This window comes from Lagenorhynchus albirostris, chromosome 1 (assembly GCF_949774975.1).
Source record: "Lagenorhynchus albirostris chromosome 1, mLagAlb1.1, whole genome shotgun sequence".
Taxonomy (NCBI): domain Eukaryota; kingdom Metazoa; phylum Chordata; class Mammalia; order Artiodactyla; family Delphinidae; genus Lagenorhynchus; species Lagenorhynchus albirostris.
Window position 1 is genome coordinate 150,505,162 of NC_083095.1, and position 144,179 is coordinate 150,649,340.

The 144,179-nt window shown below is 41.4% G+C and overlaps 1 protein-coding gene and 1 non-coding gene across 4 annotated transcripts; both read right to left on the reverse strand.

The window, feature by feature from the left end:
- Positions 1 to 22,277: 22,277 nt before the first annotated feature.
- SV2B (synaptic vesicle glycoprotein 2B) lies at positions 22,278 to 98,918 on the reverse strand. 3 transcript variants are annotated; one of them, XM_060170597.1, is made up of 12 exons: positions 98,378 to 98,918; positions 70,006 to 70,186; positions 69,510 to 69,661; positions 56,493 to 56,626; positions 54,954 to 55,043; positions 48,951 to 49,061; positions 48,067 to 48,155; positions 41,487 to 41,651; positions 33,496 to 33,629; positions 29,940 to 30,140; positions 25,753 to 25,912; positions 22,278 to 22,461 (listed from the first exon to the last, which is right to left on the reverse strand). In XM_060170597.1, exons 1-12 carry the CDS (start codon positions 98,826 to 98,828, stop codon positions 22,278 to 22,280), a joined length of 2,052 nt encoding a protein of 683 aa, XP_060026580.1. In that variant the 5' UTR covers positions 98,829 to 98,918. The 3 variants fall into 3 exon arrangements, with proteins under 3 accessions (XP_060026580.1, XP_060026590.1, XP_060026600.1); XM_060170607.1 differs by lacking the exon at positions 29,940 to 30,140; XM_060170617.1 differs by lacking the exons at positions 69,510 to 69,661; positions 70,006 to 70,186 and having other exon boundaries at positions 98,378 to 98,828.
- TRNAG-GCC (transfer RNA glycine (anticodon GCC)) lies at positions 87,536 to 87,608 on the reverse strand. The gene has a single exon. It is a non-coding gene; the product is annotated as a tRNA-Gly (tRNA).
- Positions 98,919 to 144,179: the final 45,261 nt, after the last annotated feature.

Here is a 144,179-nt window from a genome sequence, read left to right on the forward strand (position 1 = left end):
TAGGACATTGTCCCACAAGTGGGGACTGGGACTTAGCCTCAGCATCAGGTAGTTGGGAAGCAAGATGTGAAATATAGAAGACCTTCTTTTCCTGGGAAGAAAGCCCTCCAACTGGAAGCAGGGGGAAAGGAAGCCTGTGTTCCTGGCTGCAGCATCTGGAGTGGAGTCTCCATTTGGCCGAGCAGGAGTCATGAGAAAGGGAGTGGTCTTGGTTCAAATACTACGAACTCCCTTTTTAAATCAAATTTTCATAGATTTTCTTGTAATGCTGTTTTTTTCGCTTATTGTTTGTGCATAGGACCATTTCCAGAGGTTTTACATGGTTAGGGTTTTTTAAGTAATTTTCACCAGTTTCACAGGTGAGTGGATCAGTGGAGCCCCTTGTGCTGTTGTGTCAAAAGTCTCTGTCCAATCGATGGACCTTAGATAACATTTTTTTTTTTTTTTTTTTTTTTGCGGTACGCGGGCCTCTCACTGTTGTGGTCTTTCCCGTTGCAGAGCACAGGCTCTGGATGCGCAGGCTCAGCGGCCACGGCTCACGGGCCCAGCCGCTCCGCGGCATGTGGGATCTTCCCGGACCGGGACACGAACCCACGTCCCTTGCATCAGCAGGCAGACTCTCAACCACTGCGCCACCAGGGAAGCCCAGATAACATTTGTAATTAATGAAGATGTAAAGTGAAAAGCAAAAGATCTGGCAGAGGTTTTACTCCAAACCTGACCATTTATTGATGTAGAAGCTGAGGCCCAAAGTCAGTGGTTCATCCTGATCATCCTTTCACTATCTCTCCCCACAGCTGGGATGAGCTTGGGAGCCCAGGCAGCCCCACAAGAGATGTGGCAGGTGCAGTCCTGGAGACAGATTAAGGGAGGATGATGGGAATCTTCATGATGTCCAGCTCATCCTCTCTAGTTCAACAAGGTGGCTCCCATGAAGGGGAGATCTTATTCACGTGACACAGAGACCCCAACGAGGCCAGCCAGATCAAACATCACTGTTTGATACCCAGGTTTCCTTAGAATTATTACACTCAGTCTTTGCTCCTTTAATCTTATGTTACTAAAATAACTCTGCTTTGTTTGACAAAAATGCATCTGGATTACAGAATCTTAAAAGAGGATATGCCCAGATGGTAGCGGTATTTAAGGAAATATAGGTTTCCAATTTGAGAATTTGTAACCCCCTCTGATTTTATTTTGTATGATTTTCCAAACCCCCCTTTTTGCCCATATACTGTTCAAGTTGCCAGGGGAGTTTTCTGGTGTAGCCATGGTAACCATGAAGCCTCATTATGCTACCCACCCTCTACACACACACACACACACACACACACACACACACACACACACACACTTCACACACTTTACCCACCAACCATAAATTGCTCAAACTCCAAAAATCATTTATAGCCCGAAAATGAGTTTAAAATAACAAATCCCAAAGTTGTATGAACCACCACATGTTGTGTTTTTGTCACTCTGTCTAATTACTATTCGCACCATAGGTAAAAAATATAAATGGGATTCAAGAGCAGATTGCTTGTAGCTGAGGACTTCCTCCTTAATAGAGAGGAGAATGTGGGAGTTGTACATTCCCTGCTCTAAGAGGAAAGCTGAAATTGAAGATGACTTTAAGACGTGCTCCTTCCTTATTGTTTTCACTTTCCTTGCAGTCATAATTATTCTTGGCTAATAATGTTGGTTTTTAAAACAGGTAATTAGTGCTTCCAACACTGTAATTGAATTTCCTGAAAGCAAAGGCCTGCATTCTACAATCCAGGACCCAATTATTTGACCAAGAACTGAATCTCAGTGACAAGAGGCAAGAATTCCCCTGCATTTGCTTTAGTCAGGCCACACTTGGTGGGATGTCCAGAGCTCAGGAGACTGGCTTCAGGAGAACACTGATGAATAGGTCTGTATTCAGGGGCAGGAGACCAAGTCAGTGAGCAGATCTGCCAACCATGTCCTAAAATTAAGCCCTGGAGAAACAGAGTCTTTGGTCTAGAGAAATGTGTGGGATTTGAAATCCCAAAGTCTGTGTTTTAGGTAAAATCATCTCTAAAGAGCAGAGGAACTGCTCCTGAAAAAGGAATATCGTTAACCAGAGAGATACATGCCCCATGCATTTGCCACCTCTCCAAAGCAAAGGATGGGGGAAGCGCCCTCACTATTTGTGCTGGGGCTCCTTCCTGACCCTGCTCTCCATCGTCATGTGTTTTGTGCAAGAAGCACAATCCAGGGGAGTGATTCCCATCTCCTTCTCACTCTCAGTCTGTTATTTCCCTAGCCCGGGTTACCCCACGGTAGAGCCTGAGATAAAGGTGTATGTGAGAGTAGTTTATTTAGGAGGGTGATTCCAGGGAGCAAGACTGAAGGACATGAAGAGTGAAAAGGAAATAAAGAAGGAAAACCAATGCAAAGATGCACTTGTGTTGTCTAACTGGTCCTTGCTCTTGAGCCCCTTACTGGCATAGGATCACCTGAGAAAACATGCAATGTGTCTCCAAGGCATCTGGGTAAGAAGGGGGAAGACATTTACCCTGGGCTCCTTCCCCAGTGGGTCCAGGGCTTCCCCACAGGGTACGAACTCCCTCCACGTCACAGCTGAGCATTTGTGGGTCCTGGGAAGTTCTTCAGGTGTGCCCTGCTGTGGAGTCAAAGCAGCAAGTGAGGACTGAGGAAAGCTTGTCGAAGCCTGTGTGGATTGACTGTCCAGCAGCCATGATGGAAATAGGACGCCAGGCCAAGAGGATTCGAGGTGATGCCTCGAGGCATTCAACCCACCCTTCAGAAGGGTGGCAGTCAGGGCAGAGGGCAGGTGGACGAGGCCCCGGACTCCTCAGTCACTCACTGGGTGTGAAGTGGTAAAGACTTTACTGTCCATTTCTGACCCAGGGATGCAGTCTCCCAGTTCCTTCTCTAGCATCTTCTCCAACAAGATGAAGAGAAGAATATAGCATGCTTGATTTACATCCATCTGAAACTGCCCGTGTCCTCAGACAGGAATCCTGTCCCCCTCTGACCAGCTGGAATGCACGGAGCTGACCCAAGCCTATGATTCTGCTAAGGAAAAAAAAGTGTTCCCTGTTTCATCTATTCAGTACAAATAACTCCCTCTGAAACCAAATGAATAGATAGGATACTACCGGGTATAGTAGGAAAATCAGGGTACATTAAGTCTGGCCTGAAGGACCCATGCTTTTCCAGAACGGTCCCCACCTAAAGATGAATCTACAATTTGCCACCTTTTCAGTTTCCCCCGTTGGAGGACTCAGGATCTCTGAACACACTCTCCATCTGTATTACTAGAACTTCTCATGATGACCTTTTTCTTCCTTCTGTAGGCACCACCTGCTGTCCCCTTGTGACCTGGCCTCGTTCCACATCCTGGCTTCCTCCTCACCTTCTGTGCTCCTCTGTCCCCGTCATCTGATGCGTTCTCTCTCTCTCTCTCTCCTCTTCATCCTCTTTTATTCAGGCTAGGTTTCCCCCAAGAAAATCTTATATACAGTGTAAATTACATTTGAGAGCTCGATGCAAATGCAACAGCTATTTTTTTTAAGCAAGATTATGTAAATTGTGGGTAGTTTATTAGTTTGCTCGCTGAAATTTAAAATTATGAATTTGAAGTTCTTTAATATGAGTCAGGCCAAAAAAAGTAAATACATAATGATCAAATCATAAAAACATGTGATACTGAAGCAGGCTGTTGGTATCACAGACATCGCATCCTGACTCAAGGAAACCCTAACACAAGAATTTTGGAAGAGACATAATTCTGCTGAACTTCACCCAGTCCTTTTACATCTCTTTTCCATGTAAGAATCCTGAAACTCCCTCAACCATTCTTTCTAGGGTGCATGGCCTACATCAAGCTTCTTATAAACTGGGTCTCATTTACAGTAACCACCCATGTTTCTTAGGATTTTCTTCAGGCTTTTAATATAGAATTTCCAAACACATTAAGAGTTTCTCCTGGAAAACTATAATTCAGAAAGATACATGAACAGCACTACTTACAATAGTCAAGATGTGGAAACAACCTAAATGTCCATCAACAGATGAATGATAAAGAAGGTTTGGTATATATATATATATATATATATATATATATATATATATATATATATATTTCAAATGGAAAAATGGAATATATATTCACATATAATAAAATATATATGTGTGTGTGTGTACATATATAAATATATATACACACAATGGAATTTCCTTAGCCATAAAAAAGAATGAAATAATGCCATTTGCAGCTACACGGATGGACCTAGAGATTATCATACTAAATGAAGTAAGTCAGAAAGAGAAAGACAAATACCATATGATATCACTTATACGTGGAATCTAAAATATGACACAAATGAACTTATTTACAAAACAGAGACAGACTCACAGACATAGAGAACAGACTTGTGGTTGCCGAGTGTGGGGAGGGATGGATTGGGAGTTTGGGGTTAGCAGATGCAAACTATTATATACAGAATGGATAAACAACAAGGACCTACTGTATAGCACAGGAAACTATATTCAATATCCTGTAATAAACCGTAATGGAAAAGAAAAAAAAGCATTTCTCCTGATTATTTCAAGAAACTCACAAGGGATGCCACACATTTGCATATGTGTTTTCCTCGTGTTCTTCTGCCTGTTCCCCCCATTTGATGTTTAGTGCCCCCCACAAAGCCTTTCCCCACTGTCACCATCACCGAGGCTGCTGTGCACAGTCTGTCCTGCAACCTCCTCTCCCATGGGGCTCCCATGCAAGTCCAGGGAGATGGCCAGTGACCGATCTCTGAGATGACATTGTCTTCCTGCCCTTCTTTCCCCTGGGCCCAGTGCACACATCTGATCTCTCCTCCTCTCCAGACAAAAAGAATTCTGCCATGCATACCAATGCCAGAAAGGTCCGTTTCATGAAACACACCGGGCCTCACACTCAGATACACTTCCACATCCTTCACCCATCTGTCTTTTCTGGGGAACATTCTGGAAAAGCACAGTTCCTTCAGGCCAGACTTAATGTACCCTGACTTTCCTCCTATACTTGCTGGTACCCTTTCTATCCATTTGGCTTCAGGGAGAGTTATTTGTACTGAATAGATAAAACACGCAACACATTTTTTTCCTTAGAACTACAGATTCAAGTACAGTAAAGGCAAAGGGGGCGAGGCAACTAACATTTACAGACATCAGATGAGAAAAAGGAGGCTCAGAGAAGTCCCCCACTTGCCCACGCTTATCCATCTAATAAATGATAGAACCAGGATTTGCTTCCATCAATATCTCTTTCCCTCTCTGTCTCCTCTCTCTTCCCCTGATGACTTTCTTTCATAGTTTTCATAGATGAGACTGAATGAAGTTCCCTGTCACCACTTTGTGTGTATCTTAGTTGAGATCTGACTATAAAACTAGATTCCATTTTCTCTGTGGCTACTTCCTTTTTCTTTTTTCTTTAAGTTAGCCCTGAGCCCAGATCTCCCTCCATATTACGTTTACAGATCACCTGTCGCTTTTTCCTTCAGCAGAAGATGCCGGTAAGGAATAAGCAAAGTCCATCCTGTCACGTGTCTCCAAATGAAGCGTATCTAACCTTGCAAGCATTCTCTTCCTTGCATCCTACCAAGATTCAGACGCAGAAGATTCTATTTCTGTGTTTTGTTTCGTGAGCCTTCCCTGGTGGACATTGTTCGCATTGTAGAAAATTAGAACTTGGAGAAACCTTACAGCTATTTGTCCACCTCTTCTATCTTAAAGATGAAGAAATTGGGATTAAGTAACCAACCCAAGACCTCCCAGCCCTTTCCTAGATCACGCAAGTTAGGAGTGGAACCAAGAAACTCTGGGCTCCCAAATTGAGCTTCTCCTAGGATATCCAACTGCCTTTACAGGGATCAGATATGCTGAAAAGATTTGCTCCCATAAGCTCAGCGAGGACAGTGGCTATCTGTGTTTAAACATCGTTAATGTCAGGAGCGGCCTCCCATACTTGGAAGATTTCAATTTTTAAAGAGACACATTATAAATATACAAACAACACTCCTGCATTCTCATTTATAACGCTTAATCTTCACAAATTCCCAGCCACCCCCAGAGGTTTCGCCTGTATGAAACTACCCAGCAACAGTAAATGGGGCAGGACTGCTTAAAGAAGCATGGAGTAAATGTCAGTCGTCTGCTAGAATGATGTTAGGTGTTTCCACATGGACATATAATAAATGTTTGCTCGATCTGAATCTAGACAATTGCCCCCAACGATTAAGCAAGTCCTATTTCAGGCCTGAGCATATTACAAATGATTGAAGAACACTCTGGGCCCTTGAGAAACTATTCTGGAATCATCTCCATATTCAGATACGTCCTGAAGAACAGAGGGAAATGTTCATCGTTTTGCAAAAGCTGTCTCGTTCCACTTGACAGAGCAGGACCAAAGGCTAACCACCCTCGGAGTACAAACCTGTTTTACATCTTCCAGGTAGCTACTGCCCTCTAGTGTTCTGGGAGTACAGCAAAAAGTGTACCTGGTAGAATCTAAGCCAACCTCACAAAGTTTTTCAATTAATGATATGTCTCAGTCACCAGTCACCTTAGTAGGTCCTTAGAAAACAAGGATGCTGCATTGGGATTGACCAGGTGTGGCTCCCAAGGTTTCTATTCAACCAATTCACAGTGGTACTTCCATGCTCGTTAAAATACTGAAATGCTTCCGTACCACTAGGCAGAAAGCCACTATCCTAAATTCCCTGAGCACCCACACCGTCGCTCCAGGACCAGAGCCTTCCCCTGCACTCCCCAGCGTTCTCCACCACCCAGTAACTAAAGCTTTACCGCTTGGCCAAGCAAGTACCTCCAAGACCCTGATCCAGAGACACGGCTGCAGTGTTAGGTCAGCATTTGAATCAATCCAGTGATGAAACATTTTGAATGTGACACTTAATTGCTCTTCTCCATTCAACTAGCATGTTCATTCATCCATCCATTCATCATTTATCGACACCTACTATGTCCCAGACACCATGTTAATCACAACGCATGGGGGGAAAAGGAAGATTCTATTAGATTGCAGTCCTGTGGAATCCTCTGAACTTAAAAAAGACATCTAATTTGGTTAATATTGTCCTAGTGGCCTGGAAACCTCTGCAGCCAATTGCAAATCTACATCCAGGCTTCTTCGGGTGATTACACTATAGTATATGCCAGGTGATGAGGGGCCAGACTTTGCCTCCACCTCTTAATAACCCTTTATCTTTCTAGATTTCAGGTTCCCCATCTCTAAAGGGAAGAAAACAACACTTAGATCACTAGATTATTGTGAGTATTAAGGGAGATAGTATTTAACATGGCTTGTGTCATAGAGTAAGCTTTCCATATGTGTTTGCTAATATTTGGATCACAAAATATTAACGGTTAAAAATTTATTAGCCAAATCAAATGTTTCTACTACTTTAGTACACTAAAGAACAAAAAAGCTTAGGTCATCAGAGCAATTCTACTTTCCAGGGACAGTGAGATGGAAAAACACTTAAAGGAAAAGAGAAACTACAGCATGAAAAATATGAAGAGAAAACAAAACTGACTTTGGTCATTTCACATTCACCGCATCGGTTTAATCATTCTGTAGGTGCATTCACTACATATGGTATTATTTACAGACTTATCCAGACAGTTCTAAATGGACATACAGCAAAGCTTTATCCAGCCAGCTGTCAAGTCATAGTAAACCAGGCAATGAGTCCCTTTGCCCATCATCTGCAGACTTCCTTTTCGTAGCTCATGGTATGTGGCTCTGTGTCCTCCTCGTGGCCATGGGACCAAGGACTGGTCAGTGTAGTTCACGACCGTGAAACAAACTGACTTTTCGTCATCTCCATTTGCAGGTGCTTCCAAAGAAAGATGGCAGGCTTCTGAAGAAACAGCTCCTTCCTCCACAGGCTGTCTATCAGCACATTTCATCAATTACAATAGTACTGCTTCCTATGTATGTATTAGTATAGCTTTATGCAATAGTACTGCTTTCCATGTATGTATTAGTATAGCTTTATGCAATAGTGCTGCTTCCTATGTATGTATTAGTATAGCTTTATGCAATAGTGCTGCTTTCTATGTATGTATTAGTATTGCTTTATGCAATAGTACTGCTTTCTATATATGCCTTTCTATAAATTCCTTCTATACCTATAAAGAATTCTTTACAAATCTTAGAGCACTTCACAGGCCCACAACAGAGACTTGGCAAGATTGTCTTTATTAACTTTGTTCCCAGACACCCATTCAGGAGCAAATGTCATAGTGGACATTACTACGCAACTTCTCACATTTGAAAAGCTAGAAGTACCCCCATCCAATCAAAGGACTGAGATGGCCATGTTTGTAGCAGTGACTATAAAAAATGTTCGAAACTACTGGTCAAATATTCAAGGAAGACTGTGAGTATTCACTCACATCTGGATACTTTTGGCCTCCCCCTCCCACAATGGCCCCTTATTAGCCCCCCTCCAGAGGGAATAAAACCTCTTAATCCCCCAGTATTGCTTATTGGAGCCCAGAGGCTTAGTTTGGACTTTCTAAATTTAACCTACTACTTTGGGATTTTTTTGAAAAGATTCATAAGAATAAATCAGATGGAAAGATGGACCAAAAAATCTTGAAGTTCTCTTCCTAACAACTCAACCTGCTTTAAATACTTAACCTATCATGTCAAGAAAAGAGAAGTAATAACAAAAGATATACTCTCTTAGTCTGTTAGGGCTGGGGACCTCTAGGAGTCAGACAGACCAAAAAGTTGGGACCAAATGGAAATGCACAGATCAGCTGTTTTAATGTTTGCCCTATTCAAAATGCAACAGAATTGACAAATCTGTGTTTAACTACCTAATATTCCACACTTTTAAATTTCAAAATATCTTTTGGGTTTTATCACATAAAGTAAAAATAGCCTGAATCAAAACTGACTAATTCATGATGTGTGTATTAAACAATAAAATCGTTTTACTATCTATATATTGTGGGGCGTATTTTTTTATGTATATAATAAAACTTGAGCTACCTTTCAAAATCATCAATATAAATTACTAGACACGCATATTCTATTCAGGACTACCAGTAAAATGCTCTTTTCCTGCCTCACTTGTTACAGCCTAGGTTCTAACATACATCTCAGCAATGTACCACCTATATTCTGATAGCAAATCTTCAGCCTATCATTTGATATTTCAACTGTAAAATATGTAGAATACGGGTTTCTGAAATTATCCTTATTAGAAATCATTAGTACAAATACTAGCAAATTAGCTATTTGCAATCCACTCTAAACACTTGCTGAGTTTTCTTGACTCATCCAGACAAACTTCAAATTGGAAAGAAAGGCGTTATTATAAAATACACTTTAAATAAGTAGAGTTTTGTCACTTCCAAAAATTTTTGAGGTTGGAAAAAATTTGCTGTCTGATTCTTCGGGAGAAACACTTTTATAAATAAGAGTCATTTATAATTTTGCTCATCAATTGCTTACCAATTTTTTTTGAGCTTTTTTAAAGTAATTCTTTGTGAGATAGTTCAAGGTCTAATTTTCCTGGAAAGCCATTTTTGTTGGCCTTTTGTTCACACCCTATTGAAGTCACACATGCTGATTTAGAGAAATCTGAATTACGGAGATTATATATTGTAGGTGAGATGTAAACAAGACAGTTGGTTTTGAGTAGTTTGCTCTCCTGGGCAACAGTCACTGAGATTAAACAGATCTCCTTACCTAGTGAAAGGACCAAATGTGTAGACCACATTAACTTGGGGTAGGGGACAGGTCCTGAAAGACCTTTGCTTTCTAGAGGAATACGTATTTATGGCCTCTGAAGTTTGAAGACATTTGAAGCCAGCAGGACCAGAAGTGAATGGACAGCTAAAGCATGTGTTGTCAGGTGACATGACAAGTACTCCTTATTCCTCAGCTCATGGCTTGAACCTTCTGGAGGGTGTAGTATGGTCCTGCTCAGCAGATCCCCTGTTCTTCCTGTAATTAGCAACTTTTATTTCTCCATTTACCTTTGTGGATAGCTCTTGTCTCTGTTTCAGTTCATCATTAATCTTTTTGGAAATCAAAAATTGTGTCAGTGCTGTCACAAGAGCCATGCATATAAATCTCCCCACCGTGCTTCTGCAAATTAAATAAAATGTGCTTTAAGCTTGCCTCAAACACAAAGGCTCCGTGTGATTTATTTCCACACTGTTTTTAGGGCTGAGCCGAAGCATGACTCAGCTACCCACAAAAGCCCAAACTTTGAACAGGGGTACAATCACGTAGAGGCGGGGACCTTGGACAGCATGGGACACAAGTAGCTATTCTGTAAATACGTGTTGAATGAGATCCAAGTGGATGAATTTTTGTACTCGGCCTTTCTCTTTTCAAAGGAAAACATCTTTTCACCCTTTTCAAAACACATTTCCATGCCAAGTTCAAGTTGCCTGTCAGCAGACCAGATTCACACCTAGCCATATCTTCATTGACACTCTTTAGTCACTGATGCACTGCCCCTAGTTGATTGTCTCTGAACTTGAGGAAGATGGTGATTGTTTTTCATGGACTGCCCTTTTTTGTGAGTTTCTTTCTGATTGGGCAAGTTTGAAATTATCCAGGCAATAGAACTTCTCCAACAAGTCAAATTGGCAGATTGTTGGTGCTGCTCAAAATATGACCCAAGAACTGACATCATCACACCACCCGGGAGCTTGTTAAAAATGCAGATTCTCAGATCCCACCCCAGATGGGATGTGGCCTCGCAGTGTGGGTTTTAACACACCCTCCCAGGTGATTCTGACACATGCTAAGCTTTAAGAAGCATGGCCCACCTCTCCTTTCTCCCTTTCTCCATTAGCGCCAAGATCCTCAATTTGTAGGAAGGCTGGCAATGTTCCCAGGTAATCCCAGCCTCTGCTGCAACAAAGGGAGGTCGATGATATACATGTGGAAGCAACCAGAAGGGGCATCCAAGAGAGCAGTTGCAAGGGAGGCTGGCTAAGCTGGGAGGTGCAGCCCCTTTGCCTCTTGATCTTACTTCTGCTTCCTGCTGAACTGTGGATGTGAGGACTGGTGCTCCAACAGCCATCTCAGTCCATGAGGCAGCCTTGACCATGGAAACGGCACTAAAAACTGAGGAGCCAAAAGGCAGGATTCTGTTCCCAATAATCAGATGACAAAGCAGTCACACTGGCCATGGCTTTCTCTCCTCCAGATTCCCTTCATATGAGAGAGAAATAAACCTTAACTTATTATAAACATATTCTAAACCTGCTTGTTTGAATTTTCAGTTATACGTCACCCAACCTAATCCTAACTAAATCCCAAACGTTGAGAGACTGTTACTCAGCTGTCCCCTAGAAAAGACAAACGTGGAGGTAGAAATGCCTTTCCCAGGACTACTGGGAGCCTTGTCCCACTAACAAATGTCCTGGTTGAATTCCTTGCCCCCATCCCTCTTCCATCTAAAACGTTCTCGCAAGTCGATTAAGCAAAAACAGATTAAGTTCTATAGAAAATGAGCAAGTGTGCCTTTTACCTTACCTGGTATATAAAGAGAAGAGATTGGCACATTCCTTGAGGAAAAGAGAAGGTGGACAGGTACTTGACTGGTAAAGAAGAATCCTCTTACAAACAAAAGGTGCATTTTATTGATTGTAAGATCATTGCACTTTGGATTTGTTTTTTTGGAGGGGGGTTTGTTTTTGCCAATTTAATATCCATCTTGCCCACTCACTGTAAGCAGAACAAAGCAGGAGGCAGGAACTTTTTTCACCTCTGTATCCCCAGTACTGAGTGTGCAGACTGGAACACAATAGGGACTCAGTAAGGATTTGTTTATTTTTCTGTCTTTGTTTTGTGTTTTTAACATCTTTATTGGAGTATAATTGCTTTACAATGTTGTGTTAGTTTCTGCTTTATAACAAAGTGAATCAGTTATACATATACATATGTTCCCATATCTCTTCCCTCTTGTGTCTCCCTCCCTCCCACCCTCCCTATCCCACCCCTCCAGGCGGTCACAAAGCACCTAGCTGATCTCCCTGTGCTATGTGGCTGCTTCCCACTAGCTATCTACCTTACGTTTGGTAGTGTATATATGTCCATGCCACTCTCTCGCTTTGTCACAGCTTACCCTTCCCCCTCCCCATATCCTCAAGTCCATTCTCTAGTAGGTCTGTGTCTTTATTTCCATCTTACCCCTAGGTTCTTCATGACTGTTCTTTTTTTTTTTCTTAGATTCCATATATATGTGTTAGCACACAGTATTTGTTTTTCTCTTTCTGACTTACTTCACTCTGTATGACAGACTCTAGGTCCATCCACCTAACTACAAATAAATCAATTTCATTTCTTTTTATGGCTGAGGAATATTCCATTGTATATATGAGCCATATCTTCTTTAACCATTCATCTGACGACAGACACTTAGATTGCTTCCATGTCCTGGTTACCGTAAATAGAGCTGCAATGAATATTGTGGTACATGACTCTTTTTGAATTATGGTTTTCTCAGGGTATATGCCCAGTAGTGGGATTGCTGGGTCGAATAGTAGTTCTATTTTTAGTTTTTTAAGGAACCTCCATACTATTCTCCATAGTGGCTGTATCAATTTACATTCCCAACAACAGTGCAAGAGTATTCCCTTTTCTCCACAAGCTCTCCAGCATTTATTGTTTCTAGATTTTTTGATGATGGCCGTTCTGACTGGTGTGAGATGATATCTCATTGTAGTTTTGATTTGCATTTCTCTAATGATTAACGATGTTGAGCATTCTTTCATGTCTTTGTTGGCAACTGTATATCTTCTTTGGAGAAATGTCTATTTAGGTCTTCTGCCCATTTTTGGATTGGGTTGTTTGTTTTTTTGTTATTGAGCTGCATGACCTGCTTGTAAATTTTGGAGATTAACCCTTTGTCAGTTGCTTCATTTGCAAATATTTTCTCCCATTCTGATGCCTGTCTTTTGGTCTTATTTATGGTTTCCTTTGCTGTGCAAAAGCTTTTAAGTTTCATTAGGTCCCATTTGGTTTTGTTTTTATTTCCATTTCTCTAGGAGGTGGGTCAAAAAGGATCTTGCTGTGATTTATATCATAGAGTGTTCTGCCTATGTTTTCCTCTAAGAGTTTGATAGTGTCTGGACTTACATTTAGGTCTTTAATCCATTTGAGTTTATTTTTGTATATGATGTTAGGGAGTGTTCTAATTTCATACTTTTACATGTACCTGTCCAGTTTTCCCAGCACCACTTATTAAAGAGGCTGTCTTTTCTCCACTGTATATTCTTGCCTCCTTTATCAAAGATAAGGTGACCATAGATGTGTGAGTTTATCTCTGGGCTTTCTATCCTGTTCCTCTGATCTATATTTCTGTTTTTTGCAAGTACCATACTGTCTTCATTACTGTAGCTTTGTAGTATAGTCTGAAGTCAGGGAGCCTGATTCCTCCAGCTCCATCTGTTGTTCTCAAGATTGCTTTGGCTATTCGGGGTCTTTTGTGTTTCCATACAAATTCTGAAATTTTTTGTTCTAGTTCTGTGAAAAATGCCATTGGTAGTTTGATAGGGATTGCATTGAATCTGTAGATTGCTTTGGAGGGCATAGTCATTTTCACAATGTTGATTCTTCCAATCTAAGAACATGGTATATCTCTCCATCTATTTGTATCATCTTTAATTTCTTTCATCAGTGTCTTATAATTTTCTGCATAAAGGTCTTTTGTCTCCTTTGGTAGGTTTATTCCTAGATATTTTATTCTTTTTGTTGCAATGGTAAATGGGAGTGTTCTCTTGATTTCACTTTCAGATTTTACATCATTAGTGTATAGGAATGCCAGAGATTTCTGTGCATTTTTTTGTATCCTGCTACTTTACCAAATTCATTGATTAGCTCTAGTAGTTTTCTGGTAGCATCTTTAGGATTCTCTATGTAGAGTATCATGTCATCTGTAAACAGTGACAGCTTTACTTGTTCTTTTCCGATTTGGATTCCCTTTATTTCTTTTTCTTCTCTGATTGCTGTGGCTACAACTTCCAAAACTATGTTGAATAATAGTGGTGAGAGTGGGCAGCCTTGTCTTGTTCCTGATCTTAGTGGAAATGGTTTCAGTTTTTCACCATTGAGGACGATGTTGGCTGTAGGTTTGTTATATATGGCCTCTATTATGTTGAAGAAAGTTCCCTCTATGCCTACTCTCTGCAGGGTTTTTATTATAAATGGGTATTGAATTTTGTCAAAAGCTTTCTCTGCATCGATTGAGATGATCATATGGTTTTTCTCCTTCAATTTGTTAATATGGTGTATCACACTGATTGATTTGCATATATTGAAGAACCCTTGCGTTCCTGGAATAAACCCCACTTGATCATGGTGTATGATCCTTTTAATGTGCTGTTGGATTCTGTTTGCTAGTATTTTGTTGAGGATTTTTGCATCTGTGTTCATCAGTGATATTGGCCTGTAGTTTTCTTTCTTTGTGATGTCTTTGTCTGGTTTTGGTATCAGTGTGATGGTGGCCTCATAAAATGAGTTTGGGAGTGTTCCTCTCTCTGCTATATTTTGGAAGAGTTTGAGAAGGATAGGTGTTAGCTCTTCTCTAAATATTTGATAGAATTCACCTGTGAAGCCATCTGTTCCTGGGCTTTCATTTGTTGGAAGATTTTTAATCACAGTTTCAATTTCAGTGCTTGTGATGGTCTGTTCATATTTTCTATTTCTTCCTGGTTCAGTCTCAGTAGCTTGTTCATTTCTAAGAATTTGTCCATTTCTTCCAGGTTGTCCATTTTATTGGCATAGAGTTGCTAGCAGTAATCTCTCATGATCCTTTATATTTCTGCAGTGTCAGTTGTTACTTCTCCTTTTTCATTTCTAATTCTATTGATTTGAGTGTTCTCCCTTTTTTTCTTGATGAGTCTGGCTAATGGTTTATCAATTTTGTTTATCTTCTCAAAGAACCAGTTTTTAGTTTTATTGATCTTTGCTATCATTTCTTTCATTCCTTTATCATTTACTTCTGATCCGACCTTTATGATTTCTTTCCTACTGCTAACTTTGGGGTTTTTTTGTTCTTCTTTCTCTAATTGCTTTAGGTGCTAGGTTAGGTTGTTTAATTGAGATGTTTCCTGTTTCTTAAGGTAGGAATGTATTGCTATAAACTTCCCTCTTAGTACTGCTTTTGATGCATCCCATAGGTTTTGGGTCGTCGTGTCTCCATTGTCATTTTTTTCTAGGTATTTCTTGATTTCCTCTTTGAATTCTTCAGTGATTTCTTGGATATTAAGTAGTGTATTGTTTAGCCTCCAAGTGTTTGTATTTTTTACAGATCTTTTCCTGTAATTGATATCTAGTCTCATAGCCTTGTTGTTGGAAATGATACTTGATACGATTTCAATTTTGTTAAATTTACCAAGGCTTGATTTGTGACCCAAGATATGATCTATCCTGGAGAATGTTTTCCATGAGCACTTGAGAAAAATGCGTATTCTGTTGTTTTTGGATGGAATGTCCTATAAATATCAATTAAGTCCATCTTGTTTAATGTATCATTTAAAGCTTGTGTTTCCTTATTTATTTTTATTTTGGATGATCTGTCCCTTGGTGAAAGTGGGGTGTAAAAGTCCTGTATTATGTTTGTGTTACTGTCAATTTCCCTTTTTATGGCAGTTAGTATTTGCCTTATGTATTGAGGTGCTCCTATGTTGGGTGCATAAATATTTACAATTGTTATATCTTCTTCTTGGATCGATCCTTTGATCATTATGTAGTGTCCTTCTTTGTCTCTTGTAATAGTCTTTACTTTAAAGTCTATCTTGTCTGATATGAGAATTGCTACTCCAGCTTTTTTTTGATTTCCATTTGCATGGAATATCTTTTTCTATCCCCTCACTTTCAGTCTTATGTGTCCCTAGGTCTGAAGTGGGTCTCTTGTAGACAGCATATATATGGGTCTTGTTTTTGTATCCATTCAGCCAGTCTGTGTCTTTTGGGGGGAGTATTTAATCCATTTACATTTAAGATAATTATCAATATGTATGTTCCTATTCCCATTTTCTTAATTGTTTTGGGTTCGTTATTGTAGGTCTTTTCCTTCTCTTGTGTTTCTTGCCTAGAGAAGTTCCTTTAGCATTTGTTGTAAAGCTGGTTTGGTGGTGCTAAACTCTCTCAGGTTTTGCTTGTCTGTAAAGGTTTTAATTTCTCCATCAGATCTGAATGAGATCCTTGCTGTGTAGAGTAATCTTGGTTGTAGGTTTTTCTCCTTCATCACTTTAATTATGTCCTGCCACTCCCTTCTGGCTTGCAGAGTTTCCGCTGAGAGATCAGCTGTTAACCTTATGGGAATTCCCTTGTGTGTTATTTGTTGTTTTTCCCTTGCTGCTTTTAATATGCTTTCTTTGTATTTAATTTTTGACAGTTTGATTAATATGTGTCTTGGAGTATTTCTCCTTGGATTTATCCTGTATGGGACTCTCTGTGCTTCCTGGACTTGATTAACTATTTCCTTTCCCATATTAAGGAAGTTTTCAACGATAATCTCTTCAAATATTTTCTTAGTCCCTTTTTTTTCCTCTTCTTCTTCTGGTACCCCTATAATTCGAATGTTGGTGCGTTTAATGTTGTCCCAGAGGTCTCTGAGACTGTCCTCCATTCTTTTCATTCTTTTTTCTTTATTCTGCTCTGCTGTAGTTATTTCCACTATTTTATCTTCCAGGTCACTTATCCGTTCTTCTGCCTCAGTTATTCTGCTATTGATCCCTTGTAGAGTATTTTTAATTTCATTTATTGTGTTGCTCATTGTTGCTTGTTTCCTCTTTAGTTCTTCTAGGTCCTTGTTAAATGTTTCTTGAATTTTCTGTATTATGTGTCCAAGATTTTAGATCATCTTTACTATCATTATTCTGAATTCTTTTTAGGTAGACTGCCTATTTCCTTTCATTTGTTAGGTCTGGTGGGTTTTTACCTTGCTCCTTCATCTGCTGTGTGTTTTTCTGTCTTCTCATTTTGCTTATCTTAGTGTGTTTGGGGTCTCCTATTTGCATGCTGTAGGTTCGTAGTTCCCCTTGTTTTTGGTGTCTGTCCCCAGTGGCTAAAGTTGGTTCAGTGGGTTGTGTAAGCTTCCTGATAGAGGGTACTAGTGCCTGTGTTCTGGTGGATGAGGCTGGATCTTGTCTTTCTGGTGGGCAGGTCCACGTCTGGTGGTGTGTTTTGGGGTCTGTGGCCTTATTATGATTTTAGGCAGCCTCTCTGCTAATGGGTGGGGGTGTGTTCCTCTCTTGCTAGTTGTTTGGCATAGGTTGTCCAGCACTGTAGCTTGCTGGTCATTTGAGTGAAGCTGGGTCTTGGTGTTGAGATGGAGATCTCTGGGAGATTTTCGCCGTTTGATATTACGTGGAGCTCAGAGGTCTCTTGTGGACCAGTGTTCTGAAGTCGGCTCTCCCACCTCAGAGGCACAGCACTGACTCCTGGCTGGAGCACCAAGAGACTGTCCTTCACAAGGCTCAGAATAAAAGGGAGAAAAAGTAGAAAGAAAGAAAAAGGATAAAATAAAATAAAGTAAGATAAAATAAAATAAAAAAATTTTTAAGCAACAAATTTTTTAAAAAAGTAAAAAAAAAAAATCGAACGGACAGAACCCTAGGACAAATGGTGAAAGCAAAGCTATACAGACAAAATCTCACACAGAAGCATACACATACACACTCACAAAAAGAGGAAAAGGGGAAAAAGTAATATATCTTGCTCCCAAAGCCCACCTCCTCAATTTGGGATGATTCGTTTTCTATTCATGTATTCCACAGATGCAGGGTACATCAAGTTGATTGTGGAGGTTTAATCCGCTGCTCCTGAGGCTGCTGGGAGACATTTCCCTTTCTCTTCTCTGTTCGCACAGCTCCCGGGGTTCAGCTCTGGATTTGGACCCGCCTCTGCATATAGGCTGCCGGAGGGCGTCTGTTCTTCGCTCAGACAGGACGGGGTTAAAGGAGCAGCTGATTTGGGGACTCTGGCTCACTCAGGCCGGGGGGAGGGAGGGGTGCGGATGCGGGGCGAGCCTGCGGTGGCAGAGGCCAGCATGACGTTTCACCAGCCTGAGGCACACCTTGTGTTCTCCCAGGGAAGTTGTCCCTGGATCACGGACCCTGGCAGTGGCAGGCTGCACAGGCTCCCCAGAAGGGCGGTGTGGATAGTAACCTATGCTCACACACAGGCTTCTTGGTGGCGGCAGCAGCGGCCTTAGTGTCTCATGACCGTCTCTGGGGTCCGTGCTGATAGCCGCAGCTCACGCCCGTCTCTGGAGCTCCTTTAAGCAGCGCTCTTAATCCCCTCTCCTCTCGCACCAGGAAACAAAGAGGGAAGAAAAAGTCTCTTGCCTCTTTGGCAGCTCCAGACTTTTCCCCGGACTCCCTCCCGGCTAGCTGTGGTGCACTAGCCCCCTTCAGGCTGTGTTCGCGCCGCCAACCCCAGTCCTCTCCCTGCGCCCCGCCCGAAGCCCGAGCCTCACCTCTCAGCCCCGCCCACCCCGGCAGGTGAGCAGACAAGCCTCTCGGGCTGGTGAGTGTCGGTTGGCATCGATCCTCTGTGCGGGAATCTCTCCGCTTTGCCCTCTGCACCCCTGTTGCTGTGCTCTCCTCCCGGCTCCAAAGCTTCCCCCCTCCGCCACCCGCTGTCTCCGCCCGCGAAGGGGCTTCCTAGTGTGTGGAAACCTTTCCTCCTTCACGGCTCCCTCCCGCTGGTGCAGGTCCCGTCCCTATTCTTTTGTCTCTGTTTATTCTGTTTTCTTTTACCCTACCCAGGTACGTGGGGAGCTTCTTGCCTTTTGGGAGGTCTGAGGTCTTCTGCCAGCGCTCGGTAGGTGTTCTGTAGGAGTTGTTCCACGTGTAGATGTATTCCTGGTGTATCTGTGGGGAGGAAGGTGATCTCCGAGTCTTACTCTTCCGCCATCTTCCTACCATCAGGGTTTGTTGAATAAACAAATGAATGTCTGACTGAATGGATGCATACATACTAATCCTTTCGTGTTTATACTGGATCTTCAACTTACTCTATATAAACCAATCATGTGAACTTTCAATGAATGGTCACAGGTAAGTGTTGGTCACATTTTCCCTTTCCTCAAAGACTATGGGAGACCTTGTAGTAACATATCAGTGACTGAGAGATTAGTCCAGAACTAGACGGACAGCATTATCGTAGGACTTGTAACCCACTCCAAGAACTACATGTCACCTTGGTCACATCATTTAACCTCTCAAGGTCCCCCTATGCAAAATAAGGAAGTTGAAGGAAATGATTGTCAGCATTCCTCCCAGCTGATCCAATCAATCTAAGAATCCAGAATAGACTGTAGCATCTGGAAATAATCTCTAGTCTCAGTTCTTTAAGGTTTGCTTACAATTATTTTTATTATTATTTTTAATGAACTAATACAAGGTGCCAGGGAACCCTGGGAATGGGGTTATTACATGACCTCTGGGTTGTGTGCTATAAACGTCACAAATAGGCACACCCCTTTCACTATTTATTTCCAGTAAAACAAAAGATCAAAAAATCAGCATCAAGGGATGACACAATACAGCTGAGACCATTAAAAGTAACTACTCCCAAACTGGGCATCATAAAATACGTCATGAACTGCAAACAGATTTACTCAATGAGGGAGAGCCTCATCCCTTTAATTCTCCACGGATGCCATAGGAAATTTCTCAGGGTAGAACATGAAATGAAAAAGAAGCGCCTGGCCAGGAATGCTGTACATTATCCCCCAATGACCTGCCACAGAGACTATTTTTAAAGAAGCATTTATCTCAGCAAGAGTGACAGCATTTAAGAAGTGGCCAGGTCCCAGTGCCAGACAATCCTTCGTGGGAAAAGGCTGCGAGCATGGCTGTACCTTTACAAAGGCCTGAATGATTGATGGGATGCGAATTGCCCTTGGTTGGTTAGGTTGTTGGTATAAAGGAGCCATAAAGATAATGCAGAAGTTAGAACTTAGGAATCAAATGGAGTTTACCCCAAATCGTTGCAGCCATTCCAATGCTCAAAAATTAATCAGGTTTTAGATTTGCAAGATCCATCATAACTAGAAATGCAGACCCTCACTGCCTTGTAAACTTCTTAAGCAGTAACGGCTCATTGAATTGTATTATCCCATTGAAGAATAATGTTATAAGGGATGTGGTAATCCCAGTTTACACAGTTCTGTTTTATGAACCTAGCCAGTGTATTTTGTATCACAAGCAAGTATATTACAGCTATATTACATTGGCTCTCTCATTACTGATGTAGCACTGATGTTAGGTAACTCCTGTAAAACACTGAGAGAAACACTAACACACAATGGTATATTTATATATTTGGGGGAATCAAGATGTCAAATCAGAGTTGATGTGTCTTCCTTCCCTGCACAGAAAAAAAAAAAAAAAAAACGGCCAGTAAAGAGGTGGGGAACATGAGAAGCAGAGAAAACCTTTTAACCATTAAAATTGATCTCAAATCCAGGGTAGAAATGTGTTATAGAATATACTCTTTCCTCCTGTCTACCTTCTTCTACTCCAGAGAATAACCAAAAGATGGCCTGAAGTTATCACGGGACTTGGTGTTTCTCCAAAACAGAAAATACACTCAATGCAGCCATCATTTTCTTTAAATTTTTGAGGTTTCTGGTAGAGAAAGTGTGGCACTTTACAGAATTGAGAGTATCGCAAATCAATTCAAAGAACTAGTTCTTGGTGACTGGTGTTCACCTGGCCTCAGCAAGTTCACCTCTGGTGGCAGGGGTTTTACAGCTCACTGTCCCTCCATGCAGGACAGTTCTGATGGGTGAAACATTGTTCTTTTTCTATGGAGTCAAGACTTCAGTCTATTACTGACCTTTGCCAAACAGTTTGTCCTGGGTTCCTCACCCCACCCCCACCCCTACCCCCATTCATGTTTCAAACTGGATCTCAGGAAAGTGTTCTCTTGGAACACTGAAGGTAAACATATGTGACATCCACTACACTCCCTAACTCCCATGCCAATGACTGCTTCAAAAACCCTGAACCGAGACATATCAGGTAGATTTTTCATTGGACCTGACCATTATAACAAATACGGATTGAGTTTTACTGCTAAATTTACACTTTGAAGATCTGTGGCTAACTTCCCCATCCCTCCCTCAATCCCCCATGTGGTCCACCGTGTTTTATTCTCGCCTACAAAGAGGGTGCCAGAGGTCACGGAAGACTTCCCGTGTTTCTTCTGGGTGAGCAGCAACGTCAAATGCCAGGATGGAAGATGGTGAGCTTGCGTTTCACCAGTGATCTGTGTAAGAAAGGAAAGTAACTCCTCCCCCAACATGAAGAAAAGCGCCTGGATGAAAGGAACTGTACAACGTGAATTTGCTAAGTGCATCCTCTCGACAGCAAGTTAAACGGCTGTAAGAAGTTGTGCTTGCACTTCATTCCATCAGCCCCAATTTTCTGGAAACTCAAACACCAAGTCCTCTCAAAATATGGCTAAATGCTGGCAAATATTTGCAGATATCATTTCTGCAAATGAAACCCAAAGACAGTTATGTACAAAGTTAGTTTACAGGATACCTATCCCATTAAGTTTCTTTGACGAGATCAAAATAGGAATAAATATTATTCTTAAGTTCACCACCTAATCATCATGGAAAACTTAGGACCCTTCGAGGGGGTAAAGTAGATTTCTACAGATATTGCTCACATATTTGGTTTTCTATATCAGAGTATCTTCAATGCTATTGTGCCAATTTTCAAATGGAAACTATGATAAGTAATACTTTAAATGCAAAAATATATGTATCCTGTACTTCAGTATTCATATGATGACTCAACTTCCCTGCCAAGTCAATTTGTCAGGTCCTTGGGCTCCGAGGAACTTTATGGAGGACATTGAGTGTTTCTCAAATTCATTTTGAAATGAATGAAAAAAGTCCTTGCACCTCACTTGTGGAAATACCCCTTACTTAGTTTGGAGGGCATGAGCCCTCCTCCCTCGCCCTGGGCTGGGGACACCATTAGCCAAGCACACAGTTCTGGGACTCTAAGGGAGGACAGCTCAGGACACCCTCAAATCAGTCACCTGAGTTACAAACATATAGACGGCTGAAATGGGTGCTAGACTAGGGGTCACAAATTCAACTTCTCCTCCTGTGCTATCCAGGTGTCCTCTGGACAGTGATGGACAGGAAGTATAGGTGCAGTTAAGGTTCCTGGACGAGGTTCCTCCAACATTTCCCTTCCCTGTAGGTTGTTCACATCAGGACCTGTTCTCGAGTCTCTGGCAGTCGTAGAGCAATCAGGCCACCCCCAACGAGAGAAGTAGCAGCCAGAAGGATGGGGACCACTTTGGTGATCCCAACAAAAGAAGCAAAGATGGTGTTTCCCAAGATGGCACCAAATTTGCATAATCCATTGAGGATGCCAAAGGCTGTTGCCCTGTAAAAGAAGAAGAAAGTAAATCATTCTGGGAGATGCAAACTAGACCTCCTTAGATGTGTGGGACTGGGTTCTTCCTTTCCCTTGTTAAAGAAGAATGGTGAAGGTGTGGGAGGGAATTTTTCTTCCTAAATGTAAAAGTAACACATTCTTATTTTAGAAATTTGGAAGTACAGAATAACATAAAGATGCAAGAATATATAACTTCACCACTGAAAGTAATCACCGTTATTAACATTTTGGAGTATCTCCTTCCCCAACCTGAAAGAATGAAGAAGGATGAAGCAGAAAGTGTAAGTGTTCCCTGTTAATAACACTTCGACCCTCTTGTGGCAGAGACTGTTAGTTCTCCCTGAATAGCATTTCTCCAAATGTAAGACTACATTTCCCAGATTCCCTTGTTTCTGAGTCTGGCCATGTGACTAAGTTTAGGCCAATGGGATGTAAGTACTCCCAGCAGCTCCTGAGAAACTCCCTTAAGAGATGTCAAGAGTGGTCCTTTTGCTCTCTTCTTTTATCCTTTTTCCTCCCATCCTGCTTCCTGGAATATAAATGGTCTCATCTTGGACCATGGCTGAGGTCATGAAAGAGGAAGAAGAAGATAAAAAGAGCCTTTAGTGCCTCTCTTCCTAAGTGTGCAGTTATTTGGGGTCTGTGTCACCCATGGCAGAAGCTAATCTTAATTGTTATTAATCACACTTCCCAGTGATAACTACTGTTAACCATCAATCCTTTTCTGACTCCATCTATATACAGAGACAATATTCCCAGCACTAGTCCTCCTCAGATTAAGCAAAATATCTCTATTTCACACCACTAGTTTATGAAGAATATGGCTATATTTTTGTACTTTAAATTCTTTTTACATTTTTTCTGTAACTATACTACACTATACCTTTATCCATTTTCACCAGCCCCAATCCCAATCCTTTTGTTTTCTGAATTTTCTTAGATATTTTCACATGTGTATTTTTCCAAATAAACTTTAGACTAATTTTTTCAAGTTCCCAGAGTGTGGAAAAATCTCATGGAGTTTTGAATGGACTCTTTAAAAACTAAAGAATACTTGACATTTTTGCAAGATTAAACCTTCGTAGAGTTCCATAAGATATATCTTGACATATAGTTGAGTCTTCTTTTATATCTCTCAGTAAAGCTTTATGGTTTTCTTCACATAAGTGTTTCACCTTTCTCATCAAATTGACTCCTATATATTTTATGATTTCTTCTATTATTAGATGGATTTCAATTTTAATTTTTTGATATATTTTAAAATCTATAAATTATTAAATTAGTTTTATTATTGACCACCTTACCAAATTATTTTATTGTTTCTGGTAGTCTCTTTAATTCTCTTAGGTTTCCCGGATTTAAAATCACATACCATTGAACTAATGATAAATTTTCCTCCTCTTATTTCTTGTAAAACTTAGAAGATCTTTGATTCACAGAAAAGGCTCCAAATTCACTATTCTGTGCTTTTCCATAGCTACCTCTATCCCAATACCTCTGTCATCAATCTTGGGAATATCATTAAGATTTGATGCAGAATTGCATTTACCTGCCTTCCACACCACTTCACATTCCTTTCTGGCCAAAGAGCCACTTACCTGCTGTCCTGAAAATTCCCCCTCCAAGAGGAGAAATAACTGCTAAGCAATGGCCTTGACCCTATGCCTTTAAACCAGGCCTCTTCCCATAGGGCATGCACAAAATAAAAGGAAACCCTGGGCATCCTTGCCCCGTTCTCCACAAATGCCCTAGACCATCATGCCTCATACCCACCTTTATTTCTGCCCCACCCTTTGTTTGTCTAGTTCTGCACCTTTTCACTTCATTTCCCATTGGCAGGCCTGTTCTCACCTCCCTTTGGATTGCACGATACATATGGTTTAGTCCTAGTTCTTCTCTCCGGGACAAGGTTTGCCCTTATCCTTTGCATCTTGCCATCCACCCCACCCTATCAAGCCTTAGCCTTCCCACTCCCGGCCTATGCCAGCCCCCAGGCAGGAGAAACTCAACGACCTAAAAGACATTTGGTCCATGGAACACCAAGAAGACCAAGATGTGGCCATCATCAAAAAATCTACAAACAATAAATGCTGGAGAGGGTGTGGAGAAAAGGGAACCCTCTTGCACTGTTGGTGGGAATGTAAATTGGTACAGCCACTATGGAGAACAGTATGGAGGTTCCTTAAAAAACTAAAAATAGAACTACCATATGACCCAGCAATCCCACTACTGGGCATATACCCTGAGAAAACCATAATTCAAAAAGAGTCATGTACCAAAATGTTCATTGCAGCTCTATTTACAATAGCCAGGACATGGAAGCAACCTAAGTGTCCATCATCGGATGAAAGGATAAAGAAGATGTGGCACATATATACAATGGAATATTACTCAGCCATAAAAAGAAATGAAATTGAGTTATTTGTAGTGAGGTGGATGGACCTAGAGTCTGTCATACAGAGTGAAGTCAGAAAGAGAAAAACAAATACCGTATGCTAACACATATATATGGAATCTAAAAAAAAAAAAAGGTTCTGATGTACCTAGGGGCAAGACAGGAATAAAGACACAGATGTAGAGAATGGACTTGAGGACATGGGGATGGGGAAGGGTAAGCTGGGATGAAGTGAGAGAGTGGCATGGACATATATACACTACCAAGTGTAAAATAGATGGCTAGTGGGAAGCAGCCGCATAGCACAGGGAGATCAGCTCGGTGCTTTGCGACCACCTAGAGGGGTGGGATAAGGAGGATGGGAGGGCGATGCAAGAGGGAGGGGATATGGGAACATATGTATATGTATAACTGATTCACTTTGTTATAAAGCAGAAACTAACACACCATTGTAAAGCAATTATACTCCAATAAAGATGTTAAAAAAAAGAAAACAAAAAACACCTTAAATGCAATGTGGTATATTGGGTTGGATCCTGAAACAGAAAAAAAAAGGACATTAGTGGAAGAACTGGTGAAAACCAAATAAAGTCAGAGTCTAATAATGTACCAATGTTAATCTCTTAGTTTTGACAAATGTACCATAGTTATGTAAGATGCTAATATTAGGGGAAACTAGGTGAAGTGTATGCAGAAATGTTCTGTACTATCTTTGGAACCTTTCTGTAAACTTAAAATTATTCCAAAATAAAATGTTTACTTAAAAAAATGGAAAAAAAGAAGAAGAAGCCCAAGATGGCCATGGTGGAGGATCTTGGGGCAGATAGACTTCTGGCCAAAGAAGTCCAAGAAAGTCCCAGAGGGAAGCCCAGAGAGGAACTGACCTCTGGTTAGTGGGATACAGCTCCACCGTGATCACATCCAGAGCATTCCAGGCAGCAATGCTTGTCCCACAGAACAGGCACTGCCAGCCAATCATCGCCGACTCACTGTTGCCAAAAAATAGGAAGAAGCAGCAGACAGCCGAGATGAGCATGGAGCCACCTGCAGAGGGAGATCAGGGCAGAAAGAAACATGAAGCCCGTGGCAGACAACACCTGAAAAAACAGATGCATCTCTACACAAAGAAAGATGTGGACCCCGTACATGGTACCCCAGCCATGGGATTAGAGACTTCTATGTGGGTCATATCACCAGAATTAGCCTCCAGGAAGGATATCGAAAACCTCACCCTATGGTGCTGTCCAGCCCAGAATAACTGAGAACAAGGCAGAGGGTGTGGGTATTAGTAGAGAATTTATTATGCTCCAGACACTGTTCTAAGGTGCCCGAGATACATCAGTATCAAAAGACTCTACTCTCATGGAGCTCACGTTCCACTGAGAACACAGCTGCAAAGGGGCAACAGAAGAACACCTGATCAAGGGCCATGCTGCTTATTTTCATGTATGCCCATCTCCACCCTAGATATCTGAGCTGCCCTTCTCAGCTCTGCTCTGTGCCCCGGGAAGCTAACCCCCATGGACTGCATACCTGGGGGTTCCTTGTCAGTTGTGAGGAGAAAGGGCTTGGCATACTTCTTCCTAATTCCCATCCTGCTTTATAAGCCCTTTATTGGCAAAGGCTGCTTCCCCCCAGGACGACAGTTCCTCCCGGACACCGCCTGCTCCTTGGTTCCAGCTCTCCCTGGGCTCGGTTACTGCTGTTTTCTCCCTTTGTCCCTGCAGCCCTGGAGGTAGAGCCTGCTGCCCACTTTTGCTAGTATCTGGGTGTCTCATCTGCCTCATTTGTTCCCATAACCCTGCCCACACCTCTAAACCCTGCCGCATCATACAGTCTCTTCCCTAGAACTCTCTGGGGTAAATTCCTTTTCCCACCAGGACCCTGGGTGATACAGCTAATGATAAGAGATCCCACTGAAAGAAGGCTGTGTCAAATCCTACTGAAATCCAATACATCCAGCCCAGAAGAGCTTGGGAAGCCTGGAGTGAGTGCAGGGCACAGATCAAGAGGACGTCTGGAAATGCGGTGGGACTAGTTAGCAGAAAGGAAGGAAGAAAAGCAGGTCCCAAACAACCAGCTAGGAAACAGGGCAAGAGTCCCACCCAGGCATCAGAACCCTGGAGGAGGGAGGTCTTCAGGTTGCCAAGAAACCAGAAGGCTGGTCTGGCCTCACCCACAAGTGCCTCCCTGGGGGGCCTCCACCTGGAATCTCACCCTCAGACCTGGAGCTGCCAAGACTGGTGCCAAACCCTGCTGAAGAGCTGGGGAATGGTAACTGTCTGCTTTATTTCTATTGATTCTGAGAAGGGCTAGGGCTGTGACTGGGTAGCCTGGTAGCTTCTTTCCAACAGCAAGGAGAGAACTAGAATGGGAGGAGACTGGCATCTACTGGACCACAAGTGCCCTGAGAACTGTATCATCGACATGCATGCATCCCTCAAAGTGGCCAGCCATGGGGCTTGGCGTACCATGTTTGTTGAATACAAAATATTATCATCAAATAAATTCAGTGATAGGGAACTGACCCCTCAACTATGTTAGGTCTTCTCACTATAGGTCCCTCTGGTGCCCAGTTCTTTCACTCTCATCATTAGTTCTTATTCCCTTTGTGATGGAGAGGCCTGAGGTCAAATCCCAGCTCCCCCTGTGTGACTTTGAGTGAGGTCACAACCTCCCTGGGCTGTCTCACTTTCCCCATCACAGGGCTATGGTGAGGATTAAATATGCTAATATTTACAAAATGCTTGGGAAAAAACCTGATAAGCACTTCCTAAGTGTTAGTTAAATGAAATTTCTAGTTTACATCTGTCTCTCCCAATAGATCATTTTTCCCTTAAGCACAAGAATGCTGTCTGTGTCAATTATTGCTGTATTCCCATTGCCAACCATACAGCCTGGCGGAGAATTATGCTGCATAAATTAATGTTTATTGAATGAATAAATGAAGAGTAGCAGGCTCATCAGCAAAACTTTCTTCTCTGCTGTTAACAAGGCACAACTTCTGCCCAGGAAAGGGCACAGCAGCAGAGAAAGCAGGATAAATGATTCTCCAGCAGACTCGATAGGGGATTTGTCTAAGGGTCATGGGAGAGGCAATTTCAAAACAGGTCACCCACATCCCATGGTGACATTTATTGAGCACCTGGTATTTACTGGGCCCTGAGAATATCGCAGTTGATGCACTGTATGCCAGACCTTTTACTAAAGATACAAAGGGGGCACTGTCCGAGCTTTAAACAATCTGGCTCAGAAACAAAATACAAGCATTAATAAAAAAGCAAGATATAAAGAATAATAAATATTAGTTCCAGATATCCAGTTTGGGGGGTATGGCTCTATTTAGCATTAGAGAAATCAATTTTTATCTGGGATACATTCATGATGACAAGAAGGGCTTCAATGGCGAAGAAGAGGCTGTCCACTCTCTCCCTGCCCTGCCTGCTCCCTGTGCCCCGCCCTCCCTCTGTCCCTGGTCGAGGGGGGCCGTCCATTCTTCTTCACAGATGCACCCACCCCACCCTTCATCGACCCTCATCTCCCAAGAACTTCCTCAGCTACTCCAGGACCTGACCACAGAATTCACTGTTCAACCCTGGGACTTAAAATACCAGAGACAGAAATTTACTTTCTGGTATGAAGATTGCTCTTTTCTCCTCCAAAATTGTTGTTTTTTTTTCCCATAAAAATAGGCTTGTCAGAGCTGTTCCAAGTGATTTAGTTCAAGTGCCTAGTAAAAATGTTTGGGTTCGGTCACCTGCTTTTCTTCTCTACGTTGATTAGACAGGTTGGAGAGACTGCTCCAAACACACTATTTGTCTAGCTCATTACATATTAATATTTCCAAAATAAATTTTTAAAAAAAGGGCCAGTGACAGAATGGCAGAAGTGTCACACATCTACTCTCACAGTCTTTGTCTCACTGGAGCAAACAGAGGTATTATTTTAACCATCGTGCTTCCAACTCATCTAGGAAAGAGGTCATCTTCGCTGGCTCAGGTCGGTCCCACAGCATTACTAAGTGGCAACTCAGTGGCAGGCACCGTGCTGGGCACGAGTGTCACAGAAGTTAATAAGCCACCATCTTCCGTCATCAGGTTTCAGGTCTAACCAGGGCATCGCCGCTAACAGGGGACACAGCTCAATCTGCCATGCCTGAGAGATGACCGTCCTCACCACAAGATTAAAAGGCAGAAATCACAGGCATGTCTTGGGCTCACCATTCTGAATATTCATGCTACTACTGATTGACAAAATGATTATGTGATTTATCTTGTTTCCTTTGAGCTTTGCTGCTAGGATCTTGGAATTGATTTTTACTGATCAGCTATATCCCTGGGTCAGAACTCATGGCATGTTTATTAGCATACGGTCTGCTTCCCCTTTCTTGGCCTTGACTCATATTCTAATGGGTGTACAATTTCCCTGGCCCTGGGTGTATATATTTTGTTTCTTGTTCACTATGCCTGGCATGTGTTTCAGTAACAAACTGCTGAATGAGGCAAGGCAGACATGAGAACCTGCAACGCACCAGGCACTATGAGATGCTTTGGGTACATTATGCTCAATCTTCACAAACCCCTACCAGCTCATTATAGGTCTCCTTATCTATAAGATAAGTACCAGAGACGTAAAGGAACGTGTCCAGTCAAACAGCCTTTAGGTGATAGGATTCCAACATGAGCCTATCCAACTCCAAAGCCCAAAATGTTATCACTATTAAATAATCATAAGTAATAGGATTTATTTTAAATCATCAAATGAAACCAATGCTCATTTAAGAGCATTTTACAGAGTGGGTACAGTGGATGTATTTAATATCCTAGTGAAGTGCTAATAAAATAAGTAACTGTCACAGAATTGCTGAGTCAGGAAATGAAGGTGTGTCCCTGGCATGGACCAGACCTCCACGGGGCCCTGGGGTTTTGCAGATGTGCCTCCTTGGTTCTACACCAGCAGATTCCATCTTACCTGTGTGGTTTCCTGTGTGAGATTTCTTTAAGAAAAAGTCCACTGCTTTCATACATTTTAAGCCCACGAGAGCACGAATGCGGCGTCCCTCACAACTCACCGATCATCTTGAGCCTTCCGACTCTGTCCATGAGAAGGGCAGATATGATGTTCCCAGGCAAGACAGACAGACTGCCAAGGAAGCTGACGAGGTAAATCAAGAAGTCGTTATCTTGCTCTAAGTCCATGTGGCAGCCCTCCTTCTGCTCCAGAAAGGTGACGTTGATAAAATGACAGTTGATGAACTTATGCTGGTAGAGGTCTGCGGAGAGAAGGAAACGTTTGGTTCACATGAAATGGAGGGAGGCTGGAGAGATTTGGGGCAGAAACAGGGATAAAGTTATGCCCCTTCCTTGGGCAGGTGGCACCGCCCCCTGGCAATCAGACAGTCTCAAAATTCAGGTGATGCGTGGCCAGGTATGGATGAAGTGGGAAACCTTTAAAAATGTAATGACCTGTTCAAGTTCCTATAAGCAAGGGGAAATGAACATTCACTGAGGGACATGTTTAAGTACAGCATTTTTCAAGCCAGATAATAGTTCTGTTTGTATCAACAAGATGACATTGAGGGCCACCGTACCTGGGCTACTCCTCTGAGGCTACCCAGTGTATACGAGGGAAATGACCAGAGAATCGGATCCAGATTGAGCCAATCACTCCAAAGCCCATGCAGAAACCTGAACATGCTTCAGAATAAAAACCATTTCCTCCTTGGTTGTGGAGGAGGGAAAGAGATGACTAAGTAGAGTACAGTGGATTTTTAGGGCAGTAAAAACACTCTGTATGATATTATGATGATGACTCTTATCCATGTGTCCAAGCCCATAGAATGTACAACAGCAAAAATAAACCTTAGGGCTTCCCTGGTGGCACAGTGGTTAAGAATCCGCCTGCCAAGGCAGGGCAAATGGGTTCAAGCCCTGGTCCGGGAAGATCCCACATGTCACAGAGCAACTAAGCCCATGCGCCACACCTACTGAGCCTGTTTTCTAGAGCCTGTGAGCCACAACTACTGAGCCCATGTGCCACAATTACTGAAGCCCACGCGCCTAAAGCCTGTGCTCCACAACAAAGAGAAGCCACCGCAATGAGAAGCTTGTGTACCTCAACGAAGACTAGCCTCCACTCGCAGCAACTAGAGAAAGCTAGTTTGGGTGATGATGATGCCTAGGTTCATTAATTATAACAAATGTACCGTTCTGGTGGGGGATGATGGTAATGGGGGAGGCTATGGCATGGGAGCAGGTGGCATATGGAAATCCCTGTATCTTTCTTCCAATTTTGTTGTGAACCTAAAACTTCTCTAAAAAAATAAAGTCTTAAAAAATAAGAATAACCACTTGCTTCGGAACCAGTTCCATGTTTTCTGATACCTTCTAACATCAGCTATTCTAGCAAAAAGGTCACTATATAGGCTCTCAGGAAACCTAGGTTTGGGAACTGGCTCTGTGGCTGACCCACTTTAACCTCCCTGAGCTTCTACCTATGAAGTTAGAGGAAAACACCTAATGATCTCCACTGCTTCCCAGCTCTGACATTTCATGACTGCAAGTGTTTGCAAAAGACCTCAATAGACATTTCTCCAAAGAAGATATACAGATTGCCAACAAACACATGAAAGGATGCTCAACATCACTAATCATTAGAGAAATGCAAATCAAAACCACAATGAGGTATCACCTCATACCAGTCAGAATGGCCATCATCAAAAAATCTACAAACAATAAATGCTGGAGAGGGTGTGGAGAAAAGGGGAACCCCTTTGCACTGTTGGTGGGAATGAAAATTGATTACAGCCACTATGGAGAACAGTATGGAGTTCTTTAAAAAACTAAAAATAGAATTACCATATGGCCCAGCAATCCCACTCCTGGGCATATACCCTGAGAAAACCATAATTCAAAAAGTGTCATGTACCACAATGTTCATGGCAGCTCTATTTACAATAGCCAGGACATGGAAGCAACCTAAGTGTCCATCGACAGATGAATGGATAAAGAAGATGTGGCACATATATACAATGGAATATTACTCAGCCACAAAAAGGAACGAAATTGGGTCATTTGTTGAGACGTGGATGGTTCTAGAGACTATCATACAGAGTGAAGTAAACCATAAAGAGAAAAACAAATATTGTATGTTAACGCACATATGTGGAATCTAAAAAAATGGTACAGATGAACTTATTTGTAGGGCAGGAATAGAGACGTAGATGTAGAGGACAGACATGTGGACACAGGGGGGAAGGGGAGGGTGGGACAAATTGGGAGGTTGGGTTTGACATAAATACACTACCATATGTAAAATAGATAGCTAGTGGGAACCTGCTGTATAGCACAGGGAGCTCAGCTCGGTGCTCTGTGATGACCTAGATGGGGGGGAAGTTGGGGAGGGAGGTCCAAGAGGGAGTGGATATAGGTATGCATATAGCTGATTCACTTCATTGTACAGTAGAAACTAACACAACATTGTAAAGCCATTTTACTCAAATAAAATAAAATAAAATAAAAAGATAAATAAATAAAATAAAAAGAGTTTTCAAGCAAAGAGGCATCAATGAAACTTGAAAGAAGAAAATAAAAGATATGCCAAAGAGTAAACGTATAGAACTCACTAATATTTTTTTAAGTTCAGGCTAAACATAAATTAGGAAGATAAATCCCATAATTGACTATTTAAAGACCAAGGGATATTTAGAGACCAGATTTTGAACCTTTTGAGGCTGATATCATGGAGGAAAAAGATGTTCTTGCATAAACTGTGCCTTGGTGCCAATGCCAGGGAGAAAGCATTGATCTGGACATAATGCAAGTATCTCAGTGGAACGTTCACAGACTTCAGAGCTAAACAAATTAAGAGATGAATCAAAGTCCCTCCAACTTGCTAGCTGTGGCCTTGGACAAGTTGCTTAAGTCCCTGTTTCCTTAGTTGTAAGATGGGAAAGATAGTACATTTCTTACTTGAGGCAATATTGGTGAAGCCCCTGGTAAAACTCAATTAGTTTCCTTATAACCCAACTCCACTTGGTATTAATTTATAATGAGAGCAGTAAAAATAATGAGGAGTGAGAGAGTGGTGGAATTTTGTGATTTTTTTTAATCATGGAAATCTGAAATGGTGTAATTTTAAAATATTCTTATCATCTCATTTCACGCACGAAGCTTGAAAAGATGCAGTTTTCCCTTTTCATTTATTATTGTGAGAACATATGTCTCGAATTTTGTTTCAAATTATGCTAGGTCTTCAAGAATGCACTCCAGGTATAAAATGCAGCCCTCCTGGAATGCTGTTTTTTTCTTTTTTTTTTAAATATGGGTCATACTTTGTTCCTACCAAAGATCCTTAGCATATAGCATCAGTCTCGTTGAGATCAGAACACTTGTCCAGTACTTTTATTTCCATTTTACATGTGATCAAACTGAGACACAGACAAACTAAATGCCTTGGTAAAGGCTGTGCAACTTCTTTGTTGCACAAGGAAGCCCCAACGTGGGGCTGGAATCCATTTCTCCACATGAAGACTCAGCATGAATATCTGTGAATACTTTACTACTCCTAAAGCTTATGACTGAGCAGTTTGATTCTAGACAACAAGCCCACCCTGTTCGTGCCCTTACCTGTGTTATAAAAGATGGTCGATTCAATGGTGCAGTTTTTGAAATAGGTATCAGTCGATGTAACGTCTTCAAAATAGCACTCGTCAAATAAAGTGTCCTCAAAGAGTACATGTTTAAAGTACATCTTTGTGAACCTGTGGGAAAAAATTAGCCCCTGAATGATTCATCCAGGAAAAAAAAAAAAAAAAAAGGAGACTTGAGACTCAGATGGAAAACACAGAAAGGCAGAAAAAAGGAGAACTGCAAACCCAAAGGTGCTGGAACGTTATTTTCAACCCAGACTAATTCCCCATTTCTTCACTGTGTGTTTATAAATGGGGAGGGGCCTCAGGACAGTGGAAGCTGATGTCTAGTCCAGGTACACAGCCTGTGGTTCCCATATGCAGGTTCATGGACCTCCTACATCAGAATCACAGAAATGTGAAACAGTGTGAAATGAAAATGTTTATAACATCTCACTATAGGAGTTTTAAAAACATGAATACCCCTCAGATGGTCTTAGAAGGTTTAAAGGCAGTAGATGTGTGAGGGCCTCAGAATCTTTGTTGAACCAAAAAAAGTGGGGAAATGGGCACTTTCATCCACACTGTTGGTAGAACATAATTGGTGCAGCCTCTTTGGAGAGGAGTTTTGCAAACTTTTAAATGTACAATCCCTTTGACCTAGGAATACCACCTCTAAAAATTCATCGTACACATACTTGCTCATGCATTCAAAGAGACACATTCACTGATCTTCATTGCAACATTGCTGATAACAGCAATGGATTACTAGATAGATAGACAACAGATAGATAGATGATAGATAGATAGAGAGATAGAGAGATAGATACCATACAGTGGAATGCCACATAGCCATTATAATTATTAGGTAGATCTATATGTCTTAATATGGAACCATCTTCAAGATATATTGTTAACTGAAAAAATTAAATACAATATGGTGTTTATTGCATGTGACCATTCATGTAAGAAAGGATATGGCACATATGCCTGTAAATGCATAGCATATACCTGGAGAGTGACGCAAGACACTGGCAGATGTGGTTGGCCCTGAGGAGGTACAATGGGGGTTGGGCATGAGACAAACGTAATTTTTTCTTTATATCAAGTGTACATAATACTTTTTTACTTAAAAATAAAACAGTCAATAAGAGGTAAAAACCCCTAGATGATTATGAGGTGCAGCCACATTTAGGAGCTGCTGCAAGACTCCAACTCCTACATAAAAGAAAAGAACAATATTACATTTAAAAACATATACTGACATATATTAACATCATCCCCTATTGGTTACATTTACCAAGCCTGGTTAAACTTTTAAGCAAGAAACCTTTGGCTACGGCTTCATTTATGAAGAATTACAACCCGTTCATTCATCTGTCTATTCATTTATTTAGATATCCAGTCTTCAGCAAATACTTACATAGCTTTAGGTGTTATGAGTACAGAGAAGAAAGACATGGTCCCTGCCCTCAAATCTAATGGGAAAAAAAGAAGCAAACAGACAACTACAAGTCAGTGGGAATCACAGGGACAAAGGTAGCATGGGGCGCTGAGGGTCATTGTTCCTCTTTACAGCCACCAGATCATTCAATCCATGACCACATGCAATGCGCAGTGCCCCTTACCCTTTATGCTCGGTTGTGTTCTGCTGAGAACGCTAAGCTAGAGCCACCTCTCATTAGCTTCTGCAAAAAGACCTCCCACCCGATAAGAAAGCCTGGGTCAGTGCTTCTCAAAGAGAAGTCCCCAGACCCCTTGCATCAGAATAAAATGGGAGGTTATTGTGAAAGATACAGTTTTCTACATTCCATCCTGGACCTCTTGAACTAAGATCATCAGAGGAAGATGCCAGATTATTATACTTTAGAAAATGTGAGAGTCACTGATCTAGGAAGCCAAAGTGTTTTCAACAATTTTTCTTACGGTTAAATTTGCTGCAGACTTTTAAACATCAGCCTCCAAAAGTTATCACTGGACTCTTCTTATTTCCACGGAAAAACTAATCAGTAAGCCTTTGTTACAGGAAGATGGCTCTGATGTCAAAATTAATGTAATTTGTATGCTGAATGTATTTATTGAGGAAAGCTATTCCTGGAGACTGTCTCAGGTCTTTGCCCTTCTTAATATATCCTTCTCTTTAATACGGTGATAGGCTGGTGATGTGGCCTTCGGTGGTATTTTAATGTTCTACCAAAAGTGGGTGAGAAAGCAGAGCCATAAATCATAATAGGTCTGACACAGACAGACCTTAAAACGTATCTCCAAGTAAGTTATAAAAAGCCAAAATCAGAAAAGAAGAGATAAAAGGAGAAAGGACCAAGGCATATTTTATGAGTCTTTTACATAAATCATCTCCTCCAATCTCTAATTTATATACTAAACTGGTCCAAGATTCTTCATTCAGGAGATTTCAAAGGCTGAAAGAAAAGTTAATAAAAGTATCTTGTGGAACTTTTCCTTTAAGGAAGCAGAAGCTATTGGCGAAAGAAATAAAAGAGTGGACTTAGGACATGGTCATCTTATATCTCCAAACAGTTGAAATATTATTTCATGGAGAAGCAGATTTATAGGATGAGAAATACTGGTGCTAATGTCAACCAAACAGACTCTCTAAGGACATGTGTTCTTGTGCCTCAGAATATAAGGTTGATACCAAAGTTGAATAAGAACAGTATAAGGGGGTTTCCCTGGTGGCGCAATGGTTGAGGGTCCGCCTGCCAATGCAGGGGACACAGGTTCGTGCCCCGGTCCGGGAGGATCCCACATGCCGTGGAGCGGCTGGGCCTGTGAGCCATGGCCGCTGAGCCTGCGCGTCCGGAGCCTGTGCTCCGCAACGGGAGAGGCCACAACAGTGAGAGGCCCGCGTACCGCAAAAAAAAAAAAAAAAAAAAAGAACAGTATAAGGGAAATATACACCAATCTCATGTAGATGCAAAAATCCTAAATAGAACCTTAGTTCTATGGGTTTTAGCAAACGTATGATGAGATGTATCCATCGTCATGGTCTCATGCAGACTATTTTCACTGCCCTAAAAATCCTCTATGCTCTGCTTATTTATCCATCCCTCTCCCATAACCTCTGACAGCCACTGATCTTCATAGTTTTGCCTTTTCCAGAATGTCATATAGTTGAAATTAGACAGATGTAGCCTTTTTTAGAGGGGCTTCTTTCACTTAAGAATGTGCATTTCAGGTTCCTCAATGTCTTTTTATGACTTCATAGCTTACTTCTTTGGCCCTGAATAATACTCCATGGTCAGTATGTACCACAGTTTATTTATCCATTCACCTACTCAAGGACATCTTGGATCATCACTGGATAATATGGTAGTTCTGGCAGAGGGTATATGGGAAATCTCTGTGTCTTCCTCTCAATTTTGCTGTGAACCTAAACTGTTCTAAAAATAGTCTTAACAAAATAATAAGTTGAAACCCAATTTGAAATATTTGCACAAGTTTTTTGTAAAAAATAAAGGACATGTACGTTGCCTCCAAGTTTTGGCAATTATGAATAAAACTGCTATAAACATCTAAACAAACAAACACAAAATTAGTAAATCAAATTTGTCAATGTATTGATTGCCATTTTAAAAAATTCACACTGGGGGCTTCCCTGGTGGCGCAGTGGTTGAGAATCTGCCTGCCAATGCAGGGGACACGGGTTCGAGCCCTGGTTTGGAAAGATCCCACATGCTGCGGAGCAACTAGGCCCGTGAGCCACAACTACTGAGCCTGCGCGTCTGGAGCCTGTGCTCCGCAACAAGAGAAGCCGCGACAGTGAGAGGCCCGCGCACCGCGATGAAGGGTGGCCCCCGCTCGCTGCAACTAGAGAAAGCCCTCTCACAGAAACGAAGACCCAACACACCCAAAAGTAAATAAATAAATAAATAAATTTATTAAAAAAATATATATATCACACTGAATGATTAAGATATATCCCAGGAATCAAGTATGGTTGAATACTGAAAAAAAATATTATTTTAATATATCATATTAATAGGTCCAAGGAGAAAACAATATGATTATCATAATAGATGCAGAAAAACGTTTGACAGATTCAATACACTTTCATGATAAAAACTCTCAGCATACTTAAAACAAAAAAGAATTTCCTTAACTTTATAAAGGAGGCCAAGCAAAAACATACAGCAAATATCATACTTAAAAGGAAGACACCCAAAATGCCCCCACTGAAGTCAGGATACCCATTAGCATGGCTTCTATCCATCACCAAACCGGATGTCATAATCAGCACAATATTGTACATCAGCTACACCTCAATTAAAAATAGTTAAAATAAAAGAAGTAACTAGCCTAAAAGTAACAAAACTAGTTGAAACATTTATAGTATGAGAATTATACATTCACATCTATAAACTAGTATGATATTTACCTAAAATTTAAAGCACACAAAAGAATGCTGTACAATGTTTACTGATACATAAATATATTGGAAAAGTATAAAAACATACATGAATGTAAAACACCAAATTTATGACCGTGGTGATCATCACTCCTCAGGAGGAAGAATAGCATCAGGAAGGGCAACTGAGTGAGTGATGTTTAATCTATATTAAAATCTGAAGTCAATGTAGCATAGTTTATGATTTTACAAAGCTAGGTGCTCTGAATAGGGTTGTTGGTGTTATTCTCTATTCTCCACATATTTGATATATTTCATGATGGAATAAAAAGGAAAAGAAAGGAGACAAAACAATTGTTATGGGCAGGTGATAGGCTGGTATAACAATAACAAGGGGAAACTATTACAACTAATAAAAGAGCTCGGTTAGAGACAAAACAAACATCCTCAAATCAACAGGATTTCTATTGATCTGCAATAACCTGGGTAAATGTCTGATGGAAGAACAGCAATCCCATTTTCAGTAGCAAATTAGTTGTAAAATATTCAGGAAGAGGCTCTATAAGACCTATGCCGGACCTAGATTAAATCACAAAATTTTGCTGAGATATTTTATTAACTCTGAAGCCTGATGGACATTACATATCAATCTTATGACTTTCAGATGTGGAATCAGAGGCTTAAACAGGTTGGTCAGAGGTGGCTCAGCTATTTACTGACCCATCAAGGCTTGGAACCCAAGTCCCTCAAGCCTTGGCTACTTCCTCAGACCTGAAGCCAAAAGGTACATTTAACACATTTCCCACCCTTGCCAGCTTCGCAGAGATTTACTGTCCTGAAACACACCCACTGCAGATGAGGAAAATTCCTACTGATGCCTCACTAAAAAATGCTTTTAACAGTGTGGGTAGCATTTCATTGCGATGTGTGAAATCAACCTTCTCTCTTCTAGATACGCATTTGCTTTCTTTCTCTCTGCTCTCCCTGCTAAAAGTAATCTTCCCCCATGTGTGATAGTCAATAAAGTAAATAATTTTATTTAAATTTTTAATCAGCAAAGTGTGGATAAAGTCTAAGGGGGAATACTGGTATGAATGGGGACAATGCCCCATCCAAGCTAAAGAACTTAAAGAATTTAACTTTCCAAAGAGGCTCAAGGTTTCCAAAGGTGGCATGTTTTCTAGTTTATGACCAGCAGATGGCAGCATAACTCAAGAAAAGAAACCAGGTTCAAGTCCTCAGATTAGTTTCAAAAGTTCCTAATCTTTTTCCAAGGAGAAAAACCCCATTTTTATTCAAATAAATTGCTGGGGTAAAAATTATGAGCTTCAAGTGACAGTGGTATCCCCTGGTTAAAAAACTGAATTACATATATATGACAAATTAAAATGAACTCATTGCAACTTCTGAAGGAATTTAATAATCACACAAAAACATTTGTATGCATTTGAAACACAGAAACATGGTAGAACACCTGTGTGTGCAGAATATTTACATCCACTCCCAGACAATCATTGGCCTGCTTATGCATTTGCAGACCCTTAACAATAACTCTATTGTTCCCTGGGGTCCTGGTTCCACAGATGAGGCCACCGCCTTCCTCAAGCCTTAAGCTTTGGGAGGCTGGGATCTTTTAAAAGGACAGGGTGGAGCAGAAGTTCCCATTTTCTGTGTAGCTAAGTCTTAGAACTCCAAAACCTACTTTTAAAAATCATAACAGCTCTGGCATTGCAATTAACTTTTTAATGCAGAAAGCACCATGTAAAACAGGGCCTTTGCAGGAATGCAGAGTTTCCCAGTGAGACGGTATTTGTAGTTGTCAAGGTCATAGGTTGGAGTCCGAATGCATGAATTGGTGAGGGATATTTCTAATCTATTTACGTTAGCTGTGTGATTTGGGCAAGCAACTCAACCTCTCTAAGCTTGTTTCCTGACCTGTAAAAGAGAAAGCACATTTCTTGCCTCCTGGAGTTTTTGTGAGGATTAAACGAGATAATCTCTGAAAGGCACTTAAGGAAGCACCTGGCACACAGAAGTGTCATTACCATCATTATTATTACTAACACCACAATAGAGTATCACTGAACATTGGAAACGTCATAGATAAGGTCTCTTTTAGTGAATTTGTCTCTGCAGGGAATAACAACATATCATGGGTGACATCTAGCCATCCATAATGTCCCTTAGTTTTCAACATTTCCAAAGCGTTCTAATAAAGAAGGGCAACACTTCTTCCTTGGCAATGCCAACGCAAGATCTCTGGGCTTATATTGAAGAGCCCTGACGGTGAGAAATACTGGGGAGAGTTGCCATCCACCAACCACTAGCCTTCGAGCTGCCATCCCTGGAGTGGCCACTCTCAGCAGATTCCAGGAACCGAAGTGTCCCCAAAGAGAGCATGTGCATACATGGGCACGTGAAGGTGGAGATGTTTGTGGCTGAGCCTCAGCATTTAAAAAAATCATCTGAATTCCATGTCCACAGATAGTCGGTCCTAACTTCCCTGCCCCAGGAGCCTTATACTTGTAGAAATAACATTCCCCTTTTTTTGGCCACACTTTCTTTCTCATCCTAAATAACAGTGAACATTTGCTAACGTCTGGCCAGTAAGAACATGTGGACTAGACTGCCCAAGCCACCTTCCTTGGACTTCACCCAGACATACATTTCTTTCTCACAGTCACGGTCATGGCCACTTAGACACACAGGTGGGTGCAGGCTGGGGAAGTAGAACCGAGTCGGAGGAGAAAATTCATGGTGATAATTCTTGCACAGACACATTAACCTGGGGGCAGTTTATACCACTGACACTGGGCTGTGGTGTTTCTGGTGTATCATGCCCTCGACTGACCCTGTGAACTTGCTAAGGATAATTCAAGGAGGGAAACAGCAGAGGTGAAAATGCTCAGTTTAGTGGAGCATGTGGCCTGGAGGAAATTGTCCTGCCCTGACCCATTTGGGGTCTTCAGAGGGCAACCTCAAAGCGGTGTTCTGAAAGCCCAACAGGCTGGACTATCCACCTCAGTGTCCCAGGAGTAGGAAGAGGAGGAGTCAAACAGATTGAGGAGGATGTGGGCGGGACTTTTCTAACACTCCACTCATTTTTGCCCCAAAGCACAACAACATTCTTGATGACAATGGGCCATGCCAATCGTCGCTTGGAGGTAATGTTAGGCGAAAGAATAACATAAGATAGTGTTATATTGGCCTCTGGATTTGCTTCTGAAGAAGCATCCAGAATCAGAGAAAAAGCTCAACAGCCAGGCTGTGAGTTGGTGCAGGACCTCACTGGTGAGAGCTCTGGGACCTCTTTCCAGGCAGGCATCACTGAGGGGCTCTCTGCGCATCACCATTAAAGATGCGAGGTCTCAGGAGAGATGATTTGGTTGACCCTCCTTGGATGAATCAACCTTAGGCAGGATGACAGGGGACAGCACAGTACAGACAGAGCCACCAGGGGCACTGTCGAGTCTCTGGCAGCCATGGTAAGCTGCAATGCTCCACCAGCCTTGGAGCTCAATCCTCACCATATTGAATTCTTATCTTCCCAATGGCTCTCTCCCCAAGACAGTCCCCACACACAGCCCCCTTGATCTGAGGAAAGCCCATGGTCTCCCACTTACTTGTCATTCACAAGTTTCCCACGTTGGTGAATCTGATTTTCCATTGTGAAGTTGATTGTGACACCATACACGTGCTCATCGTGAAATACCTTCATTTTGGACTTGTATGCTTCATCTTGAAAATACCGGATCATATCAGGGAACCAAACTGTCAGTCCATAGTAACTGTAATACAGAAGACAGAATATTTGAGCAGCAACACCATCAGAGACTGCATTCAGGACTTGATGTAAATCAAGCCCATTTTAAATGTATCAGTATGGTTCATTAGAAATATCTAGTAATATAACTCATCATATTAATAGGTCTAAGGGAAAAAAATCATGACTACATCCATAGGTGCCAAAAAGGTATTTGATAAAAAATGACATTCATTCCCAATAAAAACAATAGATTAGGAATTCATGGACGCTTTCTTAGCATGTAAAAATATGTATATCTCAGCTCAAAAGTCAGGATCTTTCTTAATGAGGAAACACTGCAGTCATTACCACTAACATAAGAAACAAGACCAGGATATGCATTATCAGCACTACCATTTAACACTATGTTGCAGGTCTTAGCTAACTCAGCTACTCATGAGAAAGAACATAGGAATATAAAGTTGCAAAGCAAGAGGTAAAACTATCTGGAGGGCAGACAGCAGAGGCAAGAAGAACTATAATCCTACAGCCTGTGGAACAAAAAACGCATTCACAGAAAGATATACAAGATGAAAAGGCAGAGGGCTATGTACCAGATGAAGGAACAAGATAAAACCCCAGAAAAACAACTAAATGAAATGGAGATAGGCAATCTTCCAGAAAAAGAATTCACAATAATGATAGTAAAGATGATCAAGGACCTCAGAAAAGAATAGAGGCAAAGATTGAGAAGATGCAAGAAATGTTTAACAAAGACTTAGAAGAATTAAAGAACAAACAAAGAAAGATGAACAATACAATAACTGAAATGAAAAATATGCTAGAAGGAATCAATAGCAGAATAACTGAGGCATAAAAACGGATAAGTGACCTGGAAGACAGAATGGTAGAATTCACTGCTGAGGAAGAGAATAAAGAAAACAGAATGAAAAGAAATGAAGACAGTCTAAGAGACCTCTGGGACAACATTAAATACAACAACATTCACATTATAGGGGTCCCAGAAGGAGAAGAGAGAGAGAAAGGACCCAATAAAATATTTGAAGAGATTATATTTGAAAACTTCCCTAACATGGGAAAAGAAATAGCCACCCAAGTCCAGGAAGTATAGAGAGTCCCATACAGGATAAACCCAAGGAGAAACATGCTGAGACACATAGTAATCAAATTGGCAAAAATTAAAGACAAAGAAAAATTATTGAAAGCATCAAGGGCAAAATGACAAATAATATACAAGGGAACTCCCATAAGGTTAACAGCTGATTTCTCAGGAGAAACTCTACAAGCCAGAAGGGAGTGACATGATATACTTAAAGTAATGAAAGGGAAGAACCTACAACCAAGATTACTCTACCCAGCAAGGATCTCATTCAGATTTGATGGAGAAATCAAAAGCTTTACAGACAAGCAAAAGCTAAGAGAATTCAGCACCACCAAACCAGCTTTACAACAAATGCTAAAGGAACTTCTCTAAGTGGCAAACACAGGAGAAGAAAAGGACCTACAAAAACAAACCCAAAACAATTAAGAAAATGGTCAAAGGAATATACATATCGATAATTACCTTAAACATGAATGGATTAAATGCTCCAACCAAAAGACACAGGCTTGCTGAATGGATACAAAAACAAAACCCATATATATGCTGTCTACAAGAGACCCAATTCAGACCTAGGGACACATACAGACTGAAAGTGAGGGGATGGAAAAAGATATTCCATGCAAATGGAAATCAAAAGAAAGCTAGAGTAGCAATACTCATACCAGATAAAATGGCTTTAAAATAAAGAATGTTACAAGAGACACTACGTAATGATCAAGGGATCAATCCAAAAAGAAGATATAACAATTATAAATATATATGCACTCAACATAGGAGCACCTCAATACATAAGGCAACTGCTAACAACTCTAAAAGAGGAAATTGACAGCAACACAATAATAGCAGGGACTTTAACATCTCACTTACACCAATGGACAGATCATCCAAACAGAAAATTACTAAGGAAACACAAGCTTTAAATGACACAATAGACCAGAGAGATTTAATTGATATTTATAGGACATTCCATCCAAAAACAGCAGATTACACTATCTTCTCAAGTGCGCATGGAACATTCTTGAGGATAGATCACATCTTGGGTCACAAATCAAGCCTCAGTAAATTAAGAAAATTGAAATCATATCAAGCATCTTTTCTGACCACAACCCTATGAGATTAGAAATCAATTACAGGGAAAACACGTAAAAAACACAAACACATGGAGGCTAAACAATACAGTACTAAATTACCAAGAGATCACTGAAGAAATCATAGAGGAAATCAAAAACCACCTAGAGACAAATGACAATGAAAACACGATGATCCAAAACCTATGGGATGCGAGAGGGCAGACAGCAAAAGCAAGAAGAACTATAATCCTGTAGCCTGTGGAAAAAAAACCACATTCACAGAAAGATAGACAAGATGAAAAGGCATAGGGCTATGTACTAGATGAAGGAACAAGATAAAACCCCAAAAATACAACTAAATGAAGTGGAGATAGGCAACCTTCCAGAAAAAGAATTCAGAATAATGATAGTGAAGATGATCCAGGACTCGGAAAAAGAAGGGAGGCAAAGATGCAAGAGAAGATGCAAGAAATGTTTAACAAAGACCGAGAATTAAACAAAAAACAAATAGAGATGAACAATACAATAACTGAAATGAAAACTACACTAGAAGGAATCAGTAGCAGAATAACTGAGGCAGAAGAACAGATAAGTGACCTGGCAGACAGAATGGTGGAATTCACTGCTGCGGAACAGAATAAAGAAAAAATAATGAAAAGAAATAAGACAGCCTAAGAGACCTCTGGAACAATATGAAACACAACAACATTCACATTATACGGGTCCCAGAAGGAGAGGAGAGAGAGAAAGGACCCGAGAAAATATTTGAAGAGATTATATTTGAAAACTTCAGGGAACGAAGATAGACAAGATGAAGCGGGAAGTTTATAGCTATACATCCTACCTCAAGAAACAAGAAAAATCTCAAATAAACAATCTAACCTTACACCTAAAGGAACTAGAGAAAGAAGAACAAACAAAACCCAAAGTTAGCAGAAGGAAAGAAATTATAAAGATCAGATCAGAAATAAATGAAAAAGAAATGAAGGAAATGATAGAAAAGATCAATAAAACTAAAAGCTGGTTTTGAGAAGTTAAACAAAATTGATAAACCATTAGCCAAAATCATCAAGAAAAAAAGGGAGAAGACTCAAATCAACAGAATTAGAAATGAAAAAGGAGAAGTAACAACTGACACTGCAGAAATACAAAGGATCATTAGAGATTACTACAAGCAACTATATGCCAATAAAATGGACAACCTGGAAGAAATGGACAAATTCTTAGAAAAGCACAACCTTCTGAGACTGAACCAGGAAGAAATAGAAAATAGGAACAGAAAAATCACAAGCACTGAAATTGAAACTGTGAATAAAAATCTTCCAACAAACAAAAGCCCTGGACCAGATGGCTTCACACGCAAATTCTATCAAACATTTAGACAAGAACTAACACCTATCATTCTCAAACTCTTCCAAAATATAGCAGAAGGAAGAACAGTCATTCTACAAGGCCACCATCACCCTGAAACCAAAACCAGACAAAGATGTCACAAGAAAAGAATACTACAGGCCAATATCACTTATGAACATAGATGCAAAAATCCTCAACGAAATACCAGCAAACAGAATACACCAGCATATTAAAAGGATCATACAACATGATCAAGTGTTGTTTATCCCAGGAATGCAAGGATTCTTCAATATACGTAAATCATCAACGTGATACACCATATTAACAAAATTGAAGGATAAAAACCATATGATCCTCTCAGTAGATGCAGAAAAAGCTTTTGAAAAATTTAACACCCATTTATGATAAAAACTCTCCATAGAGGGAACTTACCTCAACATAATAAAGGCCATATATGACAAACCCACAGCCAACATCGTTCTCAATGGTGAAAAACTGAAAGCATTTCCACTAAGATCAGGAACAAGACAAGTTTGCCCACTCTCACCACTATTATTCAACATAGTTTTGGAAGTTTTAGCCACAGCAATCAGAGTCGAAAAAGAAATAAAAGGAATCCAAATTGGAAAAGAAAACGTATAACTGTCCTGTTTGCAGATGACACGATACTATACACAGAGCATTCTAAAGATGCTCCCAGAAAACTAGTAGAGCTAATCAGTGAATTTGGTAAAGTTGCAGGATACAAAATTAATGCACAGAAATCTCGTGCATTCCTATACACTAATGATGAAACATCTGAAAGAGAAATTAAGGAATCACTCCCATTTACCACTGCAACAAAAAGAATAAAATACCTAGGAATAAACCTACCTAAGGAGACAAAAGACCTCTATGCAGGAAACTATAAGACACTGATGAAAGAAATTAAAGATGATGCCAACAGATGGAGAGATATACCATGTTCTTGGATTGGAAGAATCAACATTATGAAAATGACTATACTACCCAAAGCAATATACAGATTCAATGCAATCCCTATGAAACTACCAACGGCATTTTTCACAGAACTAGAACAAAAAATTTCACAATTTGTATGGAAACACAAAAGATCCTGAATAGCCAAAGCAATCTTGAGAAAGAGAAGGAGCTGGAGGAATCAGGCTCCCAGACTTCAGACTATAGTACAAAGCTACAAGACAGTATGGTACTGGTATAAAAACAGAAATATAGATCAATGGAACAGGATAGAAAGACCAGAGATAAACCCACACACATATGGTCACCTTATCTTTGATAAAGGAGGCAAGAATATACAGTGGAGAAAAGACAGCCTCTTCATTAAGTGGTGCTGGGGAAACTGGACAGCTACATGTAAAAGAATGAAATTAGAACACTTCCTAACACAATACACAAAAATAAACTCAAAATGGATTAAAGACCTAAATGTAAGGCCAGACACTATCAAACTCTTAGAGGAAAACATAGGCAGAACACTCTATGACATAAATCACAGCAAGATCCTTTTTGACCCACCTCCTGGAGAAATGGAAATAAAAACAAAAATAAACAAATGGTACCTAATGAAACTTAAGACAACACTCAGAATGGTAGAAAATATTTGCAAATGAAGCAACTGACAAAGGATTAATCTTCAAAATATACAAGCAGCTCATATAGCTCAATATCAAGAAAACAAACAACCCAATCCAAAAATGGGCAGAAGACCTAAATAGACATTTCTCCAAAGAAGACATACAGATTGCCAACAAACACATGAAAAGCTGCTCAACATCACTAATCATTAGAGAAATGCACATCAAAACCACAATGAGGTATCACCTCACACCAGTCAGAATGACCATCATCAAAAAATCTAGAGACAATAAATGCTGGAGAGGGTGTGGAGAAAAGGGAACCCTCTTGCATTGTTGGTGGGAATGTAAATTGATGCAGCCACTATGGAGAACAGTATGGAGGTTCCTTAAAAAACTAAAAATAGAACTACCATACGACCCAGCAATCCCACTCCTGGGCATATACCCTGAGTAAACCATAATTCAAAAAGAGTCATGTACCACAATGCTCATTGCGGCACTATTTACAATAGCCAGGACATGGAAGCAACCTAAGTGTCCATCGACAGATGAATGGATAAAGAAGATGTGGCACATATATACAATGGAATATTACTCAGCCATAAAAGGAAATGAAATTGAGTTATTTGTAGTGAAGTGGATGGACCTAGAGTCTGTCCTACAGAGTGAAGTAAGTCAGAAAGAGAAAAACAAATAGTGTATGCTAACACATATATATGGAATCTAAAAAAAAAAAAAAAATGGTTCTGAAGAACCTAGGGGCATGATAGTAATAGACAGAGACGTAGGGAATATACTTGAGGACACGGAGAGGGGGGAGGGTAAAGCTGGGATGAAGTGAGAGAGTGGCGTTGACATATATGCACTACCAAACATAAAATAGATAGCTAGTGGGAAGCAGCCGCATAGCACAGGGAGATCATCTCGGTGCTTTGTGACCACCTAGAGGGGTGGGATAGGGAGTGTGGGAGGGAGACGCAAGAGGGAGGAGATATGGGGATATATGTATATGTATAGCTGATTCACTTTGTTATACAGCAGCAACTAACACAACAATGTAAAGCAATTATACTCTAATAAAGATGTAAAAGAATAATAATAAAAAAATTTTCTTAATAAAATACAAAATTTTTAAAAAAGGATCAGAAATTTCCTAGTTGTAGAAGCCACTAGAGTTGGTTGCCTGTTACTTAGAGCCAAAATCATCCAATCTGACACAGACTCTGTAAGTTAGAACCAACTGTAACCCTCAGTGTATAGATGAGGCACCTGAAGTGCGAGGAAATTAATGAACTTAAGGAAGACAGAGCTTACCTTAAAGCCATGGTGAACCAGACCACAGCCAGAATCAGTGTGTTCATCCTGTAGGGCCCCATCACACAGTACAGAGCATTTTCCCAGACCTATAACACACAGAAGAGATGGGTTGTTAAAGGCAGAAACTTGTGACTTGGAAGAGCTCATTTTTAATATTTTCTATTAAATTGCCTAGGAACCCATTATCTTCCAGAGGCAGCAATTCTGCTCAAATAACAAGGAAAGCCTCTTCTCTTCTTACTGGCTGGTCTCAACTTCTAACCGTCATGTAGCATCTGGGAACACAACAATGCTCCATGCATGTGACAAAAAGCACACGGAGTGGAGATGTCAAGGCAGTGAATAGCCTTGAGCAGTGAGTTCTGCTCCCCGCCAGTGGGAATGGGTGATATTCCAAACATTGAACCACCTTTTACACCAGGAAGGTTATCCAGGCTCAGGAGACTCTGGCCATTGACTGCCTCAGTGTTCAATAGTTGATTCACCTCACAGGAGCCTTGCCCTTCAAGAAGACTTTCTCAGAAATCACCAACAAATCTCAAAGGGGTCATTTCTTTAACCCACTCCTTTCTTCCTATGGATTATTTAATGAGAAGGTGCTAGAGAGAAAGGTTTTTACTCAGACTAGACATTGCACCTACATTCAAAATCTCTGCCTTGGGAAGGAAGAACAAAGGAAAGAAACGAAGGTCTATAGTTTGTGGCTCAAGGGCTCACAGGTAAGCATGGGCTAGGACCCGAAAGTCCCTATCCAAGGTAGCTTCCTGCCCACCACACTGTCTTGGGCTGATGGGGGTGTTCAGGATCTCTATTCTTCATCCACTGACGTTACAGATTTCCATAGAGCCTCCCTCTCAACAACCCCAGGTCCCCAGCTGTACCTGCTTGAAAGTGGTCTTGAATCTGACTAGCCAGCGCTGGTACCAAGTCCCTGTTGAACTTTGGATCTCAATGAATTCATCCATTTGCTTGGGAGTTTTAATGTTGGAAACCTGTAAAGCAAAGATTGGCTAGAGAATCTTAACCCCACTTTGACTTTTCAATTTTTAGTTTAATGTAACTGACTTTATTAACTTACTTAAGGCTAGAGGAGCTTTCGGTGACCCTACAGTTCAGTAATTCTTAGCCAAAATTGTACATAGCATCTCTTAGGGATCTTTCTCAGGTGGCTATGTCCCACTGCAGACAAAATGAATCAGAGTTTTTTCACTCAATTATGGCTTTGGGAAATACACTGAATTCCTGTTTATATCTGATTTGCCCATAGTAGAGTTGACTCCACCTTAAAATTCACAAGTCTATCCTTAATGGATATTAACATCACAGAAGTCTAGAACCCATATAGGCAACAGTGTGTGTGTGTGTTTGTGTGTGTGTGTTAGGAAAGGGGGTTTGCTATGCAAGACATTTTTAAAACACAGCAGAATAAAAGACATTATGTCCTCCTTCTGCACAGCAAAGGAAATCATCAACGAAATGAAAAGGCAACTTACTGAATGGGAGAAGATACTTGCAAATCATATATCTGATAAGAGACTAATATCCAAAATATAAAAAGAACTCATGCAACTCAACAGCAAAAAAAAAAACAAAACAAAAAGATCCAATTAAAAAATGGACAGAGGATCTGAATAGACAGTTTTCCAAAGAAGACATACAGATGGCCAACAGGTACGTGAAAAAAAATTCTCAACATCACTAATCATCAGGGAACTGCAAATCAAAACTACAATGAGATATCACCTCACACCTGCTAGAATGGTTATTATCAAAAAGACAAGAAATAACAAGTGTTGACCAGGATGTGGGGAAAAGGAAATCCTTCTGCGTTGTTGGTGGGGGTGTAAATTGGTGCAGCCACTATGGGAAGTAGTATAGAGGTTCCCCCTAAAATTAAAAATGGAACTACCATATGATCCAGCAATTCCACTTCTGGGTATTTATCCAAAGGAAATGAAAACACTAACTCGAAAAGATATCTGCATTCCCATGTTCACTGAAGTATTATTTATAAAAGTGAAGATATGGAAACAACCTAAGTGGCCATCAACAGGTGAATGGATAACAATGTGATACACACCCACCCACGCAAACACACACACAATGGAATACTACCCAGCCACAAAAAATTTAAAAAAAAATCTTGCCATTTGCGACAACATGGATGGACATCGAGGGCATTATGTAAGTGAAATAAGTCAGACAAAGACAAATACTTTATGATCCCACTTATATTTGGAATCAAACAAACAAAACAGAAACAGAAAACCAAGTTCATAGATACAGAGAACAGACTGGTGGTTCCCAGAGGGGAGAGGGGTTATGGGTGGATAAAATAGGAGAAAGGCATCAAAGGTACAAATTTTCAGTTATAAAATAAGTCATGGGGATGTAACATAGAGCATGGTGACTATAGTTAATAATACAGTATTCATTACTTGAAAGTTGCTAAGAAAGTAAATCTTAAAAGTCCTCATCACAAGAAAAAAAAATGTTTGTAAATGTGTGGTGACAGACGGTAACGAGACTTATTGTGGTGATCATTTTGCAATGTATACAAATAACTGAATCATTATGTGGTGCACCTGCAACTAATATAATGTTATCTGTCAATTATACCTTAATTTTTAGAAAGAGAGAGAAATTATGTCTTCCTTGCTACCCCTGGTTTTCCTGGAGGAAATCAAAGAGATAGGGAATGGAAATAAGGCTGTATATCTCAGGGCTCCCCCAAGGGCCCCGGAAAGTGTTAATTTGTCCAATGTCAGCAGGTAGCCCCAGGGAGCAATCCTGACTCATTAAGACAGCGATTTTCAGTTTAATCAATGTTTAAGACAACCACTGCCTTCTATAACTAACCATCATGTTAAGGAGATTCCTGACCACACAAACTCTTAGCCAAGTTATCAAGGTCCGTGCATGCAGACCAATTCAGAGCAAAATAGAAGAGTGTACTCAAAAAATTCAAAACCAGTTTCTATCACCTCCTCCAACAAACCTTTCTTTCTAGGGAGAAAAGGCTTTAGTCGTAAGTGTCTCCATCTCTTCCTTCAGCCAAGGGACTGAGAATGTGAGGAGACAGAGAGAGAGATGCGGCTGGATATCCACAGGGGGAAATACAGTTCCTGAATTAGGGACAATTGCTTCTTTAATTCCCAAGCCCTGAGCCTAGGAGGGCTCGGCTTTGTTTTTCTAAACACTGAAAACAGTGGTTCTTCTCTTGGGAGGGCCGGATACCCTTTTGAGAACCTGGTAAAAGCATAGGTGCTCTTCCTAAAAATCACAGGTATATAAGCATGCCAGAGCCTCCTGGGCTGGTCCTGCCATTCCTGGGTGTGTGGCCTTTGCAAATGCTCTTCTGCCCAGGCCCACACAGGGACACAGGAGAGAGAACGCAGCAGGCCCTCCAGTGTGACTCTTGGCTGGAACTGGTCTTTGTGTTATTAGGTATCCCAGGGAGACCAAGAACCCAGCTGCAGCCGAAAGAGGCCGAGGAGAAGGTTGACCCTAAGTCAGGAAGCACGTTAAGAATCTCACTAAATGGGACTTCCCGGAGGTCCAGTGGTTAAGACTCTGTGCTTGCACCACAGGCGCCGCGGGTTCAATCCCTGGTCAGGGAACTAAGATCCCACGTGCCTGAGGTGTGGGTTGGGGAGAGGGGAAGGAAATACAAATGTTGCCTTTGCTTTGCTCCTGGGGAAAATAACACCCTATTCCCTCCGGATCTGGGAGTGGGCGTGTTGACAACTTGCAAAGCATAATTACTCTAAGTTACAATTAACTGGGATACTTGGCTTTGCTTCAGTCTAAAGTAGAATACAGTCTGTGTGGTCTGTGCTCACCCCAGCCTTGCAGAGCATGGGTTCTCGGGGGAATACTTCAACCCACCCAGTGGACACCTGCCAGGGGGCTGTTCAGAAGCTTGTGAGGTAGCGACAGGGGCTGGTGAAAGCCAGGGCTCTGTAGGGGAGGGGAAAGTATTCCTCTACCCTCTTAGGCTCCCTGGCTGGGTCTGGAAGTTCAACTGGCAAAGAGAGATTAACAGGAGGAAAGCATCCACATTTTACTGAATTTTTACATGTCCGTGGGAGCCTTCACGAGAGAATGAAGCCCCGAAGAAGTGACCAGCCCAGGAAGTTTTTATATCTTGCAGAAACAGTAAATTTGTGAAGAACTGACAAGACAAAGGGATTTGGGCTAGGGTGAAGAAATGGTGAAGAAGTAATTAGGATGACAAGGGTTAGTTTAACAAGGTTTGTTGATACGGCCTTCTTGGCCCTAAGTTCCCCATCTCTGCTGAGAACAATGTCTTCTTTCCTCCTGGTGCCCGGAGAGCACCTTCCATGTGGGAGATCTATGGCCTGTTTCAGGGAAGAAGGGGGAGCAGGGGGAGGTAAGAGTGACATTTCTACTTCTGCTGTTTTCTCAAGCTCCTTCAGCTTCCGATATTCAACATGCTGAGGTGCCATATCTTGGGGTATCATGTCCTGAACCCCATGGCTCCAAGGTGGATGTGAGGAGGGCCACATCCAGGGCTCACCATGAACACTAAGAGCCTGGCCTACCCTAAGCTCTTCCTCCAGGCCCCTGAGCATGTTTACTGTGAGTACCGTCTACAGAGGGGAGGGCACAGGATCATAGCAGACGACCCCATTCGGCAGGGCTGAGTATCACTCCTGACTCCAGCCACTGCCCAGCTGTCTGAGGTCAGGAACACTTTCAGGCTGTTTTTCTTTTCTTTTCTTTCTTTTTTTTTCGGTACGCGGGCCTCTCACTAACGTGGCCTCTCCTGTCGCGGAGCACAGGCTCCGGACGCCCAGACTCAGCGGCCATGGCGCACGGGCCCAGCCGCCCCACGACATGCGGGATCCTCCCAGACCGGGGCACGAACCCGTGTCCCCCGCATCGACAGGCGGACTCCCAACCACCGCGCCACCAGGGAAGCCCCCTTTTCTTTTTTTTTTCCTGGCCCATCCAGTCATCCTCTTCTACAAAATTACTATGATCATCAAGTCAGTTTGGAAATACTGAGCCCATGACCTTTTTAATTCCCTTTTCCTGAGAAAGGGTGAAATCTACTAAAAGCAGAGGTTATACCCAAAGACTCAGTAACATCTCCTAGGAATAAGCAGGAGCTTGGAGAGAAGGCTATAGAATGGGTGGGGTGGGAGGCAGGACTGAACCAAGCATACCCAGACTCCAGGGGACAGGGCGCTCCTGCTAGCATCTGGGGTCCAGACCTGCAGTCCAGCTGCAGCATGAAAACCCATCACAGGGAGCGGCGGGGATGGGAGGTTGGGAGAACCACCAGTTCCCTTATCATCTTTTATTTGGAGTAGCTCTGCTAATTGTGCTGCTTCTTCCTTTTTTTTTTAAGTGTGGGAAATTTTTAATAAGAAAGTTAATTGAGGAAGGATTAAGAAAATGAACTAGCTAAAAGTTCTATTTTCAATTACATTTCGTTTATCCAACCGGAAAGTCTATAAATATTGTTAATGGTGCTTCTTAATAAATGTTTGTAATAAAAGGACTGGTCCCATATTTTAGATAATTTTAGGAGTGTTGGAATTGGGGAAATATTCCACTGGACAACTTTCCATAAAATCTATTATTTGAGTTTATTTATTTAAAAATATGACATAAAATATTTGGATAATAGTTAACATCTATGTAGTATTTACTCTAAGCCAGGCACAGTTTAGGTGCTTGATTTTAATCCTTACTATAACTGTATTCATAGACATTGTTATCCCTCTTTTCCCAATGAAGAAAATAAGGCACAGACAGTACCTTGCCTAAGGCCACACAGCTAGAACATGTTAAAATCAGGATTTGGACCCAGACTGGTCTGGCTTCAGGTTGTAGATTCTTAGCTGCTATGGGGTCCCGCCTGAGAATCAGGGGTTTCAAGTAACAGGTTAACAAGAAAAAGTGTTTTACTCCAGACTCAAATTACGGAAGCCAAAGAAGCAAAAGCAGTGAGTTGGAGTAGGTGGGAGTTAACTCAGGAAGGCTTCCTTGAAGAAATGGATTTGGAGTTGGTCTAAAAGGGGGTCATGCAGACAGGTGCACAGGGACCCTGCCGTGGGTATTCCTCGTGGTTGGCCACAGCTTGGTGGGAAGAGCACAGTTCATGGTAACTAACAGGACCTCCCTGTGGAAACTGCCATTGGCTAGTTTTTCACTTTTTAAACTAGTGAGAAAGAAAATCCAGGCTAACAGCCAATGCTGGTAAGGATGCTGAGAAACAGGTATCCTATCATTGGAGGTATCACAGATCATTGCAACCCTACTGAAATGTAATTTGCAATGCATCTCAAGAGCTATAAAAATACTCATGCTGTTTGAGCCACTCATTTTATTTCTAGGAGTCTACTCTTAGAAAACAAACCCAGAACATGAAAGGAAAGGAACTATGTGCAGGAACAGGTTCATTGCAGCAATATTTGCAGGAACAAGGTAATAAAACAGGGCACATGCATCTCTAACATTGGGGACATGTTTACGAAAACTGTGTTAATGTTTCTAATATTAATGTCCATTAAAAGGATGATTCTGAATACTATGAGACACATATAGAATGCCTATAAGTACTCCTGAATAATCTATATGCATTGATATATGTAAATATATGTACATATGGTTATCCCCATATGAATATAGCTAGGTTTTCCCTTTGCCATATTTGAACACTTAGCAGTACCAAGAAGGTATCCATCAAAATGCAAAGATAATTATGATGCAGTAATAGGAATGTCAGGGGCTTTATTCCCCTTTTGACAAATTTTCTGGGATATGCTTATATAATAAAATTATTTTTTAGCAAACCAAAGCAGTGAAGAGGAGAGGCCCCCTCCTGTTGGCATAGGTGACCATGCACTCACCGTGAACACCTTCTCTGGGGCCCCCTTAGCCCTCATGTTGGTGTCGTGAACGTGCTTGAGAATCATCCAGGCTTCGTCGTGTTTGCCCATCTGGTAAAACCAAGGAGAGAGACATGAACAGTCTTTTGCTGATTAGGGGTGGAAAACCCTACAAGCCCAACAGGTGCTGATACCCAAGTCTGAGGCAATTGGCCATGGATGTGTTACTATCTAGGGCTTGTGAAAGACTAGGACAAGTTTCTGTCGCAGCCCATCTTGGAAGGATAGTAAGGTTGTACCTTCAAGGTGTAAATGCTGGGTACTATTATCATTATAGGCTGTGTAACTACTCGTAGGTTAAGGTTGAATAGACTGCAGGGTGGGAGCCATGTTCCTCCCTGGCAGGACAAAGCAAAGACACAACATGTGATGGGTTGAACTATGTCCCCAACCCTAAAAATATGTTGAAGTTCTAGCTGCCAGTACCCCAGAATGTGACCTTATTTGGAAGCAGGGTTGCTGCAGATGTAATTAATTAAGGTGAGGTCATACTGGGGTAGGGTGCACCCCTAATCCAACATGACTGGTGTCCCTATAAGAAGAAGCCCATGTGAAGAGCCAGAGACACATAGAGAGAACACCATGTCGTGACAAAGGCAGAGACTGGAGTGCAACAGCTGCGAGCCAAGGAATGCCAAAAAATGCAAGCAACCCACCGGAAGTTGAAAGAGGCAAGTAAAGCTTCCCTAAGGGCTTCCAAGGGAGTGTGGCCCTGCCAACACCTTGGTTGGGGACTTTTAGCCAACAGACCTGTGAGACAATAAACTTCTCTTACTATGAGCCCCTCGGTTTGTGTGCCTTTGTTAGAGCAGCCCTAGGAAACTCATACACAATGAAGGGTAGCTTTTGAGATAAGCATGGATAAAAAAACTTTTTGCTGCATCTGGAACCTGATCAATGGGATGAAAGAAGAAACTCAACAAGGAGGGTCAGTCTGCAGAAAGCTAGAAGGAGGCTTATAAGTAGACTCTGAGAATTGGGGCTGTAAGAGCCTTCAAGTCCTATTGCCCCTCCACCAGCCCTGCCTGTCTGACCACCGCAAGCACGAGAGCCTCACCACCACCACCACCAAGCTGGAAACCTCACAGGACTCTGGGAGCAGCTTTCTGGAGGAGAGAGGTCCTGCAAAGCCAAGAGTCTTGAAGGGCTTGGGAGCAGTGACAGATTTACAACCCAGCTCACAGCCGTAACATGGAAAATCTGCATGCAGCTTTGAAGTGCCTCATCATCAGGACCTCTGGGGAGAGTGGGTGCCAGAAGCATCCTTAGCAGAGCCCCCTTCAGCTCCACCCAGCCTCCGGGAACAGTGCTGCTGCTCTGTGCTCAGTGAGCTCCTGAGTCCCTCCGGCTCTGGCTGTCCTTGAATCCCAGGCGTGCAACCATCACGATGGATTTAATGATGGGCCAGGTCAGCCAACATGGGACCAAGGGGCTGGAGCAGCAGGGCTAGCTCCTGTCGCTGTTCCATTGCCCTCACACGGGTTGGGGGCGCTGACTCACCTCTAGCAGAAACCTCGGGCTCTCTGGCATGAACTTCAGGGCCACCATGGACACAGTGCAGGGCAGAGCGCAGACGATGACAAACACTCTCCAGCTGTGGAAGTGGTAATTGGTGCCCATGCTGAAGCCCCAGCCTGTGAAGAAGCAGTCAGAGGATCTCTGACACACGGTCTTAGAGTGACCTTCAAGAACTGGCTTTCAAACCATGGGGCACAAGAGAATCACCTGGGGAGCAGGTTAACATGCAGACTCCCCGGCTGTGCCCCCAAAGCCTCTGATTCTGAAAGGCGCTGGGAATCTGCATCTTGTCAACCCCAGAGGCAGGCCTGGCCTGACACTTATGGGGCCTTGGGTAGGAGTACAAATAGAGGCACCATCCCATATTTCTATATATTCATTAAAATTTCAGTTAAACTGTTAGATAACAGATGTTCCATCCTCCTGCTCAACAAATAAGGAGCTGGAAGGCCAAGCCCTGACCTGCCCAAGACCCACCTTTACAGGACCCCCTTCTATCCCCCCACCAGCCCCTCCTGTAGAATGAGGGGCCTCATGCCAACACGTGTGGTCACACCACACACACCACCGTAGTAAGAGTGGGTGTCCTTGTCATGATCCCTTGAGTTTAGTGGGGAGTCCTAGGTCCTGAGTAGCCAGAGCATGATCTGGATGGAGTGGGATTGTGGCCTTAGGGACGCACGTTGCCTCATGGGAAGAGGTACAGCTGGAGGAAAGCCAGAGCAAGGCCTTACGTGACCCAGGGTTTTGATGGGGCATTAGTCTTCCCTAAGTCAAAGGGCAATACCAGCTCTAGGTGATTCCAATGCACAGGGTTCAGGACCACACTTTGAAAAAACACTCAGTGATAATACTAATTTTTTTTAAAGATACTGAGCTTCTACACTCAAATGAATTCTACCATCATTGAAATGGAGAGGTGAATAGCTCCTACTCAGCTTTCATTATTCAAAACATTTCTAAAATTCATTTTCCGAAATTGCCTTCAGGATCTACAAAACATTCCTTCAAATATCTTCGTAAGAAGCAAATTTTCCTCTTGCAAAGGACGATAACACAGTGAAAAGTGCCTGGACTTTTACAGTCATGTAGATCAGAGTTCAAATCCTGACTTTCTCACATCGTTATTGTTATGTTGGTGGGTTTTCACAGCTGTAGAAGGCAGGTAATGGTACTTCCACAGATTTGCTGCGTGTGAAAGCTCCTGGCAACCAAAAGTAATTCACCTGCTTTGAGGGTAGATTTGATTTGTTTCAAAATAGTTACATGACAGTTAGTGCCAAAGATGTTGAGTAAAATAGATGAATATCAGCAAAAGGATTATTTTCTTTTAAAGCCAAGGTTATGAAATAGACTGGTTCTCTCATGTCAGTCAAAACGATCTCTGAAGACAATTCCAACAGCATTTCTGAAAAAGACCAAACTTTATAAATAAATATATTGATTTCTAAAGTTCAAACGGTGAACATTATTCGGCTGGAAAATCTCTATTCCATTTACTTGAAAATATACTATATGGCCAACTCCGGAGGTGGGCAGTTTATGTCTTGAATTCTCTCTTACCATCGCGGTTCAATTTGTTCTACTTGCAGGGGACTCCTAACCAATATCTGCTGTTTCTGCAGATATTTCTTACTCTATTTGCACAATGGAATGACTGGCCGGAGGGAATCCCAGGTGAAAAAAACATGGGGCTGTGGCCGCTTTTACACAATGGCCACAGAACATAATACACATAATACATCCAACATTCTCAATCACAATCAAATCTCTTTTTTGCACAGCCTGTCCTGTTCTCCTTCCATCTCACAGGAGTTTTTTCTTTTATAAATTTATTTATTTATTTTTGGCTGCTTTGGGTCTTCGTTGCTGCGCATGGGCTTTCTCTAGTTGCGGTGAGCGGGGGCTGCTCTTCGTTGCGGTGCATGGGTTTCTCATTGCGGTGGCTTCCCTTGTTGCGAAGAACGCATGGGCTTCAGTAGTTGCGGCGTGTGGGCTCAGTAGTTGTGATGCACGGGTTTAGCTGTTCCGAGGCATGTGGGATCTTCCTGGACCAGGTCTCGAATCCATGTCCCCTGCATTGGCAGGCGGATTCTTAACCACTGCTCCACCAGGGAAGTCCCTGTTTGTTCATTTAAATTTTAATTAAGAAGTCTTTCCTCTCTTGAGAGTGACAACAGAAAGAAGAAGGCAAAACGATAGTAAGATTTCCACATCCTCAGCTCATGTCCAAAAACCACTCTGGCGTAATCAGAAATAAAGCTGACCAAAGCTACGTAGCAGTCAAACTCAGGTGAGTAACAAGAGAAGAAGGGCAGAAGCAGGTATGTTTAGAAAGTATTCTGCCTCAGAGATATTTTTTTTCTTAATGAAAATATATGCAAATTATCCAAAATCCATTATTCCCTCATGCCTCTCTGGTTTTTATGGTGATTTTAGTAATCTGCACTTATCACATTCATTAGGCACACCTTTGGGGCCTTAAATCAATTAAAATTAAACAGTGAACTGCTTCCAAATATATAAGACTACTATTAATTTGGAGACAGGGATTGTTCTGGTCACTGATCTTTTAGCTTGCCCTACTTTTCTCCATCAGGATTTCTCAAATAGCTGGTGCTGCTGACTACAGTGGGAATTAATCTTCCATAATATATCCATTCTGGGGGGGCTATGCCCATGAGTTCCCAGAAAAACATTCTGAGGTTTGTAACTTTCTTTCTCAATGACTCAGTCACCCAAATTCCTGGTGCCAAGACCTCCCATCACTTCATTCCTGCAAAACCAGTTAAATGGTTTGCACAAGCTACATACAAACATCAAGTCTCCTTTCCGGATCACCCTTGCATTTGTCCCTGCTGAGTGGAGGGGTTTTTAGAGGATTAATGTCTTAGGTCTGTTGGGAAATACCATCAAATGTCTCTGTTCACTGTGGACAGAACATCTGGTCCTGGTAAAATGAGGTTTAAAATAAATAATCACTCCTGTTGCACTGTGATTCTAGTCCGCCATATTTCTAGGATGGGTTGCCCTCAAGTTAATGCCTGTTTCAATTAAGCCTAATCATCCAAGAGGCTGGTATTTTTAAATGGAATGTAAAAGCCATAGATTTCTTATAGGCATACAAATAGGAAAATATCCTATCCATTTGGAGTAAGATACTTAACCACAAGCCCTGCTATCAGCCAGGAGCTATGTGGCCCCTCTGCCATGGGCATCCCCCTTAGTCTTGGTCAATGTGTCCCCAGCCTGAATTCTTTTATTGCTTTTTTAGAAACCAGACACCCATTGTGTGTTTGTGTGTGCAAAGTGAAGTGAAAAAATGATGCAGTTTGTAGTGACTATTGTGGGTTGCTCCCCTCACAACATCCTTCCCATCCTTCCTCTCCACTGGGTTGCAGACTTGTGGTTTGGATGGGACTGACCCCATCCCCAGTGCCAGGGATGGAGAAGAAAGTATATGAAACGCCCAGGACCTGGCATCCTCTGGGGTTTAGTGATTGGCTGAGGTGAGCACATGACTTAAGCTGATCCAATCAGAGGGAAGCCAAGGACCTTTGCTCATTGGTTGGTTGTGAGGGCAGTTCCCTTGTGGAACAAGCAGTCTGAAAATAGGGCTAGAATTGCTAATGCAGCTTGGAGGGAAACCAGCCCAAATACTAGAATTGTCTCCAAAATTTTCTCACCATTATTTGCCTCCCAAGAACTGCTGGATGTTAGGGCTGGCACAGATCGGATCTCCACAGTCTATTCTCTTTGCTTCCTTCTCTCCATTTTATAGATAAAGGAACCAAGGCTGGACAAGCTAGGTGACCTGTCCCAAATTACATAGAACCACTATTTTGACTCAGCTTTTATCCAGAGTCTATTTGTTTCCCCCCACCCCAACAAACTGTCTAACTCAGTTTATATGTAAAAATAGTTTCTTAGTGTTAACACGTTTGGATCAATTAACAGGGGAAGTGATATTATAGCAAGAATTGTGGGAACAAAAGCAATTCCTTGGACCCATATAACCAACGGCCTGGATAATTAATGTATGCATTTTGGGGAAGGGTAGAATGCAGAGCCTGATATCAGGAGTAATACAATTTTGTATCTAAAATTATGGAGAATTACCTATGGTAACAGAATTATCTGGAAAATCCTTCAACTCTTTATTTCATTATTTTTGTTCATATTTCTTCTCTGCTTCTGATACAAAAATCCAGTGGGATATGGCAAAGGTAACATGATGGTCCCAAACCCATTTCCTCTACCTCGTGGGCACACAGCTAGGTCACATTTCCTGGTGTCCTTTGCTGTAGTGTGTGGTCATATTACAGATCTGGGGCCAATGGGATGTGAGCAAAGAAGATGTGATCCAATTCTTAGCCTGCCCTTCAAAAGCACCCACATACAACTGTCCATGCTCTTTCACTGAACCAACATGTAGGTTACCTGTTGAAGAGGGTAGATCACATGCTGGAGGGAACCTGAGCCCTGGGATTACTGATAGAGCAGAGCTGCCTGCAGATCAGAAACACCAGCCGGGCTTTGCAGGAGGGGAAAACTTCTTTGGTATTAAACCACTAAGATTTCAGGGTTTATCAGGTTCTCAGGGTAATACACCCAGCATCCCCTTAACTAATAAAATAGGGATTGTCTACACCAAAGCTTCTTCTTAAAAAGATAATACAGAAGCCTCCATTAACCCAGAACACACATCAGAGAGGGTCAGATTTAAAACAAGCATACCAGGAGAAAAAGGAACCCTGCTACACTCTTGGTGGGGATGTAAATTGGTGAAGTCACTACGGAGAACATTATGGAGGTTCCTTAAAGAACTAAAAATAGAGTTGCTATATGATCCAGCAATCCTACCTGTGGGCATATATCTAGACAAAACTCTAATTCAAAAAGATGCATGCACCCCTATGTTCATAGGAGCACTATTTACAACAGCCAAGACATGGAAGCAACCTAAACATCCATGGACAGATGAATGGATGAAGAAGATGTGGTACATATATAAGATGGAATATTACTCAGCGATTGAAAAGAATGAAATACTGCCATTTGCAGCAACATGGATGGACCCAGAGATTATCATACTAAGTGAAGTAAGACAGACAAAGACAATTATCATATGGTATCACTTATATGTGGAATCTAAAAAATGATACAAATGAACTTCCAAAACAGAAATAAACCCACAGACATAGAAAAAACTTATGGTTACCAAAGGGGAAAGAGGGGGGAGGGATAAATTAGAAGTCTGGGATTAACATATACACACTACTGAATATAAAATAGATAACCAATAAGGACCTACTGTATAGCACAGGAACTATATTCAATATTGGGTTGGCCAAAAAGTTCGTTTGGGGTTTTCTGTAAAATGTTATGGAAAAACCTAAATGAACTTTTTGGCCACCCAATATTTTGTAATAACCTATAAGGGAAAAGAATCTGAAAAGAAGAATTGAGCTGCACAGTGGAAGATGGAGGTGTGGGAAGACACGGAGTTCGTATCTTCCCACAACTAAGGCGCCTGCCAGATGCTGGTGGGGGACCTCAATGCCTAAGGAGATGGGAGGAACCCCTGAGTGACTGGGTAGGATGTGGGGGGAGTGAGGGGGAAGGAGAAGTGGAGGCCAGACAGGACCTGTGCCCCTGAGGGGTGGCTGGGAGTAGGGGTTCCCATGCCTGGAGGCACCCTTGGGGGCTTGGAGGATCGGGGTGAGCATGCCTAGCATTTCCCCTGCCCAATCGGACCCTGGGAAGCCTGAAGGACTCCCAAACTGGTTACTCCACCCTCCAAGGCCCCCTCCAGGCTGCACTGGTCCTAGGGGCATAGGAGGGAAGTGCAGGGGGCGGGTGCAAAAGAGGAGAGGCAGACGGAGGGGGAACCCTCCAGGACTGGAGGATCAGGGGAGGCATGGCAGCTGTTTCCCTCAAGCCCTGGGATGCCTGCTGGGCTCCCAGGTCTGGTCCTCCATTCTCTGAGGCCCCTCTGGCTGTTGGGGTCCTAGAGACATAGGAGGGAAGGAGTGGGGGAAGAAGAGAGGCCAATGGGGTGGGGCCCTCAAGGATCAGAGGATGGGGAGAATGCACCTAGCGTTTCCCCCACCCACTCGGGCCCAGTGAGCCTGCTGGGGTCCTGGACCTGGTCCTCAGACCTCCAAGGCCAGAGGCACTCCTGGGCCCCTCCTGCTGCGTTGAGCCTAAGCCCTACCCCCCACCCCCCAGGGCCTTTTCCAGTCCTAAGCATAGGCCACGCCCACCACCTAAACCCTGCCCCTGCCTAAGCCCCACCCCCCCACAGCCAAGGCCTTTTCTGGCTTTTCTTTTTCCTCCTCTTTTTTACTATTTAGGGTCTGTTTTACCTTCCAGTTGTTGCTTCATCTATATATATATATTTTTTTTCTTTCTAACATATGTTAGTTTTCTAATCTTATTTTATTTTTTACTCTTTGTTATTGTTCTGCTCATTTTTTTTTTCTTTTTTCTTTTTCCTCTTTCTTTTTTTTTCTTTTTATTTTGCCTCCCCACATGGCTTGCAGGATCTTGGTTCACAACCTGGGGGTTGGGCCAGAGCTCCTGTGGTGGGAGCTCTGAGTCTGAACCACTGGACTAACAGAGAACCTCAGATCCCAGGGAATATTCATTGGAGTGGGGTCTCCAGGAGGTCCTCATCTTGGTACCAAAACCCAGCTCTACCCAACAGCCTACAAACTCCAGTGCTGGAAGCCTCAGGTGAAACAACCAGAAAGACAGGAACACATTCCCACCCATCAAAAAAAAAAAATTAAATGATATAAAAAATATGTCACAGATAAAGGAGCAAGTCTTGTAGGATAAAAACCTACAAGAGTAAATAAATGAAGAAGAAATAGGAAACCTACCTGAAAAAAGGATTCAGAGTAGTGATAGTAAACATGATCCAAAATCTCAGAAATAGAATGGAGGTACAGATCGAGAAAATACAAGAAATGTTTAACAAAGATCTAGAAGAACTAAAGAACAAACAAACAGAGATGAACAACACAATACTGAAATCAAAAATACACTAGAAGGGCTTCCCTGGTGGCGCAGTGGTTGGGAGTCTGCCTGCTGATGCGGGGGACGCGGGTTCATGCCCCGGTCCGAGAGGGTCCCACGTGCTGCGGAGTGGCTGAGCCCATGAACCATGGCCGCTGGGCCTGCGTGTCCGGAGCCTGTGCTCCGCAGCGGGAGGGGCCACAGCGGTGAGAGGCCCACGTAACGCAAAAAAATAAAATAAAATAATACACTGGAAGGACTCAATAACAGCATAACTGAGGCAGAATAACGAATAAGTGAGCTGGAAGACAGAATGGTGGAATTCACTGCCCAAAACAGAATAAAGAAAAAAATGAAAAGAAGTGAAGACAGCTTAAGAGACCACTGGGACAACACTAAACGTACCAACATTTCAATTATAGGGCTCCCAGAAGAAGAATAGAAAAAGAAATGGTCTGAGAAAATATTTAAAGAGATTATAGTGGAAAACTTCCCTAACATGGGAAAGGAAATAGTCACCCAAGTCCAGGAAGTGTAGAGAGTCCCATACAGGATAAATCCTAGGAGAAACACACCAAGACACATATTAATCAAACTAACAACAATTAAATACAAAGAAAGCATATTAAAAGCAGCAAGGGAAAAGCAAAAAATAACATACAAAGGAATCTCCATAAGGTTATCAACTGATTTTTCAACAGAAACTCTGAAGGCCAGAAAGGACTAGGAGGATATACTTAGTGATGAAAGAGAAAAACCTACAACCAAGATTACTCTACCCAGCAAGGATCTCATTCAGATTCAATAGAGAAATCAAAAGCTTTTCAGACAAGCAAAAGCTAAGAGAATTCAGCACCACCAAACCAGTTTTACAACAAACGCTAAAGGAACTTCCCTAGGTGGGAAACACAAGAGAAGAAAAGGACCTGCAAAAACAAACCCAAAACAATTAAGAAAATGGTAATAGGAACATACATATTGATAATAACCTTGAATGTAAATGGATTAAATGCTCCAAACAAAAGACACAGGCTTGCTGAATGGATACAAAAACAAGACCCATATATATGCTGTCTACAAGAGACCCACTACAGACCTAGGGACACATACACTGAAAGTGAGGGAATGGAAAAAGATATTCTATGCAAATGGAAATCAAAAGAAAGCTGGAATAGCAATACTGGTATCAGATAAAACAGACTTTAAAATAAAGAGTGCTACAAGAGGTAAGGAGGATACTACATAATGATCAAGGGATCACTCCCAGAAGATATAACAATTATAAATATTTATGCACCCAACTTAGGAGAACGCCAATACATAAGGCAAATGCTAACAACTATAAAAGGGGAAATTGACAGTAACACAATAATAGTAGGCGATTTTAACACCCCACTTACACCAATGGATAGATCATTCAAACAGAAAATAAATAAGGAAACACAAGATTTAAATGACACAATAGACCAGATAGATTTAATTGATATTTATAGGACATTCCACCCATAAGTGGCAGAATACACTTTCTTCTCAAGTGCACATGGAACATGTTCCAGGATAGATCACATCTTGGGTCACAAATCAAGCCTCAGAAAATTTAAGAAAATTGAAATCATATCAAGCATTTTTTCTGACCACAACGCTATGAGATTGGAAATCAATTACAGGAAAAAAACTGTAAAAAACACAAATACATGGAGACTAAACAGTGCACTACTAAATAACCAAGAGATCACTGAAAAAAATCAAAGAAGAAATTTAAAAATACATAGAAACAAGTGACAATGAAAACATGATGACCCAAAACCTATGGGATGCCGCAAAAGCAGTTCAAAGAGGGTAGTTTATAGCAATTCAATCTCACCTCAAGAAACAAGAAAAACTCAAATAAACAATCTAACCTTACACCTAAAGCAACAAGAGAAAGAAAACCCAAAGTCAGTAGAAGGAAAGAAATCATAAAGATCAGAGCAGAAATGAATGAAATAGAAATGAAGAAAACAATAGCAAAGATCAATAAAACTAAAAGTTTGTTCTTTGAGAAGATAAACAAAATTGATAAACCTTTAGTCAGACTCAACAAGAAAAAAAGGGAGAGGGTGCAAATCAGTAAAATTAGAAATGAAAAAGGAGAAATCACAACTGACACCACAGAAATACAAGAGATTATAAGAGACTACTACAAACAACTATATGCCAATAAAACAGACAACCACAAAGAAAAGGACAAATTCTTGGAGAGGTAAAATTTCCCAGAACTGAAGCAGGAAGAATTAGAAATATAAACAGACCTATCACAAGTAATGAAATTGAAACTGTAATTTAAAATTTTCCAACAAACAAAAGTCCAGGACCAGATGGCTTCACAGGTGAATTCTATCAAACATTTAGAGAAGAGCTAACACCCACCCTTCTCAAACTCTTCCAAAAAACTGCAGAGGGAGGAACACTCCCTAATTCATTCTATGAAGCCACCATCACCCTGATACGAAAACCAGACAAAAATATCACAGACCAATATCACTGATGAACATAGATGCAAAAATCTGAACAAAATACTAGCAAACAGAATCCAGCAACACATTAAAAGGATCATACACCATGATCAAGTGGGATTTATCCCAGGAATGCAAGAATTCTTCAATATATACTAATCAATCAATGTGATACACCATATTGACAAATTAAGGAATAAAAACCATATGATCATCTCAATAGATGCAGTAAAAGCTTTTGACAAAATCCAACACCAATTTATGATAAAAACTCTCCAGGAAATGGGCATAGACAGAACCTACCTCAACATAATAAAGGCCATATATGACAAACCCACAGCACACATCATACTCAATGGTGAAAAATTGAAAGCATTTCCACTAAGATTAAGAACAAGACAAGGATGTCCACTCTCGCCACTCTTATTCAACATAGTTTTGGAAGGCCTAGCCATGGTAATCAGAGAAGGATAAGAAATAAAAAGAATACAAATTGGAAAAGAATAAGTAAAACTGTCACTGTTTGCAGATGACATGACACTATACACAGAAATTCCTAAAGATGCTATTAGAAAACTACCAGAGCTAATCAGTGAATTTGGTAAGGTTGCAGGATACAAAATTAAGGCACAGAAATCTCTGGCATTCCTATACACTAACAATGAAAAATCAGAGAAATTAAGGAAGCAATCCCATTTACCATGGCAACAAAAAGAATAAAATAACTAGGAATAAACCTACCTAAGAAGGAAAAAGACTTATACTCAGAAAACTATAAAACACTGATGGAAGAAATCAAAGATAACATAAACAAATGGAGAAATATACCATGTTCGTGGATTGGAAGAATCAATAGTGTGAAAATGACTATACTACCCAAAGCAATCTACAGATTCAGTGCAATCCCTATCAAACTACCAATGGCATCCTTCACAGAATTAGAACAAAAAACTTTACAATTTGTATGGAAACACAAAAGACCCCGAATAGCCAAAGCAATCCTGAGAAAGAAAAATGGAGGTGGAGGAATCAGGCTCCCCAACTTCAAACTATACTACAAAGCTACAGTAATCAAAACAGTATGATACTGGCACAAAAGCAGAAATATAGATCAATGGTACAGGATAGAAAGCCCAGAGATAAACCCACTCACCTGTGGTCACCTAATCTATGACAAAGGAGGCAAGAACATACAATGGAGAAAAGGCAGCCTCTTCAATAAGTGGTGCTGGGAAAACTGGACAGCTACATGTAAAAGGATGAACTTAGAACACTCCCTAACACCATACAGAAAAATAAACTCAAAATGGATTAAAGACCTAAATGTAAGGCCAGAAACTATCAAACTCTTAGAGGAAAACATAGGAAAAACACTCTTTGACATAAACCACAGCAAGATCTTTTTTAACCCACCTCCTAGAGTAATGAAAATAAAACCAAAAATAAACAAATGGACCTAATTAAAATTAAAAGCTTTTGCACAGCAAAGGAAACCGTAAACAAGAGGAAAAGATAACCCTAGAATGCAAGAAAATATTTGCAAATGAAGCAATGGACAAATGTATAATCTCCAAAATATACAAACAGCTCATGCAGCTCAATATCAAAAAAACAAACAACCCAAGTAAAAAATGGGAGGAAGACCTAAATAGACATTTCACCAAAGAAAACATACAGATGGCCAAGAGGCACATGAACAGATGCTCAACATCACTAATTATTAGAGAAATGCAATTCAAAACTACAATGAAGTATCACCTCACACTGGTCAGAATGGCCATCATCAAAAAATCTACAAACAGTAAACGCTGGAGAGGGTGTGGAGAAAAGGGAACCCTCTTGCACTGTTGGTAGGAATGTAAGTTGATAGAGCCACTATGGAGAACAGTATGGAGGTTCCTTAAAAAACTAAAAATAGAACTACCATATGACCCAGCAATCCCACTCCTGGGCATATACCCTGAGAAAACCATAATTCAAAAGGACACATGTACCCCAATGTTCACTGCAGCACCATTTACAATAGCCAGGACATGGAAACAACCTAAATGTCCAACGACAGATGAATGGATAAGGAAGATGTGGTACATATATACAATGAAATATTACTCAGCCATAAAAATGGAAAGTGACTGGATCATTTGTAGAGATGTGGATGGACCTAGAGTCTGTCATACAGAGTGAAATAAGCCAGAAAGAGAAAAACAAATATCATATATTAATGCATATATGTGGAATCTAGAAAAATGTTAGAGATGAAATTATTTGTAGGGTAGGGATTGAGACGTAGATGTAGAGAACAGACATGTGGACACAGAGGGGGAAGAGGAGGGTGGGACAAATTGGGAGATTAGGTTTGACATAAATACACTACCATGTGTAAAATAGATAGCTAGTGGGAACCTGCTGTATAGCACAGGGAGCTCAGCTCGGTGCTCTGTGACAACCTAGACGGGTGGGTTAGGAAGGGTGGGAGGGAGGTCCAAGAGGGAGGGGATATAGATATACATATAGCTGATTCACTTCATTGTACAGCAGAAACTAACACAACATTGTAAAGCAATTTTACTCCAATAAATAAATAAATAAGAATAACTGTATCTCTTTGCTGTACATCTGAAACTAACACAACATTGTAAGTCAACTATACTTCAATAAATACACACACACCAAGGAAGGGAATGGGTAGAGAACTGTTGGTCAGTTTCAGGGGCAGTTTCTGTTCCTCCCTATGGTCTGCAGGATTCTGAATGATGGCAAAGCCTACACCCATAATCAATGGTTCACCAAACATAATTTTGAAGGGTAATGATGACATTACCCAGGATACTCAAAAGGCATAATCAAATTCAAAACTGCTGCCTTCTCCCTACTTTACTCTTAATAAAATCCAATAGTGAAAGTTAATGTTGCCAAGTCCCTGCCCAGAAAATCCAGTTTTTGCAATTATCCAAGATAATAAAATTGTCTCAGCTGAAACCAAGACCTTGTCTGTAAGGGCTGCTCCACGTTTGCAGCTGAAAGAGTGACAGCAGGCACTAAAATGGAAGGTATATGAGAGCACCACACTGAGGGGGAGGGGGCATCATGATGCAAGGTCAGGCCAAGGCCAAGTCATCAATTTGGCCAAGTCACCAACTTCTTGGCTTCTGTTACAACATCTATAAAATGGGGTTACTGAGCCTAACTTGCTGTGAGGAGGAGGGGTGGAGGAGATGAAGGTTGAAGTCCTTTCAAAGAAAAGGAAGGAAAGGAGAGAAGGAGGGAGGAAGTGAGGGAGGGTAGACTGTATTATTTCCAGGAAGACATGTGTACTGAAATTAGCCATGTGTCTCCAGTGTTAGAATTTCTTTAGAAAGATCAAGGTCATACACAGGAACTGTGAGTGAGTGTGGGAATAAGGCTGAGGACAGGGAATGTTGTTCGGATGCAGGTGTCATAGTAACAAGGCCCCTGGGTTCTTTTAAGCCAGTGCACTCACCATAGTGTGGAATGATGCTCCAGGCCATGGCAGATGCATAGATGCCTCCAGTCATCCAGAAGATGCCTAACCAACTGAGATGCTCTCCTCGTTTCTCCCGGGACAAGAATTCAGAAAAATAGGCAAAAACAATGGGCAGAGAACCCCCAATACTGCAGAGAGAAAATGCCAGAAAGTAAGAACCAAGTCAGACACTAAAAATGGTCATAGCAGGAACCCAATTGCCTTGTCCCACCCTTAGGCTCAGTGGTGAAATAACCCAGTGAATTCGAAAGACCGGCCAAGGCAGTGTCAGATTATTTTGACCTTATGACTGACTTTACAACCTAACCCCTTTCTAAGGTTCAACTTTAACACAGTATCTTGGAAGTCAAACAAAAACTCAGTTCAAAGTTTTCTGGAGGTACCACTCAGAGTCAGGGTATCAGGATGGATGGACCACTGGTCCTGGGGTTGGTGTGGGGGGAGGTCCAGCTGAACCTCTGTAATTACGCACCCTATGCCTGAGATGAGTCTGCAGAAGAGGAAGGCGCCGTATCCCTGTACGAAGGAAGAGAGGGAGGCGAAGGAGGCGTTGACGGCCAGGGACATGCTGAGAACTCGCTTCCTCCCCAGCTTATCAGCCAGGCCCCCCAGGATGAAGGCTCCCCCCATCATTCCTAGGTAGACTATCAGCCCTGTGAGGAGGAGAAAGAGAGGGGAGAGGGTGGAGAGAGAATACAAGCGATTAGAGACCATGCAACATTTTAGAAAATCTGATGCCCATTTTAATGCATCCTAGAAATTCTGTGTCACAGACATAAAAGGTGGAATGTGACAGATGTTGGTGGCCAATTAGAAATGTTGGACAAATGTGACTTCTTAGGAATGGTATTCAAAAAATAATAGTCTCACCAGGTTTACATATATGTATACATACTAAAATAGATCAACCATAGCTGAGTTTGATGTATCTTTTTTCAGATGCATAATCTTCAGATGAGGGAAATTCTGTCATTTTACTTTTAAGCAAAAAAACTGTTGGTGGGCTTCCCTGGTGGCGCAGTGGTTGAGAATCTGCCTGCCAATGCAGGGGACACAGGTTCGAGCCCTGGTCTGGAAAGATCTCACATGCCGCGGAGGAACTGGGCCTGTGAGCCACAACTACTGAGCCTGCGCGTCTGGAGCTTGTGCTCCGCAACAAGAGAGGCCGCGACAGTGAGAGGCCCGTGCACCGCGTTGAAGAGTGGCCCCTGCTCGCCACAACTAGAGAAAGCCCTCGCACAGAAATGAAGACCCAACACAGCCAAAAATAAATAAAAATTTAAAAAAAAAAGTGTTGGTGCTACAAAAGTCCTTGTGGGGTTATGTTTAGAGAAATTTTCCAGGGAAAATTGTGGCCAAGCAGGTATGGGGAGCAATGGGAAGGAAAAACATGGTGCAAGTGAAAACAGCAATTCCCAACAAGACAGCTTATTTTATTAAACACCCAAGAAGGACCTTTTCCAAGTCACAGCCAACGTTCAGATTTCTTAGGGGAATGTGGAAGAGAGTAGCAATGAGCTATCCTTTCTTCAACACATGTAACTACTATGTGCCTTGTAAAAGAATCAGTTAATTTATGATATCATTTAAATACAGTGTTGTACACACATTTATGGAATTCCAGTGAAGCCAGCAAGCATCCTCATAGAGGTGGCAAATCTCCAGAAGCACATGGATAATTCTTTCCTACTAAATATTGAGTACTTACTAATTATCAACGACTGTGCTAGTACATCATTTACTAAACCCAAGAAGCAAATTTTGGAGAATGTCTTTCATGCAGTGGAAATACTGAATATGAATTAGGTAAGTGTTCTTTTGCTCAGCCTTGACTGTAAATCAAACGAAGAACATCATTTGTCTTTCACAGAAAGGAAGCTTCTCCTGACCTGCGGATGCTTTATTTATGCAGATGTGTGCTGGGAAGGGCCCACGTAAAGCAAAGAGCTCCATTAGCTGGTTAATCAACTGGCAGGTAGGTCCCCAAAAGGAGCAATTCAACTATGCTCTGCTTTATCTTCCCAGTGGCAGATTTCCTTCTTTTATTATTTTTATTCCATGAGATGAAAAGAAATGATAGCTTTGGTGCTGTCAATGGTTTTCACTAACTAGGATTCCCTTCCCTCATGTGAGTTGTAACTTTTCACCTCTACATCGCTCAAAGTCATGAAATATGTTATTTCCTTTTTCTTTTCCGTATATGTCACTTCATGAAATACACCTGAGTCTATAAGCATTCATTAAATGCCTCTTATTAGGTAAGTGCTATTTTTGTTAATGGGGACACAGCAGGGTACAAACACATGAAAATCCCTGCCTTCATGGCACTTACATTCTAGTTGGGGAAAAGAGATTATAAATGAGTAAAAGATACAGTAAGTGGGATGCTGATAAGTGTTATAGAGAAAAGGAGAGTCAGGGTGGGAGGTGACAGTTCTAAATAAGATGGTTCAGGAAGCCCTCAGGGAAATGGGACATTTTGGCAAAGATCTGCAGGGAGTCAAACATGGGGATGTCTCGGGGAAATTGCTGGACCTGTGCTCCTGGACCCAAGGTTTCTCTCCATTACAATTTTACCAGTTTCTCAGCCCATAGCTCAGAAAATGCAGTGAGCAATTTCCCACTGTATTAGGTCACTGACACTTGTGTTTGAGAAAATGAGTCAAGACTTGCAAACCCAACTCAGACCTGGGTCATGCTGTACTGTAATAACGTCTGGGTTAGTCTTCCTGTTAGACTGTGAGTTTATCTGCCTGATCCAGCCCTGACTGGCCAAGGGCTTTCAGCATCTGGTTCCCAGCAGACTTAATCCTGCCCGGTTCTTAGCCATCAGGTGTTAAGTGGGATTGCCTTACTCACTGATGAGGGTGTCTTAAAACCATCATGACCTATCTCCAGCAAGAATGAATTCGGTCAGGTGCTTGGGTGAGCCTCAGGCTGTAGCTTCCCTATTATTCTCACCAAGTGGTTCTAGTTTGCAAGACTGGCTTTGTGTTTGGTCCCCATGCTAGTTTCCTACCAGCATCTGATGCCCCAACCAATTGGAAAAGTCCCAAACCCTGTGTGTGTCCACACAGGCTTTCCCCAGGAAAGAACTGGGTTCTACTTCCTCAGACTTAGACAACCCACCTAACACCTCGACCACGGCCAAGAGCCCCACATCTGAGATGCCCTGCCCTTCCTCCCCACTCCCAGTTAGACCCCTGGGAGCTCACCACCAGTCCAGTTCACACTGGAGTTTCACACAATTCCTTATACTTGGTAATTCAGACTTCTAGACCAGAGCAGAGAGGGAACTTTTTTCTCCAGTTAGGTCTGTTAGGCTTCCAACATTTTTTGGCCTCAGTTTAGTGCAACTCCCCGCCAAGAATTTCCAACATCCCATTCAGCCAACAGAAAACTTGTGTTTCTCTCATGATACTTGGTCAGTAAACATTTGGAATAAAAAAATATATATATTGAAAGGGAAGAAGGAAGAAGGGGGAAAAGGGAGGGAGGAGGGAAGTCCCACCCAAATTGCAGCTCCATGAGCAAAATAGATGCTACGGTTGCTTTAAGCCACTGAGTTATACAGCAATAAATAATGGGACAGTAAGTGCCGAACAAACTTAAGGAGCCTAATATATCATATAATAGCAGCAAAACGGCAAACATGGGGTGAGCACTAGCCACTAGACAGGCTCTGTGATAAGCATTTCACAGGCATTGTTGATCCCCTTTCATGTTTACAACAATCCAGTGAGGGAGATACTGTTATTATCCTTATTTTATACAGGAGGAAACTGATCCACAGAGAGATAAAGTAGCTCCCCAGTGTCAACAACTGATGGAAATATCAAGATTTGGGACCAGTACTTCTGACCTCAGAGTCCCTGCTTCAACTACTATATTTCACTGCTCTTTATGGATAAGCATTGGTCAGACTTCGTAGCTCTGCATCAGTTCATTCTTTCTTCATTGGCTCGTCCCCAGGATGGCTTGCTCAGTGGGGCATGGTTCTTTCCATTCAAGGAGATAAACCACAAAATCTGTGATTATCTCCTGGTGAGAAACAGTGCTCCAATAAAGGTATATGTCAGGTATTTTAAAATCACAGAGGAGAAGCACAGCCTGGATACACCTCACGCAACATGGGAAGGCTTCCAAGAAAAAGACATTGAGCTGTTGTTGAAGGACACATAGAAGTCAGTCAGGTCTCCATCTTGGTGACGGGGGTGTACCGCAGGCAGCAGCAGACAGCACGTGCAAAGACAGGGAGGCTGAAAGAACAACTGATGTGTTTGGGCAACTACCTGCAAGTAGTTCAGTGTGAGTAGAACACAGTACTCGTGGGACACCTGGTGAGGGATTGGGGCTGGAGGTTAGGACAGAGGCCAGATCATAAATGGCTCAGAAGTTGTGTGTGCATGTATGTATGTGTGTGTGTATGTGTGTGAGAGAGAGAGAGAGAGAGAGGGAGCACATGCATGCACATGTATGAGTGTGTGCACATGTGGTGTTTGCATGCCTATATGTGGGCCTACAAATTGGGGGGAAGAGAAGATAAGAATCAGAGGAATGGTCAGGACATTTGCTAAGAACCAAGCTGCACGCCCCATACCCTGGTCCCACCCCAGAGAAAAACACTAGCGTCCAATAAATGTTCCATTTTTTTCTTACTTCAATAAAGCTATCTTCAGCACTTCTCGAATTTCACTATGTACAAAAATCATGGAGGTATCTTTTTAAAATCAGATTCTGATTCTCCAGTTTGGTAGGTCTGAGTTGGGGCCCGAGAGTCTACATTTCTAGCAAGACTTGTGCTGCTGGTCCACAGACCATACTCTGAGTGGCAAGAGGCTAGAGCACACCCAGCTTCAGGACAAGACAGGGAGGGGAAGTGGTAAGAATCCTGACTTTGGAACCCAAAGATCTCATTCACTGGTTGTGTAATTTGGGAGAAAATCCTCTCACCCTGTAAGGGCCTGACCTTCACATCTGTAAACTGATCATTGAGATAGCTAATCTCCAAGCTGCCTTCCCATTTGTTTGTTTCTAAAAAGTATAAATCATGAAGGATGAAATTCTGTGGAATTTCTCAGGAAGAAGATTGTCAGACTAAAAAAACAAACCCAGACACAGATGCTTGATTAAACTTTTGTGATAGTCACACAAGACATGTTTATGGATCAGATGTGGCCCTAAGTGGCTTCTGGGCCACCAGTCTGCAATCCCAGCAGTGAACATTGTGCCAGTTATTGAGCTGTTATCTCTCAGCTCCAAAGCCATCCTTCTAGCCCCTAGTTTGTCCACAAACTAATACAAGTACTTTGCAGGCTGCTCCCTGCTAGGCCCTGCCAGTGGGGGGCACTAGAGGGAGGCTTCAAGGAGGGGACCTCTGCTTTTTGCTCCTGTCGTTTCACCTGTGCAACACCTTTTCTCTCCGGCCGCAGCAATTCCCTTCCACAGCAGCAGCAGCTGAATCCAAAAAGCAGAACCAGACACATCCTGCCTCCCCTCCCCTCCCCTTCCAGAGCAGCACCAGCCAGCCTGGGCCCTCTCTCCAGAGATCTGAGCTAGCTCCATAGGGCCCCCTTTCCCTGAGCTTCTAAGTTATCATAATTCTAATTTATTCCCCCAGGTCCTAAGGGTGGCAGCTGCTCCTTGCCTTCACTACCTCAGTATACTTTTTACAAACATTTCACTTACCCAGTTAATAATTTTTTACATTAAATTCTCTCTGTTCCAATAATTGCCATGATTTCTGTCTCCTGACTACACCCTGACTGATCCAGACACATAAGCAAATGGGTGAATCTTAGAGATTAGACATTGAGTTCAATCCCTTAGCTGTACTGGATGAGGAGACTGAACACCAGAGAAGGTCAGGGACTCTCTCGGAAGCTCTCTGCTGGCCCGGGATCTGCTGGCACTACACTCTGGTCTCCTAGCTCCAGGCCGGGTGCTGTTGCTACCAAACCTCACTGTCCAAGGCAAAGGAAGAACTAGAAAGAACAAGAAGGGCTTCTCAAAATGCTGTCGTAGGGGGATCAGAATATGCGGCCTCCAAATGTGCCACTTTGATGTAAGGATTATTTTGAGCTGAAGACAGTTAGAGCAGACCCCAGAATAAAGCTCTGCCCTCCCTCACATTTGCCTAAAAGCAGGCTTAGACTCGAAATCGCCAGACTCTTATCAACATAGTGCTGCACAAAGAGGAATCTACATAACAAACCTCACTAAAGCAACTCTATATTAGTTTGCCCCACAGATTGATTTACCTTCCCACACTTTGCCACTCTAGGAAGCCTAAAACCCTGTTAGTTTGTCTTGTCACTTCTCAACAAATGTATTGTTCTTTGTGAAGATGCTATCTAAGCCCAGATTCTAACCATCCTTAGAGTTACTCACAAGTATATGCACTGTGCATGGCAATAAAGTCTGTTTGTTTTTCTCTTGTTAATCTGTCTTTTGTCAGTTTAATTCAAAGGGTCCCCAGCCACCAAACCTAGGAGGATAGAGGGAAAAAGGTTTTCCTCCCCTGTACTGTTTTGGGACGCCATGAAAAGGAAGAATGGAAGAAAGATGAGCCTATCCAAGGAAAATTACTTTAGCATGAAGCTGATAAGGGACTAGTTAGAAAGCTAGGAAGTCTACCCTCCTTCAATGCTATTCAACAAGCTCAGTGGCATCTTGAGGCAATGCCCCCCCTAATAACACCAAGGTTTTTGAGGTAGTTAAAAACCATGATTTAGAGTCTAAGCCTGCTTTTAGGCAAATGTGGGGTAGGGCAGAGAGCTTTTTTTTTTTTTTTTTAAGTCTGCTCTTTCTCAACTGTCTTCAGCTCAAAATAATCCTTATATCAAAGTGGCCCATTTGGAGGCCACATATTCTGACCCCCTACGACAGCATTTTGAAAAGCTCTTCTTGTTCTATCTAGTTCCTCTTTTGCCTTGGACAGTGAAGTTTGGTAGCAAAAGCACTCTGCTACTTGCAGAGCAGGGGCATGGAGGTGAAAGGAGGGGGATGTGGTGGGGTGAGAAGGGCTTTCAACTGGTGGTAACACCACAAATAAAATGGAAAAGAGGGAGGAACACACACTGATAGGTGCCCATAAAAGGAAGAGCCCAGTCTTGAGACACAAGACTTGAGCTGGTCATGGTCACAGTCCTGGCTCCATGGGTTACCAGCAGCATGACCATGGGCTCCCCACTCAGCTGCTCTGATCATTGCTCCTTCTTTGTAAAATTCAGATACTAGTGATTATCTTGCAGAGTTGTTAGGATTATGTAGGACATTGGGTTGAAAGTACGTAGCAGGATGCTTGGCTCGAAAGTAAATACATAACTGATCAAAGTTGCTACTGTTGTTATGAGCAATGCAGCTTAGAATGGGCTGGTACCTGAGAAAGCCACAGGATTGGAAAAATGACAATAAGTTGGTGGTATTTTTAAATCAAATCAACCATATATTAGAATTTGAGAAAAGAGGATCAAGACAAGCCTAAGAAACTTATTTACAGGAGTTTTTTTTAAAAAACTTATTTATTTATTCCCTTTAAATGTACCTCCCTCTATCTTTACCTGAAAAGGAAGCCAACTTCCAACAAAAACCTTTTTTGGACTAAAGTTTTTTCAAGTTTCTTCTAACAAGACTTTGGTGGCGGGGGGGGGGGGCACTTTTTTCCCCTCACTCTTCTGTTTCTTAAGTTCCCAGATTTAATGTCATCTCCTGAGAGAGGCACCCCTGATGTCCCAAACTAGGACTCAACAAACTTTTTCTGTAAAGGGCCAGAGAATAAATATTTTACTTGCAAATAATTTACTCTGCAGAAGTCTTGTGGTCTCTGTGACATATTCTTCTTCCTTTTTTCTTTATAATCCTTTAAAAATGTAAAACAAAAATACGGTAAGTCTCCTCCATACAAACAAGTTCCATTCCAAAAGCGTGTTTCTAAGTCCAATTTGTTCATAAGTCCAACAAAGTTAGCCTAGGTACCCAACTAACACAATCAGCTATAAAGTACTGTACTGTAATAGGTTTATAGTAATACTTTTCACACAAATAATTCATAAAAAACAAACACAAAAAATAAAGAAAACATTTTTAATCTTACAGTACAGTACCTTGAGAAGTACAGCCGTACAGTACAACAGTTGGCATCCGGGGCTGGCATCGAGTGAACAGGCAAGAAGAGTTACTGGAGCGGGGAGAGGAGGTGGGAGATGGTAGAGCTGAAGGATCGTCAGCAACAGGAGATGGAGGGCAAGCTGTAACTTCACACACGTTCGAGAACTTGAACGTTCGTATGTAGGGGACTTACTGTAGGCCACAGACCTGTAGTCTATAGTTTTCTGACTCCTGTCCTGTTCCATATGAAATTCTGTCATCTCTGCTTGTCTTTCGGCACCATACTTCCATTCCTTCATATAACATATGTCTATTTGCTATTATGTATTTATTGGCTCAACGTTTGTCAGATGCCTTTGACTGCCATGTCCCAGAGGAGGGGGAGGAGGGGACCTGTCATTTCTGTCCGAGTGGAGTTCCCACTGTGTCTCTAGCACCCAGCACAGAGAATGACACCTTGTAAGCACTCCATTAATATTTTTTCAAGAAATAAACAAAATAATATTAAAATAATTCACACCCACTGTAGAAAACTCTGAAAAATACATTAAAAATGTATAAAAGGTAAAGTCAAAACTATCATACCACCACTCAAAGACAGCTGTTATTAGCGTACTTTATTCTTTGTATTTGTATTTGTACACATACAATTACATGGTGGAGACCATTCTGTCTTGGAAGTTCCATAACCTATTTTTTCCACTGATAAGTAACTCAGCAAAGAACATCTTTGTGCATATGTCCTTGTCTGCGTTGCTAGTTATTTGCTCAGAATTGATTCCTAGAAATGAAATCATGAGGTCAAAGGGTTTCTTGAGACCCAGCGCTGAATTTCCTTCCAGAGAGCTGGTATGTAACACAAACCTCTTGCCATCTCTAGAGATGCTCTTCACACAGACAGAATACACCCGCAGCACCAGGGGCAGCACGTTGAGGAGATAAACAATCAGAATGTGCTGGCTTATAAGTGATGGGAAAGAAGAGCCTCCTGCAGGATAATCTTCTTTATCTAGCAATTAACCAAGGACAAAGAAAGCATTTCTCACATTTTTTTCACTTGAATACATAGAAATTAAATGCATTAATATCCTAGGAAACTTCTGAGCTCCCTTTTTCTGCAGCCACTCCAGTATTTATTTGACTGCATGCATGTGCCTTGCAGGAATAAAAATCAGCATCTCCAGATGGAACCATTTCCATTCCACTTCTTTATTATTCATCCAAATATACCTTCTTGAAGGGTAATGTTCTCTTGGACTAGGGTCTGGGAGTCACAGATCTATAAAGTTTACTGCTTTATCACGTGGTAAACGTGATAAAGGTTGAACACATAAGTGAACCCCTGGGAGAAGTCTCACTTTGGTACTAAGTCATGGAAGAACATCAGGGTATCTATCTGCATACCCCTATGAAATCAGATGCCTTGGGTAGTTTGGCCAAGTGCTTTGTTTATATAACATCTGGATGCTTGGAAACTTCTGGGATAAGTAAATACTTCCTTTTGGGTCTAAAGCATTTAGCACAGAAAAGGTTTGGTTTTAACAGTATGTCTAGTGGAAACCAACCTGGCAGTCACTGTATTGGACTCTTCTAGTACTTTATGTGTCCAATAAACTCAAGTGAATGAATCTTTGGAAGTAGGTTAACTTTCCCAGTCTACTGAAAGTTGGAGCTCTCCAAAAGGTCACATAAGATATTTGGAAACAAGTGTGGAGAAGAGAAAGGAAGGGACAAAGGAATTAGCATCTTTTAAGACCCTACCATGTGTTAGATACTATGCTAGGTGATATATAGAATAATTTTAATTTGTCATTCCAACCCTGTGAGGGAAGTATTAATGTTTTCATTTAATAGATGAGGTTAGGAGCTTTCCTCTCTGACCACAATTATTGAAATATCTGAGTAAATTGTTCTAATATCTGATAGAAGAAATCCACGTTTACAGTTGGGTGATTCATCAATGCCCCAAATTATGGAGTAGCTCATGAGAAAAGGTGCACTAATACTATTCAAGGACACCAGGGTTGGAGGTATTTGTCACTCTGCCTGAGGATGCAATACATTCACTCATGCTTGGTCCTTCAGCTCGAGAGAAGCCACAATGCTGTGGAAGAGCAGAATCATCCCTCCTGGAAGGTCTAGGTTTGGCATGTGGCCAATAGATCCAGAGGTAGGGGTCTGCAGATGGATTGGGGAATCTGAGAGACAGCCACTTGCTTCAGCAACATAGTGTAAGGATAGGGTCTTAAACCAGGAAGAGGTTCTTTCTCCAGCAATACTTAAAGGAAATTAAAGACCCTGCAAGGCAGCCCAGAGACTTTATCAACCCAGGTGACGCATAACCAAGCTCAAGCCACAAGGCAATATTCTGAGCCAAGCAGTGAGCCTGTAAGTATACCCAGACCCCAGATCTCTAGCCATGTCTTTGGTGAGTAGAAGATAGGCCTACAGCCATCGTGGAAGCAACTGTAACAGAAAACTTTCAGGACACTAGTGAGGTTTCTGCCCCGGGCTAGCCCTGGAGCAAAGGGGTATCTGTCATGTCCCTTAATCTTCTCTCAGGATGTTGTTCTCACAACATCCTCAAGGAATATTTCTTAGTGCCTCTTCTTGATAAGAAGAGGCACTAAGAAATATTCCTTGAGGATGTTGTGAGAACCCTGAAATTGCCTTGTCCACATACCACCACACTAGAGCCATCTCAGAAAAAAAGAGATTTCCTTTTGGTACCTCTCAGTGCAGGTAAGAAGAGGTGTCACCTGGACTAAAACCAGTAGAGGTGTGACATCTCTGATAGCTCTCCTGGACACCGTGGGCATCTCAGATATGACCATTACCCAGTGAGCCTCGGCAGTCCCTCAACCATTCCACTAAAGCCCAAGTTGAGGCTGCCATTGTGGTCACTTCTAGAGGATGGAACCATGTATCTGATGACATCTAGGACCAGTCCAGGAGAATCACGGTAGTGCTAATTAATTGCAGGGTATGGCTCAGAGTTAATAGCTGAGACAGGAGTAGTTGACATAAAATCAAGAATGGAAACCAAAATCTTTACAAGGAAATTTGCTCAGCCCCATTCTCTATGTATCAGCAAGTGTGGGAAAGGGGCATAGAGATTAAATAAGTCCAGCCCAGTCCTCCAGTTTCAAAAACACTCACAATATAACAGAAATAAATAGGTGGAAACAAGTGAAGTGGTAGAGCAGGGCAGGGGCCAGAGAACGGCCACAGCAAGAACTCTGGCAAGCTGATGACTAGAAAGAGGGTGGGGGCCAAGCTTTGCTATCTTAGAATAAGCAGATGGTTGGGGGTGGTAAAGGAATGGTTGGATGGGGACAGCAGGACTGAGCCTCACACAGGGATCAGAAGGTGATGAGGCTGGTTATTGGCAGAGGTCAAACTCACGACCTTACAAAACTTGGATGCCTTTTGGTACAATGACTCTGAACAGGCTACCTTGTCTTCAAAGAACATTATCTTCTATATTAGCATAGAGTTGATTTAAAGCCAGACTGGGAAAGATCTGTCTTTCTCTCTGGGACACCTAGACATCTGGTTCTGACTCATGGCTAAGATAAGGGTAATGAGATTTGTGATGTGCTGTTTAAAGTCTGAAAGTCCCCTGGTGATCCCTAGAGACAATTTGTTTACTCATGGTTTTCAGTGTCATAACTGGTTAGTCAACCTGGCTCTACCACAGAATCAGAGGGACAAGAAAATCCCTCTGGGAACTTCTGCCTTGAGGTCTCCTAAAGTGAAGATTTCTTGCACAGATCTTGGTGGTTTTATCTGGAGATAAGCCCATACGAGAATAAGAAGGACCTTGGGGAGTGTGCCTGGATGTCTTTTGAATGTCCAGTTCCTGCCTACAATCTCTTTCTCTCTTTCTCCCTTTAAATAAGAGCCTATGTGACTATACTCAGAGGAGTCTTGTGAGTCCTCTCAAATATCCAAACTGATGAAATCTTTTCACCTCTTAGCCCAAGGATTTCAAAAATCAGATGCCTACAGGGGCCAAGCAGTAAATGCAAATGAGTGAAGTTGAGCAGGCATATTTAATGGGGAATGGTAGGAATGGGGGAATACGGGCCCATCTAAAGGCAGCAGCCATACTTAACTTCAGCCAGTTGTTGTGTTATCGAATATACACTCTATTCCTAGAGTTTCAAAAAGAGCCAGAAATCTGATTTCTAAATAAAATTCCTTGCTTTTTAAAACACTCTACTAACAAAACAATTATTTTCATCCATTGTTTGCAAACCGTATGTGACAGAGATCGGCACAGGTTTTAATATTAGTATGTTAGGAAAGTGGGTATTCACACTTCTGTTGAAATAAAATGTATCTCGTGGGTCAGATCTCAATTTTTTTATTCCTATGACAATTACTCTTAATTTTCTCTTTACCTTTGTATCAGGTATTGAGTACTCCCTGGATAGTGATGTTCTATGCTCTTTCCTGTCTGTCTTCACATTGCTTGTTTCTCCATCTGGCATGCTCTTTGTTCAGATCTTTGCATGGCTGGCTCCTTCCAAAGCTTCCATGACCACCCATCCACACCATCCACAGTGGTCTCTCCCTCTGACAGGTGGAATCACAAAGCCCAGTTAGAAGGCCATTATATCCCAAGTGAGTGACACTGACAGCTTGGAGTGGAGTGATGGGTGGCAGTGGAAATGGTAAGAAGTGGCTGGATTCTGGTTGTATTTTAAAGGTTGAGTCAAGAGAATAGATGGTATATAAAGCAGAGATTGCATCAGCTCTCCAAAGAAGTGAGTGGCAATAGAGAGGAGCTTCCTTGGCTGAGTACTGAAATGTTCCTATGTTTAAGGGTCAGGAAGATGAAGAGAAACCAGCAATGGAGAATGAGAAGGAGTGGCCAGTGGAACAGCAGGGAGACTGGAGGCAGGGGTAGCCTAGACATCCAATAAAAAAAGTGTTTCAAGGAGACGGGAGGGCTGAATTCTTACAGTTGCTGCTGACAGGTCCGGAATGTGGAGGACTGAGATTGGACCACTCGATTGACCAAGTGGGAGTCACTAGTGATCTAGACAAGAACAGTTTTCTGAGGTGTTGGGGACTAGATTCTGCTCAAAGTCGAGCAAAAATGGAAAGTGAGGACTTGGATTTAGTGAGTTTTACTGAAAACAGAAGAGATGTGTGTGAAGTCAGGATTAGAGAAACTGCATCATGTTTGTGTGCTGATGGGAATGACTCGAGATAGACAGAAAAACAGATGAGGGAGAGGAAGGTGAGAATTATGAAAGTGGTACCCTGGGGAAGTGAGAGTGGATGAGAATCTAGCCTGAGAGTAGACAGGTGAGCCTCACAGCACCAAGCAACAGGAATAAGATGTAAGCCCAGTGGCAGTTAGGAACGTAAGTGTGGAGGTAGGCACTGTGGGAGTTCTTTTCTGGTTGCTTCTGTTTTCTCAGTGAAAGAGGAACTGAGTTCATTATGCTGAGGTTAAAGATGGGGAGGAGGCGCTGGGAACTGGACAACAGAGGATGAGGCATGAAATTGTCATCAAGGAGACTGGGAAAGTGAATAATTCAGGGGAATGAAGGATGATGGCTGGCAGCACAAGGGCGCCCTTGAGGTTATTGACAATAAATTTAAAGTGAGACCAGTGGACAACATGGTGTGTATCTTACCAGCCGTGTTCACCTACAGGGTACAGGGACAGACTGATGAAGAGTGAGGTGTAACCAGAGCTGAGGGACATGACGAAAAAGAGAGGCACAAGGAAGTTGACGGCGGTTATGATTCTGGCTCACAGAATTTAAGTTCAGTGAAGAATGGGATAAGGACAAGAGCGTGGTGAGTGACAGACCAAAAGGCTGTAGGTCTCATGAGGTTGAACAATTGTGGGAGCTGGAGGACTGGATAGAGTGAGCTAGAAAGACAGAAGAAGGGGTACTTGACATTGGGATTGTGGAGGGGTTGGAGTAATCGATAACAATAAGACCTAGGGTAAGACCAGGACAGTAGGTGATTAGGAGGGGGGGATATCATTGCAGAAGACTTTAAGGAAAGAAACTAGGATATTGGAAAGTGCTTACTGAAATCACCAAGAATTATAATGGAAATAGTGACAGTAAACCTGGCACTAAATTCCTCAAGGAATGAGGGGGCATGACACAGGGGGCCAGTAGATGACTGCAACAAGGATGCATGCTAGGTGATACCCTCTGAGGACAGGAGATGCAAATGAGGAATGTTTTAAGGAGGAGGAAGGGAGAATGGTCTGGAAATGTCACGGGGGAGCCAGGAGGAGCAATGGTACAGGGGTGTGGAATATGAAAAAGGAAACAGCCACCCACTAAGACTGCAGGGCTAAGTAACATCCTCAGAGGAGAATATATTTCAGTTGTAGCAAAAAGGCAAATGACATTAAGGGAAGAGGTGGGAGATGAGACAGGGAAAAAAAAAAAGGATGCACAGTGCCATAGGGGAATGAAAGTCTGGGTGATAATGAACATCTTGGGAGACATGGACCTCTCATGGTGACCAACACATACAGTGACAAAGGGTGTAAACATGCTCCCGAAGGTCTCTAAACCAATTTTGGTAACACGGTTGGTAGCATTAGGGGGAAAAGAAGTATTGAAGGACCTACCTAGAGCACCCTGAGTTCTGGATCACCCCCTGCTCCTGCCAATGGAAGAATGGAGTTTAGGAAAGTGTGTGGGGGGGTGGTAGAATCATCTCATTTATTGTCTGTTTCCCCCTAAAACGTTACCTCCATGAGGGAGGCACTTGTATGTCACTCATCAATGAGTCATTCAATAAATAATTGATTCCTTAAAGAGTTATTCAATAAGATAAAATATATATATATACAAAGCAAGATCATATTTATTGGGTCCTTATTGGGCACTTTGATGAGCCCTTGATGTACACTATCTTATCACCCCTCACAATAGTTCTGTGAGGTAGGTACTAATAATATCTTAATCTTATAGATAATGAAACCAAAGTTCAGGGAGGCTAAGTGACTTGTCTAAGATGGTAGAGGTAGTTAGTGATAGAGCCAAAATATTAAGTCACACTGTCCACCTTTAAAGTGTTTATACATATGGTAGACTCTGTTGGTCACATTCCCAACAGGACTTTTTCCCTCTTCTTCCTTATTAAAGGAAGCGTGGTTTTGTTAGGTATTAAAATGTGCTCAGAGAAATACACACACACACACACACACACACACACACACACACACACACACACACCTAGGGGATGAAGCATAGTTAACTTAAGATGGTCCTCTGAATCCAGCTCTTAATTGAGGGAGAGCAATAAGACATACAGGGATGTCTGTCAAAGGCTACTAGGCAATGTTTTTGTGCAATAAAAGAGAGAACATTGCAGAAGAGGCACTTTCTTGCCACCATCGCTCTCACTTCCTGCTTGGAAAGCCATCATGGGAGGATGTAGAGCATGGAGCTACGGTGGTCAGCTTACGACCATGACGGAAAGGCCAGAAGAATGTCCTTGCCTAATGTCCTGACATCAGTAGGCCATTGACCCAACCCTGGAACCACCTACTTTAAGAATTCTTGATAAGTAAAGAATAAACATCTTCATGATTCAAAGTCATTGTTACCGGCAGTTGAATACATCCTAGACACATATCGCCTCCTAAAAAAGAAAGCATACAGATGAAAGATCATCTGATTGATTTACATAGTCATTCCTTAAGAGCAAAAGGCAAGACAACTCTGTGTAGAGGAAAGCCCTCTGTGCCAGTTGCCGGGGGCCCAGGTCCTGCTCTCAGAGCTTGTGACCTTGAAGAACTCGCTTCCTCCTTGGGCCTCAGTTTCCTCCAGTTAGAAATGAAAGGCATGTTAGGAGTTCTCCTTTATCCCTTTCACTTCTAATATTAGATGATTCTATAATGTTGTAAGTAATGGCTTATGCCTTATAATCTGTCATTACATCTCCTTCGAAGGATAAGACTTTCCTTTCTAGGACCCAAGGAGAGGTGAGGCAGAGAGGCCAAGGAAAGGATGCGACTTCTTTAGGCTATTTGCTGCATGTCCCCAGTGGAGACTGATATATGCCTCTGAGTCAGCAAAATCTCCGGTGTTGAAACAGATGATGCTCACTCTGCACATTTGAGCAGCCTGGGCCCGTCCGAATGGAGAAAAGAGTGTTCACATTCAATCTGTTCAGTGGACCCCAGGGGGCATGTCAAAGGCTATTACATTTCCAAGACCATCTATCTGACTCTCCCTTCCCTCCTCCCTGCCCTGCTAATATCTGAGACTTCTCTGGAAACGAAATCAATCCTTTCCAAAGAAAAACCCAACTCATCTGGGCTTGTGCTGCACAAGGGTTATAAATACAGAGAGATTTTACACCTGCTGGCCTGCAAAGGGCCATGATAGCTGTATAGTCATGAACTCCACATTGGACAAGAGTGTTCCATTGTCTGATGTGGTTCCTGGCAGAAGGAGGGTGGGGAAGTCCTTTGTGCCTCTGCTGCTCTGGTCTAAAAAGGTGATGGAGCATTCCTTGGGACCCTTTTCACGGGTGGATGGCAGTGTTGCTCTTCAGCAATATGACAGCCTATTCTGGGCTCACAATCTATGCCTCAGATCACTGCAAGTCCCTGGTGAAATCGGCACCTGGCCTTTCTGGTCCAGCTGGCTGGGACGTGGACTACGTCATACTCTCACCTACAGAGATAAGCTGTAACTGACTCTAGCACTCTGATGGAGGCCCAGTGCCTACTTGGCAACTGTATCTTATCAGAGTCATGCATTTAGTGTAAAGGTTGCTCAAGGTTACTTATGTAACGGTCACCTAGAGACATCTTCCATAGATGGGACAGCAAGGTAAAGGAGCAGCAGTAGACTTTGCAGGCAGACATAACTGGTTTCAACTACTACAGCCATCACTAACTAGTTTTGACAAGTTACATTAACCTCTTAGAGACTAAGTTTTCTCATTTGTAGAACAGTGAAAATAATGCTTCCCTTGCAGGTTGTTATAAGGATCAGAAATGTCATATATAAAATGCTTAGTATAAAAGAGTTTATCAAACTGTAATTTTTGGTGGCGGTAGTAATATAATTATTATAATTTGATTTTAATTTAAAAGAAAGGTAACAGGTTGTACCAGTCCTGGTAAATAATGAACCCTTAAGCATTAGTTCTTTGCTTTTTATGAAGAAATCCGTACATGAAAAAATAAACCTTCCAACCTCATTACTATAAAGTAACCCACAGTGAACACGAGTGGCAATGAGTGACAACGCAAGACAAGAAAACTACCTTAGGAACCATATGCATCACTTACGGTCTTCGAGCAGCACTTCCTTCATCCTATAAACTTGGGATTAACACTCTGACCACCTCACAGTTTCACTTCAAGATCAAATGTGAGTATCTATGAAAATCATTGATAATCTCTTGGATATCAAAATCCATTGATAATCTTGTTTGCAAATGTAAACAAGATTTTTGGGTACAGCCCCATTTTCCTTACACTGGTCAAGGTGTATGCAAATATCCCATCCATCACCACAAACTCAAGAAGGAAGCCGTCTGGGGAAAATTCCTAGGTAGCACAATAAAGAAACCCTGACAACTCAGTAGCTCCTAATAACCCTGAGTCTCTGTGTAAACTACCTAGTTTTCTAGCCCGGCTGCACAACAGAATCACCAGGCAGCTGTGAAAAAATGCCTATGCCATACCTCACTCACAGAGTCCCTGACAGCATTATTCTACAGCAAGGCCTGTTTTTGCTTTGGTTTTTGTTTTTTAAATAATATTTATTTATTTATTTGGCTGAGCTGGGTCTTAGTTGCAGCACATGGGATCTTCGTTGCCTCGTGCAGGGTCTTCATTGCAGCATGTGGGATCTTTAGTTGCAGCATTCGGGCTCTAGTTCCCTGACCAGGGATTGAACCTGGGCCCCCTGCATTGGCAGTGAGGAGTCTTAACCACTGGACCATCAGGGAAGTCCCAGGGCCTGTTTTTTTTTTAACAGCTCCTCAGGTGACTCAAATGGGCAGATAGAGGGGAGAACCTCTCACCTGGAGCAGTGGTTCTCAACTGGAGGTGACTTTGTCCCTCCAGGGGATATTCTGCAATATCTGGAGACATGCCCAACCCTGCAACTCTCCCTCCATTCACAGTAAATATAACAGTTTACTTAAGGATTTCTCCCATTCATTCCTGCTGTATTTTCCATGGTCTGAAGATTATATTTTCAAATATGTGGATTAACAGCCCTATGAGCTTTTTCTAATTCACTAAAGTTTTCCATGGTGGGGACAAATATAGGGGAATACATATAAATAAGTAACTAGCACATTTTTATTCCCCAAATTAATAAATCATTAGTTACCAAACATCTTTTATTTAGGTCTCAAGGAGTGTGCTTACAACTGTGGAGAAAAACAAAAGCAAAAACAAAAAACCTTCAAGTCTTTGAAGGTCTCATGGCCAAGGACGTTCTGCAAGAAGTGTAGACAGAATGTACTGAGACATCTTCACTACAATGAAAGTTCAAACAAGTTAGAAGCTGAACATCATCAGGTTGTTGAATCAGAAGATCCAACAGATGGGTCAGATGGATCAGAAGAGCAGAATGAGTATTAACTGAGGACATACTGTGTGCAGACCCTGAGCTGGACAGTTAGAAGGGTGATCTCATTCAATTCTCCCAACAGCCCTGAGAGCTAAGTACTCCTCTTCCCCCTCCCCCTCCCCCTCCCCCTCTTTTTCCAGACAATGCTATTTACTCCATGTAAAACTAAAACCTACACACACAGAGCTCCAAATAGCTTAGATTCAATCTTGATGAAAATCAGAGTAGAAATCCAGGATCCATAAGTTCGAATAAGTGGTTAATAGTTGGTTTTTGACACAAATGCTTTCAGACTGAGGTAGGCTCTATCCTTCGATGTAGGACTAAGTTGAAAGGCACAAAAAAAAAAACAGCTGTAGACAAATGGGAAAAGTGCCTCACTCAAAGCTAAATCCGTATTTAACATGTAGCCCGCATCATAAAACTGAGGGTTTTGTTTCAAGAAGATCTCCTTACAAGATTTTTCTTAACCCCGTTACAATTAACCCAAGGGTTAATTGTGAAATAACTTTTAATCTTGAAATTACGATGCTGGTTTTTTGGTTGCTTGGTTAGCTGGTGGGTTGGTTGGTTGTATAGGAAATTGTTTTTCTTCCTTTATGTTTGTTACAGAAAATTGAATTTACTCATCAGCTTTGTCACAGTCAACCCTCTGACTATGAATTCACTGATTTTATTGCAATAAACACAGCCAGCTGTGTAAAAATGTCAATCTCTTGAAGTTAGGAAGGGTTGTCTTCTTTGCATAAGTCATCGGTTTTCTTTCTTGCATATATTAAATAAGAAAAAAAGGTGCTTATAGCAGAAATATTTTGAAGCTCTATATAAAAAAATCTCAATTTTTCAAAACAACTCAAACAGCTTCTACTGTTTCCTCTATGTACTAGTCCAGGAATTGCATATTTCTTCCTTGGAGTACTCCAGTAAACTTCTGTCAGATCTCCCACCTTAGTCTCTCTCCCTGACAATCCATTTTTCGTCAATGTGAGGATTTTGCCAGTTGCTAAATATGTCTACTCCAGTTAAGCACTCCAGAACTGGGGAAATAACTACAGGGTGGATTTGGGGACCTACTGGGCCCTCTGTGAGATGGGCCTGAGCCAAAACTCCATTGATCACCTGGCCTCCATTAGTCCCTAATCTGACTGATAGAACACAGTGATGTTTTGAATCTCCTGGAATTAGTACCAGTCCAGATCCAGTGTCTGGTAATCCTCAAAAGGTCTGATTATTTCCTTTTCTCCAACGCACAGTCACGCTGGTAAAAAGCCAAAGGTCCCTTGGGGAAGACTGGAAGAAAGATGAACCAGTATAAATTTTTGGCAGCGGCCTGGGATCCTTCCTCAAGGGGACCCAGCCTCCCCTTCACTCATGGATTTTGGGTCTATAAACTGGCTCAAATCTGGGAATCAATTGAGGGGCAGTGACTGTTTTTATGAGACAGGTTAGACTTTTGTTCCCTTGACCTGGAATTTTTCTGCTCATACAGATCAAATAAAAATTTAGTAGGCTTCCTATGTATTTCACTTCTGGGAATACCACAGTCTCTTAGAGTCAGGTACTGCTTTGACTCTGCTGTCCATTACAGTAATCACGCCCACCTTGACTTTGGTGGTTAAGTACTGTCACTTGGCCCCTGCCACCCAGGGTCCAATTACTCTGCATTTAGGTTTCTCACTTCAGTGACTGAAGTCCCCACTGCGAGGTCTGGCTTACATTTAAGAGTGATCACAGAGCTCTTCAAGGATGCTGGGGGTCCCCTCACAAATTTATTTCTCATAGTCACGGTGAAAGGTGTGTCCTGTGTAACCCCCCAAGGCAGGTGAGTAGGTTTTAAATGACAAATTCACTCTAACATTCCAATCTCCCTAAGCCTTTGAATCTCTTCCTCTACATTAAACCAAGGCAGGTCTGGCATTCAAGTTCATTTACTGTGGGCCAACTTTTGGTCCATGTTTTAGCCAACCAACCAACCAAACTAGTAGAGCCCTTTCTAACTCCCCTAGCTTCAACATTAAATGCAGAAATCTCTGTTTATCGGGTCCATATCAATTAATGTGGCCCAATCCAAATTTATGTTCCTTCCACCATTACCCCACCCCCCTAATATCCATTCCCACACATATTCCCTGAACTTCTGTGTAAATTAGAAAAACCAAGTAGTTCTTTTGCAGTGTAGCAGAACTCCTCATGGGTCACATTTTGACCCTCACTTTTAGGGACCTGCAGGGACTTGAGTTTAGTTATAAGTCCAGAAGAAAAGAGGGGTGGGGGTCCTGAGGAGAATCAACAATGTCTTGCAAGGCAGGTGCCTTAAGGGGAGGCCATTACAGCTTCCTCATCAACGCAGGGTTAACCCCCTCAAGACGAGTGGAGGGCCTGCTTCTATTGGCGAAGAGAACTGATCAAAATTTAGGAGTACAGTGTCCCCAGCTGCATCAGGGTCTTCCCACACATCCCCATGCCAACTTCCAGGATCCTATTTCTTCCCTATCAATGCCTTTACTTTAACAGTAGACATGCTGTGAGGCTGGGAACTCAACCTGCACTGTAATTCAGCCACTCAGAGGATGAGATACTGGGTTTGGTTGTCAGCAATCTCAGGAGATAAAGGTGTCCTTCAGGGCAGACATAGAAGATTTGGGGTCATTTATGCAGTGCTTGTGCTGGGAATTCGAGTCCTCAGTTCATTAATTTCTTTTCCCACTTTGTCAATGATATTAGGAGCAACCAGCCAATCCCATACTCGTTACTTTGACAGCAGTTAGTTTGACAAAAATGCTCACCTAGATCCTTGCCTCTTGTAAGTATTTGAATAGGAGTATCCAATGATGATATCTTGTGTATCCCTATTGCCACATCATGTTGTGAACAGGAAGTGCTCTCTTTACTACAGGAAATAGAGTCAATAGTGTCTTTAAATCTAACCAGATTAGAGAACTGATTCCAGAAGCTCCAGAACCAATTCAGTAAACTCATCCTTAAGATTCTGTTCCTCTAGAACCACTCCCAGTACCAAAATCACAGGAGTAGAGTCATCATCCTAAACCACCTTGTCACTCCCTTCCTCAAAGCCATTTAATAGCTCCTCATTTAATAGCTCTTGCATTGCCTGTGGAACCAAGTCCACACTCCTAAATATGGCAATCAGTGTAGACTCTATTAAGGGAGGCCTTGGCTTTCATTCTATTCTGAAGAATCCCATGATCTAAAAAATATAAATAAGGACAACTGATATAATCAAACACAAAAAGATTATATGAAAATTCTTAGTGGTGGATTTCACCATCATGAGTATTTGTTTCCATGAGGCTAAGTAAGTATTTATTGAGCACGTATTTTGTGCCAGGCTCTGGGGTACAGGTGGCCCCTCCTTTCAGGAACTGACACTCTGAATTCAGGGCTAAAGAAAAAGTGGCTCATAAATCAAGTGCTCTGCCCTGATGTTCACTTCGAACTTGCATATAAAACAATTAAAGGATAATCTTTCATGACAGCAGAGTAATACATCCATCTCCACGCTGCTATGGAAATTCAACACGCAATTTATTCTAATGAATCCACTCCATCTGACATTGCTCCATGTCCTCCCTTAGCTCATAATGACACCAAGCCCCAGGGGTCCCCTGTTACGTTCTAAATCACTATCTGAAGCGTAGGACTCCCTGAGCCTTCCCGCTGCAGATAGCAAGAAAAACTAACAGCCAACAAAATACCCACTGAGCAACTAGACCCTTCCAGGAAGTCAAAATTCTGAAGGCAAAAGTGGAACTCTTACCTAAAAATGAGGCTCTCTTTCTTTTGATCAGCATGAAGGTAAGAATCACCCACAGTTGCAGCCTAAGGGGTATTTTTACAATTATGAGAAAACTTTGGTGGCAATTTACCAATGCAGGCAGAGAAGGATGCTGTTGCTTTGGTCCATGTGTCATCAATACTAAGTGGTATCCTAGCTATAAGGAAACAATGATTAGAGATGCCAACAATTTGATGTCATTTGAAAAAGCAAATATCATGCCAGACAGTCCTAAACTTCCTATCTTTAAGTCATTTTAAATGATTTTTTCTACATATAGCTAGAAAATACATAAATAATACTGATACCTGAAGGGGATTAAAAAGAAATATATTGATAGATTCATTCATCAACCACCTAAAATCATGGAAGACTCTGAGAGGAAGAATTCAGATCAGCACAAGGTCACACAACCACTAAACAGCAGAGCAGATATAAAAACAAGCTACTTAACTCTACAACCCGCCAACCTCAAGTTCTATCCCTTACACTGTCTCTGTTTTCTTCATATTTGAATAACAGGGATAATACTGAATATTGCATTGCATAATTGCATAGTGCTGTTTGGTATTTTATATTTCTTGTATGAACTCTATTTTCACCATTAGAATAAAACACACTGAGTGCTGGGACCTGCCTGTCTTGCATTGCCATAGAGGGAATACAGGCATGAGGAAATGTCCAGCAATTCTTTTAAAAATAAGAATAAAGAGTCTAATTAACAAATGAATGCATTCTTTTTGTCTTAAAGGGGACCAACCACTTTATAAGAAGCAGGGCTGACCCTTTGATGCTAACAACATTTTCACAGGACTTCTTCTTCCCCAACTGAGACAGTCCTAGACAAGTGACTCACTAAAACACAACCCTTCAAGGAAGCAAACTTTCATCTTTCTAAAACCTCAGCAAAGTGGCACAGCGGTACCCAGATATTTTTGTTACCTGGCCTGGGGATGCTTCTTTTATTTTCTGAATGGTTCATCCATTTCCAGAAAGAAAATAACAAAATAGTCTATAATTTGAGGCCCGTATTTGGGGGTAGGAAGAGTTCTCCTTCTGAATTCTTTCCCTGGAACATCAACTAGGAGTCAAGTCCAGAGGCATATCACTTTCAGTTTCCTTTTTTTTTTTTTTTTTTTGCTGAGCTGCAGGTCTTGAGGGATCTCAGTTCCCCCACAAGGGATTGAACCCAGGCCACGGCAGTGAAAGCACCGAGTCCTAACCACTAGACCACCAGGGAACTCCCCCAGTTTCTTTTTAAAATAAAAGAGAGTTAAGAGAATGAGGTCACAGACTGGTAGAAAATATTTGCAAAAGACACATCTGATAAAGGACTGTTATCCAAAACCTACAAAGAACTCTTAAAACTCAACAATAAGAAAACAAAATCCTTCTTTAAAAATGGGTCAAAGACCTTAATAAACACTTCACCAAAGAAGGTATACAGATGGCAAATAAATATATGGAAAGATGCTCCACACCATATGTCATCAGAGTAATGCAAATTAAAACAACGGGATAGGGCTTCTCTGGTGGCGCAGTGGTTGAGAGTCCGCCTGCCGATGCATGGGACACGGGTTCGTGCCCCGGTCCGGGAAAATCCCACATGCCGCGGAGCGGCTGGACCCGTGAGCCATGGCCGCTGAGCCTACGCGTCCGGAGCCTGTGCTCCGCAACGGGAGAGGCCACAACAGTGAGAGGCCCGCATACCGCAAAGAAAAAAAAGAAAAAAAAAAACAACAGGATATCACTTCACACCTATCAGAATGACCAAATCCAGAACACTGAAGACACCAAATACTGGCAAGGATGTGGAGCAACAGGAACTCTCGTTCATTGCTGGTGGGAAAGCAAAATGGCGCAGCCACTTTAGGAGACTTCGGCAGTTTCTTACAAAACCAAACTTTTTCTTACCATGCAATCCAGCAATCACACTCCTTGATACTTTCCCAAAGGAATTGAAAACTATGTCCATACAAAAATCTGCACGTGGACATTTATAGCAGTTTTATTCATAATTGTCAAAACTTGGAAGCAACCAAGATGTCCTTCAGTAGGTGACTGGACAAATAATCTGTGGTACATCCAGACAATGGAATATTATTCACCACTAAAAAGACATGAGCTATTAATCCATGAAAAGACATGGAGGAAACTTAAATGCATATTACTAAGCAAAAGAAAGCAATTTGAAAAGGCTACATACTATATGAGTCCAATTATACGAAATTCTGGAAAAGAAAAAACCTTATGGAGACAGTAAAAAAAAAAAAATCAGTTGTTTCCAGGGGTTGGGGAAGGGGGGAGAGATGAATAGGCAGAGCACAAAGAATTTTAGGGCAGTGAAAATTCTCTGTATGATACTGTAATGATGGATATATGTCATTAGACATTTGTCTGGCCCATTGAATGTGTAACAGCAAGATTGAACCCTAAAGTAAAAATAAACTATGGACTTTGGGTGATTATGATGTGTCAATATAGGTTCATCAACTGTAACAATGTACATCTGCTAGAGGATGTTGATAATAGGAGGAGATGATGTATGTGTGTGGGGAAGGGGCATAAAGAAAATCTCTGTACCTTCCTCTCAATTTGTCTGTGAACCTAAAACTTCTCAAAAAAATATTGTCTTAAAAAAAAAAACAAAAGAAAAACATCTAGGAAGGGGAAAGAAAGAACTGGGTTAGCACTTGAACAGAAAAGGCCTTTTTACCAGCCAAGGTAGGGAAGCTTGACCTTAAAAGCCTATTATAAATAACTTTGGGTTAACGAAATATGCAATGTCACCTGAGAAAATCTAGTCCTGAATTTGGATGAGTCATCATTATCAAGCAATCAACTTAGTAATAATAACAACCTCAACAATAATAACTAAAATGAGCACCTATTATGGGCAGGCACTGTTTCAGGCAAGTTAAATGCATTAAATCCATTTAGCCCTCAAAAACCCTATGAGGTAAGATACCATTAGTATCTCCATTTTGCAGAGAAGGAAACCAAGGCACAGAGAAGCTAAGTAATTCCCAAAGTCACCCTCCTAAGAATTGACAGAGCAAGGGCTCATACCCAGGCCACCTGGCTGCAGGGTCCAGGCTGCTCCATTGTCTCACTGCAACTATAATTCACTGTAAATGCTGAAGGGAGACTGTCATAATACAAAGTAACAAGAACAAACAGTAGTTTAGGGGCATGGAGAGCTGATTGCTTTACCAGCTTTATCTCACTGAATCTTCACAACAGATGTATCATTACCCTATTCCATATATTGGAAAACTGATAATTAAAGAAGTGATGACTTGCCCAAGGTCATTGGAAAATAAATGATATAGCCAGTTGCCAAACCCTAGTGGCCAGACACCAGTGTCCACACCACTATTCCCCACACCATGCTATGTCTCTGTTGGAAGCAATCCATGGTGCTCAAGTAATCTATGGGATGCTTGATGACTGGAAAGAAGTCTGCCCCATGGCATGACCTCCTTCCTAAAGACCATGTGTGAAAGAAAGGCGGTATGGTATAGCAGAATGAACACAGACCCTGAAATCAGAAAGATCTGGGTTGAAATCCCAGCTCCAGCAATTACTATGTGACATTAAATACAGCTCTCTGAGCCTGTTTTCTGATGTGTACAAATGGGATAAAAATCCTTTAAGCACCATGGTGACTATGAAGTTGACATGAGACAGCACATGGAAAAGCCGGCCTCACAAGACCCTCCAAACACCCACCTCCCTGGATCCATACAGGGGGCCCCAAAAGTGCATCGGGAGTCCATCTCTGCTCAGGGGTCTGCCTGCCCCTCTTGGGCTGAGTCATAGCATCTTCATGATAAACACTGAAAGTAAAATTGCACAAATGTGGGCTCTCCAGATTGGGACCATGTTCCCTCAACTCCTAGCATTTGCCCTGGGAGCCAGCAGGAGCTGTTACCATGCTGTTAATGAGGTTACTGGGCACCAGGGTGGCAGAGGGAACAAGAGAGAGTGAAAGCGTTACTGACATACCAATTTGGACTAATAGGGACCCAAGGTTTCAGTTGAGAATGTCACAAAACAAAATAATGGTCTTGGAAATATTTAGATCAATTGGGGATGGTTTGGTTTGATCAGGAGGTTGGGGTTTGTTTTGTTTTGGTTTTTGCCCTTTTTAAAAAATCTATTGAAACTTAGAGAAACACAGCAGAATTTTGTTGATAAAAAAATAATAAAAATAATTTTTAAAAAATAAAATTTTGTTGGTGTTTAAAAACTCTGGGTGACGTCTTGCTTATTGAGTCATTTCTTTTGTTTGCATATACTTGGTCTCTTCTGGTTTCCTGATGGCCATATCTGACAGAGTTCTCATCATTTTAAATGTCTCTTTAATTAAGCAGGAATGGATAAAACCATTTGTGTGTGTGTGTGTTTGTGAGTAGTATATTTCACTTATCATAATTCAAGTTTCATCCATGTTTTAGCATGTGTCAGAATTTACTTCTTTAAGGCTGATTTGGGGGGGGGGGGCATTTATATTCATTAAGGATATTGGCCCGAATTTTTCTTTTTTCTTTTTTTTTAAATTTTATTGAAGTATAGTTGATTTGCAGTGTCGTGTTAATTTCTTCTGTACAGGAAAGTGACTCAGTTATACATATATTCTTTTCATATTCTTTTCCATTATGGTTTGTCACAGGATATTGAATATTGTTCCCTGTGCTATACAGTAGGATCTTGCTGTTTATCCATCCTATATATAATAGTTTGCCTCTGCTAATCCCAAACTCCCATTCCTTCCCTCCCCTACTCCCCTTCCTTGGCAACCACAAGTCTGATCTCTATTATCTGTGAGCCTGTAAAACCATTTTTAAGACCCTCCAGGGACAATTCTCTATGCAGATATTTTCTTTATATTATATCCCAATCTTATTTATTGTGGCTCAAAATCAGGGGCCAACAAACTATAGCCCATAAGCTAAATTCAGCCTACTGCCTTTTCTTGTAAATAAAGTTTTATTGGAACCAGTTGTGCCCATTAGTTTACAAATTGTCTATGGCTGCTTTTGTGCTAGAGGCAAAGTTGAGTAGTGGTGACAGAGGCCATCTGGAGCTTTAGAGAACATGTTTGTCAATCCCTGCTCTATAGCAGGCATTGGGACCAGAATGGCACAAAGTGTTTCATAGCAGGTATCCCTACCATAATCAAATAATTCTCTATGTTCATTAATGCTTGTTTGTCCTACTTTATGTAAGTTCTTTGAGAGTCAAGGACTACATCTACCTTGTTCAATATTTTCTCCCCAGGGCCTGAGCACAAAGACTAAAACATGGTACACAAGTAAGAGATATCTTTTGAGTGAATGAACTAAGTTGTTAGATGGATTTTGAGTTCTTGTGGGTCATAAATATGTCTCCGTCTTGAGGAAGAACCTGACTCACAGTAAGTTCTCTGTAGCTGTATATTTGCTAAACAATCAATTGCATGGACTCTGAAATTAGAGAATGAATATGTTTTGCAGGACATTTAATGACCAAGACTATTTTGTCTATATTTTGATGAATCTCTTCTATGTCACACAATTTATGCCCATCCTCTCTCTAACTTCACAGAATCCTCTGTGCCGCAAGCCCTGATATCTGATGTTTGGCTCTGATGGTGCTAGTCTCATCAATGATTTGCAAAGCTGGTCCTCCATCCCATGGAATCCATCTGTGCTTCACAGCGTGATCCCCAACAGCCTGAAGGGGCTCTGTGGGTGGCTCAGCCCAGTATTCATCGCCAAGGCACATGGGCATTCAGCCCACTAACACTTATATACAAGAGAAACCAGGAGCAGATGCTATCAGGTTCTGGAAAGACATAGAGAGAAGTACTGAGTGGAAGAGACCCCTGGCTTGCCACACACAAAATGAATTTGTCATTTGGCTATGCAAGATGGTTTAACATGAAAAAGAGAGAAACCAGACTCTCAAGGAGGCAACAAGACTTGGAAAAAAGAACATAACCTTTAAAAATTGTGAATCACTATGTTGTACACCCGTAACATACAATATTGTACATTAATTATACTTCAATTTAAAAAAAAACAGCCTTGGAAAGAAGAACTAAGAGCTTGGGACTCAGACAGATCTGGGTAGGCACCCAAGCTCCAATACTTACTAGCTTTGTAAACCTGTGCCTATTAATTTCTCTGAGATAAAAATACCTTAGTGACAAAATGGATGTAAAATGATAGTGTTGCAAGGACACTATGATAGATTTAAGATACCTAACAGTGACAGGTGCTATACAAATTTTACTGCTCTTTCCCCTTCAGATTTTAATGCCACAAAGAGAATGACCTTTGAAAATTTCTACTTACCAAGCATTCCTTTCTTGGAACTAGACAGACACATGTCCTTCTCTGCACTGGGCAGGGCAAAACTCACCACAAACACTTCCACGCCATCAGCCATCAGGGCCAAACCCAAAACAAAAAAGAGGGTCCACTGGAAGCGTCCGTGGCCACACTCATCAATGATGGTCTCGTACTGGTGGGCCAGCTGCTCTTCTTCTTCCATCCTCTCGGCCATCAGGTCTGCCTGGCCCCGAAGACCATCCACCCTGGAGGGCGCCATCTTGGTCTGCTTGGCCTTGATGTCATCTGGGTGAGGGATGCCCTGGTACTCGCCCTCATAGATCTCATCCTCCTCATCATGGCCTTCTGTAACATCACTCTGTGCATCTTCTTCTGGATTGGATTCATTACCACGATAATAGCCATCACTGGGGGCATAGCCCTCATAGTTGTCATGATATTTGTAGTCATCCATTCCTTGGTTCTGGGACTGCCTGCTTGCCTCTTGAGCTATATCCCTTGCACTGTGAAAGAGGTTTGGGCTGTTTCAATAAACATCATCCATTCTATGTACAGAGTTGTTTAAATGTAGACTTCTTGGGTGAACGTGACACCTGTATTCTTCGCCTTGGTCTCAAAGGCGACCTAAGTATCCATGTGCACTCAATGTCTATTGGAAGTCTTTGGAAAGTTTCAAATCCTGGTCTGGTCTCCTGCAGCAATCCAAGGGTATTGTGTTGGAGACGTTGATTAGAAATGGGTCCAGCTGTTCTCCTTGACAAGGAGTCTGTGGGACTTGGCAACTTGCTGGCCTGGTTTGTTCTGCTACTGAAGGTTATACCCTGGAGTACAGAGAAAGGAAAGAGAAGAATGTTATGAAATGTGGATATTCTGACAAAATACTCTCAGAATTAAACAAATATGTTTATTAGTGCCAGTGCTTCATGTGTAATGTGGAGGAAATCTTGGTTAGACATCAGATTCATACCAAATGAAGGAGCCTTAAACCGGTGAAAAAGAGCAGTGGTCAGAGAGGCCCTTGGAAGCATTGATTAACCCATGAAAGGGGTCAAGTCTTATACAAGAATGAAATATAAAGCGAGCAAGAGATTTTCAATACAAGACGATTTTGTGTTATGGGTTTTCTGTTAGGGTAGATCAAGCTTTTGGCAACAGGGCAGGTTTATTACAGCTCAGCTTCTGTTATGAGGAGGCCAGCTTTTCTAACTTTGGCATGAAGTGGCTGTACAATTTTACATCTAGAAATGTATGGCAAAGAAATATCCAGGACCATTTTTCCCAGGGCTCAGCTTACTTTTGAAACTCAGCATTGTGGTTCCAGGGCCACTCTGACCTTGTACTTGTCTTAAATAGGCAAGAATAGTTGCTAAAGACCCAGAACCAGAGAGCTTGTGCCTGAAATTTGATTCTGCCACATAATGGCCATGTGATCATGCACATATTTTTCTGAGCCTCAATTTTCTCATCTGTAAGATGGAGATAATAATAGTACTTAACCCGTAAGGCTGTGCATAAAGTACTTAGAACAGTGCCTGACCTGCTTGGTAAACACTGTTTAAGCATTGATGTTATTTTGCTCTTTTTTTTTCTAGCTCCAGTTCTGGAAACCAAGACCCAGTATTGTCAGAGCCAAGACCCTACCTTATATCCCAATTCCAATCAGTGGGTCCATCTGTTGATTTCCATGCCCAACAGACCCTGTCCTAATTACATCCCTAGAATTCCAGTTCTCACAAGGTATGGAGTCACCATTTAACAATGCCTCCTGGGTACCAGAAACTGTGTTAAATGTGTCACATCCCTTATCCCTAATTCCTACAACAATCAGAAAAAGAAAGAAAATGTGTTTGCCTCCTTATCTTACAGATAAAGAAACTGTGTCTCAGGTGGAGTTAGATCAAGGTCACAGAACCAGGACTCAACCAGGTCCACTGCTACCCAAAGTTCTTTCCATGGCTGTCGTTCTTCCCAAATGCTGTTCCAAGGGTCTGTCACACTAGATCCCCCGGGGAGTTTAGAAAACAGATTCTAGAATGCATGCAGAGGGACTGGTTCAAGCTCAGAAACTGAGTCACGCGGTTCCCCGAGTGGCTCTGAGGCCCAGCTTCTTACTGAGCAGCCCCCCCAGGTGGAGGCCAGACCCCTCCCGGACACCTTAACTCACTTCAACTCTCCCCACTGCCAGACCCTCGGACTAAGATGGATGCTCAGATCTCTTCATCAGAGCTGCCAGAAATCCACTCCCCAGCTCAACCCACCTGCTGTGAAGTACATACTCGTTCCCTCAACCTTTCCAGGCCTCCCTGTCACACCCGAAACCCACATTGTCCTTTCACCAAGCTCAGCCGACGCCACCCCACAGAGGACTGGACACGCTTGCCCTTGCCGTGCCCACAGGGTATCCCTGGACCCCCTGCCCTACACCTGTCTGCCTGGCTCTCCTCGCCCTCAGCCCTGGACAGACTCCAGCTCTGGAACTCATTTGACTCCGAAAACACAAGCGATATCTACTGGGGGATGCCAGACACTAGTGGTTCTCAAACGCAGGGTAGGCCAGAGCCAGTCAGGGCATGAGGGGCTCATTAGAAATGCAAATCCAAGCACCCCTCCCCCAAAGACTCTGAACCTGTAGAGCTGGGATGGGGCCTGGAAATCTGCAACTTCCACAGACGTCATAAGGAATCCAGTGGACTACGCTTTGAGAAACAGTGAGGTAAAAAGTCAGCAAGAAATATTTACTGAGAACTGATTCTCACTTCATCCTTTCAGATTTTTCACCATCCCCAGTAAATAAATTTGTATTAGGCCATGCTGGCCTGAACCATGTCAAATTAATATTCTAAATCTGTTTTTATTATATGCATTTAGGACCACAGGAGGAATATAAATCACATGTAAACAGCATGAGAGCTTTGCAGAGTGCTATAAAAAATGGAGAAAGAACGCGCCAACTGCCTGAGATCTGGTGTGTTATTTCCATCCTGGGGGTTCTGCAAAAATGTCATGAACTAAAAATGATAGATTTGCAATTCCAAAAGCACATGTGGGAAATACCACTCGGGGCAAAGGTCCTGGGACTTGCTTTGTGGAAAGAAGCAGATCTTTGTCAAAACAAATTCCACTCGTCTGATCCAGTTAAATGAACTGCTGTGAATGTCAGGTGTCGTGGAGTCGGGAAGACTCACTGTCAAGTGCTGTGGGTTTTTTTTCTCTTTCGTTGAGAAATGCCAACTCATTTTTCCAGCAAAGTATTTTCTATAGAGTACAGCTATTAATCCTTTATGGGTTGAACTGGGACCCCTCCCCCCTAAAAAAAAGGTATATTGAAACCCTAACTTCCAGTACCTCATAATGTGACCTTATTTGCAACTACGTCTTTATAAGGATAATCAAGTTAAGATGAGGTCATTAGGGTGGGCTCTAATCCAATATGACTGGTGACTTATAAAAAGGGGAAATTTGGATGCAGAGACAGACACACATAGAGAAAAAATGATGTGGAGACACAGGGAGGGTACCATTGACAAGACAAGGGATGTCTGAGGCCACCAGAAGCAAGGAGAGAGGCCTGGAACAGATTCTCCTTCACAGCCCTCGGAAGGAATCAACTCTCATCAGGATCAATCAAAACCAACACCTTGCCTTTGGATTTCTAGTCTTCACAACTGTGAAACGACACATTTCTTTCTTTAAGCCACCCAGTTTGTACTCCTTTGTTATGGCAGCACCAGGAAACTCATATATTCAAAAACATCAGCAAGTCTAATGATTATAAGCTAAACAGCAATAATAAAACAACCAGAAGAGCAGCTGTTAACTGCGGACTAAGAATGAGCATGTTACAAGCATTACCTCATTTATCCTCACAGCCAATAGTGAAGCAATGTTATTCTCTCCATTTCACAGATGAAGAAACTGAGGGCTAAGAGGGTTAAAGAATGTGCCCGATGTAACACAGAGAATCAATTTCAGGGCTTGGATTTGAAGCCAGCTTCAGAGAGAATGTTAGGGATGATGTACAGTGGAAGAAACTTAGGAGTCCAAGGAGACAAGTCAGGGTCAGACAAGGAGCTGCCTGCAGAGCTAGGACTGACATTGGGCTTCTGACTCTCAAGTTCAAGTTTGTTTGCCCATCCTCAACAAACATTCCCCAGGATCTCTGGTGCTTAAGGCATTGTATTAGTTATGACATGACTTGATCCCCATTCTCAAGATGTCCACCCCTCATGAGAGAGTCAAACAACACAAAGCATCATGCAGTCATAAAAATTAAATGTTAATATTAACTCTCACTAATATTATCTTTCATTTATTGGGCACTTGCCTTGTGGCTTTGAGCCAAGTACAATGCTAAGTTTATCGTGTGCTCTACATATTCCAACTGGGACAAGAACCCTATGAGGCAGGGGCTGTTCTTTTTGTTTTTTTTGTTTCTTTTTTTTGTGGTATGCGGGCTTCTCACTGTTGTGGCCTCTCCCGTTGCGGAGCACAGGCTCCGGATGCGCAGGCTCAGTGGCCATGGGTCATGGGCCTAGCCGCTCTGTGGCATGTGGCATCTTCCCGGACCGGGGCACGAACCCGTGTCCCCTGCATCGGCAGGCGGACTCTCAACCACTGCCCCACCAGGGAAGCCCTGTTTTTATACTCAGTTTACAATAAACAAGACTGAGGCTGAAGAGGTTGGACAGATGACCAGAGTCACAGGTTGTAGGTTCTCCAAGGAGGTTCAGAGAAGGGAAGGATCGCTATGAGCTGAGTTCTGCTGAAATAGCATCTTAGAGATTGGGGGATTTTCAAGGGCAGGAAAGGGCTCAGAGAAGCAAACAACAGAGAGGAGGGCACTACAGGCTGGAGAACAGGGAGAAGCAAAGGCACAGAGGTAGGAATGGCTTCACTTGTTTTGGCAGCAATGAAGCATCTGCCCACAGCAGAGGATCCAAGAAGGGGCGATTATGGGAGACAGACTGGGGAGGGAAATAGCAATCAGTCTGAATGCCCTGCTCAGGGACTGAGAATTTTCCTTTGAGCAAGGGAAGCCCTTGCTTCCCTTGAAGTTGTTGAAGCCCTGAAGTTGTTGTTGAAGTGAGTAAAGTAGCGTCATGCAGAGCAGGGATCTGGAAAGATTTTCCTGGTGGGAATGCGTGTCCTGGTTTTTAAGTGAAAACCTAGAGACAACAAAACCAGGTAGAAGTTTTCGTGTGTGTGTGTGTGTAACTGAAGATATTGCATGCCGCAACAAAGATGCCTCATGCTGCAACTAAGACCCAGTGCAGCCAAAATAAATAAATTAAAAAAAGAAAGACAGACAAGTCTTTTTTCAGGCTGATTTGCCTTTTTAGAGGGTGGTAGGCTATATAGCAGAATGGTTCAAGAACACAACCCCTAGTGTTAAGGCCCCAGGTTCAAATCCCGACTCTGCCACTTCCTGCTACCTGTGCGCAAGCTACTGGCGACTCTGTGCCTCAGTTTCCTCACCTGTAAAATGGTTGTAATACTAGTACCTACGTTGAGGATTTGGGAAGATAATCCATGAAGAGTGCTTAGCACAGTGCCTGGCACGGATGTGATCAATATAAATTTGATTTTTTATTATGATTGTTGTTGTTGTTATGATTATTATCTGAGGATTGATAAGGAAACTGTAGCCAGGATCTCAGGTTGAGCCTTGCCTAACTCCACTTGAGATCTGGGGGCCCATCTGGACTGGGCTGGGGAACAAAACACAGAGAAAAACAAACTGACATTTAGTTATTCATGAAAACCACTGCTTCTCCAAAATGACCCAGCACAAATCTCTTAAGCATCCTCCTTTAACTCTTACATTCTGTTAACCTCTGCGTCTATGCTATCTGATTCAAAATCATCGCGTGGTAAACACTTGTTCATGATTAAATATCACACAGAACGAAGCTAAAAATAATGTTATAATCAAATGATGTAATGCTTCCCAAAATGTGTTCTGCAGAACATTAGGCCTTTTAATATGCTCATTTCAGGGGAAAAAAAGAATTTCAAGAGCAAATAAGTTTAGGAAATGTTGCATACTCTATTCACCATTTTCTTTCAGAGATTCATAAGGCACATGGCTATGTTAAAAGCTGTGAGAAGACCTGAATAAAAACCTATTTCACACCACAATGAGCTACCACCACACACCCATCAGAATAGTTACAATCAACAGACAGACGATAGCAAATGCTGACTAGGATATTATGAACTTGAACCCTCATACATTGTTGGTCGGAATAAGAAATGGTTCAGCCACTTTGGAAAACAGTTTGGCACGTTCTTAAAATGTTAAACGTACACTTACTGAACACTTCCGACCTAAGAGAAATAAAAACACATGCCCACACAAAGACTAATATGTGAATGTAAATAACAACATAATTTACAATAGCCCCAAACTGAGAACAATACAAATGTCCATCAACTAATGAATGGATGAACAAACGGTGGTATATGCATGCAATGGAAGAATAACCAGCAAGAGAAAGGAACAAACTACCGGTGCATACTACAACATGGAGGAACGTCAAAACCATTACACCAAGTAAAAGAAGGCAAACACAAAGGGTCGTGTAGCGTATGACTCCATGATATGACATTCTCCAGAAGAGGCAAATCCACAGAGACAGAAAGCAGATACGTGGTTGCCTGGGGCCAGGCTGGGAGCGGGGAGTGACTGTAAGTAAATTTGAGGAAAGTTGAGCCAGAGAAGTGCTGCGAGTGTTCTAAAACTGGATTACAGTGATGGTTGTTGCGCAACTCTATACATTTACTAAAAATCATTTACTCTAATGAGTGGATTTTATGCCATGTATATTTTAATAATAAATTATTTTAAATAATTTTATAATTTATATTATATAATAAAGCTGCTGTTCTTCCCCTCTTTCTTCCCCCCAAAATCTATTTAATGGTGGAAACCAGTGTTACCCGTGATTATGGACCTCTTTTTCCTTGGAACCCGTATTAACATTAGGCTCTTCTAAATAGTGAAGTACTGATTTAGAGTCTAAGCTTTATTCAACCTAGGATTTTGTCATGTCTTGAAAGCCAATTTGGCAAGCATCACGGAGTCTATTTGCATGCAGGACCCATTAGAAGTGAGAATTAGAGAAAACAGCCTGGTCGTAGCCCAATGGGCCACAGGTGGAGGGAAAGATAATTCTGAGATTTTCCACCAGATTCAATCAAATCTCGGTGGTATATCAAGAGCCCAGAATGTGGCAAGTTGGGTGCAAACAATAATGGAAGATGGTCCCCTTAGCAAAGATGCCAGTAGACTCAGACCCACCCCTAGAAAGCTGAGCGCACTCGTTGGCCTCCTTGGCAGGAGTCAGTAGCAGCTGTGGCTTCAGCTGCAATTGGCCTTGATGAGACATTCACCCCAAAGAGTCAGGGCAGAAGAACATGGCAGATAACCTACACTTAGAAAGGCTAGTGCACCAACACAGGAGATGGCCTTGGGTACTCCTGAAACTATTTGGCAGGAATTAAGGGGGAACTGAGGCATAGAGGGGCAAAGCCTGAGAAGATCGTATTTAGAACCTTAGTGTAATTCTATTTCACATGAACAAGAGATAGGAAAGTCAGCAAACTCAGATAGGCACTAATGAGATAGCCAATGTGTCAGTTAGCTTTGCAGACACCTCTTACTTCAGTTCCCATCCTAATTGTGCAGGTCATGCCAATAATGAGTCCAAAGATAGGACAAGAGGGCTCAGTACAAAATATTGTCAGTTGTTTAAGAGAAAGACCACTGGACCACTAGAGAGAGGATGTGAACTACAGCCCTATGCCTGCCATCGAGTCAGGGTGGGACCCTGGATGCAGTCCTCAGTTCCATGCGTCTAAATGACAGGCTATACTGGATGACTTCTTAAGGTCCTTTCCAGCTCTCTGATTCAATATTTTCTTCTATATCTGTGACAATGCCTTGAACCATCTAAGTAATATATAAAACATTATTATTATTATTTTAATATCTGGGATAGTGTCCATTTTAAGCTAAGAGCAACAATTTCCAAACTGATTAACCATTTTCTGGCAATGTGATGACTCTTTATTCTTAAATATTTAGAATTACTCCAAGAGGTCCCATGGCATTCTGCACATATCTCTATAATCACCTTATACTGTGACTGTTTATGTGTCTCTCTGCCAGGAGATTGTGAGTAATTGTAGGATAGGTAAAACATGGGATTTTACTAATTTTTTAATCTCTAGAACCAAATACAGAGTCTTTAAACATAGAAGGTCCTTGAAAATCCTTGCTCGATAAAGGAGGTTAATAGTTATTCAGTGCCTGCTTGAAAGCAAGTCAAAATGGCATCTGGGCAAGAGTGCCCCTGCCCTGGCTGTAAATAGACCAATTGGTTTACCTTTATTTACCAAAAAAAAGTCGGATCAGCTGACATCCTGAAGACGCCACCTTTTACAAGGAGTCATTCACTCTTTTACTTCCCTACTGGCCTTTCATTGACACCGAGGTCCCGGCTTGGTGCAATGGTCCTAAGGACTACTTGAGTTATTTGTTATCAACTTTCAGACTATAAAATATGTTTTAACCACCTGCTATGCTTCCTGAAATACACTGCTTGATGTTTCTGGAGTAGGTTACATCTACTGTGAGCCGAAAATAACAAGGCTTAATCTGGCTAGTATCGGAAGATGTGTTCTCTGAGGCTTCCAACCTCAGATGTCCCACTTAACACAGTGTGGGCTCATTAGGGTTACATTTAAAGTACTTCTCTCTTCTTAGCTGAAGCACCCAGCTGTTCTATTGTGTTAAAACAGAAAGCCAGTTTCCAAGGTGTATTGGTTATTAAACAAGACCCAAACTACTCATCTTTTTGTTGGAGAAAAACACAAATACTTTAAAGGAATGCCAGCCTTAATTTGACTGTTCAAAATGGTTCTTTATTTTAAACTACAAAAGCAAAATAACAGTTTATGGAGAAGTACATCAATCAAAGCATCATTTAGAACATCAAGCCCAGAAAACAACCCATATGTTAAGTAATAGGGGCTAGGTAAATGCAGCTTATGCATACTTATATAGTTAAATATTATGGGTTTTGAAGGACTTATTAAGAAAAAAAATGATCACACTATAATAGTAGGTGAAAATATAGGTAAATCATATATTACATCATTATATCAATAGTTTCTGTAATATTATATATTGTAAATATGTATTTATTTATACTACACAAATATATATGGTGGGATGATCTGTTAAGATGTTAACGTTGACCTAGTAATCCCTGAAATGCTAATTCTCTCCCTCTCTGCTCCTCTGTGTTCTAAAGCCAGGTCAGGGTTTTTCACAGTGTGGTCCTCAAATCACCTACAGGAGGATCACTCGGTACCAATTAAACACAGATTCTTGGACCCCACTCCAAACCTTCTGACACAGAAGGGGGAAAGAAATCTGTTTTATTAGCAAGCTCTCCAGGTAATTCTTGTGATCACTCAAAGTCAAGAACCTCTGGTTGATGCTCTTCTTACCCCAAGAAGCAGTTAATTTCTTTTTTTTTTTAAACAAGTTTACTGGAGTATAATTGCTTTACAATGGTGTGTTAGTTTCTGCTTTATAACAAAGTGAATCAGCTATACATATACATATGTTCCCATATCTCTTCCCTCTTGCATCTCCCTCCCTCCCACCCTCCCTATCCTACCCCTCCAGGCGGTCACAAAGCACCAAGTTGATCTCCCTGTGCTATGCGGCTGCTTCCCACTAGCTATCTACCTTACGTTTGGTAGTGTATATATGTCCATGCCTCTCTCTCGCTTTGTCACTGCTTACCCTTCCCCCTCCCCATATCCTCAAGTCCATTCTCTAGTAGGTCTGTGTCTTTATTTCTGTCTTACCCCTAGGTTCTTCATGACATTTTTTTTTCTTAAATTCCATATATATGTGTTAGCATATGGTATTTGTCTTTCTCTTTCTGACTTACTTCACTCTGTATTACAGACTCTAGGTCTATCCACCTCATTACAAATAGCTCAATTTCGTTTCTTTTTATGGCTGAGTAATATTCCATTGTATATATGTGCCACATCTTCTTTATCCATTCATCCGATGATGGGCACTTATGTTGTTTCCATCTCCGGGCTATTGTAAATAGAGCTGCAGTGAACATTTTGGTACATGACTCTTTTTGAATTATGGTTTTCTCAGGGTATATGCCCAGTAGTGGGATTGCTGGGTCATATGGTAGTTCTATTTGTAGTTTTTTAAGGAACCTCCATACTGTTCTCCATAGTGGCTGTACCAATTCACATTCCCACCAGCAGTGCAAGAGTGTTCCCTTTTCTCCACACCCTCTCCAGCACTTATTGTTTCTAGATTTTTTGATGAAACCTCTCAGAAACCAATGCTAGCTTGAAGAAAAATTAAATGATGACTACCACTGAGAGGGCCTGTCTGCCAGATAACACAGACCCTCCAAACCAGGCCCTGGGATCCTCTATTCCTCCACAATCCCACTTTACCTTACAATCAAATACACTCAACAAAGACTGTACACTGTAAGCAACAACTGAAAACATCCCTGTATGTTCACTTGGGAACAGATGTGCCCTAAGTAAATTCACAGACTGACAAAATTACACAGCAAATTTGGGTAACATAGGGGCAGGAAAATGTTCTCTTCTTCCCTAGGTTCTTTGGCTGGCCTAATAGTTAAACTGCCACAGTACAAGTGAACAGGAGAAAAATAGATTTAACTTTATACATACAGGAGTCTCAAAAAAATACGAGACTCAAAGAGATGACTAACACAGGCAGCTTTTATACCTTCTAGACAAAGAAACAACAAATTTATGAAAAATTGCCAAGACAAAGGGGATAGGACTTCGGGTAGTAAATTAGTAAAGAAGTAACAAGTTTCGTTTATACAGCCTTCTTGGCTCTAAATTCCTCAGCTCTTGTGACAAGGATGCTCTCTACCCTCCTGTTACAGGGTAGGTACCTTTCATGTGGGAGATTTATTTCCTGATTTCAGGGGAACAAAGGAAGATCATAGTGTTCTTCTTGTACCGGCTGTTTCTTAAGTACCTTTAATTCAAAATAATCAATATGCCAAAGTGGCATCTTTTGGCGTGGCATATTCTGCTTCCTTTCAGCAATGTCAGATTTTCTAATGATGGGATCTCCATGGAGGTCAGTGAGTCCAGAGGAAGTTAAGGGGGACTTTGGGAGGATAGCTGGAGATATATGTGGAAAGGAAGGTAGAGCCAGATTAGGAAGGACCTTGAGTGACAACAGAGGGTGTTGAACTCATTGACACCTCGAAGTTTGAGGAGTGAAGAAGCACAGGTACATTTTAGACTAACCTGGAGGAAAGGAAAGGAATGGGGTCAAGCTTTTTGCTTTTTGGAAAATTTTTGTTTTGTTTTTTTCTGAGAAGCAATATTTCCTTTGGAACGAAAAGTAAGAGCTATTAAAATGGAGCCCTCTGTGCTGCCCACATCTACCTGGAAACTCATAGAACACAGCACAGGCTTATCTAAGGGAACATTTAAAGATCGGTCCCACTGCTGGTGGACTTCCATTTCCCAGAGCAAGAAGAGATATTAGAATCTGCTGGGCATTTAAAATACACTTTATTTTCCTTCTCAAAATAGATTTGATTCAAAAATAGTCCTACTGGTTGAAAGTGCAGCTTAAAGATAAACAAATTGTTTAGAGCACTATGCCAATAACAGAATTGAATATAAGCTTGAAGACTGCAGTGGTCATCATCAAGAAAGCCAAACCCCCAGGACCCTCTTCTTGTGTGGTTTACAGATTTTGCCCGCTGAGCCTACTAGACTTTACATCTTGACACTATGCCAAAGAAATAAGGTCTGGAGACAAGCCTTCATCCAACTGACACTGCCTCAGAGCATCCCTCACCTGAATCACCCCAACATGGTCAGCACACTTCCTCACAGCCTAACATCTCCTAGTGGTTTCTTCAAACCACTGTCCTCAAATTTGGCCTTGAAGGACCCTCGCTAAACAATGCCCACTCCACCTCCCCAGCTGTATTTTCTCCTTTTCTGATAACTCCTCCTAGGGGACTAGCCTTACTGAATTGTCATCACTATAGTCACTCATGTGTTCCACAAATACTTTGGGGGGGAGGCATACCAACTACACAGCAGGTCCTGTATCAGGTGCTGGGGACTCCAAGGGGGATATAACAAGCTCCTGCCCTCGTGTCCCTTATAGTCTAGTTCATAGACATTTTACTAAACCTAAGAACAACAGATTTCTGTAAGAAGAGGGTCCTTTCTTCACACATAAGATAGTCTCCATCTTCTGGTGTGTTACAATCTTTAGAAGTAGATCCCCCCCCAAAAAAAATACAGAAATGGCATTAAACTTAAATGGTTTGATACTCCACTGGGGGAGGGGGCATTGGGTGAAAATTTGGGTCTCTTCCTAAAAGACTAAAAACTTTGTGGATACAGATCTATGAGGAAAATGAAGAGTGGCATGGACAGATTAATATAGTTGATATCCAGGAGGATCCAAGACCTCCCCATCGTGCCCCAAAGGCAAGTCTGAGGACCACTGGCAGGGCTAAAGGAATTCTTCTTCATGTCTTTATTTACCTCTTCTCTCATCTTAGCCCTCGTCCATTTTTTTTCTTAAAACGATCCTGCTCTTCTACCATATGATCCTGTAATGCCACTCCTGTGCATATATCCAGAGAAAAACATGGTCTGAAAGGATTCACGCACCCCAATGTTCATTGCAGCACTGTTTACAATAGCCAGGACATGGAAGCAACCTAACTGTCCATTGACAGATGAATGAATAAAGAAGATGTGGCACATATACACAATAGGATATTACTCAGCCATTAAAAAGAATGAAATAATGCCATTTTCAGCAATATAGATGGACCTAGAGATTGACCTACTGAGTGAAGTAAGTCAGACAGAGAAAGAGAAATATTGTATGTTATGCTTATATGCGGAATCTAAAAAGAAATGATACAAATGAACTCATTTACAAAACAGAAACAGACTCACAGACTTAGAGAAAGAATTTATGGTTACGGGAAGGGGGGGAAGGATGTGGGGAAGGGATAGTTAGGGAGTTTGGGATTGACATGTACACACTGCTATATTTAAAATGGATAACCAACAAGGACCTACTGTACAGCACAGGGAACTCTGCTCAATATTCTGTAACAAACTAAATGGGAGAAGAATTTGAAAAAGATTAGATACAGGTATATGTATAACTGAATCACTTTGCTGTGCACCTGAAACTAACACAACATTGTTAATCAACTATGCTCCAATATAAAATAACAAGTTAAAAAAAACCCAAAACTAGCCTGCTCTTTGCTACATTCCAGCCTTGCAATAACCCAGCCACGGAAGAGTCCCTCCTCTAGGGTTGCCTGCAGGTAGCAGCTTCTGCAGCTCAGGCCTATGGACTTACCACACGCTGCTCAGCTAGGGGCCCCTGATTTCTGCTGCCCAGTTATGGCTCCACCCTGCATCCCATCAGCCCGCTGCTCTCCCAGCCCCTGGAAACCTTCCCCACGTTTCTCACTTTGAAGAAACTATAAGTAGAGGCCTCCCAGCTTATCTTGCTCTTACCAGTCCCCTGTAGTTCCCTGAAATAATATATATTTTTTAATCTACCCCAGTACATTCTAATTCTTGTCTTTGCCTCCTAATTATCCTGGAGTGACTCAGTCTCCGGGTGTGACTGTCCCTATGGTTCTCCTTTGCCCCCCACTCCAATGTATGACATCTCTGTAATTAGTGTCCTCCTTCTCTCCATCCTCGCCTCTAATTCAGCTTTGGCAAAGTATAAACTTTGTAATTAGAAAGAGCTCAAATGTTGCCAGGAATGCAAACACATTTAGTGCTAGAGCCTAGAGTTTTGTACAGTTCTGGGCTGCACTCCAAATCCTAGAGTAACAGTGAAAGAAAAGGGGAAAGAAAGGGACCCTTTAATGAGCTTGTAGTACATGTCAGGAGCTTTCTCACACACAGCTCATTTAATCCTTTCAAAGATCTAAGAGGTGGGTTTAGGTAACAGGAGCTAAGTGAGGCCAAGAGAATCGCCCAAGGTCACAAACCTGGAGAGAGGGAGAGTCAGACTCACACCCAGGTCTATCCCTGGCAGCCTCTGCTGTGGTCTTTGGGCTTCTCCACTGTATTACTGAATGTCACAGATTATCTCAGTCTGATACCTGACAAGCCTGGCTACTTGCGTGATGAAATTCATTCATATGCCTCTTTCCACCGTTTGGCTTTCCTGTTGAAATTACTCCTACCTATTTAGTAAGGAGAGATTTCAAATGATGTCAACATCTTAAAGAACTCTGCTTAAGCTATTCGAAGCAGTATTGCCACACTCACGCACTCTTGCAGCTGACTGCCTAGATTGTCAGCACCTTGAGGGCAGGATCCACCTTGTATTTGTCTCCCAGGTGGTAGGTTGCAGGACTTTGCACTAAAGGCACTTAATAAATACTTTATTACAAAAGAAAAATAAAGAGAAGATTGGACTCCTGCCCCACTGAAGCCCAGGGCAGTGGAAAACCAAATAACCCATCGGAGCATCCTTTCATCTGTCCTTGGATACCAAAATGAACTCTGAGAGAGCTACGTCCTGGAGTCCTGAGCAGGACAGAAGAAGGGAGGAGGTGGGTAGGAGGGAACCAAACTAGGTAACAGGAAGCTTATTTTTTTAAAAGACGTATCTTCCTTGTCCTCCTGTTTCTAAATTACCTTATTACTTAGAGGTTTATCATATACCGTCTACAGGGAAAAGATGAATTTTAAGAAGACCTGGCAGGGATATTTTCATGGGCTCCTCAACAGCTATTGGAATCATCCTAGAAACAGATGGCGCGTCACTGCAACATGCTGTGTGAAGGACAGTTCCTGCTCAGGTGTCATCTGGGATCCACCCCCAGAGCTGCCGGCTGCCGCCATTGGGAGCCTTGAAACCAAAGACACCATGTCTTTCTGTGTTCCGTGAATATGGGACTGTCCCTAGCAAAATGATCTTTGGAAACTTTCACCTCTGAAATCAGCTAACCCAGTGTTGTTTTCTTTCAGAAGGAAAAATAAAAATACTTTCCTCTTCTTCATAAACCACACAGTCATGATTTGCCCTAGAGATCTAAGGAAAAAAAGAGGTAATTTGCAAGCTGTTGTGCATATAAATAGAAGTGTACATACAAAGGTTTTTGCAAAATGGGAGGGGTCTCTGCTGGGGTATTGGAAACCAGCTGTTCAGACACCAGTCAGTTTGTACTACATCAGAAATGTTGCCATTGCTTCCTGTGAGCTCAGGGACCCTGGCTTGACTGGTGATACCAATCAGGCCAAACAGACTTGATGGACATGCCGCGAAAAAATTAGCTCTCAGTTTGCATGAACTGGATGAATCGCTTCCCTGGTGAGCACCTCACAGGACACACAGGCCATTTTCAGGGATAGGGACTAAAAAGATTCCTTACAGAAGCAATACTTTGCTTTAGACACAGGAGGCTTTCCATAGAGGAATTCTTCAGTCCCACCTTTTAAAATCTTCAGCAGAAAAAAATGTTTTAAAGAAAACTGCTTGTGGTGTAATTTCACAACTTTTATAGAGTTAGCGTCTTGCCCCGGGCCTCCACCAAATGCTCCCTTCTCACTGTCTCAGGTCTCTCTGGAAGATGCACACACCCAGGGCTGGATCAGAGCCTTCTTTCCTGTTTGGGGTGATGTAGTTAAATAAGAGATCCTAACATCAGAACACTAGCCTTTCAATCTTCTAAATGGATCAGAAGATCCATTTTCCCTCCTCTGGACACCCCTGACTTTAAACTCACTCTCTCTATAATACAAGCAAGTCAAGAGGAAAGATAACATTTATATCCTTATGAGCCCGTCGGCTGGCAAACCAGAAGATGGGGGTGAGAATGGGCCCCCTCACTCCCACCCCCACTCCCTCAAAATGATTGTGTGATTATTCGCTTTCAAGCAGGCCTTGCCCACAACACCCCCAGATGGACAGCTCTCCTCAAGTCCCAAGCAAACTGGAAGTGTTCCATCTGATTCTAATCCACAGAAATTCCTGAGGGGGTTTCTGACTTTTACTGAATTGAAATTCAAAGTAGCAACCATAGTGAGGCCTTCGGAGAGCACCCCTATGTGGCTCAGTGCACCATCCGTATACGAAAACAGTCTACATATGGCTCTATGCATGGGGAACCTTCTGCAAGGGTGAACTTCCTTAACAAAATATTAACAGTAGTTACCTCTGGGAAAGGGGAATCAGGTACACTGTACCCAGACAATGAAACTTTCTAGAAGAAGAGAAGGAAAGGGAGCAGCAGCAATAAGGGACTTGTGAGCTTCTTTCTGAAGCATAGTGAGTTGGCAATATTTTAGCATATGCTTCTTCCAGAAAACGAAAACTGGGGTCCATACTTCAGCCTTTGGCCAACTTGGGTTTGAATCCAAGTCCAGATCTCCCGCAAGTTTATTTAACTCCTCTCAGCCTCAGTGTTTCCTACCTTATAGGGTGGTAGTGAGGAATAGAAGAAAGTAAGTGGATGGATAGATAAGCACAGCAGATGTGTGTAAACCTCCATAACTAGGATTGATCTATTACCGTAACTCTCAACACATCACAAATGTGAGTTAATTTTTCTTCGAAATAAATAACCCTACTCAAAACTAAAAAAGTTAGAAATTTAAAAGAAATGAAGGCAGAACCTTCATGTGCTGTCCAGTAGAACTTTCTGGGCTGCCCACGACATAGCCACCAGCCACCCATGGCTATTCAAAGCAGGAAATGTGGTTAGTGTGACTGAGGAACTGAATTAAATTTGGCTGGTGTTGGACAGCGCAGATCTAGAGGTACCCCGCTTTCACCAAGAGGGTAATGAGTTCCCAGTGAGGACTAGATAGATGTTCTCGGTTTGTTAGAAGAGACCTCACACTAGACTCCAGCTCCCCAGACCCAAGCCCTGCTTCTACTGCATCTCAACTCTTCTCAAAGAAAATGAAGACGTCTGGACTGTTTTCACTGAACGGCATGTGAAACCCAAGTTGCACCATAACAGGATCACCACATTTAGGATACTTTAAAATAAAAAAGTTAATAGTGTTTTTGAATAAAGATAGAAAGGCATTTCATCACAAAGCTTAAGTCTTTCACTTTTACAGAGTTATTTGCATTTCAACGGAACACTCTCAATGCTTCTTAAAAATGCTTCAATACTGAATGGAATTGTAACAGTAGGACTCCAGGCGGTGGGGGAATTTCCTTTAAGTGGAACTGTGCACTTGCCTGGTGACCTAGACTACTCAGAAGGCTAGCCCTATTTATTTTTTTTTTTAATTTATTTCCTTGTTTTTCCTCCACATATATTTTTTATATAATTTTTAAGGGTTACACTCCACTTACAATTATTACAAAATATTGGCTATATTCCTTGTATTGTACAATAAATACATCCTTGTAGCCTATCTTATACCCAATAGTTTAAACCTCCCACTCCTCTACCCTTATAATGCACGCCCCCCCAAACTGGTAACCACTAGTTTGTTGTCTGTATCTGTGTCTGCTTCTTTTCTGTTATATTCACTAGTTTGTTGTATTTTTTAGATTCCACATATAAGTGATACCATACCATATGTCTTTCTCTGTCTGACATTTGAGCTTAATGCCCTCCAAGTCCATCCAAGTTGCTACAGATGGCAAAATTTCGTTCTTTTTTATGGCTGAGTAGGTTTCCATTGTGTGTGTGTGTATATATATCTCACATCTTCTTTATCATTTCATCTGTTGAAGGGCACTTAGGTTGCTTCCATATCTTGGTTATAGTAAATTGTGCTGCTATGAACATTGAGATGCATGTATCTTTTCGAATTTACTATTGTTGTTTTTTTCAGCTATAAACCCAGGAGTGGAATTGCTGGGGCATATGGTAGTTCTATTTTTAGTTTTTTGGGAAACAGTATGGAGGTTTCTCCAAAAACTAAAAATAGCCTTATTTTGTTCTGAATCACCTGGATCACAGGAAATAGGGTAGAACCCACTGACACCTCAACCATGGTCTAAGCAAACTGGCCAGCTGGGTAAAGGCTCCCCACCACCACCACCAAATCCATAGGGAGAAAAGCTTATAGACCAAATCCAATCCTGAATCTTTACAAGCAAGCCAAGATTCTCAAAGAATAGTATGTGCTCTGTTCTCAATAGGCACTAGAATAGCTAGAGGTGCTTAGAAGGAACTGATTGCTGGGTTAAGGCAGTGCAGTAAGAAGGTGTGATTCCCAGCATTTACTGAAGTTTACTGTAGGGGTGTTGGCACGCTCCACCCAAGCCTCCACTCACAACTGGTCTGCAGCCCTCATTTCCCTGCTTCTCCCTAGAGACTGGCCTCACCCACGGCCATGCCCTTTTCCCAGAGACACCTGAAGCCAATGACCAAGTGACATGGGCGTACAAAGGCCAGGCCCACCTGCCGCAGGGCAGGCCAACTCTATGGGTCTTTCCAGCTCCTGCACTCCCTGGAGAGATGAGACTGCAGCCCACCTTCTCCCTCTGGCCAATCCTGCTTCTTTTACTCCTTTAGGTACTGCTCCCAAGAGCACTAATTCTGCGTACCAATCTCCCTCCACTTCCCAGGAAACCCCCCTGCAATAGGTCCTGTGTGCCAAACACTGTCCTCAGGACTAACATGTACTTACTCTCAGAAGTAAGCACTGTTATTCTCCTCTTTTTAAAGATAAAGAAACTGAAGTTAAACAGAGATAAGTAATGTTTCCAAGACACCCAGGTAGCCTTGGGAGATCTTGTGAAGATTAAGAAATGATGCATGTAAACATGCTTATAATAGTGACTAGCACGGAGTGAGTATTCACTTCATTCATTACTGTTTTTCATTCATTCTGTAAATATTTATTGAGCATCTACTATATGCCAAGTGCTCTTCTTGGCACTACAGATACACCATTGAGCAAAAGAGTCCAAGTCTCTGCCCTCATAGAGCTAGCATTCTGGTGGGAGGGGCAAGAAATATACAAATAAACAAGTAAATGTAAATGTCATGTGAGTGCTGTTAAAAAAGAAAGAAGCCCAAAATGGAGTCACTTATGCTAGACCCCACCAAGAGTTAATACCTAACCAAATTACAGTTTCAACCTTCCCCAGGAACGTGCCCCTTAACCAGCCAACCTGGAATTTCCTGATCAGCACTAGGAAATCCTCTGATAGACTCCCTCCATCCCCCTTAGGAGGGCAACCTTGCCTAAAACAATGAATTCTTTGCTAATTTCTATCCCCCCACCCCACCACACCCTCCCTCTCTACATTTATAAACCTCTCCTTTTCTGCATCTCAGTGTAGCTCCTTTCTATTGCTCAATGAGATGTTGCCCAATTCAGTGCTGCTTTTGGAGCTGATGATTGGAACCTAAATATTTACTTCAGTTGCACAGATTCCAATGCAAGTCGAGAGCGATGCAGCATGCCATTCTCCTGCTGTACTAAAGACCCCACAGAAGGTGTCATCAACGCTCAGTGTGGCTATGATGCCAGGCAAAAAACAGAAGTCGATCAGCAGTTTGTAATCTACACGAAAGGCTGTGCGGCCCAGTTTGAGATGTGGTTGCAGGATAACTTGATCATCATGGCTGGTACTTTCGTAGGTATTGCATTGCTACAGATTTGGGGGATGTGCCTGGCCTGGAATCTGGTGAGTGATATTGAAGCTGTCAGGGCTAGCTGGGAGAGCCCCTGCAACAGCTGCTTCAAGACACTGGACAGACGCAGCCTTCCTGACCCTCCAGTGTGCCCAACTGATATCCATGCTGCAAGGACCCTAATCACAGAAGCGACCTGCAATGCCACCTGATGGAGCTGCCAAGAACTTAGTTTGGGGGTGGGGAGTGTAAAACTGGAAAATGCTGCTCACTGACAGAATTTTTAAAAAAATAACCAGTAAAAAAAACAATTGAATTGTTTTTAATAAAGCCAATTAGGTCTTCACATTTACTCAGTTGAATTGTTGTTATTTAACAGTGCCATGTATACAAACCAAGGCAGGTTAAAAGCAACAGGAGACTACAGCAGTGAAAATGGGCTATTTTAGGTAGAGAAAGAGGGAAGAACTCATTGATAAGTTGACATTTGAGTAAAGAATAGAAGGAAGGAAAGGAGCGAGCTGTGTAAATACAGTCAGCACTCCCATATCCGGAGGGTCCACGTCCATGGATGCAGAACCCACAGATGTAGGAGGGCTGGCTATACTACACCATTTGATAGTATAAGGGACTTGAGCATCCTCGGATTTTCGTATCCACGGAGGGTCCTGGAACCAATCCCCTGCAGATTTTGAGGAACAACTGTAGTTGCAGAAAGTATTTCAAATAAAGAGGGCAAGTGCAAAGTCAGGAACAGTGAAAGATACTGAGCAGAGGTGTGACATGATCTGACAGATTTTAAAAGGATCACTCTGGCTGCTGCTGTGTTGAGAATAGACTTGGGATGGGCAGACAAGGAAGGGAGCAGGGAAGCCACAGAGGAAGGGGCCTTTTGCCGTAATCCAGAGCAGCAGCAGTACTTTAGGCTGAGATGGTTATGATGGAAGTCGTAGGAACTGTCAGACCTGGCTCCATGCTGGAGGTAGAGCCATCTGGATTTGCAGATGGATCAGATGTGGGGTGTGACAGCAAGAGAAGAGTCAGATGACTCCAAGATCTGGGGCCTGAGCAGTTGGAAGGATGGAGTAGCCATGAACTGAGGTGGAAAAAGAAAACCTGCAGGAGTTGCAGCTTTGGCTGAAGATGGGGCAGGATCAGGAGATGCAGATTGATGCAAGTTAGCTATGATTAGGCAGAAGCCTTTAGGGAGAGACAATATGGAATGCTGGTGATGGAATTCAGGTCAGGCTGCCCCAAAATATGGCACTTTGGCATTAATGTTTGGCATTAATGAATTAATGAATTAATGTTATTTAAGAAACAGCTGGTGCAAAAAGAGCACTCTGACCTTCCTTTGTCCCCCTGAAGGCAGGAAATAAACCTCCCACGTGAAAGGTACCCTCCCTGTACCAGAAGGAAGAGAGAAATCCTTATCACCAGAGATAGGGAATTCAAGGCCAAGAAGGCTGTGTAAACAAACATTGCTACTTCTTCACTAATTTACTACCCTGCCCCAAACCCCTTTGTCTTGTCAATTCTTCACAAATTTATTGTTTCTTTGTCTAAAAAGGTATAAAAGCTGCCTGTTTTGGCCACTTCTTTGAGTCTCTCTCTCTCTCTTTTTTTTTTTATGGTTTCCGGTACATACGAAATTAAATGTATTTTTTTTCCTGTTAATCTCTTTTATGTCTATTTAATTATTAGACAAAAGGAAACGTCTTCCTCCCCAACACTGGTTATGAACACATATTCTAGAGCCAGACTACCCAGAGTTGAGTCTTAGCTCTACTACTATTAGCTGTGTGACTTTGGGTACTTAACTGCACCTCTCTGAGTATCATTAGTCTTATCTGTAATATAGGGAGAATATCTGTATTTACCTCATATGGCTGCTATGAGACTTAAATGAGGAAAGATATGTACAAGTGTTAAGGACTAATAAACACCGTATTAGTGTTTAAAAGTAAAAACTAGGCCTTCAATCAATATCAAAGTTGAGAATTATATAATATGTAGTGGAGAAAAAAGTTGTCCTCAACCCTCTTAGGGTCCCTGACTGGGTCTGAAAATTAAAATGACAAAGACATTAACAGAAGACAAGCAAGCAAATTTATTTAATATAAGTTTTAGGTAACACAGGAGCCCTTGTAAGGAAATGAAAACCCAAAGAAACAGTTAGACCTACCTATACCTATACTGGATTTGATGAAGAGTATGTGGTCATGGAGGAATATGACAGGTTAAGGAGTATGAGATGAGTGCAGTAAACTGGGGGAAACTCAGCAAGGCCTGCTTGTTGGGATTGTTCTCGGGGTCCCTTTGCCTTAAGAGATAAGGATGCTCCTTTCCTCTGGGTATAGGGAGGACATCTCTCACATGAGAGTTTTTTATCACCCATTTCAGGGGACAAGAGCAAGGCAGCAGATGGTCAGAGTCACCTCCCTGCTTCTGCCATTTTACTCAGACTCCTTCAGCTTAAAATATTCAACATGCCAAGGTGCCATATTTGGGGGGAGAATGTCCTGAACCCCATCAGGTACATGTTGGTACCCAGGAGGAGTGATTCACTGTATCTGAAGACTTGCTCCCCTGAGGAGGTGAAGCCTGGGCTTGACTTTGAAAAATGCATAGGAAGTAGCCAGGGAGACAAAGGGTAGAAAGAGTGGGAGCATTCAAGACAGAAGGGCCAGCATGTCCATTTCCCTGAAAATATAGCCGATACGCAGTAAAAGTGAAATGTGAAATGGTTATCTTATGCCACCTACGTTAATCCTTCTCCCTGACACTGTATAATCCACAATATGTCTAAAGAGAATGAGAATGGCTTTCAGTTTATTTATGCAAAATAAATAAACTCTAGTACAGTCCCTCTGACCTTCTCGTGCACCTGTCTTTGCTGAGTGGTGGGCTGGCACCACTGGCCACGTGAAAGCCTGTGTTGACATGTTAGAGCCTCCAACAGCTACCCAGTGGCCCCTGTCGACACAGGGGCAGGAAGTTTCCTTCCTTAGCCCCCAGGCAAGTGTGTTCAAAAAGTAATCAACAGGGGCTGGCATTTGCCTTTCTTCTAACAGATTTCAAGGCCATATGGCTCAGTAAATATCCCGAAACTCTCTGTCCCTTACCATTCCTATCAATCCTGCTGGAGAAATATCATTTCTAAGGTCAAAAGCTAGATTTGGGCAGAGGAGTTCTGTCTGGATCTCAGTGAAATGGGCCACAAAGACCAGACACAGAAGGAAGGCATCTGATTCCCTCAGCAGAAACCTTCCCTCTTGGTAAATGATCAAATATCAGAACATAAGCAACAGGAGAGAGGCTTGAACTTGTGTGGGATCAAGGCACTTCCTGGATTTTTTAATACACCTTAGATACATAAATATGGAAAATCTTAACGAGTGATGACAGATAGTTAAGAAGAAAGCCAGACTCTGAGCTGTCAGAGCTTGCCTCTCTGGATAGGCCACCCATCTGAAGCCCCTTGGCCTGCAGACGTAGCCCCAGCTAGTCCCCAGTCAGACAGAAGCAAACTTAGCCATCCCGCTGCTACACCGTCCTGACAGCAATGTGTTCTGAAGGGTAGCAGAATACCTCACTTTGGCATACTAATTATTTTGAGCTGAAGACAATTGAGAAGAAGCAGATATAAGAAAAGCTCTCTGCCCTCCCCTGAAAGCAAGACGTAAATGTGTAAAGGTGATTCCCTCTCCTCTCTACCAGGAAGGACAAATTCTAGACCCTTATGAGCACAGAGGCAGGATTAGGGGACCCTACATAACAAGGCTTCCTAACTAGCCCTTATCTTCCATTAGTCTCCCCCATATATTTGCCTTTCCATGGTTTGCCACCTTTGAAACTGAAAGTCCTTTTCCTTTGTCCCGTCACTTCTCTAAAAATTTATTGTTCTTTTGTTGAACAGCTATAGAAGTCCAAGTTCTAAGCACCCCTTGGAGTTTCTCATCTCTGAGGGTTCCCATGTATATGTGCTCTGCACATGTTACTAAACTTCAGTTTGTTTCTCTTGTTAATCTGTCTTTTGTCAGTCTAATTGACAGGACCCCAACCAATGAACCTAAAATGGGTAGAGGAAAAGAAAAGTTTTCCTCCTTTGCAGTTTAAAGCTGCTTCCTCATCAGCAAGTAGGCTTGAAATTAATAGCCTTTAGCCCAGAGTAACCTGCCAAGCTCTCATCCCCACGGTGAATGTCCAGAAACTTCGACTGGGCCTCTGCTCCATTACCTGGCTTACCTATCGCCCCACCTGGGCACTGAAACCTGGGTGCCTCGGTGGTTCTTCTCATCTCTTATTGCTCGTGGTCCCGATTCAACACTGACAGGTTTGGAAACAAACAAGCACCACCACGGCCTGCAACTGGGATTCTCAAAGCATTTACTCTGCTCCAAGAACCTAACATCTCCCCAGAGGCACTAGGGTTCAGGACAGCAGTATTCAACAAATAGAGCCCAGGCCCACTCACTCCCACTCCAGGTGGGGAGATTTCGGGGAGATAGAAGCGTACGCTTTGCTTGTCAAACTCATCACCACCACCAAGATGCTGGTCCCCTGAGCACACCAGCCTAGAGCAATGTTATCAACCTTTTTCACCTATGCTTCCCCTCCTTCAGCAAATCTCACAGCCATTCATTTCCTAATCCTCATTCTTCCCCCTAGGGAGTGATGGCTCAGTTAAGAGTCAAATTATTTTCTGAAAATTCTTCCCCTGAGATTTGTTGAGTTTAGCTCTCTGTTGTTTACATGGCCAAAAACAAGGTTCTATATTCAATATAGAAAATACATTTTATAATGACAAATATGCTGTTTCAAACTAAATCCACATGCAAAACCACAGGAGATTCTGCCAGTCCTAGAGAACCATCTCCACGTCATTACAATCACTGTGGTTTATGTCCCCTCCACCAGATCAGGCCACGTGCACACAGCAAGACTAGTCTGGGTCAAACCAAGGTTGGCCACATAGCTTTAAAAATTATAATTAAGATCTCCAGCTACCCTTCTTGGGCAATACCACCACAGCCAAGTGATTGCTTTCCCCAATGGCGTCCCCACTTACCCCTTAAATTGTCCTCATCTCCTGTGGTCTAGGCCCCGTTACCCATAACATAAGCCCTTCTAATCATTAAGGTAGCATAGTCTGCATTTCACGTAAAGAAAATATATTTTTTAGGTTTCTGATACAAACATAATACTCCCTTTTAACAAATGTGCTCACCTCCTCTAACAGACCTCCAAACACACACCTACGCACACACATGCATTGTGGATGAAAACCCAAAGCCGTCAACTGGGAAGAAAAAGCAACTAGAATATTCACTCAATGCCAAAAGTAATCTCTTTGTTGGAGTAGGCCTGGGCGCCTTGATTAAAGCATTGCCTTTTAAAATTTAATCGTGTTATAAAACTTCTCTTCAAATACAGAAATACGAAGAGAAAATGATACAACGTAATGAAGAACCACCAACTCACAGCCCAGATTTATCTGATCTTAACATTGACCTTGTGGACTTTTTGCTTTCAAAACAAAGGGAGGTCTATGGATGAACTTGAAGGTGCCCCCCGGCACTCCGCAGACCTTTCCCATGTTGTCCCTCTCTCTCTTCCTCCCAGAGACTCACCAGTTTTTATATCTTCCCACGTATAAATGTATATGTCCAATATGTTTTGTGTGTTTTTTAAACTTTATGTAAGTGATATCCTATGGTAAATATCCTTGCTTCCATCTAAGACCAGCATCTGTGGGCTGAAGGCTGCCACAGCTGACAGGCTGAGCAGAAGAAGGGCAAAGTCCCACAGCCCTGGGATTGGGTATCAACCTCCCTCTGCAGTCGGGCCCTTTGTCACAGCCTGGCATGTGACTAGTGCCATGTAAACAACGGTCATCATTCTTATCATCATCTGCCTGGCCCTGTGCTTAGCTAGAATTCCAGCCCTTTCGTCCTCAGTCTGCCCTTTAGACTCACCCCACAGTGACACTTTTACTCACTAACAGTGCCCAATGGCACAGCACTCATATCAGTGCAATTTCATTCAGCAGGCAAGAAACTTCCCTTGATCCTCTATCAAGGGAACTTCCCTTCCCTTGATAGAGGATAATTCATAACTTTGCTGATTTTCCTTCCTCTCTGTCTCTGGTGTTTATCCACGGCATAGTTGCCAAATACATATTTCCCCACAGTGTCTCCCCTTTGCCTGCAGAATCAAATCCAAATTCCCCAACATAGCATCAAGGGCCTTACAGTCAACCTCAGCTCTTCGTCTCATCTTTAGCCACATCCCACATCCCTTTTTTTTTTTAATTGTCATGCTGGTTACTTGTTAAAATTCTATAAAATGCATTTTTCATTTTCCTACTGTATTTTTATAATCGTTTTTAAATTGAAGTATAGTTAATTTACAATGTTATGTTAGTTTCAGGTACACCGCAAAGTGATTCATAGATAGATAGATAATATATTCTTTTTCAGATTCTTTTCCATTATAGGCTATTACAAGATATTGACTATAGTTCCCTGTGCTATACAGTAAGTCTTTGTTGTTTATTTTATATATAGTAGTGTATATGTTAATCCCACACTCCTAATTTATCCCTCCCCTCCCCCACAACTGCTATCTCCTTTGGTGACCACAAGTTTATTTTCTATGTCTGTGAGTCTATTTCTGTTTTGTAAATAAGTTCATTTGTATCATTTTTTTAGATTTCACATATAAATGATATCATATGATATCTGTCTTTCTCTGTCTGATTTACTTCACTTAATATGATAATCTCTACGTCCATCCATGTTATAGCATCTTATTTTAATTCTTTGTACACAGTGTTCGTCTCCTAGACTGTGAGCACCTCAGCACAGGGGCCCTAGTTTATGCTTCATTTTATACTCATGCCTTGCCCGGGACATAGAGTGAATAAATGTTTCACAAACACATCAAATGTAATTTTTTTCCATGACTAATTTCTAGCAAGAAGAAGAGAATTTTAGTATCTTAGCCTGTGTGTGAACTATTGATTTATTTTTGAAAAACAAGACTCTTTCAGCAGCAGATCTTTAATAAATAATTATGAACACAAAGTCTAAAGCACTTAATCAGTTTCCCTCGTATGGATATTTTCCCTGCCTGCAGATTTTTTTAAAAAGATAGACACATTTTGTTCTAGTTGTAATAGAATAGAATTGCAGAACCCCAGCCCTCCCCTAGACCCTTTGATCCCCAGGCCCTCCAATCCTGATGCCAACAGAAAAGGTATCTATATAATAACATCAACATCCTTAATACAGCCACGGCAACAACAGCAAGCGAACTTCCTCCGGGACCTACGTGTCAGGCACTGTGCTATGCCTTATCTGTACTTCAGCATTTAACCTGCCCACCACCCTATAAGGTGTGATGGGTCATTTTATGTGTCAACTTGACTGGACCACAGGGTGCCCACATTAAACATTATTTCTGGGTGTGTCTGTGAGGGTTTTTCCAGAAGGGATGAGTATCTGAATCAGTGGACTCAGTAGAGCTGCCCTCCTCAGTGTGGGTGGGCACCATCCAATCCAATCCACTGAGGGCCTGGATGGAACAAAAAGTGGAGGAAGAGAGGAATCATTCCTTTCCTGCCTGCCTGCTTGAGCTGGAACATCAGTCTTCTCCTACCCTTGGACTAGGATTTACGCCACTGGCTCTCCTGGTTCTCAGGCCTTCAGACTCAGACTAGAATTATAACAACTTTTCTGGGTCTCCAGCTTGCAGACAGATGGCAGATCATGGGACTTCTCAGCCTCCACAATTCTGTGAGTTAATTCCTCATAATAAATCTTCTCTCTCCATCAAGCATTTGATCAATCGATAGATAGACAATAGATAGATAGATAGATAGGTAGATAGATATAGGTGAGATAGATATAGATAAATAGATATAGGTGAAATAGATAGATAGATATAGATGATAGATATAGTATCCACCTGTTTGTGCATATAGACAGAGTATATATATACATGTATATATATATGTTATATATGTATATATGCCTGTGTGTGTGTGTGTGTGTGTATGTATATATATATATATATATACTGTGCCTCCCTACACTCCACAGGGCCCTACATACCCAAGGAACATATATATTCTACCCAAAGGCATTATCCCTACTTTATCAAAACAGTAAATTAAGCTCATGAGGCCCAGAGACATGTGTGGGCTGGCCCAAGGTCACACCTTTGCAAGGTAGAATTGAGGCAGAGTGACTTGTGCATCACCCTATCCGTCACTCCTCAAGTCACTGAGCCAGAGCTCCCCACTTCCCCATCCTACCATTTCTGCTCCACTGAAACACTTTCTTCTCTCTCGAGCTCCCCTAGTACAAGACACTAATCAAAACTGCCCTTGACTGATCCCAGCTGACTTTGCCTAAATTCAATCTCTCCTGTGCTGGCCATCCACTGCAGCATCTCAGTGTCTTGTCCAGGATCCTATAAGAAAGAACGACCTCTGATTCATCTATACGCTGATGATTAGCTGGCACATACAACACAGGTTTGCAATTCCCACATTTACACTGTAAAAGTAGGGGAAAACTTTGTGGGCCCTTATGGTTATAATTTAGGTTTGATAAACCTAAACATGCTGGAAGATAGAGGAAAACAAAATCTTTTTCTGGCCTGCTGTCTCTGAGACAATAAGCACATTCACAGCATTTAAATCTACTCCATTGATCTCTTTTGTGGTCATTTTACGAGCACTTCACTTGAGAATTAATCCTCAAGTTAATATAAATGGAACGATATGAAAGCTGAGTGCTTCCTAGAACGAGGAGCATTGAGAATATGAAAGCTGCTTTCATTCTGTGTTGGCAAACGTCCTTGCACTTTTCTCACATATTTGGAGGTCTTCAAAGGCCCTAAGATTTTTAAAATGCATAGGGTGGGTCTACTTGCTTAGACCTGGCAAGTGAAGCCACCATCTGCTCTGCTCCAGGAAAGAGAAGGAAATACAGACAGTCTGGGTCTTCCTAAGGGGGTTCCCTGGCTCTGATGTTGTGGGGGATTTTTTTCATCTCCAATTTGGAAAATGTCAGGGCAAAGCAAAGTGAACCCTGCTTCCTTGGAAATGAGAGGCTAACCGTATACCTCAAGGTCAACAAGTACATTTTTCAACAAAAGTTTGTTGAGGTACTACTATGTGGTGGGGTACCAGGCAGGCATGGCGAATACTCCCTGTACAGATTCCCCTCCCACAATACTTGCAGGGGCTCCTTTCCATCCTTCTCAGGCTCACTTCTCCTGACTACCCCCATCACTTCCAAGAGCTGAACAGGGTACGATATTGAGCAATCACAGATGCCTAAGAAACAGATGCCTTAACAAGACAGAAAACGAATTAGTGACCCGATTTGTTTCTCTTTTTTTGCACTTTAAATAAGAAAACTGGGGGGTGGAGGGAATAGTGTAAGATATGAGAGCAACCACGAGACTGAAAATGACAGCTCAGGCCAGCTCACTGCCTCAGGAGCAGCATCCACCCTGCCCAGCCTCGGAGCCTGCCAGCAGATACCTAGAAAATAGCACAGCTTGGTTTCAAGGTAGGAATCACACACTAGTCCCTAAGGCCCACCTTGTTAAAAGCAGCTGCTGAAAGCCATTAATTTGTCCACAGCAAGAAAAACCTTCTGTGATTTTTAAAAATGGAAAAACAAAATCTCAGTGAATTCCCTGACCTTGTGAAACAGGAGGAAATGTTACCTACTCTCCCCTTTTCTTCCCATCCTTTCCAAGAGGGGAAGAATTTTGTCAAAAATTTTAAAGCCATAGTAGAGGCAACTCAGTGACCATTTTACTTAAAGTTCAGAGTGACCAAAGGTCACTTCCAAGGTGGACCTGAGTCCTCACAACAGACACTCAAGAAGTCATATTTGGGACTTCCCTGGTGGTGCAGTGGTTAAGAATCCACCTGCCAATGTAGGGGACATGGGCTCAATCCCTGGCCTGGGAAGACCCCAGATGCCGCAGAGCAATGAAGCCCGTGCGCCGCAACTACTGAGCCTGAGCTCTAGAGCCGAAGAGCCACAACTGCTGAAGGCCATGCACCTAGAGTCTGTGCTCTGCAGCAAGAGAAGCCACCACAATGAGAAGCCCGCGCACTACAATGAAGAGTAACCCCCGCTCGCCACAACTAGAGAAAGCTTGCACATAGCAACGAAGACCCAGCTCAGCCAAAAATAAAAATTAATTAATTAATTATTTTTTAAGTCATATTGACAAAGACTTATTAGAGAAAGAAACTAAGACAGCTTAGAATCTTATGTCAGCCAAACTTTCAATTAAATGCAAAAGTAAAAAGAGATATTGTGAGTCATTCAAGGCCTCAGAAGGTTATTACACAAAGACTCACTTTGAAAATACGTTTTAAGAGGAATAGTGCTACAAAAAGAGAAAATAAATTCTAGAAGGACACTGCTAGATACAGGGAAGAAAAGTGAGTAAATATACTAACAGATTTTATTTTCTAAATAAATTATGACTCAAAATATATATATTTTGACCAGAGTGAGGTGATACCAGATTGAGGTGAGACCATGATAATGTATTTGCTTTGTTTGTAAAGATAACTGTAGTTTTAATAATCTAGAGGTAACGAAAAGAAAACTAAAACTGTAACTTGAAAATCTGTAAAGGGACTTCCCTGGTGGTGCAGCAATTAAGAATTCACCTGCCAATGCAGGGGACATGGGTTCAAGCCCTGGTCCGAGAAGATCCCACATGTCACGGAGCAACTAAGCCCATGTGCCACAACTACTGAGCCTGCGCTCTAGAGCCCATGAGCTACAACTACTGAAGCCCATGTGCCTAGAGCCTGTGCTCTGCAACGAGAGAAGCCACCATAATGAGAAGCCTGCGCACCACAACGAAGAGGAGCCCCCGCTCGCTGCAACTAGAGAAAGCCCGCACACAGCAACGAAGACCCAACGCAGCCAAATAAATAAAATAAAATAAATAAATAAATCCAAAAAATAAAAAGAAAATCTATAAAATAGAATTCAACATATGTATTAGAAAGTAGGAAGGGAGGAAAAAAAGACAAAAGCTATGCAAAACTAAAAACAGAAGACAAGATAAAGCAACAAATACTAATATAATAATAATTACAATTAAAGTAAAAAGTTGAACAAAGCAATTAAAATATTCTCAGGTTGTATTTTGAAAAATATCCAGCAAAATGTTGCCTATAAGAGATTTATTTAAAATAAAAGTGCAGGGAGAGATCATATAAAAGAAGTATTTTGCACCACTTGTTAACAATGGCAAGAGAAATGTTATTTGAGGTATTGCAGTAGAGCAGAGACTCCAGTGTAGAGCTGAGGTCAACTCCAAATGCAGCAAAGACAGCTGAAGCTTGATAGCCAGAGAGCAGAGAGAGGGAATCAGTTAATGGAAAATCACTAAGAAGAACCTAGCAAGATAAGAGGGGTGGGGGGATTTTTGCTAAACTGGTCTAACAGGATTCTTGCTAAAGGCAGGTCAAGGACTTGGATATCAAGGATGGAGGATGAGGAACTTGATCAGATATGAAGGATGGGGGGAGGGGGTTCTCCCTAAACTCACCTAGAAGGATTCTTTGCTGAAACTGGACTCAGCAGGCCAAGGTCAAGGTCTAGTCAAGAAGAGGATTAAGAGGAGCCTGACAAAAATTTGGTCAAAGAGGGAGTCTGTCAGTTGAAAATAAAGTAATGGAAAAATAAGAACCCAGGGAAATTCAGAGTAACAATCCTAATATCAGACTAAATAGAATGTAAAGTAAAAAGTATCATAAAGAAAAAGACTATGATGTATACTGGTAGAAGCAACACTAGATCATGAAACTATAACAATCATGAACATAATGCTCTAAATAATACAGTATCAAAATACATGAAGTGGGCTTCCCTGGTGGCGCAGTGGTTGAGAGTCCACCTGCCGATGCAGGGGACACGGGTTTGTGCCCTGGTCCGGGAGGATCCCTCATGCCGCGGAGTGGCTGGGCCCATGAGCCATGGTTGCTGAGCCTGCGTGTCTGGAGCCTGTGCTCCGCAATGGGAGAGGCCACAACAGTGAGAGGCCCACATACCGAAAAAAAAAAATATATACATGAAGTATAATTGATAAAACCATAGGAAGAAGTAGACAGATCAACGATTGTAGCTAGAGATTTTAATACTTCCTTTTCAGAAAAAGATAAAGCAGACAAAAAGAAAAATCATGTTGTAGAAGAACTACATATGTGTATACGTTTGTTGACACTTATGAAACATTTGCAGAAATTTATAATGTACCAGGCCACAATAGAAGTTTAATACAGATTAGTTTCTGGCCATAAAGCAGTAAAATTAGAAATCAATAGCACATGTCTGAAAACTAAGAAATACTCTGCCTTTAGGAGAAAGAAGAAATAACAATGCAAAGTTGAAGATACTTAGAACTGGTGAAAAAGAAAGCACTAGAGGTATGTATTTCTGACTATAAATAAACATTGATTGCTAAAAACCTCCAGCAAACATCATACTTATTGAGAAAATTTTACATGCATTCACTTTAACATCAAGAACAGGAAAAAAAAAATGCACACTTTTACCACCACTGTACAACACAGTACTGGAGGTCCCCACCAATGCAACTAGGCAAGAAAAAGAAATAAGGAAAAAATAGAAAACATTGGAAATGAAAAGGCATAACAATTATTATTGATGAATGATATGATCACTCATGTAGACTATTCATATAGATGTAATTATTTACATATTTATCTTTTATTTAAGACAAAATAATTTATCTTTTATGGATAAAAGATCAACATACTATAATAAATAGCATTTTCCTTTATTAGCAATAACTAACAAGAAAATAAAATATGAAATAAGGTAACCGACACAATAGCAATAAAAATCTAAAAAAGTATCAATGAGTTATTCTAAAAATGAGTGTACAAGGCCTGTATGGAGAAAATCTAAAACTTTGTCAAAGAAAACTTTTAAAAGATCTGACTATATGGAGAGATTTACTATATTCCTGTAATGAGATTACAACATTATATATAAATGGAGAATTTTCTTAGAATTAGATTGTGTTGGTAAGTTAATTTGGAGAAAATTAACTTCTTTATAAAGTCAGAAGCATTGAAATACATATAAACATATATGTGTATATATATGCAAGAAACAGAACAAAACTATGGTGTAATGTCATCCATGTATAGAATATGTATAAATAAAACAATATATTTTAAGAATATATGTAAATGGGCTTATTAAGCATGTTGGAGTGAATGCCTATGGGAGGAGGTAAATAGGGATGGAGCTAGAAAAAAAAATGGCAATGCCTAAATGAACACAAAACACAGGGCATCTTTCTAAGGATCAATTACGACAGCGTGCCAGGAACTAAATATGGTCCAATAAAAGGAATAGAGGTGAAAAAAGACATTTTCAGAAAAAAACAAAAAAACTAAGGTAGGTAAGAGAATGCAGATAAGCCAGGGCTTAGTACTAGAAGCTATCAGATCATGAGAACAGTAAGAAAGAAAACCTAGAATATGTGATGGGTCATAGAAGTAAGAGCTTTCAAATTAACTTTTTTCCAAAAAGTCTTTAGATAACTTTCACTATTCAAACCACACATCCATGTTCAAAGGAAAAGGCACTCATTTGGCTTCCAAATTCTCTGGATTCAAGAGGCTAAAGCACATAGTGAGCTGACAGACTTCTTCCTGGGACCCCTCTTGGCCTCTGTAGAAGGCAGGTTGTAGAACTCTAATTAATTGGTCTCTGATTGATCTCTCTGTAATTATTCTTTTTTAAATAAGGTGAGCATAGGAAAACTTACTGATAAAATAAAATAATTAAATGAAAGCTAATATATAGTCTTAATAAAATATGTTAAGCTTTCAGTTCCAAATGTCTTAGTAATTTGTATTTGAATATTTTATGCGTATAAGATAGCCTCATTATTATTGCTTATTATGGCATTGAAGCTTTAAATTAAATCCAAATACAGTAAATCAAAGCGAGTTTAACTTTCAAATATGTGGTTCAGTTCTTCTCAAAAGCTCTAAGCACCAGAACACCAGTCTTAAAAGAAATATAGTCAGTGTTTTGCAAAATGAAAATCCACAAATCACAAGTGCTGCTTCCTAGTAAATAAATATAGAAAATTATTGTTAGTTATCATTTACACTCAGTAAAAATTATACAAATCCACTTATCTTTGCAATAAGGAGAAATTTTCATTTGTTGCCACAATAAAAAACATAGATAAAATCAAATGATTTCAGGATTAACACTATTTTTCTAGGTATCAAACCAGTATCTGTTGACAGATGTTATCCTACAAGCCTCATGAAGCTTTACTTTAATTACTGTGAGGTATTTTTAAATATTGGATTATATATTAGAATGAGGTGCCTTCTAGAAAACAAACCCATAAGCTCGAGCAGTTTTTCAGCACATTGGACAGTGACCTTTACCTGCGGTTTTCCTATGCTGAAGACCAAGCTGGTTGGAATGCTCCACTCTGCTGCCAAGTGAAAAATTATTGATTAAATGTGAGACTCTGAAATTCATCTCTTACTGAGAAACATTTAAGAGCATTATAGAATTCATTTTATCCATGCAATAAATCTACTGAGAAATGAGAAAGAAGAATCCACTTGCAAATATGGAGAAATATTTCCTTGAGCAGTCACATCAGAAAAACTATTCACCTTCAACAATATGCCATAGAATGTAATGCTGGTAGATTTGGTTTAATGCAGTGTTCATGCATCCAGGGAAGGATGCCTGGGAAATATTCATTCTTGTTAGTTTTTGTTAAAAACATGTCTTGTGCGTGACTCAGGTCTTCTCCTGCACTCGTTATAGGAATAGAGCGTGTTCAAACTGTCCTCTCTTTCTAATGCAAAAAAAACAGTGTAATTTTTAAAGATAAAGCTCCTCCAAATAAATCTCTTTTGTGTATTTGATTGATGTATCATGCTTTCAAGTTAATTGCCTAAGAAAGGCTTGAATTCTCTCTTATTTTTTAAAGTTTATTAAGCATTTAGGATCTTTTCACATTTCTACAGCTTTTTCAATAACTCCAGTGGTAGGTGTGATTACCTCCTCTTAAAAATTAGAAAACCAGGGCTTCCCTGGTGGCTCAGTGGTTGAGAGTCCACCTGCCGATGCAAGGGACACGGGTTCGTGCCCCAGTCCGGGAAGATCCCACATGCCGCGGAGCGGCTAGACCTGTGAGCCATGGCCGCTGAGCCTGCGCGTCCGGAGCCTGTGCTCCGCAACAGGAGAGGCCACAACAGTGAGAGGCCCGCGTACCGGAAAAAAAAAAAAAATTATCAAACCAAGCCTCAGGGAGGTCAAGTGACTTGCTAAAGAACGCACAGCAAGTAAATTGTGGAGCTGGGCTTTGAAACTAGCTTTGACCGATCCCATGTATAATTATGTTTTTCCTACTTGTCATAATGCTGCTCCACTATAATGTTTTACAAATAAAGTTTGCTCTGTGGCTTATCTCACTTACAGACAAACATAAAGAAATAAATTTAAATTCTATCATTAGTTCTATTTACATAAAAGAAAACATGTTTATGACAGTAATCTGTCAAGTAGGTCTCCTGAGGATCTGTAGTTACTGGCTTTGGGTGTAAAAGAAATCAGTCTCAGCCTTCTTCATTACACATCTCACTAATAAGCAGATTGGCCAGGGCCTATTTTTTTGAGAAAGTAAATGCGTAGTTTCATGCCAACACCCACACCCTTTTTCAAAGAAGAAAAAATACCATGGTGTAATACAGTAATCTCTTATAAAGAATCCTCTTGTTTATAATGATAAAGAGAGAAGAGAGAAGGAGCAGGCTGTCCAAAGACAGCCTCAGACAGGTAGCAGCCCATCTCAGGAAGGGTCTAGTCCTACCCATTGGGGTGTCAGGATACATCTAGGATAAAGCACTGGTCAACCTCATAGAGTGGTGAAGCGGTTATGAGTGTGTGATTTAGAGCCAGGCCACAGCAACATGACCTTGGGCAAGTTATTTTACCCCCGAGCTTTAAGTTTCTTCATCTGGAAAAAGGAGATAATGAGCTCTACCTTGCAGAGTATTCTAAGAGTTCAATGAGTCCCTGAGTACAGGGTAAGAATGGAACAAATGCTAGCCATTATCATAATCCTAATCATCATATCACTTTTCCAGTTCAGCAATTTGACCTTCTTAAGTGCTCAGTATTATTTTCTTCAGGAAACCTCAAAGGACACCGACCTGTGGGTGTGAAGGGCAGAAACATCTATGTTCCATTCCACCTATTCCCATATGCTTTGCTGGGGAAAATCATAATATTCTCTCAAATAGCTATAAGCTTTGGACCAACAAGACCAAGACACTTATCATCAACGTACTGGAGACAGTTGCGTACCTTATAGGTTAAGCAGTGCCCACTGACTGTTTAAACAGAAGGAAGGAAAATATCACCCATATCATGGATGTGAAAGAACTTTGCAAAAGTTCAAAATTGCAAACAGACACACACACCCAGACATACACAGAAATGTGCTGCACATCTTTGTAAATTAGAAAACAAAATAAATTTGATTTTGAAGAGGTTAATTTTTTTCTCAAATGTCTTTTAGTTGATATTCAACTGGATGGGCAGAACATCTGTTTCAGAAGAAAGTTCCAGTGACAGGATAAAATGATTTCCAATATCATACCTCTTTAAAAATGAAAGACACCTTTATAAATATTTACCTTTTTAAGTATTTTTATTGGAATACAGTTGTTTATACATATTTGTCTTAACTGAAGTAGATTCATCACAATTTTATTATACTAACATTAATCAACCAAGTATATAGGCAGATTCTCTTGTGTAAATTTATGCCAAATAGTCTGAGAAATATTAAAATACTATGATAACATTTTGACTTTAAGCAATCATTTGAGGAGATGAAGGGCAGTGGCTCTGACTGCTTGAATTCTGAATAAAGTGGTGAAGATCAGATACATAAGTTGGATCCCAATGATAAAACGAAGCATATGGCTTTGAAGTGACAGATAAGTCTTGAGCAGTCACTTTCAAGCTCACAAAGAAAGAAACAGCTGACTAGCAATGGAAAAAAACAAGGTAAAGAAGAAAGAAATTGGGGAACAGAAAGTGCTGGGTGATGAATCAGAAGGCAGTATAGGTTCCAATAGCAGGATCTTTGGGAAGACGCCAAGAGAAAGGGACATTTTAGGACATTACCAAAGTCAAACTTTTCCCCCAAGAAACAACTGGTATGTAGTCATCAACTCTCACAACATCTGACACCCACTTGTGATGCCCAATAGCATAGGGTAGCATTTATTGAAACAGGTAGCATTTATTGAAAAGTTACTATGTGCTAAGCATTGTAGTAAGCATTTTACAAACATTCTCTAATCCTAGGAGGTGGGAACCAATATCATCCCCATTTCTCAGATGAGAAAACTAAAGCTCTGAGAAATTAAGTGACTTACCTAAAGACATGTAGCAAGTCAATGGTGGTGCCCAGGTATGAACCAGGAAATGTAACTCAGAGTCCATGCTCTTAACTTCAAAATTACACTTCTGTATACACAATGGAATACATTTCTTGAAAGTTAAAAAAAAAAATTCATACAACTCAATGAATGAATGAAAAAGAAAGAATTCCATGTGCAGCCCCTCTTCCTTCAGTAATAAAATCTCATTATATGATGATTGATTCAAATTCTCACCAAGCCATACCTTGCTTAAAACAGAACTGACATCACAGGAGAGTCCCAGAACCTTGGGGATAAGAATTTCATAGAATCAGGAACTTTCTTAAGCTAGTTAGCATTTTCTCCTTTTCCTCTTTATACTCACAAAAGAATACTACTTCTTTTTTTTTTTTTTGCTCTAGCAGCATTTTTATATAAACAGCAATTTCCATTGACTTTATACCATAAAAAAGCCATTTACAAGCAAGAAACAAGAATTCAGAACAAAATTAAGCAAGGAACCCTACTTCTTACTACCCTAAAGTTTTGAAAAATTATTTTATTTCAGCTCATTGTCTTTAAATAATGACACCCAATTAACCAATTAGATAACAATGAACAAATGGAATAATCAGTTTGATGACCATCATGAGGTTGTCACTTCCCTGAGTAAAGGACTTGTCACATGTCACTTCTTTCATGTGGGCGTCACGGTTGAACCTGTATTGGGTTATTTGTAAAGTAACGTAAGAAACTTCGTAGCATCTGGTCTCTTAGAAGGAGAAAGATTTTAGTCCAAACTAGACTGTAGGTCTCTGCAATCTATATCTAGACATGACAGATGATAGACAGGCAGACGTGTATGTATATTTACACCATAGGTATTTTTAAGAGCTTAACTCTAAAGACAGAGAGAAAATGGACCCTTGGAATTGTGCACTTTCATTTTTCATTTTGAAATACTTGCATATCTCAAATGTTAGATTGTCTAGAACCACATTATCACTGGCCTTCTAATAAAAAAATGCATTCAAATGAAAAACATACTGACACTGCAAAATAAATTCAAGTGGGAGAAACAAGCCTTGTACAAAACAGAAGAGGAATGTTTTTCCTATGAATAATTACCCAGACACTGAGATTTTATTTTCTATTCTGAACTATTGAAATATCAAGTGAAAAAATCAAAGCAATTGACCAAACCATTATCCAGAAAACACTTTTTTCTTAATTTTACAGACTCCTTGCTTTAAATTATGATTTAATGAGAAGATAAAGGAAAGAAGGATGCAATAGTGCAGGGGGCTTGAACTATTAAGAGAATGTGATCTTTGGCTTTAAATTAAGTCATTTTCACCCTAAATTAAGTGATAGCACAGCACTCAACATTCAATTTCCTGCTAGGAATGGAAATAAAATGTATAGAGTACCTACTACACACCATCGGACGGTTTACCTAACTATCACATGCAGAACCATTACACTAAGAACGAAAGTAACTTGCCTAAAGCCACAAAGATAGTCAGTGAAGCTGAGATTCAAAGCCAGGTTTCTCACCTCTCAAGTCAAACTTTCTCAACCACAGAATCTTCTACTGTTCAGGCGTTAGTCCAAATGTACCCACTTCACAGAGGCCCACTCCCCACCACATCAACCAAAGAGTCCCTCCTCTCCTCCAAAAATAACTACTCCCAAGCATATTACCTTCTTTGTTCCTTTCATAGCAGTTATTGCAATGTGGCCTCATCTTGGTATTGATTTGTTCACTTGTTGATTATCTAAACTTCACTAGAAAAAAAATGGCCCTTCAAGGAGGGCTCTTACTCATCTCAGTATACTTGGTGGACAATAATGATAAAAGCAAGATTTATATAACCTTTATTATGAGCTACATACTGTAATTAGTACTTTACATATATTAATTCACTTAATCCTCTGAGGTGAAAACTATTATTGTCCTCTTTAGCTTACAGATAGGAAACCAAGGTACAGAGAAGTTAAGTAACTTGCCCAAAGTCACACAGTTAGTAAGAACCAAGCTGGCCACCTGGAAAGACTGTCTCCAGAGTCCAAACTCATAACTCCTCTGCTCTCTTGCTTCTATATGTTACAGGGCTGATGGGAGACTTCTTAAGAAGGCACAAAAGAGAGGCTTTGGGGAGCTTATTTACATCACTTGCCAATATCCAGGCCCTTCTACCTGCCTATGCCTCCCCTCCTTTCCCTTTGTTCTGAAGATCCCATGTGCCAGAAGAAGTAAAAAAAAAAAAAAAAAAAGACTCACTGCAGACAAAAACGCTCTGTAAGGGCAGGAAATAGGCTTGCTCAGTGTGACCCAGGGAGGCTGAGCCGCGTTGTCTCCACCTTTGTGGCTCTTGTGCACAGCACAGAGCCTGGCACAAAGGGGATCTGGAAAGGAAGGGAGAGAGGGAAATCCCCTCACTGGGAAGGGCTGAGAAGAGTTTTCCTAGAAGAAAGAACAGTACATGCAATTGATGGAGCTCCTGACTACTTTTGTTGTATTGAGGTGTAGTTTACGTATGATACAAATGCACCACTTTTAATGATGTGATGTCAACATAGCGCTTGATGAGTTTTGACATTTAACCACCACTGAAAGCATGATAATCAATATTTCTATCACCTCCCCCCAAATTTTCCTCACCACTGAAGATTTTCAAGCAAAAGAGTGACACAACCAGATTGGTGTTTCAGAAAGACGATCCTACATCAGGCATGGAGAGGGAAGTAGATCGAAGAGGCAATGGTATCTTAAAAACCCAGTCATTTGGTAGTGTATATATGTCCATGCCAATATCATACATCAACTATACCTCAACAAAATAAAGAAAGAAAGAAAAATAAAAATAATTATGTTTACAGAGAAAAAAAAAGAAAAAACCCAGTCATCTCAGTTTCTGACCCATGGAGCAAGAGAGATTCACTGACAGACAACCACTTTAAAACACTCACTGGAACAGTTCACAAAATTGGTTAAAATGCCAAAAGGAAAGAGAGCACAAAACGACAAAACTGGTCTGTGTGTGTTAAGCATAGAGTTTTTCTTAAGAGCAAGATTGCTGCCCAATCAATAAAGCTGCAGCAATCCGTACGCATCACAAGGAGATGTGATGGCCGTTTAAGCTGAGTCTGGGTGTTTTATGACTTTGGGCACAGCCTCGGAGTCCCATCCCAACCAACTGCCCTGAGAAAATTAGCTGCCAGCTTGACACACAACCCAAACCAGCAGACCAGGTGCGGGTAGCGTTTGACAGAAACTGCAGTCTAGTGCACAGAGTGACTGCAGAAACAGGAAGGCAGCCTGGCACCAAAGTTCAAGACCATATATGGCTCCAGCCTGGTATTCCCACCAGCTCAAAAGACTAAACACCCAAACTCTCTGTGCTCAGAAATGATGATAGGAAGTTCATCCCGTGAACTGCTTATTATATGATTTCCTTAAAAACTTAATTATCTTAACTTATTAGGTGAGGTCTATACTTATCTCCATTTTAGAAAGGATGAAACTGAGGCACAGAAAGTTCAAGCCACTTGTCCAATGTCACACAGCAGAGCCAGGATTTAAAGCCAGGAAACTCAGCTCCAGAGACCCAGAGACTGATCCCCATACTTCCTGCCTTTCCAGAGCATAATGGTTTAAGAGAACAAGTTTCAGAGTTGGACTGAGATCCAAATTCTGGATCTGCTACCAATCAGCTGCATGACCTTGAATCTCTCTCCATCACAGTTTTCTCATCTGCAAAAAAGGCAGAGTTGTTGAGGATTTAAATGTGGAAAGCTGCTGGCACAGAATGAGTCCACAATGAAGAGTAGATGTGATAGTATTATTTCAGGAGCTCACAAACCAAATTCCAGGATGCATATGATTCAAGCTTCACTGTCAACTAACCACCTAAAAAACCCTGAATACTAATGAATCATGCTGGTTTTAATTAAAGCCTTATTATTGCATTAGATCAGGAAAACTTCCCCAGAAGCATGTTATTCATTTGACAAATGTCAAATACTTACTTGGTACCAAGTGCTGTTCTGGTTTCTGAAAACACACTGGTGAATGTAAGAGAAAAATCCTTGACCTCACAGGCAGGGACAGTTACAATTTTTAAAGTAATTTAAATTATTGCCGACCAGGTATTGACCGGGGCCCCAGCAGTGAAAGTGCTGAGTCTTAACCACTGGACCATCAGGGAATTCCCTGTTCCCTTTAATTTTAAAAAACTCGAACAAACCAACATGTTTACCTCCCATAAGGCTATACAGGCAATCTAAAAAAAAAAGTCAAGCGTCTTTATCTTTGTCTAGAATTATACCAACCTTGTCTACAGACATTGCAATCCCGTGAGAAATCTACTTAATTAATTAAGGGTTGGGGTTTTTTTGGCGGTAAAACCCTGAAACCATGGACCTAGGAGATAAATTAAATTACAATTATTTCTTTAAATTAATCTTTGATTTAAAAAAAAAATCTGGGCTACAACAAATCACTGGGTGGACTCTAGGAACCCTTTAATAATATGAAAGGGACTGATTCTCCTTAGCCTTTTTTTTTTTTTTTAAACATCTTTATTGGAGTATAATTGCTTTACAATGGTATGTTAGTTTCAGCTTCACAACAAAATGAATCAGTTATATATATACATATGTTCCCATATCTCTTCCCGCTTGCGTCTCCCTCCCTCCCACCCTCCCTATCCCACCCCTCCAGGCGGTCACAAAGCACCGAGCTGATCTCCCTGTGCTATGCGGCTGCTTCCCACTAGCTATCTACCTTACGTTTGGTAGTGTATATATGTCCATGCCTCTTTATCGCTTTGTCACCGTTTACCCTTCCCCCTCCCCATAGCCTCAAGTCCATTCTCTAGTAGGTCTGTGTCTTTATTCCTGTTTCACCCCTAGGTTTTTCATGACATTTTTTTTTCTTAAATTCCATATATATGTGTTAGCATACGGTATTTGTCTCTCTCTTTCTGACTTACTTCACTCTGTATGACAGACTCTAGGTCTATCCACCTCATTACAAATAGCTCAATTTCATCTCTTTTTATGGCTGAGTAATATTCCATTGTATATATGTGCCACATCTTCTTTATCCATTCATCCGATGATGGACACTTAGGTTGTTTCCATCTCTGGGCTATTGTAAATAGAGCTGCAATGAACATTTTGGTACATGACTCTTTTTGAATTATGGTTTTCTCAGGGTATATGCCCAGTAGTGGGATTGCTGGGTCATATGGTAGTTCTATTTGTAGCTTTTTAAGGAACCTCCATACTGTTCTCCACAGTGGCTGTATCAATTTACATTCCCACCAACAGTGTAAGAGGGTTCCCTTTTCTCCACACCCTCTCCAGCATTTATTGTTTGTAGATTTTTTGATGATGGCCATTCTGACTGGTGTGAGATGATATCTCATTGTAGTTTTGATTTGCATTTCTCTAATGATTAGTGATGTTGAGCATTCTTTCATGTGTTTGTTGGCACTCTGTAAATCTTCTTTGGAGAAATGTCTATTTAGGTCTTCTGCCCATTTTGGATTGGGTTGTTTGTTTTTTTGTTATTAAGCTGCATGAGCTGCTTATAAATTTTGGAGATTAATCCTTTGTCAGTTGCTTCATTTGCAAATATTTTCTCCCATTCTGAGGGTTGTCTTTTGGTCTTCTTTATGGTTTCCTTGGCTGCGCAAAAGCTTTTAAGTTTCATTAGGTCCCATTTGTTTATTTTTGTTTTTATTTCCATTTCTCTAGGAGGTGGGTCAAAAAGGACCTTGCTGTGATTTATGTCATAGAGTGTTCTGCCTATGTTTTCCTCTAAGAGTTTGATAGTTTCTGGCCTTACATTTAGGTCTTTAATCCATTTTGAGCTTATTTTTGTGTATGGTGTTAGGGAGTGATCTAATCTCATACTTTTACATGTAGCTGTCCAGTTTTCCCAGCACCACTTATTAAAGAGGCTGTCCTTTCTCCACTGTACATTTCTGCCTCCTTTGTCAAAGATAAGGTGACCATATGTGCGTGGGTTTATCTCTGGGCTTTCTATCCTGTTCCATTGATCTATATTTCTGTTTTTGTGCCAGTACCATACTGTCTTGATTACTGTAGCTTTGTAGTATAGTCTGAAGTCAGGAAGCCTGATTCCTCCAGCTCCATTTTTTGTTCTCAAGATTGCTTTGGCTATTCGGGGTCTTTTGTGTTTCCATACAAATTGTGAAATTTTTTGTTCTAGTTCTGTGAAAAATGCCAGTGGTAGTTTCATAGGGATTGCATTGAATCTGTAGATTGCTTTGGGTAGTAGAGTCATTTTCACAATGTTGATTCTTCCAATCCAAGAACATGGTATATCTCTCCATCTATTTGTATCATCTTTAATTTCTTTCATCAGTGTCTTATAATTTTCTGCATACAGGTCTTTTGTCTCCTTAGGTAGGTTTATTCCTAGGTATTTTATTCTTTTTGTTGCAATGGTAAATGGGAGCGTTTTCTTGATTTCACTTTCAGATTTTTCATCCTTAGTGTATAGGAATGCCAGAGATTTCTGTGCATTAATTTTGTATCCTGCTACTTTACCAGATTCATTGATTAGCTCTAGTAGTTTTCTGGTAGCATCTTTAGGATTCTCTATGTATAGTATCATGTCATCTGCAAACAGTGACAGCTTTACTTCTTCTTTTCCGATTTGGATTCCTTTTATTTCCTTTTCTTCTCTGATTGCTGTGGCTACAACTTCCAAAAGTATGTTGAATAAGAGTGGTGAGAGTGGGCAACCTTGTCTTGTTCCTGATCTTAGTGGAAATGCTTTCAGTTTTTCACCATTGAGGACGATGTTGGCTGTGGGTTTGTCATATATGGCCTTTATTATGTTGAGGAAAGTTCCCTCTATGCCTACTTTCTGCAGGGTTTTTATCATAAATGGGTGTTGAATTTTGTCAAAAGCTTTCTCTGCATCTATTGAGATGATCATATGGTTTTTCTCCTTCAATTTGTTAATATGGTGTATCACGTTGGTTGATTTGCGTATATTGAAGAATCCTTGCATTCCTGGAATAAACCCCACTTGATCATGGTGTATGATCCGTTTAATGTGCTGTTGGATTCTGTTTGCTAGTATTTTGTTGAGGATCTTTGCATCTATGTTCATCAGTGATATTGGCCTGTAGTTTTCTTTCTTTGTGACATCATTGTCTGGTTTTGGTATCAAGGTGATGGTGGCCTCGTAGAATGAGTTGGGGAGTGTTCCTCCCTCTGCTATATTTTGGAAGAGTCTGAGAAGGATAGGTGATAGCTCTTCTCTAAATGTTTGATAGAATTCGCCTGTGAAGCCATCTGGTCCTGGGCTTTTGCTTGTTGGAAGATTTTTAATCACAGTTTCAATTTCAGTGCTTGTGATTGGTCTGTTCATATTTTCTATTTCTTCCTGATTCAGTCTTGGCAGGTTGTGCCTTTCTAAGAATTTGTCCATTTCTTCCAGGTTGTCCATTTTATTGGCATAGAGTTGCTTGTAGTAATCTCTCATGATCTTTTGTATTTCTGCAGTGTCAGTTGTTACTTCTCCTTTTTCATTTCTAATTCTATTGATTTGAGTCTTCTCCCTTTTTTTCTTGATGAGTCTGGCTAATGGTTTATCAATTTTGTTTATCCTTTCAAAGAACCAGCTTTTAGTTTTATTAATCTTTGCTATCGTTTCCTTCATTTCTTTTTCATTTATTTCTGATCTGATTTTTATGATTTCTTTCCTCCTGCTACTTTGGGTTTTTTTTGTTCTTCTTTCTCTAATTGCTTTAGGTGCTAGGTTAGGTTGTTTATTCGAGATGTTTCCTGTTTCTTAAGGTACGATTGTATTGCTATAAACTTCCCTCTTAGAACTGCTTTTGCTGCATCCCATAGATTTTGAGTCGTCGTGTCTCCATTGTCATTTGTTTCTAGGTATTTTTTAAACATTTCTCTTAGAGTGCTATTTACACTCCTAATGGTCTCAGTGAAAACAATGAGCATGTTAAGCAAGAGGAAAATTCCATATTGGGATGTGACCTGCAGATGAATGAATGTCTGAAGGCTTCTTTCTCAAAACTCAGCTCAAACGTGACCTCTGCAGAGAACCTCCCTGACCATCCAAACTAAAGCAGCCCCACACCCCCAGGTTCTATCCATTACCCTCTTTTATTTCTCCCTATCCCTTATCATCCCCTGAAATTATCTCATTTGTTTATCAGTTACTTCTTTTCTGCCTCTCACACATCAGAAGGCAAGCTCCGTGGGGCTAGGATCCCATCTGCCTTTCCTCACTGTATCCCCAGCAGACAGTATGCTGCCTGGTGCACATATTTGTTGAGGGAATAGATGAAGAGCAAAACTGGTGTGTTTCTTTGAAAGGGTCTCTCCCTTCAGCTGCAGTGAGAAAAGAGAAGCATGTACAAATTCCTAAGTTCTCCTCAAGTAGGCTATAAAGCAGTGTTGGGGTGGGGGCTGGTCTTGCATCCATTCATTCACTGAGCACATATTTACTGAGAAACTACTATACACCAGGAACCAGGCTAAGTGCTGGGTAAAAGAATGAAACAGACATGGTCCAGGTTCTTAAAGAAGCCATTATTGAACAAGCCCAAGC

Coding starts and splice junctions, on each gene's coding strand:
- SV2B (XM_060170597.1), bottom strand. CDS start 98,828: ATGGATGACTACAAATATCATGACAACTATGAGGGCTATGCCCCCAGT. Junction 69,662..70,005: donor AGACTCATCTCAGGCATAGG/GTGCGTAATTAC, acceptor TTCTCTCTGCAG/TATTGGGGGTTCTCTGCCCA. Junction 55,044..56,492: donor GCCCGAGGTTTCTGCTAGAG/GTGAGTCAGCGC, acceptor TGGTTTTACCAG/ATGGGCAAACACGACGAAGC.